Raw genomic sequence first — 144,179 nt, 5'->3', positions numbered from 1 at the left:
GTCTGTATGTTCAAAATCTGATGTTAAAGATCCAACAGTGATTTGTGATAAGACACGTGGTTTGAGGTATGTATTTACCTAAAACTCAAATCAAAGAATCCTGTCTTCTCAGGTATCCCAGTCCCGGTAGTCTACTTTGTTGACTACACCTCTCACAGCATCTTCCTGGAGGAGATTTTGGCTTCGGTCACCCTGCGAGACCACATCATGTTGATGCAGCAGTCGCACGCTGATCCAGTGGAGCACTTGGAGCCACTGGCGCCCCGGGTCGGCCGGATTCTGGCCCAAATGCACGACGAGGACGTCATCCATGGAGACCTCACCACCTCCAACATACTGCTGAGGAGCGGCGGCGCAGGGGACCAAGAGACGGATCTGGTGCTCATAGATTTTGGCCTGAGCTACATCTCAGCCCTGCCCGAGGACAAAGGGGTCGACCTCTACGTGCTGGAGAAGGCCTTTCTGAGTACCCACCCCAACACCGAGGCCCTGTTCGAGAAGCTGCTGAAGAGCTACACAGCCGCCTCCAAAAAGTCATCAGCTGTCATCAAAAAGCTAGACGAGGTGCGATTACGTGGGCGGAAGCGATCCATGGTGGGCTGAGATCCTCGACTTGCAGGCAAACCCCTAAATTGATCACTGTTGAGAGCAAAATGCTTATTTTCTGTTTTTCCGTTAATAAAAATAAAATATTTTATTTATTATTGTTGTTGTGTTGTATGTACGTGTGTGTATATTTGTTATTAATTTATGTCGGACAACATTTAAAGGGGCATTTCAATGGCTGTCAGTGTCTAAAAAAAATAATAAAATGGCGGGAATTGAGATTGGTGAGACCGTGGTTCAGAGTCAAAGACTTTGGACCCATCGGGAACCTGTGCAGAAGCAGAAATGAGTATTGGCTGCTGTTCAAGGTGTAAAGTGGCTCAGGCAGCACTTTTATGACCTCTTGTGAAACTTCTAAAATGCCACAAGACTGTCCAAACGGTTGCTTCAAAATGGATTTCAACATGCGCTGATCCACACACATCACATTCCAATGGCGCCCAGGAGAAAGATCAAAATAATGATGGAATTTGTGGTTATTTTTCTGCACTGTAGAGGTAAGAGGACTGCTCCATTCGTTTTTTTGGTGTGTGGCACAGTTTACGGTGTAGATCAAAGGGCAACACTGTCCGTCTGTTGTACAGGAGTATCTGTTGTCAGAAAAGAAAGCAGGCAATTTTTGTTATGTTCTAGCGATGCTGAGCTCTAGTTTCCCGCAAACTAGAGTTTCTCTTGTTCTCTGACGTTCTCTGCCTGCCCTATATTCTCTCTGTTTGAACCGCATCCCCCTTAGGTCCCCTGGCTGAGACCACACGAAAAATCAGGGCTTTCACCGGCACAAACGTCACTCTAAGCTGCTTGTTTGATAAATCATCTGGATGGGTGCAGCGTGACGCTTTGACTGTGGAGTGGAATGTGGTTGATAAGCGCTCGGACAGGCGCATCGTTTACACGTTTGAAGACGGACATGGACGTCCGAACAGAAATGGGGCTTTGGTGGATGAGACGGAGCTCCTGCAAAGCGATGCGTCTCTATGGCTGCCCGACGTGAAGGTGGAAGATGAAGGGGTCTACTCCTGCCGAGTCATAACGCCTGTCGTCTACACTGAAAGCACTTCCCTAGAGGTGTTGGGTACGTTTTTATGGGTTTTGTGCTCGGCGCAGTGTGCCCGGGAGAAGCTACAGCATGTTTACACTTCTCGTGGTTTCTCGCAGCTCGACCCTCAGTGTCGCTCCCAGAAAAGGCAACAGTGGTGGAGGGGGAGGAGAGGACCTTGCAATGTGACATCACAGGGTTCTACCCCGAGAAGTTGGACATCACCTGGCAGATCCAAAGCGGTTCCCAGTCCGCACCGGCCGTCGCCACCCACCTCTTGCGTGTCTGCACCGAAATGGCCGTTCTCAACGCAAACGGCACCTACAGCCTTCGCAGCGGCATCACGGTGCCTTCTTCAGCCGTGAAGGGCGACGAACTCAAAGTCATCTGCCAGATCAGCCATCCAGCATATAATGGACTTCACAGCAGGACTGCAACACTGAGGATTCTAGGTGGGATTCCATCCATGTTTTGTATACAGTTGATTGCGTGTGTCATTATGTTATCTTTTAAGATGTATACCTTGTCTCATCCCTGTAGCTCCAAAGGAACCAGTTTACCACCCAGCCACAATGATGGGGGTTACCAGTTTCATTAGTTTGCTGTCGGTCTTCTTTGGCATAGGTGCCATATTGTTCATTTATAGGCACTTCCACAGAGGTACTTTCGTCAACCAAATTTAAATATTTCTTTTTAACAATGATATGCCTATAGAGTTGTTGCACTGCTTGCCTTTGTCTTTAGCTCTTGCATAATGTGCGTTTCGCTCTGCCCTCAACAGTGCCACCAAGTGTCTCCGACATCAGCAAGCCCAGCATCATATACGCCAGCGTGCCAGCAGAGCTGAAGTGCACCATCAGACAAATTAGACGGCGCCACCTCAAAGTAAAGTGGCACAGGATTAGTCAGTCGGTCGGCCAGGACTCTACCCCAGTCTCGAATGGCAAACGGTCGGAAGCGTACGCCCTGTTGGCCTCCGAGGATTTGAGCGAGCAGGCCGACGTCCAGTCAGAGGGTAGTTGCCACGTGTCCATCCTGACCGTCTGCCTGACACTCAGTGAGGACCCTGCGATGTACCAGTGTGTGGTGCTGCACAGGGGCAAGAAGATCACTCGAGAGACTGTTGTTAGTGTCACAGGTGAGTTATTGAGAAAGTAGCGTCCAACATTCTACCAAGAATAAAAAAAACATTGGCTTAGATAGATAGATAGACAATGTATTCATCCCCGGAGGGAAATTGCATCAGAAATTGCAGCAGCTTACATAAAGTTGGGCAATAATAAAGAAAGAGGCAAAAAGCAATAGAATAAAAAGAAAACAAAGAAAATGGCAGTAAACTGTATAAGTTTACCAGAGGATGGAAACGTGAAAATATGTAGTTAAAACTAAACCAAAGACAACAAACAATTGAACGCAAACCAAAATTTTAAACAGTAAACAAAAAAAAAAAATGGCAATGTTCAGTAAACCTCGAAGACACAAAAAATGCCAAAGTACAGTAAACCTCAAAAATTAACAATAACAAATGAAAAAAAAAAAAAAATCTATAAAAATAAACCTTACAAATAAGCAGTGAACATGGCTTAACCACCCATACACACACACACCCCTCTCCAGTGCAGCCGTCGTTCCTGTGGATCTCCAGCATCCCGCAGATCCCCAAGGTGGAGAGGCTGCTGGTGCTCTGCTGCCGCATAGAGAACTTCTACCCGGGGGACCTTCGCCTGGAATGGTACCGGGACGACGGCGAGCCGGTGCACACCGTCACCACCTACGGCCCGTTCGCGGACCTTGAGCGCCTCTATAGCGTGTGGAGCAAAATCCAGCTGCTCATGGCCCAGGAGGACGAGAAGGCGGAGTACACATGCCGCGTGTACCACTGCAGCTTCCCCCCGCCAGGGTACAGAGACACCCGATACCACATCAACACTCGAGGTAGGTGTGATATGGCGGGTGACACACAACATCAATTGTTAACCCTGATCTAACCATGAAATAAAGGCTTTATTCACAATCGTTCTTCTTTTTCTTTCGGCTGGTCCCGTTAGGGGATGCTTTATTCACTATAAAGATTGGAAATTAACTCTTGTGTTGCAAGATCAAAATTGCAAGGCTGCGCTAATTCATTCAAATCCAGCCACAATAGAAGTTTTGTCAAAAACAAGCTCATGTTTTCCATTTACGTTTTAGGAGGCCATAATAAGAAGCACCTGTACTTCAAGATTCAAGAGATTTATTCGTCACATACATATACATACATAAATGCAGTGAAATGTAATGCAACGCACCCGGTGATTACGCAGAATATGTTCGAGACTGAACACAATAGCTACCTAAAAATGTATACTTGACTAACTATCTGATTCCTAAAACGCAATGCAGTAAGTAAGTCGAATAATATAGGATAAAATAAGAACTCAAACGTAATGCAGAGTGGGGCTACAAAATAGAAATAAAGGTAATAGACTTGTATATGGAATAGACTTATGAATATGGGACAGGCTATTATGTATATATAAAGTGAGGTAGTGTGTGTGGAGATATACAGTACAGTATACAACAGTACGACACAGCAATACAGTAACACCGAACAGAACAGCAATACAGCACAGTATGCAGTTACCCAGAACAGTGATACAGTATGCAGTACAATATGCTACATACAGTACAGTAAGGTAGTGGAGCCTATGTGTGTGTCTCAGTGAGGGCCCCTGGTGAGTTCAGCGTTGACAGTTCTTATGGCTTGCGGGAAGAAACTCCGTCTCAGTCTCTCTGTTCTCGCTGTGTGACTGTGGAGGCACTTGCCTGACTGCAGCAGCTGGAACAGTCCGTTGTTGGGGTGATGAGGATCCTTCCTGATCCTATGGGCCCTGCTACTACACCTCCTGGTGTATAAGTCCTGCAGGGAGGGGAGGGTAGTTCCAGTGTAGTTCAGCTGAACCCACCACCCTCTGCAGGGCCCGCCTGTCCTGAGCAGTACAGTTCCTAAACCAGGCAGTGATGTTGCCTTTCAGGATTCTCTCTACTGCTCCAGAGTAGAAGGACTTGAGGATCCTCACCAAGACCCTGAATTTCTTCAGCTGCCTGAGGTGGTAAAGGCGCTGCCTCGCCTCTCTCGCCAGAGTGTTTGTTGTAAAGTCCATGTTAAATCCTCTGTGATGTGGACTTCCAGGTACTTGAAGCTGCTCACCCTGTCGACAGAAGTCTCATTTATCACCAACGGTGTGTGCGTCCTCGGTTGTAATCCTCGCCTAAAGTCCACAATCAGCTCCTTAGTTTTGCTGACGTTCAGGTGGAGGCTATTGTCCTGGCATCAGAGTGACAGGTCCGTCACCGTGACGGACCTGTAGGCCTTCTCATCGCCGTCGGTGATCAGATCCATCACAACGGTGTCGTCAGCAAACTTGATAATGGTGTTGGAGCTGGACCTGGCCACACAGTCATGTGTGTACAGGGAGTACAGTAGGGGGCTGAGGACGCAGCCCTGGGGGGATCCTGTGTTCAGGGTGAGGGAGCTGGACACGTGCCTCCCCACCCTAACCACCTGGGGCCGGGCTGAGAGGAAGTCCAGGATTCAGGCACACAGCGGAGTATTCAGTCCGAGCTCCTTCAGCTTGATGGCCAGTCTGGTGGGGACTATGGTATTGAAAGCTGAACTGTAATCGATGAACAGCAATCTCACAGAGGCCCCCTTCCGACCATCCAGGTGGGTGAGCATGGTGTGTAGCACCTGGGAAACCGCGTCATCTGTGGATCTGTTCTGCTGGTACGTGAACTGCAGCGGGTCCAAGGTGCGGGGGAGGGAGGCGCAGATATAATCCTTAATGAAAAAAAAAAAAAAAATCAGCCTCTTGAAACACTTCATGACCACCGAGGTGAGGACCACCGGACGGTAGTCATTCAGACAGGCAGGAGAGGTGATCGACGGTGGACCTCTTGAAGCAGGACGGGACCACTGATTCAGCCAGGGAGATTTTGAATATTGTAGTGAGCACCGGGGCTAGCTGGTTAGCACAGGTCTTCAGTACTCGACCAGACATGCCATCTGGGCCCACAGCTTTCCTGGTGTTCACCCGCATCAGAGCCCTCCTGACGTCATGCTCGGACACTGAGAGTGCGCGCTCATCCCTAGAGGTGTAACTCCAATTAGCTGGCGAGCTAGCAGTGTTGTTGCCACTGACTCAAACTCAACTGTTGTTGACTCAAACTGTACATAAAAGGAGTTCAGTTCGTTGGCTAGGGAGGCGTCCACACTCTTGGCTGGGGAGGGGCTGCTCTTATAGTTCATTATAGTCCACAGTCCCTGCCACAAGCGTCTGGTGTCCCGTTGCTCCATCTGTAGCTCCACAGTCTCTCTGTACATCCGCTTGGTGTCCTTCACCGCCCTCTGCAGATTGTACGACGCCGCTTTGTAATTGTCCATATTTCCGGATGACGTTTTGAGTGATTCACAGGATAGTGGTGTGCAATGGGATTATTTCATTGAAGTGTGCTGTGGCAGAAAAAAAGGTTGAGAAAGCAGGGGTCCAGAGTTTCTTTATGTGTGTTCACACATTTTATTGTATTTTACTGTTTAGATTGATTCTCTCTGGTGATACCGATAAGGGGAAGTTATAATTTCATCCAGAAAATGTGGTAGAGCGTTTCAAGGAGAGCGGAGTACATGCCGAAATGGGTAATGTTTGATGTCAGGGAACCGTCCTTTTCCCATTTAAGGGCTGCCATGACTCTGGTGACCTGTTATGCATTCATATCTGCAATGACATGCCCTGCACGTGTTGTTTTTCTGAAACAGGAACCCCCCCAGACCTTACGTTCATCAAGTGTGAACCCGCATCCCTGGTACTGGGCGAAGAGTGCACGCTCAACATCTGCATCAAAGACTTCTGTCCTGAAGACATCACGGTCACATGGTTTCGGGACGGGGAGCGGGTGCTCTCGGGCATCTTTAACACCCCTCCAAGCCTCAACGTCGAAGGCCTGTACTCCATGTGGAGCTTTCTAAAGCTGACCCCCACCGAGGAGGACGGGGGCTCCGAGTTCAGGTGTCAGGTGGTCCATGGCGCTCAGGCAGAGCCCGAGCGGAGGGTGTTCACACTGCCACATTTAGAGACGGACGGACAGCCTCGCGACTGACCAGGCACAGGTCACAGCATGGTATAAAGCGGATGGTAGATGCTAACAGCAGTTCAGCAGCACTGACTTAGCACATAGTTGGTGTTCTTTGAGACATCCATTATATCAGGGTTCACTTTAAATAGCAGTAAGGTTATGCAAACAAATGATGCATGGCTTGCGGAGCTAGTTCTGTCAGACAACTTGACGGCACCACATGCTCCCACGCCCTTAATGGCTGGCTGATTTCAGCAGCTCTGCTCTTCTATTCAATGGCTGGATCCTCATCATTGCTATATTTCTGGCTCACTAAGTATGTCTATATTTGCTGTACACCTCGCAGAGTGATGAGCAGTGGAGCCCAGACGCAAAACTCAAAGTGCGGTATAATAAATACAGATAAGCTTTAAAGTAAATGTCAGAGTTGACTCATTTTTTCTACTTTACAGTTATTGTGTTGCGAGAGAAAAATGCATACGATCAACTATTTGATTGAGGCCAATAGCCTCTTCCTGTAGGGGGGGGGGGGTTAAAACATTGCCCCTGTGTTTCCAGGAGTCCCCCCAGAGTTTATGTAAAGAGAACTGTTCTCTCTTTACAATGTCAATTCTAACATTGAAGAACCAGGTCACATTTCGTCCTGTTTACCTTGTATGGAGATGAACAATAACCCCAGGGGAGCCTGGAGGTGCATTGAAAGGGATTGTAATCTGCGTCTGCCAGCAAAAGTTTGCAAGTACCTGTGAATTCACTGTTTGAGGGTAACACCCACTGAGACAAGTCTTGTAGGCACAGTCTTGTAAATGACTTCTGACCAAGGCCACACCCTCTGTTTTTGTATAAAGCCCTCTTCATCAGAAATAGCAACAGACTGGTAAGAACACTGCTTTGGAGCAGTCCTGAATCTCTTTCTTTATTCTGCAGAATAAACATCTTTAATATTCTTAGTTTTTGTTTTCTTGTAGCGGGCAGATCAACTTCACCGATTAATGCAGAAGAATTTCTTCCACAGTGTGTAGTCAATCAATGAAACACCACAAATTATCAAGTATGTTATGAAACAAAGTAAGAAACGTTATAAGTGACGCAACAATTTAAAAAGAATTATGAAATGAAATTATATCAAACAAAAAATACAGAATTATTGTCAAGCTTCATCTTTATTCTTCCAAACCGGCCTTTAACAGTTATGGATGATGAGAAACAACACAACCATCTTTAACAAATACATTCTACAGCAATAAACAAACCACATAGCAAGTAAATGTACATGACAAGAAGGCATTTGGTCCACGTCGTTTCACCACGGTCCAGTTAGGAACATCTATACAGTATATAAAAGATGTTTAAATGTTCAGATAAAATTGGCATGTTACAAGTAATTTTTACGAATGTACTTTAATTCGGAATGCATAGAAACTTTCACACTAACTCACTTTCGCACTATTTGGAGTGCTGTATAATAGTGTCTGGAAAATCGATACCTCATCTCACATTGAAATAAATATTTTTTGGTACAGTGCATTTTTTGAATGACTAGTCAGTCTGATTCTTAGGTCTTTACATTTTTATTTGATGTAGACTTTAAAAATATGATCACATATGGCAGGGACACAATATGAAATACATTGAGGACAAAGCTAACAGCAAATGCTTGGCAGAGACTTGAGTTGAATCGCTGAAAGAATTGCTTTCTTGGGGTATCATGATGGCTCAGCCAGATAAGCGCACATACCAGATAGGCAAAATACGTGCAGCAAATCCAGGCTGTCATTTGCTGTCTCTCCCTCTCTACCCCTCACTTAATTGTCTCTCTCTACAAAAAAAAAAAAAAAGTGCTGTTAACGCAGAGGTCTTATATTTGCCTAAAATATAAGACATTTTCATATATATATATAAAAACTGATCAGCCACAACATTAAAACCACCTGCCTAATATTGTGCAGGTCCCCCTCTTGCTACCAAAACCGCTCGGACCCGGCACGACCTCTGAAGGTGTCCGTGTGGTATCTGGCACCAAGACGTTAGCAGCAGATCCTTTAAGTCCTGTAAATTGTGAGGTGGGGCCCCATGGATCGGGGTTGTTGTTCCAGCACATCCCACAGATGTTCGATCAGATTGAGATCTGGATAATTTGGAGGCCAAGTCAACACTTTGAACGCTGTCAGGTCCCCCAAACCATTCCTGAATAATTTGTGTACTGTGGCAGAGTGCGTTATCCTGCTGAAAGAGGCCACTGCCATCAGGGTATACTGTTACCATGAAGGGGTGTACTTGGTCTGCAACAATGTTTAGGTAGGTTGCATGTGTCAAAGTAACACCCACAGCTTTCTTTTTCCCCATAGTGCATCCTGGCGCCATCTCTTCCCCAGGTATATTACATACACACACTCGGCCATCCACATGATGTAGAAGAAAATGATGATTGTGATTTGTCATTCATCAGACCAGGCCATCTTCTTCGATTGCTCCATGGTCCAATTCTGATGCTCAAGTGCCCATTGTAGGCGGTGGACAGGGGTCACCGGGCCACTCTGACTGATTTGCAGCCACGCAGCCCCATATGCAAGCTGCTATGCACTGTGTGTTCTGTCAGCTTTCTATCATAGCAGCATTAACTTTTTCAGCAATTTATACTACAGTAGCTTTTCTGTGCGATCGGACCAGACGAGCTAGTTTTCGCTCCCCACGCGCACACCCACGCGCACACCCACGCGCACACCCATCACCGTGTCGCCGGTTCACTGGTTGTCCTTCCTTGGACCACTTTTGGTGGGTACCAACCACTACCTACCAGGAAAGGCCTGTTGTTTTGGAGATGCTCTGACCCAGTCGTCTAGCCATCACAATTTGGCCCTTGTCAAAGTGGCTCAGATCCTTACGCTTGTCCATTTTTACTGCTTCCAACACATCAACTTCGCACTTCACTTCACATCAACAAGAACTGACTGTTCACTTGCTGCCTAATATATACCACCCCTTGACAGATGCCATCGGAACCAGATGATAAATGTTATTCACTTCACCTGTCAGTGGTTTTAATGCTGTGGCTAATCAGTGTACACATACGCACGTGCGCGTGCACGTGCACGCATGCATGCATGCACGCACGCACGCACGCACGCACGCACGCACACACACACACACACACGGGGCAATGATGGGCGATGAAAGTGAATTGTATTAACTACTGTAAGATGTATAAAAACAAACTGTGAGCTGTGAGAGTTTCTCTTTTGTACTTCTTAATATACCCTCATACTCCCCCCCTGCAAGAAGGTGAGATTATGTTACATACAAATACAAAATGGACGCGGCGATGGAATCTTTCAGACATTTTTTTTAAGCAGTTGCTACTTTCAATGGCGTGCCTGACTTCAGCATATATATTACTTTCTTACTTACATATAATACTTTCTACTGCCTATCCAGTGTTCCAACATTTAGAATCCAAGATTTAAACTTCAAAAACAAAGAGCAGGAAAACAACGATGTATTTCTCTGACTACGATCTCCATGAGGACAGTAAAAAAATTGGCATTTTGGTCATGAATTTGGTTTCAAAAAACTGATTGCTAGGTTACTCACGGTGCTAGAGAGTTGGTGAACCCTTTCAAACTTTTTGGAATTTCTGTATAATTGGACTGAAATGTGCTTCCTAATAACAGTCCCGAAAAGAGACCAAGAGAAGCCAATTAAACAAAGAACACAAAAACATACTCTTCCATTAATTTATTCGAGCCAAATGATCAAACATCAGACTAAGACATTTGATGTTGGATCATTATTGCTCAATGAATAAATGGAAAAAGTAAAATGTTTTTTCTATATTTAGGACAAATTTATGCAGAAATGCAGACAATTCTGGGGGTTCTACTGACTTTTCAGCACCCACCGGAGCTCAGTGCTCAGTGAAAGTCACGGTTGGTGAGGATCATGGGGGCCACCAGGGTCCAGACGTAGAGGACCAGACACACCCAGCTGGAAGTGATCTTCACCCACACGGCGGGCCACTTGCTGTACTCTGCATCAGGGCTGAAAGGACCAGAAATAAGACAAGATTACATTTTTTTTTGTATTATGACATTTTTAACAATTCATCTTGGATTACTTAGAAGTATTCAAGTGCATACTACGATAAAATGTTGAGAATAGACATTAGACTGCATGGATTACATTATTCAGTCAGTTTTGGGAAAACAAGCACTATTCTAGGGATTTCTTTGAAATAAGTAACTTTTTACAGTGGACAGCAGATACAGTATATGATGTCCACGTTGTAATTTCCTGTTGGCAGGAAGCGAGAACTGACCTGTACCAGTTGGTGAGGGTCATCATGATGTAGAGGGAGGCCAGGAACAGCATGAAGTGGAAGAAGGAGTAGCTGTACTGGACCATGTCCTGCTCGTTGTCCTCCACCCGTCTGGGCCCGCTCTCGTCCCCGGACAGGTCTGGCGAGCTGCAGCTGCTCTCGGCCAAGATGGCAGAGTCCTTGGAGGCCATGGTCAGCTTGTTCACCTGACTGGTGTTGGACGAACGAATGCTGCAGAGGGGAAAAGAGTAGGCAACGCTGCTTCATATTGAGTCCGTCGCGTTATCAAAGGCCATTACAACAACATGCCCATTGAGTTTAGAGCAAAGCATTCTACCGCTTCCTGTTGCTCCTCCTCCGTCTTCTACCATAACGTGCTTTTCAAATAAAATGCGATCAACAGTGAGTTCCTGGGACAATCTTAGCTTTAGTCAAAATGATTTAGAAAGTAGACATTTAAACAAAACTACCTCCACATGTGTGAGCCCCCTATTAAGTGTAGGGGGCTCACACATGTGGGGAACAAACAATCTCCCAGTTCCTTTGCTTTGCCCAGTATTTCAAATGCTATATAATGCTAGGGCCACCCCGAGCAATTCTTTCCATTATTGAGCAATTTTTCCCAACAGCACTCCCCACTGCAATATATTGATTCCACAGTCGCCGCCATACGTTTTGGACAAATAGTTGATGATTTGTTAAACCGTTAAACCGGTATGTAGCATCGAGTGATGTATGGTTATCCAAGTGTGAAATAAAACCATTTCTCCACCCTCGTTCTGCAAGTCCATTGAGTGAGTCAGGCGGCTAAATAGAAAATCCCCACCTGAAAACTTTCCCTTGTTGATGCGAGTAGGTAGCGAGGTGTTGCTGAGAATCTGCTTTATTTATCCCTGGTTGCCAATGCATGGCGTGTAAGCCTACTTCACACCTAATCCGTAGCCACACCCGACAGTCAGATCCCCTATTCCTTGTGACCGTCGCAAAATACAGGTACTCCGCACTTATCGACCAAGTTCTGTTTCTTGGACCAGGTTGTTAAACAAATTGGTTGATAAGCGAGGACCCGTGTTACAGACCGACAGACTGCGGGAACGAGACTGAGACTGCAGCAGATGATGAGATGAGATGTATACAGTGTATATAGTATATATAGTGTACACAGTGTTTATAGTATATACAGTATAGTATATATAGTGTGTATATAGTGTATAAAGGGTGATGCACAATGAGATGCTTGATGCTGAGATGCCGCGCACGCAGCGTGCACACCACAGTATTATACGCAGCGTACAATACAGACTGGTCGTAAGTCCGAACGGTCGTTAAACAGGTAGGTTGTTAAGTGAGGACTACCTGTATATACGTATGGAAAAATTGGAGCGTTTTTTTTTCTCCTGTACAAAAGTGAGTAGTTTGCTAAACTGAACATTTACCATTTTCCATAAATGAGTTTAAAACTCCCTTTATATAGTGTCTGCAAATTGCATTAGCCATTCAGTGGGACCGAGTCTCCTACCTGGAGTATAGAATGCATAGGACAAAGATGGCCAGTCCCACGATGCTCTGGGCGTCCCACCACTGCAGATAAGGCAATGTCAGGACAGGCTCCTCGGTGCCGAGAATCACCACAACTGTCTGGTTCTCCATCTCCAGGGGGGCCAGTGTGGGGGCGGCGATTTGCTGGAAGATGCTCAGCAGACTGGGGTTACACATACGATCTGTGGAGGATTGATGTAATGCCGCCAACCCCCAAAATCATGGGAATGGGGCAAAAGAAGATAAATGCCATTAGTCTACAGCTTGATTTTATGAAGACTTTGCATTGCACTGGAGAATGGGCTGTGGAAGAGATTATCAACTGACTGACTGGGGAAAAAGTAGTACATGACCTATTTGCGCTTCAAGGAATTAGTGACAATTGGAAATGGAGAGGATTGATTTGAGAGGGGGAAAAACATCAGGAGTCACACGGGATTGACGCATGAAAGTTGCCTCAACAATTTGTACAATTCTTTGGGAAACTCTGCGTAACGTTTTTTTGTTGCTTAACATTTACTTTTCTCAAGATTAAAATTTCAGATGAAATTGTGAGCAAGGACTACTTCAGGATACGGATTCTGTTCTTTTTAAGCTTGTGACATTGTGAGTGTTTAAATTCTGCTACAGCAAAGAGTGACTCTTTTTCTTATGCGGGAAAAAAAGCAACTTTTCTCACCGGGTTCGTTGGTCATGGCAGACCATGTCAGATACATGGTGTACAGCGTGATGATGGAGGACTGTAGGAGACCCGATCTTGGCTGAGATTCCTGGAAACAAATTTGGTTATGAATTTTTAAAAAACAAAAAGTGTAATAAATACTTATTAAATACTGAACACATTTGGGCAGAGTTCTAAGTCAGTCTTCACAGCTCAATGCTTCACTATAACCTTTACTATTCAACTTTTTTTACACAAGCTTGAAAACATTTGGCCAGACAGCTTATTTTTCTTCTCCATTTAAATGTTTTAAAAAGCAAGGTGGTCTGTGCTTTACCTGAACTTTGGGCAGAACGGAGACTAACGACGCTCCACAGCAGAATAACATGTTGAAGCTGATGAAGAACTTGTTGATGGTGCAGCCCTCTGGCTTGGTGTAGAAGACGTAGAACAGCACAACGGACACAAACGTCATCATGTAGTTCAAGACTGTCACAGCTAGCAAAGCTGAAAGGAAAAGGAGGGAAGGAACCATCAACATTTATCGTATCAAACACAACTCCAACGACACGCTGTACCCCCTCTAGTGGCAGAAGGGGGTACAGCAGGGTGACGACTTTAAGGAGACTTATTATGCTCCTTTTTGCACATAGGTCTGTTAATATAGGTCTCTGAGGTCCACAAAACATGTTTTTGAAGTTGTTTGTTTTTGCTGGAAATACCACTCAGATTATGCATTCTAGCTATTCCAACATAACTATAAACAGGTACTCCTCGCTTAACGACCGAGTTCCGTTCCTAGGACCAGGTCGAATTGGTCGATAAGCGAGGACCCGTGTTATTTCACGGTAAGAGGTCGTGGCCATTGAGAACGCTAGTGTAGTGAACACTGACAGACTGCGAGAACAAGACTGAGACTGAGAGCTGTGATGCGCGATGAAATGCTTGACGCTGAAACGTACAATACAAACTGGTCGGAGAGCTGAAGAGCAGAAGTCTGAATGGTTGTTAAACAGGTAGGTCGTTAAGTGAGGAGTACCTACACTACCTTATTCCGAAACGGGCTGTTTTTTGTGGGAGTTGCCACCCTCCCGAGGCCCAAATTCTGTGAGCCAATGGGGTTTAGGCATGGCTTCCGCGTTTTGTTGTTTTACTCCGTAACGTTCACTGATTTCACCTTCAGTCCACCAAAATCTGTTTCTAAACAAATTTGAGGTGAGAAATAAGCAATCCAGTTGCTGAATCTTCACTCATATGAGATCTACAAGGCCTCATTTAAAAGTTTGTTTTTACTTTGGTTGCCGTGTTCCAAGCTTTAGGGACACACGGATGCCGCATCAGGACTCTCGGACGCATTTCTATTTTTATTTCATGTAAACGTCGAAAAAATAAAATAGAAACTAAATGAATACATCAATAACACACTATTTTTATTCGTTTTGTTTGGAGAAACGCACAGCGAGTCTCCTGCTGCAGCCTGCCGTCTATGTACCGCAAACGTATATATACTGTATATATATTTTTTTTTAAACAAACACACAGCAGAATACTCTGTGTTGTATGCCAAGCATGCTGACAGCACAGGTTAAAATAAATAAATAAATAAAATATTTTGTTGAGTTACCCAGATTGGCGGCAGTTCTAATTCTACTGACGCTACTGATGTGACCGTAGGGGTTGGCTGCAAATGTGAACGGCTCATTTCAGGACATCTCAGCTCACAAAAAACTGACTGGGTTGTCTTATTTCACAGTTTATGTGTCTTATTAAGCCCACCAGAAAACCCTACGTGCACAAGCACTGACAAAATTTAGCTTAGCATAATAGGTCCCCTTTAAATGGAGGGGACCAACACTGGTATGAAAATGGCCCCTTATCAAAGACTGACCTGCGTACCAGCCCCTTGCGTTTCCCGTCTCCATTTTATCCACCCAGGATTCATTCCAAGAGTGGGCAAAGTCCACCAGCAGCACCAGCTGGATTAGGATGAAGAAAAACGCTCCGCAGATGCCCACTATGAACCACGCTGGAAGAAAAGTTAAATTCAAATGCAACACATCCCATTGTTTTTTCAAACAACTATGAATTATCTCTGACTTAACTCTGTGGACTCAAGGAAGCCTAAAGCTTGAAGCTTAAAAAGACATTTCTTACTTTGAGTAAAAGGCCCCTCAGGAATGTAAAAGGCACCGACTGTAATTGCCACTATGGCAGCAATCTTGAAAAACCAGAACCTGGTAAAAAAATAAAAATACAATTGAATAAGGAAAGCCAATGGTAGATGTCACAAATACACAAGACATGAATACATGTACATGAATTCTACGTGATAACAAAATGTGTGGTTTTATACTCTTCTTATTCCAAAACGCAATTTTGTATGAATTACACAAACTGATGTTCAGCCCATGTTTTCTTTCTGGAAAAACTGTGACAATCGTTTGAAGGGGGGACATTTTGATGTAGAAGACACTAGTGTGTAACTAGTTAAGTCAATGCTTTATGCGTGCTGAAAGAATTTGTAATACTTTCGCAATAATGCAAAAAGTAAATCAGTAATAAGTCCTTCTAATAAGTCCTGTGACTGCACTGCTTCATGCGGTCGAATCACACTATCGGAGGTGGAGACAATGCTTCTCTTTCATCGTTCTACTTTGAGAGGCTTGGAAGGTTTTGACTCTTTTAACAACCTGGCCTCTTGGAAATTGCCAAAGTGGCCGAAAGCGATCGTTCCCCGTTCTCCCCGCTCCTGACAAGACCGTTCCATTTATGATCCGCTTACCCATTGTGGATGGCGGCACGGGGGTCTCTACTGCTCTTCACATTAACGGTGGCCACGGCGAACGCCAGAAAGAACATGCTCATCCCGAAGCACACCCGGTAGACGGCCTTGTAGCCCACAAACATTTCACACTTGACCTTGGCCTGTAAGCCCGGAATGGAAGAGCCGGCTCCATCCTCGCACAGTCCTGGGATCTATGGAAGGTCATAGATACAGAAAATGACCACAAACGCAAACACCCCTGGTTTCTGTTCCATTAGTTCCACTGTACACAAATATCGAAGGAAAACAGTTACGTTATTTTTTCCCCGGAAACAATTACAATGTTTTACTTCACTACCGGTCTAAAAGTCTTGGGGGGAAAAAAAAAACGTAACTAAGCCTATGTCAAGCCAACAACCGCTTCCTGTTGAAAATGAGATTGGCAGTCCGTCGTTTCAGGAGGAGGCAACAGGAGGCAACTTGAACCTACCCTACGTCAATTGTGTACGTGGCGTTAGGTTCGGCGTGTTATGTTCCTGATGTGAAAACCTTGCAAACGAAGCGAGAGGTCTGATTGTTAGGTTTGATACATAATTATGGTGCATGAAGAAAAACTACCAGTACAACCACGGCAACGCAGCAAACCGCAAGTTGAAACAGCTATGGCGTTGATCTTCATTGTTCTTTACTTTGCTGCGATTGTGGTGTTTGGATTATTATCGGAAAATTTAAAAAAAGGGCTTGGAGTCCTTGACAATTCTTACGTAGCTGAGGTTTGACCAATCGACAAACTTTGCCCCAATGGTTCCCGTTCCCCTCGAAAAGTAGTACCACCATGCGGCAAATTTTTTAGTACTGAAATTGTTCCTGCGATTCACGTTACACCTCCTAAAGCTCGCAAGCGCCCCCACAAGCTACAACTCCTCTATGCTGTCCACCAGTCTCGTCAATTCAAACCCGTTTGACTCTCGAAAATCCTGTACCCTCTTGAGCTGCTCGTTCACTCCCGGCGACAGCATGATGCAGGCGACGATGGTCCCGAGCAACAGGATGGAGGCGTAGATGATTCGGGTCACGGTGGAGTTCCGGCTGTTGGGGCAGCATCTGCACACCAGGCAGGTGGCGCTGCTGCAAAGGCAAGGCAACTGTGGGACACAGAACCAGCCGGTTGTAAAACAGAGCAGGAGGGGGCATCACAGCTGACATGAATATGTCAACTCCATCGAATTTGATATTTCTTGTTCACTGTAAAAATCTGAATTGGCTAAGACATTTAAATTTACATATATGAGCAATTTGTTGTGGTGAGGATTTGTGCCTAGCTGTACATACACTGTACATACATACATTTAAAAAAAAAAGTCTGAAACGGTCTGAAAAACAAAAAAGGTCAAATAGCTTAAAATAAAGAACAGAAATAGCCATATACATATACAGAATAGACAAAGTTTGATTCTATATACAGGACAAACTATAGGTATAGCTACAGTATATAAGGTATACATTACTATGTAATTGCTAAATGATTACAACATGTCTACAATATGATCACATGCAAAACAAATGGTTAAATACTAAAATCTACCAAAAACGTATAAACATTATAGGCAGGAGTAATGTAAGTGATTTAATTTTCTGAAATTGATGTAGGGTTTCACAAACTTCATTTCAGGGCTTTGCTGGATACAAAAACATAAAAACGGAAAAATGAATTACACATCTTGTCAACTCCTGTGAGAAGCTACTGGTCCATTGGAGAGAGATGGGCGCACAAGTACATGACACCCATCCTATATTAAAAAAAAAGTGTATTGTATATTGTTATTATATTTTCATACTGCTCAATATGTGAGAACAGGTAACATATGTAATATGTGGCTGGAGAAGAGATATAAAGTTAAAAAATGCAGGGTTTTAAGAAACATAGATATTCAACCTACAAACCTCTCCCTCTAGTACTCTTTTTGAGAAATGAAACCTCCATGAAAATGAAACCATTGCGAAGTAGAATTTTTGTGCAAAGCCCTTCTCAACCTATCTCTGCTATATGGAAGCCCATTTCAAAATCTAGAAAACCAAAAAATAAATAAAAATCCCCACGAGTATCTCAGAATTACGACTGACTAAGTCAAAATGATGACATAGTTAAGTTATAATAATTTTAACAAACCAAAATGTTGACTTACCAAGTCAAAGTTATAAAATACTTAAATAAGCAAGTCATAATTATGAGATACTGTCTGTCTGTCACATATAAAATTGATCTATCTATAAAAAAATGTAAAAAAACATTTAAAAAAACTAGGCTACAAGCAGAGTGCTGCCATTAGGAGCTGGTCATTCAATTAATTGGGACAATGGATCACATTGAACACTATTTCAAATGTGGCTTGACAAAAAATGCAATTCTTAGCTAACTTTCTGAATCGCAAGTAAGTTAGTTAAAAATGTTGACTTAGTATCTCATAATTATGACTTAGGCATATAATTTTGACTTTGTAAGTCATAATTATGAGATAACAAGTCAAACATTTGACATAGTATCTCATAATTATGACTTATTTATCTCATAATTTTGACTTAGTAAGTCAAGATTTTGTCGAGTATCTCATAATGATGACTTAGGTATCTATTTTGACTTAATAAGTCAAAGTATTGACCTTAATAATTCATAATTATGAGATACTAAGTCAAAATCAAATTTTCTAGATTTTTGTTTTGTCCCTGGCGGGAAATGGGCTTCCATACTGCTGGGCTTGCATAAGAGAGGAAATCTCCCATGGAGCTGGATTTAGGAACTGAAGTTGTTTTATGCTGTGGGAGAAAATGTTTATGTGCCACAAGAGGTCACCGGGTGAGGTTGATACAGAAATAATTGTTTTGCAATATCAAAATTGCAAAGGCTATAACAACTCATAGATTCCAACCAGGAATACCAGCTCTGTATTCATCAAAACAAAAAACAAAATGTCACAACTCTCCAACTCCTTGGGTCACATCGTGGTTTGAATTCCAACACAAATAGGAATGAAAGGTTTGTATTGAACCACAAAGGAGTGATCATGCGTGGCTTTAGGCTGTTCCAATGCAGTCCACAAGCAGCGAGTGTAATGTTAAGAGTAGACGACTGTAAACAAGTTACGGCCACTTCTCAGTGAAGCTTGGGCTGGGCCCTCGGTTGACGCCTGGGGCCAACTGGGACAAGATGGCTGGTAGTTTTGTGAGCGACCAATGTCCAATCCCACATGTCACTGGGGTTATTTGAGGTGTGGTTTTCACTGGAAAAACATTTTATATATTTCACTGTTTATTTCATTAGTTATTGTATATGACCAAATTCTTCTGGTTTATTTATTTTTTGGTCTCTTTGATTTTTATTATTTAATTTTTGTTTTTCTGTTATTTCTTCAGGTTATATTTTATTGTTTCTAATTTGGTTAAGTGTAAATTATCATATTTCATTGTGTTCAGTAAACTGTTTATTGCCATTTTATTTTCTTTATTTTTATTCCATTACTTTATTATTATTATTGGTGTTCTTTTGTGTAAGATGTTGCTGACACTATCCACAATACTAATAATTGTTTCTTAATGTTTTTGAGAACACAAGAAATATTTGATTTCTTGTGTAAAAATATCTTATGAAAGCATCCCCAAAATATTATTTTATTTATCTTTTATTTTACTTATTTTAATTATCTTTTATTTTGGCAGTGACTTTCCTGCTGGTAATGGTCAGGATGTCAGAAAAGCTACCAATAACTAGAACACGATATTAAAAGATGTTCTTATTTTTTTTTTTTATTCTCACTTGTATATAAAACGATATAAACGTGATTAAGTTGTATTTCCTAAGAAAAGGGCGATTCATTAACATGGAAATAATCGCTTTTAACAAATTAATTTCGACTCTCTCATTTTATTCCACTATAATGGTGGCATTATTCAAACTTGTAAATAAGACGTGTCTTGAAATTGCACAAGAACAGCTCATTGGCATCGAAGACTGGAACATAAAAGAAATCGACTTGACAGTTAATTTTCCCCAACCCATCTTTTGATTGATGGCGTTAGTTCACATTATATAAAAAAACGAATAAAATTACACACTTATCTGACAAGTTATAGCTGTCGACTTAGTTCTAGACTTGGAGATAAAGGCCTATATATTGTTTTGTAGCGCGTTCATACACGTGAAGTTGGAACAAGTTATTCTAGGGGGTGTTTGTCAGTTTATGTCTAAGAATGCCTATGGTTTTGGTCTTATATCAAGGCAAAAAATCAGTTAATCCAGTGAATGGCGTGTAAGCAGATCTGTTTTCGGCATCATGACGCTTCGCGGTAAATAAGTCAAAATGGCGAAATCGAGCTTTTTGGAGTCAACGTTTGTTTGTCATCTATAACAACAAACAGCGTAGTTCGATATTTTGCAATCAGTGAGCAGTGAGCAAGACAAGCAAACCCAACAGAACAATCGGATGCTGCAACAACAAACACAATCCGTAACAATAACCGCAATTAACCGACTTGTATTCCCTGCCTCTAAATCCACCATGTTTATTTTGAAGAGTGACGGAGACGCGGCGACCTGTCACTGTGATTGTTCTGCGACATCCTCCGGCGTTACAATCCGATGAGATGGAAATGGATGAAAATATCTTAGAATAAAAAAAATAATAATACACACACTCGTATTGATTTAAATAGCAGCTCACCCAACTCGCCAGAGAAAAGACTCCCAATACAGCTCCCATGACTGAAGTTTCGGCACCGGATCGCACTTTAATCTCATAAATCTGTGTTCTACCCGGAGCTACCGCCGCTCGCTTTGCCCTGTGGGCTGGACAACAACCCGATACTGTGAGTAAAATTGATGTTTTTGCGATCGCTATCAAACGCCAAACCAACTAGTGGGACTGATCGCTGTTTATTCGCCGCTGACTGTACATTATCTCCGGAACTCCTCGCCTTGGGTCATGAGTACCGTGACAGCGAGGTGACGTCATTACGTGGCGATCGCCGTACGCGTACGCGTGCCCGTTCGCGACATGAACGCTCGGAACTCGGAAAACGGTGACGAAAATTCCGACGGAAGTAAAAATTTAAATAAAGTCCAAATAATAAATATACAAACAATTGAACCAACCAACAAACAAACAAACAAACAAATAAGTAAACGTAGGTCAAAATCGAAGTTAGACGGGGTATCAATCGAAAACCCATGTTGCTGTGACGTCATCGTGTCTCGCAAAAAACTGATCGTTTGCCAAAAAGGGATTTTCCGTCCGCGGGAGCGCGCGCAGCCTGTTCAGGCTCTTCATGACTGTTTAAGGTGTTAACGGTCATAAAGAGTCAACACACATAACTTTATGTCTGTGGGGATAGCAAAGGTATGTGTCTTTGTGAAACTTGAACATTTCTCGTAACAGAATATTCACAATTGTGGCCAAGGAAGTGTTTTAGCCTTTATATATGTCATATAACATTTACGTGATTATAGGCAAAACTATAGTATTGTTTCCGATGTTTATGTGTGTGTGTCTAATATCCTTGTTAAGGCCTATATTTGGAAACTAGACTATAATTAACATTATTTCTGGATAGGCTTGATATAAAATAAAGACATTTTTTTGCAATTATCCTTATGCATTATTTTACCTGCTCTGTCCCAAAGATTATAACCAATTCAGTCCTTTTAACCTGTTGAAATAACTTTAAAGGGCCAATACAACCCATCAAATGCAGTTTTCCACTTTCCAAAAGCTGATTGCAGAATCTACCTTGTAACTGAAATGTAAATTAATAATTTCATAATCATCATAATGATAATAATAACTATAAGAAGGAGAAGAATAGCAGCTTTATTTATGTAGCAACTTCAAAAACACACTTTACAAAGTGCTTTGACACATGAAATAAAAGCAGAGTGTTCATGTGAACATTAATAAACAGGAATTAAATTAATCCATTGTAAAAGCCGATAAAGAGGCAATAAAAATAAATAAATAGATTCAATATGATAATAAGTATAAATAAAACTGAATATATATATATATATTTTAAATAAGTATGTTAAAAAATAAAATAGATAAAGAAAGGGGGTTCCAAAGTTGAGGGGCCCTGACACAAAAGGCACGGTCACTTTTAATTCTAAGTCTAGACTTTGGAACAGCCAAAAGGGCTCCTCCGCCTGAGGAAGCCTCATATGGGGTCAACATATCTGTTATGTAGCTTGGAGTCCGACCCAGATGTGTTTTAAAAGTGATCAGTAAAATCTTTTAATCGATTCTGACCCGGACAGGGAGCCAATGGAGGGAAGCCAGGATTGGGGTTATGTGATGTCGTCTTCTGGAACCGGAAAGAAGCCTAGCTGCTGCACTCTGAAAGAGTGACTTTTGGTTGATGAAAGGAGGGAGTTACAGTAGTCTAATCGTGAGAAAATTAGGGCGTGGATTACTTTTTCCAGGTTGCTGTGTGATAGTATTGGTTTGATTTTTAAAGCAGCAGGACCAAACTATTTTTAATTTGTTGTTAGAAGTTTAGGTCAGAGTCAAATAGTACTCCCAAATTTCTGGCAACAGACTTCACATTTTCCGACAGAGTGCCAAGGCCACTTGCAATTTGACTGGTAGAATTTGGGGGAGTGAACAATATGATTTCTGATTTGAATTACTGAGCTGAAGAAAATTCTGTGACATCCAACAGATGATATCAGTGAGACAATCTACAACAGCAGTGAGGCTGTTTGGATCACTAGGTCTCGGAGGAAGGTATATATGTGTGTCGTCTGCGTAGCAATGATAACAGACATTGTGTTTTTGGATAATTTGGCCAAGAGGCAGCACATCGATTGAAAATAAAATTGGACCTAAAATAGAAACTTGTGGTACACCACAGGTAATGTGAGCTGTAGAGACCGTGAAGGTTCTTTCTAAAAGGTAGGAATAAAATCAGCCAAATGCAGTGTCCTCGATGCCAACCCAGGTGTTAAGACAGTCAATTAAAATGGCGTGATCTACGGTGTCAAGGCTGCATTTAGTAGATCTAAAATAATTAAGATTGCACTTTCCGCCCTGTCAGCTGCTTAAAGGATATCATTGGTTACTTTGAGGAGGGCAGTTTCTGTACTATGTAAAGCTCTAAAACCAAAGTGGAATTTCTCAAAGATGTTATTATGACACATAAATGCCAAAAGCTAGGTGTTTTTAACACCTCTGTGTTAAAATCTGGATAAAGGCAGTTAAAGGCGAAGCAGCAGCATTGAAAAGCTTAGAAAACTTGCTCCCTTGACAGAGTTAAAAACACGGTGGCGGACAGCAAACCACCTAAAATCAGAATGTTGTCATATTTTGACATAAAATGAGATAACAGCTAAGTAAATTCTTGGTTCAACGCATTATTTGGTGTAGGCGGTTTGTAAATTATCAAAATTATCACCGGATCATTAGAATTTAACATAAAACCAAGATGTTCAAAGGATGTAAAACTACTATATGAAATGGCAGTTCTTTTAAAATCTTTTCTTAAGATAACAGCAACCAACCCCCCGACGCCTGAGAGCTTGGGTTGGTGGAGAAATGTAAAATCAACAACAAAGGTTGTTGAGGCACTCAAATTATATTATTTTGATTAGCCTTAATGGGCCGTGATAATGAGCGTGCTACCATAGGTCTATGATAGGAAATGATGGTGGTTGTAGTGGAAGCCATACCAGTCCCGTTTAGGAGAGCCGAGTGGGATGCAAGAGTAGGAGATGGAGGAGTTGACTGTATAGTGAATGTTGTGTGGGACTCACTGACCGTCAAGTAGTGAATGCATTGCAGGAGAGCAGTGTGAGTCCAATGTTTATGGAAAGTAAACGGATCCTTCATGGTTTGGATAGAGGCAATCGTCCTTAAAAGGTTCCAGTCTATTGTAGAAGGTGGTGAAGTTGTCCACGATGGGAATGCCTCTGTTGCAGCAGTAGCCCTTCAGCCAGATGTGCAGCTGCTGCAATCAGCTAAACTTTTCGGCAATCGCCGAAATGGGGGGAGGGTAGTGGGCCTGACACAATGCACTGTTTGTTCATATTTAAAACACTGTTTATGAGCCAGATAAAATCTTCTTTCAGTTTTCCTGAATGCTGAATGGGCCGTTGGTGCCCACATGCACCACAACAGCAGAGACAGACGGGTGATGGTTAAGCAGCTGTGGGATGGTGATGTTAATGTCCCTGACCCATGCACCTGGGTGGCAGGAGGTGCGGCATCTGTTTATCTGGACATGACGGACTATGGGTGACCCAACGACCAGCGCGGTGGGACAGCCAGCAAGACTGTCTTCTGCCGCTGCCTCGGAGGATGTCCCAGGGTGGGCACCAACAGAGAAGCGAGGCAGAGGTCCCACATGGTGGGATAAAGGATGGCAGTGGAAGAGGCGAGGGTGCCTCCCTTGGCGATGGAGGGAACGCTGGATAGACCGCCCAGGCATGGAACCAGAGGTGGAGGAGGCTGGCGGCGGTGGAGATGAGGCTGGCGGCGATGGAGAGTGCCCTCGACACCACGGTAAACTGTGATCCCACCCCTCCCCAAATGGGAGAACTCCTGCATATCCCTGACATTGACTGTGGGCTTCAAGGCTTGAAATCTCTTCTCCAGCTTGAGAGTCTACAGCATAGAGCAGCGCAAGCAGCGCCTGCATCACTGGCCACGGCTTGCCGTCAGGGTCCAGTGCTTTGGGGTGGAGCAGGTCCGGAACTTTGGCCATGGCTCCTCTATCACAGCCTGTGGGGCATCAGATGGACTCGACTCACCCACAGTGAGAATGGATCCGGGCCAAGGGAGAGTTGTGTCAAAGTCCAGTCTGATCACAGCTGAGGACATGGAGCACGCAATGCGCCTAGCCTGAGCACTGGTGATGGAGGTCAGATGCATAAACAGTTCATCCTCCTTCTTCACATCCTCACGCAGGCTGTGGATGTCTTTAAAGACCGACTTCTCTCGGGTTGTCAGTCTGTTGACGATGCGCAAACAGTTCACCTCACAGTCTAAGGAAGTAGGCATCGACACCGGCATAGTCAGCAATGTGCTAAGCTACAGGCTAACTAGCGCTGGCCGAGCGCTAGCCAAACCAAAGTCCACGTTCCAAAATCTCAAAAACAGTTCAGGCGAGGTTCAAAACCAGGATATCACAGTGCGAACAGTCCAAAATCCGTAATCTAAGATCAGGTAAAGTAATCAGGTGTGTTGGGAAGCTATTTGGCAAAGATAATGACTTGGTTTCATTCATGAGAGTTATATTTGAAGGATTATAGCTAATCCAGTGCTTTTTACCCGTTGGAATACCTTTAAAGGGCCAATACAACCCATAAAGTGCAGTTTTCCATGTACCAAAAAGTGGTCATATCTCCTACCTTGTCTCTGGAAGTGTAGGGCCTGGTGAACCCAAATGCAGGACACAACAAGGTCTTAGTAGGTGCAAGGTTTAATGTTGAACGGGCAAAGGATCAGGGTCCAGGGACAGACTGGGAATCAGGGTCCAGGAACAGGCAGGGAATCAGGATCAGGAATCAGGATCAGGGAACAGGCAGGGAATCAGGATCCTCGGTGGGCCTCGGTGGGGGAGGCTGACGGCTTGGGAACCGAAACTGGCGGAGCCTCAGCAGGATCTGCCAACGGCTCAGGAATGTGCTGGGCCTGGGCAGGGGAGGCTGACTGCTTGGGAACCAAACCTGGCAGAGCCTCAGCAGGATCATGTTTGGTCAGATCGTTCTGTTGCGGATATGGTCTGGTGAATCCAAATGCAGGACACAAGAGGGTCTTAGGAGTAGGTGCAAGGTTTAATGTTGAACAGGCAAAGGATCAGAGTCCAGGGACAGACAGGGAGTCAGGGTCCAGGATCAGGCAGGGAATCAGGATCCAGAAACAGGCAGGGAATCAGGATCAGGAAACAGGTAGGGAACAGGCTGGGATCAGGATCCAGGAACAGGCAGGGAATCAGGATCAGGAAGCAAGTAGGGAACAGGCTGGGAATCAGGATCAGGGAACAGAGATTGTTTTTCCATTGTTAAGTGTCCTTGAGTTCCTAAAAGGCGCTATATAAATACCAGTTATTATTATTATTATTATTATTATTATTATTATTATTATTAATAATAATAACAGTGAACAGGGAACAGGGAACAGGGAACAGGCAGGGAATCAGGGTCCAGGAACAGGACCGAGAATTCAATAGCCACAGAAACACAAAAAGGAAGTTTCCCACCTGCCAAAAAATGATTACAGCTCCTACCTTGTAACTGAAAGGTAAATTATCCCTCAAAAAGACTTGAGGGTTATATTTTTTTTAGCCCACCCAGCCCACCCAGACCTTACTTTAAAATAATGTTTCCACTTGCCAAAACGTGATTGCAGTCCCAACTTTGTGACTGAAAGGTTGTTTATGCCTTAAAAAAAACTTGATCTAAATGTTAAAGACAAGGACCTTGTTAATGAATATTTTAGGCCATCAAACCAACTTCCTCATACCCATAAAGATAATAACACTTTATGGACTACCCAGAGGAGGATGTGGTGGATAGCCCAGAGGATATGGTCGTAGTGGATGGCCAAGAGGAGGAGGTTGTGGGTGGCCCCGGGTAGGATGTAGTGGATGGCCCAGAGGTGGACATGCAACCATTACTATTACTATTGTATAACTATTTCACCATAATTTTGTGTTTTCCTCTTTTGTCTAATTCAGATTGGCTCTGACATTTGCCCATGGCTGTACCACAGGAGCTGTGCCAAGAGGCACCGCACAAGCAGAAAGAAAAAGATTATTTGCAAAGCATCGCAGTGAAATCTCTACCACCCTACCACTACTGTGTAAATGTAGATACACTGGTATGTTGTGTATAGTTGTATATAGTTTTTATCATTGTGTTTTTCTAACTCTGTGTTTATTAAAATATCTTATGTTGCACTTCTGAAAAATACGTCTGTAGGATACGTGACGCAAGACATTAATACTCCTGAATATGTACCTTTTGGGAGATATACTGTGCATATGGCCACTGAAACAAGGTAGAGGACACATAAAGTGTTATTATCTTTATGGTTATGAGGTAAGTTAGTTGGTTTGATGGCTTACAATATTAATTAACAAGGTCAAATTTAGATTGTTATTTTGAGACATAATTCACCTTTCAGTGACAAGGTAGATGCTGCAATCACTTTTTGGCAAGTGGAAAACTGCATTTTCTGGGTTGTATTGGCCCTTTAAAGTTATTTCAACAGGTTAAAAGGACTGAATTGGTTCTAATCTTTGACACAGAGCAGGTAAAATAATGCAGAGGCATAAGGATAATTGCGAAATAAATAATGTCTTTATTTTATATCTAATCCATCCGTAAATCATGTTAATTATAGTGTAGTTTCCAAATATGGCCTTAACAAGGATATTAGACATACCAAACACATATAAACATAGGAAACAATACTATAGTTTGGCCTATAATCACGTAAATGTTATATGACATATGAAGGCAAACACTTCCTTGGCCACAAGTGTGATTATTCTGTTACAAGAGATGTTAAAGTTTCACAAAGACACATACCTTTGCTATCCCCACAGACATAAAGTAATGTGTATTGGCACTTTATGACTGTTTGATCCAGATAAAAGCAGCTGTAGACAGATATAAACTGAGCGATACAGTTTAAACAGAAATCACTTTTTGGCACGACGCCTGTCAAACCCGGACCCAAGCTCTCTGCCCCAAAGTCCCGACTTGATATTCCGACTTAAATAACAGTTCCTTTGCGGCCATTTCAGTCGGAGGCCGGATTTTCCAAGTCCGACATCAGTGGAATGCAGCATAAGGAAAACTATAGATTTTTTTTAAATATATTATAAATCTATTTTTGAAAGAAAGAAAAAAAAGCCTTTGAAGATGAATGCATTGCTTTCCTTTACTGTATTTGCCTGTTGATTCTCACGTATTTACTTTTTACCTTGCATTTATTTATTTTTACATTTTATTTATCTGGGGTGTAATCAAATTACTATTGACATGCTCTGTGTAGTATCTTGGTATTTTGCAGTCAGGTAACAGAGACCAACTCCTGGTTTGTTCACCTTTTATTAACAGTCTTCAGCAACATGCGAAGCGGCCATAACGTGCCATCAGTGAGACGTCACAGAGAGGGCAAAGGGGCATTGACTTAACATAGTTCCTCTACTGGCGAAGTCATATAACTGCACTCTATCACATCCCTCCCTTCTTAGCTCTTGCTTTTCTGTCCTTTGGTTAACCAACAAAAATAATAATACACCACAGCATTTTCTTTCCCGTCTAGCCAGTAACATATAAACTTATATATATATTTTAGCTTGCTGTACCCTGCTTCCTTTATATAACTTTATGTAACCATCACAATGTCAGAACACATTTTATTTCTTCCGAACACTTTATCTACTTTTCTTTCTTTTTATTTATTTATTCAAACACTCATCTCCCCCTTAAGGAGACTAGGGAACATTCTTGCCCCTAAAGGCATCCACTTTATGTGGAGTAGTCTTTCAAATGGTTTGGAGGACGTTTGTCCCTCCTTGATCTGCTCAACCCGTCGGCTGATGTACCTCCTGGTGCAGTATCCTCCTGGGTCACCACCGGCACAGCACTGTCCTCTCTTCGGTGAGAACTTGCGCCCTCCAGCGCTCAAGCAGCTGGTGGACTGGGTGCTGTTATGTCGTCCTCTGTAGTACTGGACACTGGTGTAGGAAGCTCCCCTTCCTGCCTGCTGAACAGCTGATCGACATGTCGCCTGACCACTTTAACATCCCCCAGAAACACAGTATAGGAAACTGGTCCTGTTTACTCCTGCACTCGTCCAGATATCCATTTAGGTCCATATCCAAAGTTCTTTGTGTAGACAGAGTCACCTTCCTCAAAGTTGCAATGTTTGGCATGCCTGTCATGGTAGTTTTTCTGACTTGTTTTTTTTTGACTCGACTTTTTGTTTTAAATCTGGGTGCATCAAGTCAACTGTACACCTCAGCTTCCTTCCCGTCATCATCTCAGCTGGTGACAATCCAGTAGTCGACTGTGGAATGATGCGATAGCTAAACAAAGCCCTATCCACCATTGTCTCTATTATCCCAGCTGTGCTCTTCTTCATCAGCTCCTTGAATGTTTGCACCGCCCTCTCTGCTAGACCATAAGATGAGGGGTGGTATGGTGCTGATGTGACATGTGTGATTCCGTTCCTGGACATAAACTCTTTCATGTGTTCGCTGACAAAACACTGAGCATTGTCTGACACGATCAATTCTGGAATGCCATGTGTGCTGAAACTGTTCCTCAAACAATTTACAGTCACTGCAGAGGTGGATGAAGTCACTGGATAAACATCCAACCACTTGGAATGTGCATCCACAATTAGAACATTCTACCCATGAAGGGACCTGCATAGTCTATGTGGAGTCTTCTCCAGGGCTTTTCAGGCCACTCCCATAGATGTAGTGGTGCACTCGAAGGTGCTTTCCTATGTTCTTGACATGTAGCGCATGATTTTACTTAAGTCTCTATATCAGCATCCATGTGAGGCCACCACATGTAACTTCTTGCCAAACCCTTCATATGGCTCATTCCTGGGTGTGACTGGTGTAATTCTTCCAGCATATGAGCTCATCCTCTTTCTGGTATGACTACCCACAACACACAGCCATCTTGTACACTGAACTCACATTGTCTCTGCCGATAAGGATTAAAGTCAGTGTCATGGTAATCTGGCCAACCTCTCAGGATATACTCTCGTACCCTGGAGAGTATTGGATCTGTTGTTCTCCATTGTCGTAGGTTGGTTGATGTCATGGGCGGACTATGGTCCTGATCCATCATCAGCATTTGCTCCTCTGGTACTGACATAGGACACTCCGGTAGTGGGAGGCGGCTAAGAGCATCTACGTTGCCATTGTCTGTACCTGCTCTGTAAGCAATGCTGTACTCTTACGCTCTCAACAGCACAGCCCATCTCATGATTCTCTGTGACGCCATCTGTGGTACCGCTTTCATTTCGTGAAGTAGACTTATCAAAGGCTTGTGATCAGTGCAACATCACAAACTTTCTCCCATAAAGATACTTATGGAAGCGCTTTACACCAAAGACAATGGCTAGACCCTCTTTATCTAACTGGGAATAGTTCTTTTCTGCAGCGTTGAGCGTTCTTTACATAAACCCGATGGGTTTCTCCTCTCCATCTGGCATGCGGCGTGCTAAGACAGCTCCAACTCCATACGGTGAAGCATCGCACGCCAGTATTAATTCTTTGTTTTCATCATAGTGAACTAACACACTGCTTGACTGTAACAACTCCTTGGACTTAGCGAAAGCTTTCTCCTGCTCTGGCCCCCAAGTCAATGGCTCCTCTTTTCTCAAAAGTTTGTGTAGCGGTGCCAGGAAGGTCGATAGGTTTGGAAGGAACTTGTTGTAGAAGTTTAACAGTCCCAAGTAAGCTTTAAGCTCAGTCACTGATGTAGGTGCTGGCGCTTCCTGCACTGCTTTCACCTTTGCTAGCACTGTATGAAGTCCCTTGGCGTCCACTCGATGTCCTAGAAATGTCACTTCCTTCTCCATGAATTTGCATTTGTTTCATTTTAGGCGCAAGCCTGCATCTTCTAGTTGCTGAAACACTAAATCTAGTGTGTGGATGTGGTCCTCATCATCCTTTCCTGTCAGAAGTATATCATCACATCACTGTGACACAGCCACATTCTTTAGTCCCTGTAGCACACCCTCCATTGTGCGCTGGAAAATAGCTGGACTAGAGCTCACCCCGGTAACCTTGTGTATGTGAATAGCCCCTTGTGTGTATTCACTGTTGTGTATTTTCTAGCTTCCTCCTCAAGCACAATTTGTTGATATGCATGACTCATATCGAGCTTACTGTACTTCTCTCCCCCATCTAAGGATGCAATCAGGTCCTCCATTCTTGGAATGGGGTATTGTTCTAATGGAGACACTTTGTTTACTGTGAGCTTATAGTCTCCACAGATTCTCACTTCATCATCTGGTTTTAAGACGGGCACGATGGGTGCCGCCCACTCTGAGAATTTCACTGGCTCTATGATTTTTGTTTTCTCAAGCCTCTCCAGTTCATGTTCCGCTTTTTTTTTTATCGCAAAAGGTACTGATCTTGGCTTATAAAAGCATGGGGTGGCGTCCCGAGCCACATGTACTTTAGCAGTGAAGCTTCCCTAACTCATCTTTGAACACTGTTTCATGCCTTCAGAGCACTTCCTGTGCAGTAGCCTCACTATCCTGTGTACATCTTGCCAGTCTATGGGTATTTTTAGAGCTTTTATCCAACTCCGCCCTCACTAGACTCGGTCCCGAGCCTTTGACTACAACTACTGGTAACATCTTGGAACTGCCTTTGTACTCTACTGTTAGTTTTGATGCTCCACGTACTTTTACCCTGTGACTACCCTGTGATGTCCTCAGGTTTATCTTACACTTCTGTAGTCTAGGCTTCCTCCATAAGTTGTGGAATGTTGCCTCTGCCATTATGGTCACTCCGCAACCCATGTCTACCTCATAGGTTACTCCTGTGCCATTTACACTTAGTTCTATCTTGATGTGCTCTTCTTTGGGAATGACTATCTCTTCCTGCATGTTATACATAGTTATTTTTGTACTCTTTATGCTGTAGATAGTCAAAACCTCATCACTGCTACTGTCCCCTCCATCTTCTTGCATGAAATTTACTTTCTTATCCTGCTTTTCACTCCCCCCTTTCAGCTTTTTATCGCCTTTCCTCTTCCCTCTATCAACAGGTTTTGACCTGCAGGCTCTCTTAATGTGCCCCACCTTCCCACAGTTATGACACTTTTTACCCGCAAACCTGCATTCATTGGCCATGTGGCTTATTCCCCCACACCTGTAGCATTTCCCACGTCCAACCTGCTCTTTTGTGTACGTATCGGACACTTTGCATATGGTACCTGTCACTCCCCATTTAGCATTGTCTCTCGTACTGTTCAAATCTTTAATGTCCTTCTTCGCGGCTGCGTATGCCTCAGTGCAGTCTCAAACGATAAGCCGTCCTCCGACAGCAGCCGCGCTGTATGCGGTCATCGTTTATTCCACAGACTAATCTGTCCCGCAACATCACCGTCAGGGTGTCTCCAAAGTTGCAGTCCTGTGCGAGCCTCCTTAGCTCCGCCCGTACTCTATTACACTCTCGCCGGAGTTCCTGCTCCTGGTAATAAACTTCCACTGCTGCACTATCTCACTAGGCTTAGGGTTGAAATGGTTCTTTAACAACCTCAGCAGTTCCTAGAACGACTTGTCTCCCGGTCGCTGCGGACTCAGCAGATTCCTCATCAACGTGTACGTCTGCACGCCCACACAGCTCAGCAGCACGGCTCTTCTCTCTGCATCGTCGATTCCGTTCGCCACGAAGAAATGATGCAGGATCTCGCAGTACTCTTTCCAGCTCTGTGACTTGTTGTCAAAAGGTGCCACCGACCCCACTGTAGCAGCCATGTCTTTGTCTTTTTCTTTGTCTTTGTCTTTACTCCGTGATAAATGGAGTGCCCAGCTTCTTCATGCTTGTAGTAGCATGCCAATATCCCGTTACAGCGATAGCTTTAGCTTTAGCTTAGCTAGCCACACTTCACTCTGTACAAAACTTTCTGCTCAAACTCACGCCACTGTCTGCCGAACATTCTTCCGGTTTATCCTCGTCGCCATATGTAGTATCTTGGTATTTTGCAGTCAGGTAACAGAGACCAACTCCTGGTTTGTTCACCTTTTATTAACAGTCTTCAGCAACATGTGAAGCGGCCATAACGTGCAAGGCGGCCTATCAGTGAGACATCACAAAGAGGGCAAAGGGGCATTGACTTAACATAGTCCCTCTACTGGCAAAGTCATATAACTGCACTCTATCACACTGGTTATCACAATCCTATGCTTATTATTTTCCGTTCTGCTGACATTGTTTGTTACTGTTTTTTTGAAACGATCTGTTACGTACTTTGAAGAATATTTTAAAGCTTCAACATATTATATTATATTAAGTTATATTATGTTGTATTATTTTATGCTATGTTATGTTACGTTACATAACGGCAATAATACAATATTTAATTGTATTACATTACATAATATAATATAATATAATATAATATAATATAATATAATATAATATAATATTATACTATTTTATACTATATTATATTATATTATATTATATTATATTATATTATGTTTACGCGATCGCTGTTCAGATTGACACTACGGCATTAGGGGCCGGAATGTGTGGGTCTGCCATGATGATCTATTATTGAAACAATGGCGGAGGTAGCGGCGTCGTAATTATACAATTGGCCACTGTACGGGCTCTTCCATAGACATGTATAGGTGTTCACATGATGATTTAAATATATATTTAATACAACACAGACAATTAATTCTCCTATATAATTATAGAACCCAGAATCGCGATTGTGGCGCCGCCCCTTGCGGCCGCCTGCGAGAGCACTTCGTGTCGATTACGCACATTTTAGTATTTTTAGTACTATTACTAAATAGAGCTTATAGAGCTTATTCTGCGTAATCACCGGGTGTCATGACATTTCACTGCATTATATGTATGACCATATGTAGATGTATGTGACAAATAATCTGTTGAACTTGAACTTGAACTTGAACTTATTGTAACAGCAGAAGCTTAGGTTTGTGTTTTAGCAGAATGTGTCATTTACATTCCATTCTTGTTGTATCATTCACAGAAGAAAAAAACCCAAAATATAACAAAAACCCAAAGCTATTTTCAGAGACCGTTGGACGGATCCGTGGTATGTCTTTGTTGGACAGATGTGCAGAAAGGTCTGACTGGAACCCCACCAAAGCACAGATACCCACCGAGAATCAACCTTTTTTTTCCCGAAAGCCTATAACTTTCTTCCTGTCACTAAGAGCGCAGGGGTGTAGCACACAGCTGGTGCAGGGTTGTGGAATCTTTTCAATGTGTTTTAACTGTTTACATCGCGGTCCACCGTCTGTGACAGACAACAGAACCAGACTTTTGTATAAAAGGAAGGCGTTGCAAGGAACAAGCTACCAATGTCCAGCGGAGGAGAGCGGGGAAGAGTACAAAGAACACCGAGGATGGAGAGGCTGCTGGCTCCCTTGCTGCTCTGCATTATCACGCAGGTGAGACTGGTGTGACTTCTCCTTGTTTCAGCTTCAGTCTTGTCTGATTTCGACCGGTTTCCAAGCTTATATTCAAGGCCTTTCGGTGCACAAGAGTATAGTGTGTTTTATTATCCATAAATGTGGTTATTAATGCTCATTTTGTATCAAAAGCAGGACAGCGTGTTTTTTTGTAGTCGCTGTAGTTTTCTGCCGCCAGGACTGTTTTTCCAAAACGTGCTTTTTGCGTTTCCATCAGGGTGTCTGTGGGGGTCGAACTGTTCCTCAGAGCTTCCATAACAAGAAAAGGCGCTGACAAACATGTAGATATACACGTGAGAAAGCCTCAAGTCTCAAAGTATCAAATATTAATTCAGTTGGGTCGTCTTACACGGTGATTCTGAACCTCTTTCACGAGGACCTTTGTCTCTGGGACCCCAATCTGATAAAAAATATTTTTATTGTTATATATGATTTAGTCCCAAACTGCATACTTTTGTAGTTTGGAAGATAACAGTGAAACTACAGTATCAAAGCAGCCATTATTCTACATTCTCTAATTGGAATAATAGTGAAGAATGAACCACTCGTCTAACACACGCAAAAGAAATATAGATGAGTTGATAAATGCCAGGTTGTGGTAAATGGCAATCTGGGGTTGAAGGTCATTTACACAGGTGTTTCCAAAAACACCACCGCCTGGAAATTCCAAACTATTCTACAGTAATAACGATAATGGAAATGTGTCAACACTAATAAAGGCAATTGATATCAGATTTTTTTTATTTTATTTGCGCAGTGTTATCGCATTCCTTCCCATATGACATTTATACGTACGCGTGTCACTTTGGGTGTGTAGTATTCCCAGTAAGTATTTTGTGAACGTAAAACAATTGTCAGAGTCCGAATCCGAATCGTAACGAGTTTATTCCACCAAGTAGACTTCCATTTAAGGGATTTGTCGTGGGGAGGATTGGTGCGTTTTTTATTCTATAAAATACAACAAAACAAAACGATAATGAATTAAGTAAATGAATAAAATAAAAATAGCCAAATAGCCATTCAGAATGTAAAAAAGAAATGGGTATCTTATGTGTCAGGTGTCGGGTCACCCGTGCGACGCGCCGTGCCAGTGCGCGGAGGCCGTGGCGCGCTGCCCCGCCGGGGTGCCCCTGGTGCTGGACGGCTGCCGCTGCTGCTGGGTGTGCGCCGGGCGAGAGGGCGAGGCCTGCACCGAGAGGCTGCCGTGCGACAGGCGGAGCGGGCTGCAATGTGACTACAGTGCCAGCTACCCGGGTGGACCCGGGGAGTGTGTAGGTGGGCAAATGATAGGGATAGAGATTGTATCTGTGTGTGTGTGTGTGTGTGTGTGTGTGTGTGTGTGTGTGTGTGTGTGTGTGTGTGTGTGTGTGTGTGTGTGTGTGTGTGTGTGTGTTGGTGTGTGTTTGGTGTGTGTGTGTATCTGTGTTGCTGTACCCATTGTTGTATTTCTCAGGAACTTCTAGGACTCAGTCCAAAGAGAAATGTTCAGGCACAGAGCCGTCGTTCCTCTTGAGCTCAGAATGGTTTTAGTGCCAGATTATTTTTGGAAGGAAGGAATTATGTATCACAATTGACAGATATACTGTATATACAGTGTGTATGTACAGTATATATGATAAAATCCACAAATCTGTATTTTGATTTTTAAATGCAAAAACCCTCGTAAATATCCCTCTCCATCCACAATGTATTAAAATATCTTACTTGCATTGTGTTTTACAAATACATGTAGCATAATTAATATGTGATTAAATATATTTGAATGTTTTTTTTCACTTACAAAGTGCACTCATAAGCACTGAAACAACCGCAACCATTTGAATAATGGTTGAGCTTTGATTTTTATCTGTGATATATGACACACTTATAAGGGGAGGGGGCTTGGGGTTCGGGTTGGAGAGGATACACAGACTGGATCCTTGAATGGATCCACTCCGTTATATTTGTGAAATCATGATACAGAATTCCTTACATAATTGTGCTTTCTCATTGTGAATACCCCCCCACCACCACTGTACATCCCTTTTACTGAGGTCAGGTCAGAATGAACTGGGTTGTGAGCTCGGTGGTGTGAGGCTCGAGGAGGGCCAGACGTTCAAGCCTTCCTGTGACCGGCTCTGCCGCTGCCTGGGCGGGGGAGTCACCTGCGTGCCCCTGTGCACCGATGACCTCCGATCGCCCGCCTCCGCTGCCAGCTGCCGCGGCGCTCGGCTGGTGCGCCTGGCCGGGCGCTGCTGTAAGGAGTGGGTTTGTGATGACCCAGACAACAGCATCTACCCAGAGCCTGCAACAGGTAACTGGGTGCAGGGCATTAAAGATGAGCTTACAGGTTCCGCAACATAAAATGTAATCAACAGTTTCAGCTAGGGATGCATGGTTAGTATTACACATATGCTGAGTAAAAAACTTCATGTATTTGTAAAAGCTAGAATTGACAGCAGCCTGACATGTTTGTCTCACATTGTTGCTACTCAAAGTGAGGTCATGCTCTATCTTTCAAAACGTAGTCACTCTCGGTTTCATATATCATCTGATTCTGTTCAAACAAATCAGTGAATAAATCAGCGAATGGAAATAATACACACACAGGGTCTTCACTTTCAGTTCTTGTTTGAACAAGTACTGAGTACCCAGTATAGTTGTTATTGTGCTTAAAATCGAAAACAGTTTCTGTATAGACAAAGGGCATCTGCTAATTTGTCATGTATCCTCAATTTGAGAATCAAGGAGCGATGTACTTCGCAGATGCCAGGAGAAACCATGATCTCATGAACTCATGATCACAACATTAAAGAATTTCGGAGGATATAGCCGTTTCCATTTAGAGCATTAAACGATGGCTGCTAATTAAATTAGAACCAGCGCGGTGGTGTTTTGTCAACCAGGGACACCACGGTCAGATTTGTGAATGAACTGGGGCATCGCAAGGGTAAGACACACACAATACCAGACTTCTGAACACCCCCCTCCCCAACACACACACACAAGTAGAGTAAAACAAACACACACGCACACATACACACACACACACACACAACCTAGGTGACATGGTGAAAGCACATAGTAGGAAGCATATAGTTCCAGAGTTTCTCCTTAAATGTAATCTTGGACTAAAGTCTTCCCATTCTGACACACTCCTCTTTCAACTCAATGTGCATAGGGCATACCTTTCACCCCGGTCATCTGTGTGTCTTTCCAGTGGAAAAAACAGCAGAGAGAGCGCTGGGGGATGAAAGGCACTTTGGGGGTGGGCCACCTGGCCACGCTCTGGGCCTCATCTCCAACTGCGCTGAGCGGGACACGGACTGGAGCCCCTGTTCCCGCAGCTGCGGCCCAGGTGTATCCAAACGCACCTCAAGCAGTGACCGGGCTTGCCGCCTGCAGACCCAGACTAGGCTGTGCCAAGTCAGACCGTGCCAGACCCCACTGCCCCATGGACTGCAGACGGTCAGTGGAAGTGGAAGTGGAATGTTTTTTCCTTGTTTCTCAGAGTTCTGTTGATCAGTGAAATATTGAAGTTTGAATACGAATGTTAGCCTGTCCTCAGAATTGGTATTATTTGACTGTCTTTGACGTATTGGAACTGTTGCTTCATCAGTAAAAAAAAAAAAAAAAAAAAAATATATATATATATATATATATATATATATATATATATATACGATATACTGTATATATATATATATATATATATATATATATATATATATATATATATATATACGATATACTGTATATATATATATATATATATATATATATATATACGATATACGATATACTGTATATATAAAGATAAGGCCTTCATCATTATGATGAGTGATCTAGACACTTTATTCTGTGTTGCAGCAGGGAGCAGGGCTGTGTGAGAGCAGCTATATATCTCCGGTATCCGTCTGGGTAGAGCACCAGGGCTGCTGGAGCACAAGGGCCTTCCGCCCCAGGTTCTGCAAGACGGTCTGTCCCGAGGGCCACTGCTGTGGGCCCCAGCGCACCAGAACAGTGCCCATGGCTTTCCGCTGCCCGCAAGGCATTCTCACCCAGCAGCGGGTCATGATGATAGAATCTTGCTCCTGCGGCAACCGCAACTGCCCCCGGCCACAGGCTCCAAAGTTCCCATGGAGAGCTCTGACCTGATTGTAAGATGACGGACGAATGCAGATGGGCAGGTCCTGTCAGTGAGAGGAATATATTCAATGGTGAGCAGTTATGTAGGAATAAGACCTGCGTTTCAAAATAGTGTCATGCCTGTTTAGCCAAGGAAATATGCTCATATTATTTTCATTTAATCATTTGTCATTCATGTTTTTCCCTGTGGGCCACTTAAAAATGTTTGACAAGGAGGTGTGTGTGTATTTGGAGTTCTTAAACCACATTCGTATGTTCTTAAACCACAACCCAGCCAAGAAAGTTACCCGTGTTTTCACTGGCATGTTATATTTGACAGAAGTTGAAGTCTAACTTGAATTTTGTAATTAGAAATCATGAACAGCATCTACTCCTTAAAAAAAAAAAAATGAACATCACACGTGATCAGGTGATTTTGTATACTCTCATGTCTGAAATGCCTATAAATGATCTCACTTGTAAATGTGTTTAACTCTTTCTCATCAAAACTGGTGGGAACGGCTGCTTTCAGTTATTGCGCATCAGGAAAGGCAGACCCTGCCACCCACAATGGAAACATCATACAGTATGTTTCCATTGTGGAACATACCCCTCCAAAATCAAATATGAGACTTTTTGACAAAATAATCGGACATTTAAATTAGTCTATTTGAAGGAACTGGGCGGATTGGTTTCACTTTCGGTGGCACGTCTGCAGGTCTGCAGAAGCGTGCATGCAGAGCTTGCTGGAGCAGGAGGAGGAGGAGGAGAAGCAGCAGAAGAAGACGTTTGACAAAGTCCGGAACGTGATCTAACGAGATCTTTTCGTGGGATAAAGTTTCACCCCGTAACATGCCCGAGAACGTGGGGGACGCGCGCCTCAACGTCTCCGTATGTGAACAGATAAACCTGCCTTTTACGCACACCTTCCTGCCCGCGGTGTTCGTGGTCGTGTTCCTTTTCGGCACCTTCTTCAACCTGTGGGGTCTGCGGGAAGTGTGCACGGGCTGGAAGAAGATGGGCAACATAAACGTGTTCGTGCTCAACCTGTGCATCGCCGACTTGCTCTACCTGTCCACGCTGCCCTTTCTGGTCGCCTATTACGCGCGGAACAGCAAGTGGGAATTCGGCCGCACCTTCTGCAAGGTCACCCGCTTCGGCTTCAACCTCAACCTGTACGGCAGCATCGGCTTCCTCACCTGCATCAGCGTCTACCGCTACCTGGGCATCGTCCACCCGATGCGGGTGATGGGGAGGATCCGCGGGCGCCACTCCCTGGCGATCAGCGCCCTGGTGTGGATCCTGGTGCTCGTCCAGATCACGCCCGACATGTTCTACGACAAGACCCCACTGAACTCGTCGCACGCGTGCTTCGACACCACCGGGGACCACCTGGTGGAAAAGTACGTCCGGTACAGCCTCTGCTGGACCGCCACGGGGTTCGGCGTGCCGCTACTCGTCATCCTGGCTTGCTACGGCCACACCATCGCCGTCCTGGCCACCAACCACAACGTCAACATCTTGCTGAAGCAGCGCTGTTTGAAGCTGCTCGTCATCCTAATCGTGCTGTTCTCCGTCTGCTTCGTCCCCTACCACGTGTTTCGGAACCTCAACCTGCGGACCAGGATTTGGAAGCTGCGCGGGGTCTGCCAAGCAAGCTTCGACGACATCTACGTGGCGCACCAGGTGAGCCGCGGCCTGGCGTGTCTTAACAGCGCCATCAACCCGCTGATCTACCTGGTGGGGAACGACGACTTCCTGATGCGCTGGCAGGCCTTCGGCCGGCGGACCAGGTTGTCCCTGACCGGTTGGACGGGCGCCCGCGTCTACCGCGAGCCACTGGAGGCACACATTCGAGAGACGAATTTTAACGGGGACCAGTGACTGCGCTGCCGCCCGTGCCCGCGATCAGCCGTGGCAATGGTATCTCACTTTCGTGTCGATATTGTGCCAAAGATCTGTATTTCCCTTAGTGTCAGTGTGTCGTTTACTGCTTAATAGGGGTCGCGTGAGGAAAAGTGAATTCAGAGAAGAAGAACACACACACACACACACACACACACACACACACACACACACGCACGCACACACACACACACACACACACACACACACACACACACAGACACACACACACACACACACGCACACACACACACACACACACACACACACACGCACGCACACACACACACACACACACACACACACACACACAGACACACACACGCACACACACACACACACACACACACACACACACACACACACACACACACACACAGACACACACACACACACACACGCACACACACACACACACACACACACACACGCACACACACACACACACACACACACACACACACACACACACACACACACACACACATACATCTGGTAATGAATTCGCTGAGATGAATCTCGGAACTTTTTTGCTCTTGCATGGCCATCCTTATCTTCCTTATACCTTATGGATATATTGCATGTAAATATATGTTTGCAGGGACAGATATTGTTTTTATGAATGTTAATAAACGTTGCACTTACCCGTACATTATAGTTGCCCTAACCCTCTTCATTAATTATATCAGATATATAAGATACAACTGTATACACCCTCTGGGTGGAAATTCAGGTGCAAAGAAACAAACCAGTGCAACTCAAGACAGAGATAAAAATAAAAATAAAATTAAACACATATGTGTTTAATTTTATATTCTACTTATATTTTAATATTTCATTTTATTTAACATTTAATATTCTATACTCATATTATGCACATCTATAAACAGAACACAACAGAGCAGGGAGTAGCACTTACTAGTGGGCCCAATATGAGCAGGTGGCAGTTACCCTAAAGTACTGGTAATAAGCTAGTGTAGTAAATATGTGCTAAGCCATATTGCACAAGTTTATCTATCTTAATAATCTCACTAGTCTGGTGAGGTAGTAATACAATTTAAAGATGGATAGATAAATAGATAAGATACTTTATTGCAATTATTGCAATGTCCCAGCAGCTCACATAAAAACAATGGCAGTAATAGCCAATAAATAACCTATAAATAATAAAGGAATAATAAAGAAAACAAGAGAATAAAAAACAAGTGTCTAGTGTATGTGGGAAAAGTGAAATATACAATAAACTTCACAGTTAAATCTAATATGGCAGGATAATGGAAAATAAACCTGAAACCTGAACCTCCCTGACTGTATGTCTCCTCGGTGACCTCTCCTCAGTTGACCCACCGCTTAAACACCACCAACCCATTTTGATTGCCTTAACAATTGCCAAGAAAATAATATTACTTAATTGGAAATACAGAGATAAACTCACCACATCCCAATGGTTACATTTATTAATGTAATACATCTCAATGGAAAAACTCTGGGGTTTTTCGGGGTGGCGGGTTGCTGGTGGTTTGGTGTGGGGGCGTGGTTGGGTTCCAGGCTCCGGCTTCTCTGGGTGCTCGGAGCTTTCCTGCAGCGGTTGGGTGTCTATGCAGCTGCAGAGCTCGGGGTTGGGGCTTCGGGACCCATTCTGCTGCTTGGAGGCGCCACAACATAATACCAACCTTATACTGTACACCAGAACCAATTGGGATAAGTCCTGTACACTCACCGGTGGACACTTCACACACACACACACACACACACACACACACACACACACACACACACACACACACACACACACACACACACACACACACACACACACACACACACACACCACCAACACCTGCTTTGAATGCACCCCAGCACCCTCCTGGTTGCATTCCTCTCCTTTTCCTCCCTCATTTACTGCCATAACTATGACAGGAAGATGCCACATTGCTGTTCCAGTTTTCCTGGACCTGATTAACTCTGTTTTTCAATACATGTTGTCGTCCAATGTTTATGTTTTCTGTTTACATGTTGTTTGGTTCTCTGTTTATTTGTCTCACCCATGGTGAATCTCCCTCTCTTGGAGTAGGGATTACTTGTTTAAAGACCCAAACATGGTAAAATAGTTCTTCAAAGAAGGGGGTTGGTGGCGGCTCTGTATAACAAAAACCTGTGCTCTTGTCATCCTACAGGTCGTCCACAGGACAGAGTTGTTGCAGCAGTTCTTGATGATATAAGAATTAATAAAGAGTTGCATTGCAGGTTGAGAACTTGAACACCACTTGCAGACTAACTGTGTCCTAGATGCAATAGCATACAAATACTCTGTGTTGTATGCCCAGCATGCTGACAACACAGGTAAAAAAAGAAAAAAAAGAAAAAAAAACCCTGAAATGTATAAAATTAACCGTTACACAACCAAATGTATAATATGGAAGGATAATGGATTTTAAACCTGAAAATATTAAAGGTCACGCAATGAAGAATAAAATAGTACAGCAGTACAGTATTACAGAAAATGGGGCGTTACAGTACAGTGACAGTAATAGGAGCAGACTTTATACCTGTAATAATAAAAATAATAGTACTCATGTTAAGGTAGTAGTAGTGGTAATAAGGGTATCCACTGATAATATTTTATCACCACTGTTCTGGATTCAAGATTCAAGATTCAAGATTTTTATTTGTCACATACATATAAGATGTAGAGTATCTGAAGCTCGTGCCAGTTTCTCTAGCCTGCGGTTACATTTTAAGAAAAGAGGAAGGGGTGTGATGCTGTGCACAACGGAAGCACACTTATTGAGAGCACGGCAAATAAATCACAAATTAGCAGTCAACAGTCAGCTGGGGAACAGTCACTGTTGGAGGGGGGGAACCATTTAAAAAGAAAGGTCTCTCTCTCTCTCTCTCGTCATTTCTGTATTAGCTTTATACTCTGCGAGTGTCAGGATTCAAATAGAATTTTTTCCAGAAATGACTCAATCGACCAAGGCTGTGTTAATTCTATTGAAATCACAATCAGTTGCAAATATGCAAACAAATGGAGAAGAGTGTCGGACGAATGCAGTGAGTTGCACATGTTTTCCATTTAATTTAGAGGAAATTTGTTTTTGTACATTGAGAATATGCCCGTGAGGCGTGGCCCCTGCTGGAACGTGCGACGGCTATGTGCCTGAACATTTCTCTTTGGACTGAGTGCTGGAAGTTCCTGAGAAATACAACAATGGCTACAGCAACACAGATACACACACAGACACACACACACCAAACAAACACCAAACACACACACACACACACACACACACACACACACACACACAGTAAGGCAACATATAGGATGCAAGCCAGTAAAATCTGAATTCTATATCATCAGAACTCGCTTAACTTCATATATAACCAAGAAAGTAACTCACAAATAAAAAGTCCAAAAGTCCATAATAATAAAGGTTTCAAAAGTCCCACTTTTATGTGTGGTCCTCGATCCTATTTGCATCCTGAAGCCAGATTCGCATTGAATGCGTAATTGCATCCGACAGGCGGCTCTGCCTCACCCCCCACACCTAGTGGCCGTCGATTAAAATAACATGTCAATAAAAAAGACTTGACTGACATTGCTTCGGGTGGTACTGTTGGGCATGGGTCAAACAATTTGAACGCATGACTATCGAAAAGCACGCAGAATTTCCTTACCGCAGTGCGTCACAGCTTTTGGCGTGCGGAATCAGACTCTCCATAGTTTGTCGTGTTCAGTGTGAAGCAGGGTTTATCCGCAGCAATGCAACCTCAGTCAGGTCAGGTCACTGATCTGACTTTTACGTCACTTCCTGCTGACCTCAACCACCTGTGTCTTGGCACCACAGCCTTATGGACATGTGCTGAAAAATGTTTTCTAATTCAAGATTCAAGATGTTTATTTGTCACATACATATATATACAAGCATACATATATGCAGTGAAATGTCATTGCAACACACCTGGAGATTATGCACAATAAGTACACACAATAGCCAACTAATTACTTACTAACTAAACTAACTGAACTAACTGATTCTGAGGAATAGACTATTATGTTTAAACAGATATGTGCAGTAAATTGGCATGTGAATAAAGTGAAATATACAATAGTTATACAACAGTGTGGCACAGCAGTACAGTAACACCGAACAGCACAGTATGCTATAACCCAGTACAGTGATACAGAATGCAGTACAGGATGCAACCTACGGTACAGCAAAGCAGTGGGGCCCATGTGTGTCTCAGTGAGGGCCCCTGGTGAGTTCAGCGTTGACAGTCCTTATGGCTTGCGGGAAGAAACTCCGTCTCAGTCTCTCTGTTCTCGGTGTATGACTGCAGAGCTTGCCTGACCACAGCAGCTGGAACAGTCCGTTGTTGGGGTGATGAGGATCCTTCATGATCCTGCAGGCTCTGCTACTACACCTCCTGGTGTATAAGTCCTGCAGGGAGGGGAGTGTAGTTCCAGTGGTACGTTCAGCTGAACACACCACCCTCTGCAGGGCCCGCCTGTCCTGAGCAGTACAGTTCCTAAACCAGGCAGTGATGTTGCCTGTCAGGATGCTCTCCACTGCTCCAGAGTAGAAGGACTTGAGGATCCTCACCGAGACCCGGAATTTCCTCAGCTGCCTGAGATGGTAAAGATGCTGCTTCACCTTTCTCACCAGAGTGTCTGTGTGTATAGTCCATGTTAAGTCCTCCATGATGTGGAATGATGTCCTTGACATCTAGAAATTTTTGGATGAGCCACATTTCTACTGGTCATTGTTTATTTTTCCCCTTGGCCTGACTCCATCCCTTTCTCAGAGGAAAAGAAATAGTCATAGATGGTCATTGCTAGATTTATTTAATCAGTAAATGTTATTTTTTTTGGGCCTTCATTTCTTTGGTCATATTGGGGGGGGGTATATTTATTGTTTATCATTATGTTTATTGAATGTTTCTATATTCATAGAAATTATTATCTATTATTGTTAACTGTCAATGTTAGGTTTTTGTGTATTTTCACATTTTTCCATACTTATCTTTGAGGTTTACTGTATACATTTACATACTGTAGACATTTAATTTTTTTAAATTATATTCTATTGCTTTATTTTTATTGCCATTGTGTTGATGTGACACTACAATTTTCCTCCAGGGACAAATAATCTCTATATATATTTATATATATATATATATATATATCCATTTATCTCACGTTCACACAGGAACCGCACCCTGTTTTGTATATTGTCCCCCTATAAATATTAGTGTTACACATATCTCTAACTCAAGTTCTGATTCCGTAAACATGATTCACTAAGTAAAACAGAGAGCTGGATGGATGATCCTAAGCACTTAGGCATGCATTGCAGATTGTTGTTTTTTTTTTGTTGTTTTTTTAGCCTTTACAAGCCCTCAGCTCCTCTGCTGTTGGTCTGTTGGATGGGGGCATGGTTTCCCCTCAAATATACTACATTTTGGAATACACTGTCTAAAGATTAGAGAGATTAGAGGTAAAACATGTACACTGTCCTAAAGGGGGCTGTATGAATAAAATATTATTATGGCCCAGGACAACCACTGGACCTACAGACAAGGTTGAGGTCTCCTTAGAACCAAGACGGCTCAGACATCTTGTGGTTCCAAGTTTGATCCATATCGATCTACACTTAGAGCAGGAATTTGTGAAAATCAATGACATTTTACCGGAAGTAGAAGAACATTCGTGCATCACCGATACGCCAAGGTTCTAAACCTTTTGGTCGGGTGTGAAGCAAGATGAGTTTGTTCATCATCCAATTCATTATATAGGTGTACCCAATCGCATTGTGCGAGGTGCGTAGTGTAGACTCTGTTACCGCTACAACACTCCGTAACTACTACAGACTCGCTCTGTAGTGGTTACAAACTGTGCGTGTTTATGTGTGTGTGTGTGTGAGTGTATCGTCTTACCTGCTTGACGTCGGCAGGGCTTTTCGTTTGATATTTTATCTCTTTTGCCCTTTTTGTGAATAAATGTATTCTGTTCGCATCTAACCCAGTGCCATGTCCCTCCTTATTTGGCAGCATTGGAGCCAGTCGTAATATACAAACTGTAGGAGTCGAAAACTGTCAAAAACATTCCGTGTTTGTGTCCTCACACATGGAGTTCGCTTGCAGCTCCAGAGCAACGGGTCCGAATAGTGTCTGTTTTATTTTAGTCCTAAAAGTTTAAAAAGTTCATGAAATGTCAGGGGGAAATTCAGTGTTTAATCCGTTTGAATGGAAGCGAGTTGGGGACTTCCACACGGAGTGATTTCCTTACACAGAGACAGCCTGAGGCAGGACTCTGTGGACTACAGGTAGGACACAGCCACCTTCTAACTTTTAGGATAAACTAATAAAACACAAGTGTATCGGCTTGTATTAGTAATTTTGTGTGTCACCAGGACTCGCGTCACAGCGTCATTAGGTTAGCTGATGCTGCGTTCAATGGAAACTCTGAAAATTGTAACTCGTTTTAGTAGTAATGCTGATGTAAAGACGAGCAACAGCACAAACTGATGCTATGTTCCTATGGGAACTCGAAAATTTGCAATTGCTGTCGATACTGGACCCCATGTATTACTGCCGGCAGCTATATTTATTATTGAAACAGATCCATGACAGATGTCTTGATGTATTTGTGTTCAGAGAAAACAATGGCCATAGACCCAGGACTAGCTCAACAATTTCAGCTGCTACATTTTCAGCTGCTACGCAAAAGAGCCAGAAACTTCTCCCATGTTTAAATGAATCGGATCTGTTGTTGCAGCGCTAATGGACACTAAAGCGCCATTTCAGTGTTCCGTGGGAAACTTCTGGAATAGCCTCCTCTGTTGGCTCATTTTAAGGAATGAGCCAAAATCGCAGTATCATGCCCACATAGTAAATCTTTGCCATGCAAGAGTTCCCGAAAGCTCCTTTATTTGTAATTAAAAGAAGGTAAGGTATGTCATCTTTGTGACGATAGGCTCTGCATTCTGTTCACTCGTGCATTCTACCGTGGGGAATATCCTCTCCTCAGCCCGTGGGAGCTGCTTTGGTCTGCAGGATCATGAGCTCGCTCCACGAGGCGTACACCAGGTTGCAGGCCTCGTCTCTCTTCACTGAGAACTGGTAGGACCTCTCCGGCATCAGGTTGTTGACCTGCAGGCTGTAGTCACCGCAGGTGAACGTGAACATCTGAACCTCGTCGGCGGGGATTGGTTGCAGCATCCTGCAGTGGACCTCAAACTGCTGATCGCCCTCCGGCTGCTCCTGGTCAATAACTTCCCAGTGTAGCATGGCGGCGTTCCACGTCGTGTAGGACCTGTCTCTGTTGAACATCACGGGCATCTTGATGAGCAGGGATGTGCTGAGCCGTGGCAGGCCCGTGGCGATGTGGATCTCGTGCGGGATGAGTCGGTGTTTGAGGTACACCTGTCTGGCCGTCAGGGTGCCGTCAAAGTCGCTCAGCGTCTGGATGATGTAGAGGATCTTCTTCTGAAGCTCCTGCTGGTCGCGGTAGTCCACCAGATCGGGGTCACACTGGTTGACCACAGCCATCAGCTCGTCCCGGCCCTTAACGATCTGCGCATAGTACTCCTCCAGCAGGGCAAGGCGGACTTTGACCAGGTCGGTGGTTAGTACTTTCATGCGCTGCATGCCGGAGGGGTCAATGAGGGCCAACAAGTTGCTGTTCGACATGTAGACCTGCTGGTCCTTGGGATCGGGTGGGGGATCGTGGCGGTAGATTTCCAAATAGTAGGAACTCTTCTGCATGATCTCCAGCCGGCACTGCAGGGACTTAAAAAAAAATAGCAGCAACATGGGAAGAATGTGGTTAGGTCCAGTGTGGGTTCTGCTACCCTCTCAGCTCCTCAAGAGCTCTCTCACGAGGACCATGTGTTTCACACAATCTCGCCTACAGCATGACGGTACATTGCTCTGCATTTTGGTGTGCCTACCTTAATGGAGGAGCAGTTAAGATCGGTGTTGAGCAGCTGCAGGATCTGGGCACGTAGATCAAGAGAAGGGCCACAGGTCATGTTGGCCTCTTGGCTGTTGTCCCCTGTCTGCCCACAGCCTTCTGAGCTTTGGGAGAGCGGCATTCTTCTTTCCATGGCCTCTGCAACGTACTCACCTAGCTATTACCACTAAAACTGTTAGGGTCTGAAATGAACACCCACCAAGTGTGTAATGCAGGAGAAAATTTGCTTCTACTGTGAAGAATGGGTGCCACCTTCGTACCGTCATAATAGGTTTTACGACATTGTACTTAATTTCTGCAAAGATAAACCATAACTAGGCCTTCAAATGACAGGACTGTATTATACATGAATTCCTAATGAGCACATATTGAGAGATTTTTAATCTCCAAACTGTGTGTTCTTTATTGTTACCTCCTCTTGGACACTTGACTTGGACTACAAGTCAAGTTGTTACATTACATTACATTTCGTCATTTAGCAGACGCTTTTATCCAAAGCGACTTACAATTATTCAAACACTGACGGACGCAGTCGAAGAAAAGCACTTGGAGGAACTACACCAGAGGAAGAGATGGAAGATATGAAGAAAGTTAAAAGAGTTGTAAGTAGCTCACGGGAAGGAGAGAGTATAAGAGAAGCATTCTAGGAGAAATCAAGTTTAAGAGATGGCGTCCCGCTCACTGGCCGTGCAGTATTGGCCTTTGAGATGTTGTAATTGTCACTGTTGTGGGCATTTTGAAAGGTTTTTAAAGTACAAAGGCGATGTGAAGGTGGTTGTCACGAGTCTGGGAAATGTTAGGGTGCATATATTCAATTCAATAACATTGGTTATTGTGGTACTCCTAAGCTGAGGAGACAGAGGTTCGCAGCACTTGAGTTCCCATGTGCAGAAGCAGTGGGAGCAGTCACACAGCAGGGGGGAGAACGACAAGTAATGCAAGAGATGTTCAACACGATGGAAACACGGTCAGGACGGACACGGAAAAGCTAGTCACTTTTAGTGCGGGAGTGATAAATGCGGAAGCTGAGGTGAAATGCGAAAAATGAAAGAATACAATTGGTGATTGACAGCAGCACGTCATCGGGATATGGAGGGGGTGAAAGAGATATAATCTAGACATTTACTCTTGAAAAATCAAAACGTTAATATTAAAAACATGGGGGAGGCTCTTTAAATACATGCGCGTTAAATCCTCACTCATTTGATAACTCTGTACTGAGCGCAGCAGTCATGGCGAGGGAGCGTCGCAAAATTACCGGTAGTTTCCGGTTAACTATAGCGTGGCACAATTAGCTACACCCTCCCTAAGAAGGAGTTGATTTTCAACAACCGTCGCGCATACTGCGTACATACACGGAGAGTCACAGTTTTTCTACCTGTTTTCCAAGGTACTTTTCCAAGTAGTTTTCCGAGTCGTGCCAGAATATTTTTGAGAAGTTGTTTACGGTTGCCATGGTTAAACACCCACTGGCCGAGTCCTGTGACGTCATTCCCTGGTTCGGCGCTAAGGCCGCGTTCCGTCTTCCATTGGCGTCGGAACTCGGGGAACTTCCGACGCCCTACGGTAGAACGGTGGGAAGAACGGCCATTTAAACGTCGAAATTCCACGTCCGGATGTCGGGGCGGATTGCTCGGGCTATTTTGCTGTGACGTCAGTTCTGTCCCAGGTTACCGAGACCTGACGTCACAACAACATGGCGTCACAAGCAAGTTCCCTTTTTTCCGAGATTCATTGGAACGCAGCATTAGTGCGTCTTCATTGTATCTTATGTTTTTTTTTTCTCCCCTCATTCACAGTGTGTTACTTCTGGAATAGCCACAATACTTTTAAGGAATGAGCCAATACTGTTATTGGTAATATTGTAAGAACGTGTGGTTTATATATATAATATCCATAACGATGAATATACTGTTATGGTCAAAATGATTATATAATTATTTATGCAACAGAACAACATTATGGATTTTGTTTCCCCCCCAGTTTTCTTCGTTTAAAATGTATATCTCTATTTATCCATTCTAAATTGAGAATTGTTTTGGTTTACACTCATATATACCTCATATATAACTCATATATATAAGTTTTAATGTATACATAGTGCTTCGTTATTTTCTGTATATATATATATATATATATATATATATATATATATATATATATATATATATATATGTGTGTGTGTGTATTCTCTCTATATGTATATATATGTGTGTGTGTGTGTGTGTGTATTCTCTCTATATGTACATATACATTAGCTTACATTGCAAACAATTAATGTACTGTATGTGTATTTGTCCTTCATGTGTCGCTGAATAGGAAATGTCGGGGTTTTTTTAGAAAGGAAGAAAAAAAAGAACCCTGTAATTCAAGCAAAATCGTCTGCCAATGGGGTGAAATACAAGATCATTGTCTAATAATCTTACAAAAAATAAAACAATCAATGGAAGATTGTTCATGACTTTATTGTTTTCAGGGTTCTCTACAGTTTGCCTACACAGCAAACCGATTCATGAAATTCAGGATGATGATGATGATGATGATAATGATGATGATGATGATGATGATGATGATAATGATAATGATAATGATGATGATGATGCACCAGATATCCACCTTAATGAAGGGACAAAAGTCATTTAACAAGCTCCTCTGTGAACAAAGTGATCAGTGTTTTCCGGGACATTCCCTGGAGATCGCAAGAGTTCCATGTAAATGATCATTAAATGAACAATTAAATTAAACCCTGGGAGGGAGGGATGGAGAGGTGGATGGATAGATAAAAGATAGATTTGCCTCGAACCGCACATGAGTCCCAATGACGAGATGACCAGGCCAGAAAGGGTTTCAAACTTGATTCGAGACAAAAGATTTCCCATCATAACAGCGCTGTCATCGCCATTCCACGGGAGGACGCTCGTGTGATATATACAGTACAGTCCACGTGGTCTACGTTTACGAGTCAATCCACTCTATTCTGCATTAGAGAGAGAGACAGAGAGACAGAGAGACAGAGAGAGAGCGAGAGACAGAGAGACAGAGAGAGACAGAGAGACACTAAAACGATGTCCACACGAGCGAGATGCATCCTGCGTCACCAGCCGAAACCAGGACAACATTTAGCGGCTTAGGCGGGGTTATATCTGGATGGACCATTACATAAGCTCCCTTACGTAACACCATTATAATCAGTCCACGGGGCACCGCGGCTCATTTTATTTACCCGATAACCCCCTTTCAAAACAACAACATGTGGATTACGATATTACATTTTGTCCTGACCCTTGTCAAGGGTTTGAACTCGTGCGCGCCCCGGAAATGTCGCGCATCGATGCGGCAGTGCAGCACGCCGCCGCCAGGGGGCGCGGCGGAGCCTGTTTTGGCTTGATTTGATTTGACCTTTGTTGTGTTCGGGCCCTTTGTTTCCAGGGGGAGCGCAGCTGACATAAAGCTGTGCGGAGACAATCTATTATCGCTCTAAAACTTTCATAGATCAATAAGCAAATGGAAAGTTTCTGCCTGAAATCCAAAAGTCCACCACCCTATCTTTCACAGAGTTAAAGTGGTAATCCATGAGATTATTTTTCTGAAAGAAAATCGCATATTTGATATTCATTCCTTATTTATTAAGTCGTCTCTTCATAAAAAACAGCAGTTCAATGTATTTGCGTTATGCATGTGCCCCTCTAGCATATCGATATGCCGTTTTCATTGCCGTACAATGCACCGGCGCAAAAAGTGAATGGCAGACGAAGGTGAACTTGATAAAGCAGGGTAGCCAGCTGTGCTCGGTTAAACTGCTGATACGGACGAACATTCACAAAAAAAACAAAAAAAACTGCACCTTGAGTGGTTGTAAAGCCAATTGGGCACATCATTGGAAAAATTCATTTATAGGGATGGTTTAAAGAAGGAGGATATGCTCCTCCTTCTCAGGGGCTTTAACACCAATGTACTCTAAACCAATATATGAAATATCTGACAGACGGCTTGGGATTCAATCTCCAGCTGAGTGGGGTCACTGCACCACGTCGCCTATCAATGACTCAGTGAACTGACAGATTAAGAGTTGTGGGGTCGATTTGACGTACTCCTGTTAAAATCCAATTTTAACCACAGTGTTCTCCACATTTGATTAGCGCCCGCCTCTATCTCCACACACGAGTTATTGACTTCTGACTTGAGTGGATTTCACCTGGTTTTACAACGCGCATGCGCTGAAGACCATGGCTGGCATCGGCATTGCCGTTCCGTGTGAATTTAAGGGTTATGTAACCATTATCCCCAGGGCGACACGTCAGACCTGCTTGTCATCCATTTTCTCGGAAAATGAAACCTGCCGGTGCACATCAAGTCACATTCCAACTCGTGCACACATCCCAGACACTTTAAACGAGGCAGGCGTGTCGTGTGGTGCAACCGTGCGGACGGAAGGTTAACCCATCTTTCCACCTTTCTCAGCTCTTGTCAAAAGGACAAACTTTCAAAGCGTCCCCAAGATGGCGGAGCAGCCGGTTTGAGCGCTTTGTCATTGGTCCGATGTTCAAAAGAGTTTGTTTTCTCTGTTTTGGATGCCGAATGTTATCTTTCTCCCCAACGTGACGGATACTGTAGCCGCCACGCGGTTTCAAGGGGGATAATTACAGCGCAGCTCCCGTCGTTTGGTACAAGGACAACATGCATTATTGAAGAACCCCGCATCGCGGGGTAGTCGGTAGCACATCTGACCGCCCGGCTCGCCAGTCATTAGAACATTTGATCGCTCATTCGTGAAGTCAACACGCCCCCTTATGACAGTCAGAAAGAAAGCGCTGTCCCATATGGCCACGGTGTGTCAATTCATGCGTGCTCTTGGGCCCGACAAGAGGACGTGAGCATCTTTTGTTTCTGCAAAAGGCTGCTGTTGCCCATTATGCTTCTTTGCGTGTGAGACACAATTATTGGAAGTCTATGCGCCCTGGTCTTTCTTCACAAAAACAATAACTGAAGAGAAGGAAAAATAATAATAAAATAAGGAAAGGAAAAAAAACCCCAAAAAAAACACTTTTGGCTGCCACTCTTGCTTGCGTTGTTTACCACAGAGCACCTCAAAGAAACGCTGGAATCTTGACATTTAAGATCTAACCACTTGATGAACCGGTCGAGTGTGGTGGTGGTGTGGTGTAATATATCGGTTCGCAATCTGAGATCCGGGGAGAAATTGACAGGGGTTTGCATTTCTTTTTGCATGATATATCTTGCTCGATCTATCCATCTATGTCTAAAAATAATCACAAACCTAACTTGTAACATTGTATTTCAGCACAAAGATCACTTCCTAAAAGTACATTTAATGTACTTTTATGTTTACTTAAATGTTTAATAACACGTCAGAACTTGAAACCAGTAAATATTTATGCTTTGTGCTTCTTTATACCTTATGTGTGGGTGGGGTAGTTCAGTCATGATGTGACACTGTACCTTCTCAACTCTCAACTGGTGGCTCACAAACTGCAGCTGCCAATACCCTCCAAGCAAAAAACGGGCACAGCCGTGGAGGCACACCCAGCTGCCAAGTGGAATAAAAAACAAATGCTGCTCAATCCTGCGAAACAATGCCACAGGTATCATGCAAAGAAAATACAAAGCACCTGCATGGAAACACCACACTTAGCACCTATTTCATTTGTTCTTTATTGGAACTTAAAATTGAGATGTACAAAGTCGACTCAGTTTAAATACAAAGGTTTGTTGTTGTTTTGTTTTACAGGCGATGCAGACAGCTCTCTAGCGTCTAAGACGAGGGAGTGAATTTTGTGGAAAAAGAAGACAAAGTTGTGACACATGACAACAGTGGAGAAGGCTAGTTTTCTACCGCAATCTTTCTGGGGAAGAGAAGCTGGGAAGAAAACGCACGCACAAAATAAATAAATAGAACCGAAACCAAATTGTTGCACAGTGGTGAAAAAGTTGCATAGAAGAGGGGTGTGTGTGTGTGAATGAAGTGGGATAGCAATACATATAACATCTTTCTACTCACTCCCACCCAAAAGATGCATATGACCTAATGGCACAGAAGCCCCCTCCCCAGAAGTGCTCTGACTATTAAACCAAATGATGACTAAATGGAGGCAATTACATGAGATTAACCGAAATACACTGTTTTCCTCTAGAACTTAGGATGAAAAAGAGACACTATTTTGCATCTCACAGGGATGTGGCGACATAAAAAAAAAAAAAAATGTATATATAATTTATTAAGCGGGTAGAATTTTGGAGAAACCCACAATTGATTACCCCCACCCCCCCAAAAAAGAAAAAACAACACATCACACCTAGCTATGATGGTGTTTTGACGCCCCTGTCATGGAGAATAAACAAACAAAAACAAAATGAAACCGTTAAAACAAAAAACTGTTTCAGATGTTTGTCGTTCCATCAGTAGCTTAGGGAACCAATCATTGTGAAACTTATGTAACATAGAAAAAAAATAAAGCAATGCAAACAATTCAGACTTGGAAAAGCCTCAATTCAGAATGAATCAATGCAAATACTTCTGAATAGTTTTCGTTTTTCTGACCGAGGAATGCCAGCAAACGATCGCTCTGGTGACAAAAAACCCCAAACTAGGAAACAATGATTCAGCAAAGGGGGGGGGGGGGGGCGCACATTTTGCAGAAGACATGAGGTAGTAGAATAGTAATAAGAAAAAAAAACAAACAAGAAAAAAAACAAAAACAAGGAGGAACATCCAATTACCAAAAGGCCCTATTTCTGGAAACTACAGGACAGAAAGAACATTTGAGCAGATATTATGCCGGTAGTACAAACTTTGGTTGAAGGGCAAAACATTCATACAATTATTTGAGGAAAATAGTATGGTAGTCAGCTGTTGATCCCCTCAAATTTTTTTTTAAAGAAAATATATATTTTTTAAAAGTTTTACTTTTGACTGTTAAACAAATCCAAGATACCGTTCATTTTCAGTTTCAGTCATAGTTCATTTCATTTTGTAGTGTCGTTGTGTAACCGGGACCCCCAACCCCAACCCAATGAAGTCGAAGCCAACAAATAAAATTGGCACTTGGTGGCAAAAAATAGAAGAAACTGGTTTAAAAACAAATACGCGATAATCCCATCATACTTCTGATATCAGTCCACAATTGATCATCAAACGCACACGAGAAGAATCAATCTCAACATGACCCAAATAAATACACACACACACACACACACACACACACACACACACACACACACACACACACACACACACACACACACACACACACACACACACACACACACACACACACACACACACACACACACACACACACACACACACGGCTCAATCGATTTTGCTAAATCTACATAATCATATTCACAGTGCCAAAAAGAAAAAAAAAAATCAAACCTTGCCAAGAAACCAAAACTGCAAATTTAAACCCCATTTTCGACCGATTTCCACAAAAAAAAAAACAAATAAAAAAAACAAAAAAAAAACAAGGCACAGCCGGCATGAGGAGCTTGATCATGGTGACGGTTGAAAGAGTATCTGTGATGACTTTTTCAATTTTCAAAAACATCTCAACTTTGGGGAACCTGGCTTGAATTCACAAGGCGGGAATCCGAAATCAGCTCCCCGCTCCAAAAGAAAGGGTGGGACGGGGCGAGATGGCCTCCGGGGAATCAGGGTAAAACGTGCACGTACTAAATAATGCAGAGGAGAGGTGGAATTGCGGAAAAAAGCATCTGTAAAAAGCTCTCTTTATAGGGCTGTGTTTTGGATACGATAAATTGTGTGTACATACTCAAGACGCTCGTTCTAAGCATATGCATAGACCAATTAAGCCGTACGCCATGTTGAATAGTAATATAATAATACACATCTTTCCGAACCTACTAATTTCTGTTACTGGACCCTGAAAATACTTACATTTTTTTCTTCTTTTACTTAAAGTGCAGAACCACAGCTTGTATCTTGATCTGGGTTATAGGGGCTTTTCACCCAATATAAGTCCAAAATAACATTCCCATTGAAAAGTTGGTAGAAGACCACCCTGTAAACGTGACCAAAGAAAAGTCTCTAAATTAAATTTTTTTTTTTTTTTTTTTTTTTTTTTTAATCCTAACTCGAGTACTCGCTTTCCCTTGAATGTGTTGATAGAAGTTTCACAGTCTTGAGATTTCGAACAGGAAGTCCACCACTGGTTTAGCAGCTCCAACAAGTAACGCCTATCTGCAGGAGACAAAACACAAAAAGAAACAAAACCAAAAGGCTGGTCAGTGGCAGCACCAGTCAACAGTCCTGCAGTTGGTTATAGGCACAAGGTTTGTTTTGGGCCGACAGTGAAACCTTGGTCAAGCAAAGCGAGTACTTTCGTTTTCCCCTCCTGTTACATAATCATTATCAGTAGCTTACAAGCCTGCGCAGAACTCCAAATAGGAGCTGGCTCTTAATGACAGAGGTGATTGTGTACGTTTGCGTAAACAGAGCCATGTCCCGGTTGCTCTGCCGCCTCTACAGTGGGCCCACTGTCTACTGACCTACACTAACCAACAGGAATGGGGGACGCTTCGCTTTGTGGTTAGCCCACTATAGTAAATAAAGAGGCAAAGCCGTGGATAACTACGGAGTGGTGTGGATTACAGCATCTGTCTTGCTGCCACAGATGTGTCTCGACATTTTGTCACAGATAATGTATTTTAGGGGGCAAAAAATAAAAAAATAAGTAAAAATAAAAATAAAAATTAGATAATTATTATCTGCCTATATTTGCTTATATGAACTTTTTTTTGGCAGAAAATAAGTGGTCTTAGGAAAACATTGCTTTATTGAACAAAATTATGTGTATGAATAAAATTGAATGGATGATAACAAAAAAGATATTTTCAATAATATTTTTTTGAACAAGATAATTATCATACACAACACTGGAACTGTGTCCAGTGTCCTTTATGGCATAGTATGCACACATTTATTTAACAAATGTGAAATTAATATAGTATTTAAAGCAACATTCTGTAACTTTTTTTTAACTTAAAATAAGAGCCTTTAAAATAATTTTGATGCTGCTTTCATTCCCACCCAGAACGCCTGTTCTTGCATTATGTAACTTCTGTGTTAGAATTTGAAACCGTGGGACAAGTGTGTTAAGCTTTACGGCACTTGCTTGATGTTTGGCTCAGGGTTTCTGTTCGCCAGCAATTGTTTTTAACCTGGTAAAATGTATAAATAAAAATAACAATAAATTACAAACATGCCGGTTAAAATGTCCGGGAATAATGCCAAAACAAAATGTAGCCGGGTCCTTTCATTGCGCCACTGGGTGTGTTTCACGATCTGCTAGGCTGAGCATATCTGCTACCTACACGAGTAGCAGTGAGCCCCGTCTCTCACCATGCCCTCTCTCCCCCGGAGCACTGGGGAGCAGCGAGGTCTGCGCAAGGGACACTGTAACCTAGGTGTATATTATATTTGTATTCGTAACATGGATTGTTATTCAAACGTGACTGATGCGGTTTGGTAAAATAGGACCAGAATCCAGGACAGATCCGGTAGTGACGGGGCCTGTTGCTCTAAGCAAGTGAAACCCTTCAGGCATTTCATCAAGTGTATAAACTTTTGGGACTAAAATAACACCGACATGATTCAGACCCGTTAATCTGAAGCTGCAAGCAAGGTCCATGTGTGAAGACACAAACACAATAACGCTTTATCGCAATAAGATTCTGTGATACATTGCAAGGCAATTCATCTATAATACATCATGATATCTGTGTAATTGAAGAAGAAAAAATACCTCTATAAAAAGGAAAAAGCATGAATAAGGTATTTATTCACTGCATTGTGGTGTCAGTTTCAGAGAAGAAAAAAAGGTGTGCAATGATAAAATGATATCTTAAAATATAAAGAATATTCAATAAATACTCAATGCAATATGAGGCACACATGATACCTTCCTTTAAAGTTGACCTATTATTCTCCTTTTGACACAAGTTAATATAAGTCTCTGAGGTCCCCAAAACATGTATTTGAAGTTTGTTGCTGAAAATACCACTTGGATTATGCCATTCTAACATACCCTAAATCAAGGGTGTCCAAACCTTTTCGACTAAGGGCCACGTTCAGAAAAATATGCCAAGGGCTGGGCCACTCACTAGAGGTGAGGTATATCGCCTCACCTCTAGTGTATTAAAGTTATCGAAATCATCAAATGTAGGTTAATTATGCTTGATAATTGAATATGCTTAAAGAAAAAAAAACAGCCTACATCACAGCTTTCCATTAATGAGTTTATTTATTTTGTAACAAAAATGGTTGGGAGCACATCCTCAAAACAGCAGCCTCAGATTGCTTCTTAGTCAGGATGGTGATCCCCCTTCACAGCCCTATATAAAGGGGAAAAAATAAGGGGAAAAGGGGATGAGTATATTTCAAGCTTATTATGGAAATAAGTTATTGGGCTTGTTAACACATAAACTGAAGTTTGTTAGAAAATGTTATCACCTTTAATTGACTGAATTTATTAAGTGATTGGGCTTATTAACACATGAATACTGTGTAAAATATTTTTAGCTCACCTATAATGGGAACAGCGTAGCACTGTGGGAGCAGTGATGCTGCGCTTTGGACTGAAGGATGGCTGGCAGGTCAGGAGTAAGTTTGATGGTTGAGATGTGAAGGACATCACAGAGATAGCGTTCGGTCATTTTGTCTCAGAGGAAACTTGGCCTTTTCCAAGCTCCGGTAGAAGTCGGGTAGGGAGAGAAGCTGAGGTTGATTCTTCAGAGAATTATCACACTGCATTTCGATAAGTTCTAATTGCAGACTCTCTTCCACTTCTTCTGCATCCGTCAGGAAGAGAGTAGAGAACAGCTTGATTTCTTTCTCAATTATAGAAAAATCTTTGAAGCGCTGACTGAATTCTGTCATGAGAGATCGCTGCAGCATGGAGCCACGACTTAGCCAGCACACATCAGATAGAGTAGGTCCCCGTATTCAGCATCGACATCAGATTGGAAAGCTTGAAATTCTATGTGGTAGTGCCCTCGTGCTCGAATTATGTTGACAGTTTTCACGACTGTGTTCATCTAATCGCCAAGCTGGGCTATCTTGGCACAGAGGGCTTCTTGGTGGATGATACAGCACATTTCAACAGCCTCACCTCCACTCTCTTGCATCTTGGCGCCCACAATAGAGGCCATTCCTTTGCACTCCCCTGTCATTGCTGGAGCCTCATCCGTTGTAACTCTACACAGCTTGTCCCATTTAAGTCCCATCTTGTCAAGTGCTGACACAGCTTCAAAAATGACCTTACCCGTTGTTGTGCCCTTTAGACTCCTAAGATCAAGCAGCTCCTCCGTAATGCAAAAAGTTGTCAACTCCCCACAAAAAAAAATCAACAGCTGTGCGGTGTCTGTGGCATCTGTGCTCTCATCACATGCAATCGAGTAAAAAAGCACAAGCTTTATCTGACACTTAATGTTTTAAGTCTGCTGACAAGTCTTCGATTCACCGCACAACTGTGTTTCTGGACATGCTAACGTTGTTGAATTCTTGTTCTTTGCTCTTGTTTTGTGGAGAAGCTGCCTTGTTCAAGACAGTAGCTACACCTACTGTTAAAACGAATAAGTACAATACAGTCAAGCGCACGTTTAATGTGTAGGCCATATTCCATTATATTTTTTGAATTTGCTGTGGGCCAATCAAAAATGGACCACGGGTCGCAGTTGGCCCGCGAGACATAGTTTGGACACCCCTGCCCTAAATTCATTGTGTTCCTGCCGCTCTGTTTCGGTGGGTGGAGGCCACAAGTGATGTGTGCTAATGGGGTTTGAGCACAAGTTCCGGGTTCTGTGAGCCAATGGTGTTTGAGCTTGGGTTTCATTCTATTTACTCTTGTGGGGGACACGGACACCACAATGCACCGGGACTTTATGACATGGGGATATTTTGTTTCATGTAAACATCGGAAAATAAAAACATAAATATTAGTTATGTTTAGAGAAACGCACAGCAGATCAGATGAAGCAGATGACCATATAAAGAAATCTGTGGCGAGCTGACGTCAACTCACGCAGAGTAGAAAAAAAACCCATTGCAAAACGAGCATTCAAAGAGGTCGGAAGCCTGAGCGTTTTGCTCACAGCGATTATTTTGTCATTAGTTTACCTGATTATTTGACACTTTTGGCCACGTATGAAAATCCAAGATTGTAATATTATATTTATGACAAAAAATAAGGAAAAGCATAATAAACATGGCAGTGAATGGAAAAATATGATTGGACTCGCTCCCAGTAACTGAATTTAATTCCAATAAGTAACCAATGTCACGTTCGATTTCTCACGTCTCAAAACCAAATTTCATGAAAATTGGTTTAGAAATAAGCGAGCTAAAGTCAATTTTGTAGAGAAGTCTGCATCCCTCAATTCACATTGTATTTGTTTGCTAGTGGATATTGACCGGGCCGATATGGCGGACGCGCGAACAGATAGCAGCGAAATTGGCTGTATCCACAGCTCATTCACGACATGTCGTAAAGTAGCAGCAACATAGCGCAACGTACCATGAACCAATCATTGCGCTTCAGAGTAAAACACAGCATGAATCTGTCTTGTCTATGTTCTTTTCAGTGCAACTCCGCATTGAGATTTAGGGAATTACTTTAAAATTAATAGCAGCAGTAAAACTGTATTGCACTCTGATGGTTACATTTTACAATTAAACTGCGGTTCACATGCGTGCCGAACTGTTGGGGGCAATCTGTATGGATCACGGGTCGTCCACGTTCCATTACACCACTAATTTGGACCAGCATGTTTTAATAAATAGATATTTGGTGCCAGTGTTTCGCTAACATATTGCAAGGCGAAGCATCACAATATACTGTATTTTGCCCCACCCTCGATACACACTGCTGCCTGCGACAGATAAAGCCTTCTAGATATTTTCCGATTTTCCCACAAGCCTGTTGCATGAATGGTTTAGAGCGGGTGGCAGGAGCAGGGCTTTGGGGCTTATCTTGCCATGCACAGAAGCAACACGTTGTGCTAGCCATCGCTGACTCTGCAGTTTTTGTTTTTTTTGCAGATTTGAAAATAACAGTACCAGCTTTACCTTTTGTCACATAGGCCACTGATTAAACACCATGGGCCTTGTGATCTGACATGGGTCTTTATAACCATGTCAGACCACAAGGGAGAGGCGTGGTCCACCAAACCAGGGGGAAAATCTGGGCTTAAGTGGATAGGTGTGAAGATAGAGACAAAGCCTTATTGGTAATTTAGTTTTCTTGTCAGTCTCCAGACTTTTAGAGTGTTCTGTAGAATAAAGTTGCCCTTTACATTGAGATGAACCCATTTCTTAGAAGCATATAGAATGTTATGGAGAAGAATAGGGGCCACTGGGGCAGCCTCCATGACAAGCCAGGCAGATTTAGAATCATCTCCAAACCTATGGCGCAGATAACTACAAAGGTAGCCGCCAGACCTCCCTCCTCAAGAGGGCGTTGCAACGTAGTAAGTTTAAACCTGGCCTGTTTATTTCGCCAGAGGAAGAATGACAAAGATCTGTTTATGACCGAGAGATATTTCCTTGTCAAAAGAGCCGGGATCATTTGAAAGGGTACAACAACCGTGAAAGTATACTCATTTGAAAGGTCCGCTCTTCCTAGGAGAGACAGTGGCAAGGCTGTCCAGTGGGCCAGGTCTTCTCTTATCCTGCGAATTAGGGGAGCTAAATTTGCTTTGTACGGGCCAGAGGAAGGGGGTAATGTGTATGCCCAGGCAGACAAAACCTGATGGGGACCAACAAAATGGGGCAGAGCAAGTAGGGGACCAGGATACACTAGGGGTCAGGGGCATTGCCTCAGACTTTGAGTAGTTCATCTTGTAACCTGAAAATTGGCCAAAGGATCTAATTATCTCAACCATTCTTGCAATATATAGCCTCGGGGTTGCTTATATAAAGCAGGACGTCGTCCCTTATAGGGAGATTATGGCGCATGGGACCCACTTCTATGCCAGACACAAACAGATCACTCCTTATAGCTTCTGCCAAGTGCTCCATAGCACGAGCGAACAGGAGGCTGGACAACCCTGTCTGGAGCCATGCCCCACGCAGAAGGCCTGAGAATTAAGACCATTAGCGATAAGTGAGGCATGCAGGGGCAGCATATAGAAAGGATGTCCATTTAATAAAGTTGTCCCCTAGGTCTAATTTTTAAAGGACACACAGTTAAGGCCACTCGATCCTGTCAAAGGCCTTCTCCACATCAAGGGAAATTACTAAAGATTTGGCCTTCAACTCTGTGCCCAGTACAAAACCAGTTTGATCCACTGAAGTGATATCAGGGAGGACACCTTCTAGCCTTTTGGCCAGAATTTTAGCATTTAGTTTTCGGTCTACGTCCAGCAGAGCAATCGGCCTGTGGGAGGCACAGTCATCTGCAGGCTTACCCCCCTTTTTTTTAATTAATGACATGTTTATGTCGATGGAGTGGGAGAGTCCCAGATTCAAGGGAGTGCGGCAACATATTGAGCAGAGGGCCGATCAGCTGGCCCCGGAAAGCTTTGTAACATTCAGGGGTCAGACCAACAGGGCTCGGGGCCTTGTTATTTTCTAGATCATTGATAGCCTCTATGACCCCTCACGGGTGACCGGCCTGTTCAGCAGCTCTTTCTGCGTATCTGAGGCTTGAGGAAGATTAATAGAGGAGAAGAATTTACGCATCAAAGCCTCAGAATGATGGTCTGAATCAGAATTTTACAAGTGGCCATAGAATTTAAGAAATAAGTTGTTAACATCCTTGCTGTGAGAAACTCTTTTACCATACAATTGTCTTTTGTAATTGGGATAGCCTGGGTGCCAGCCTGTACCTTAACTAAATTTTCCAAATATTTAATTGCCTTGTTCCCGAAATCATACATCCTATGCTTAGCAGGCCGAATGGCTTTCTGGGCCTCTTTAGACAGGAAAGTGTCTAGAGCTGCTGTAGTGGCATTATAGTGGTTTTATGCCTCAGGTCCTCTGAGGGATGAGGTTAAACTCCCTGAAGCTTGCTTGGTTGTTGTTCAAGAATGTGATGTTCAGCCCTCTGCTTTGTCTTTAGGTTTTCTGAAAATTATATAGTAAAGCCACAGATAACAGCCCCCGCTGTCTAGAAGAAGAATCTTTAATTGTCACACAGCACACCACTACAACACATGCACGCACACACACATGCACATGATACCAGAGTAAACTAGGAGACATACCTGGAGTGTCACTCTCAGTGATGAAATGATTAGACTGCTCTTTAAGATACAGTCCAAAATGAGGATAAGGATAGGCCTATCGTGCAGGAAAGCACCCTCTTGAAGGTGTATTTAATGAAGGAATAACCGATTCTCAAGGATGAATTATGAACCGTTGAATAAAATGTATACTGCCATGGAGGGAAGTTTTCCATGTGTCAAATAAATGGATATCACTACAGCAGGCAAGTAGAGACCAACCATGCCCCACAATAGACTGCGCTGTTTTACTTGATCTATCCAGATGTGGATTTAGGCAACAATTGAAGTCACCAGCTACTACAGGACTCAACAATCAACCCTGAGAACAGGTAAAACACTTAGGTGTAAAAATCAGAGGAGCGAATAGGGAGGGGCCTAAACATTTCAATAGGAGACAATATCCCCATAAAGTGTCCCTTTAAGCACAACATACCTACCTGATATGTCCGCCTTAACTTCCACCTTTGTCAGTGGTAAGGACTTGGTGTATGCAACAAATCTGTCTGATTCCCCAAGCGTTAAATCAATATTCTGTGTAGAAAACCCCCTGACAAAGACAAAAATAAGACAGGCAACAGTGTTAAGGGTAAGCTCATTGAGGTGATGATGCAATGCAGCATGATGCACTGCGTCATTGTTGAAGAGAGAAGTTTTAATCTGGCGCTAGGCCATTGGAGGTAAGTGGGGCACAGGCATTTTATTAGACGTGCAGGACGCAGTGCGGGGAATGGAGACAAGGATGAACGGAGACCGAGTGGGGGAAGGAATGCAGCAGACAGGCATTTATCAGAGAGACAGAGGGTGGGTCACAAGGGGGTGGTTTACAACCAATGGTTGCCTTGCAACCACACACACACACACACACACACACACACACACACACACACACACACACACACACACACACACACACACACACACACACACACACACACACACACACACACACACACACACACACACACACACACACTCCTACCTCCCTCCCATGAGACGTGATGTAAGAGAATGACATCGATATGACGTCATGCAACACAACTTTCTTTTTGAAATATGATTGGGAAACATGTTTGCTGTCCATGAGTTGCATGGAAATCAAACATTGTCACAAACAGCCTAACAAACACCATGTAACCATCCACTCCACTTCCACAAAGAGACGTTTGGGATGGCCTTTTCTGCCCTTCCCCCACCACCAGCCCAGGGGCGGGGTTGGCTTGAGGGGTTTGGTTACATAAAAGGTGTCCAAACAAGAACCAAGACAGCACTCACAAACCAGCTGAAGAAGCAAGACAACGGAAGACTGTGAGAAAAACTACAGCTGGAAACAACCCCACCCACACTAAAAAGAGGTCAATATATGTCCACATACAGGGATAAACGTGTGGTGTGGATAACAGACCTCTCACTCTGTCTGTTGCCCCCCCCCCCCATTTGTCAATTGTGGGTACATTTCTTTCATCTCAAATACATTTACATTTATGGAATTTGTTCAACACGAGTATATATAAAAAAAGGGAGTACCTGTACAATATAGTCTGCGGGGTGTGGAAACGTCACGCAGCACACATGACCTGGTCCATTCTGGCCTGCAGCTCAAAGGCGTCAGGCCGGTCCTGAGGGTTGACCGCCAGCATGTCCAACAGGAGCTTCTTCACGCCGTCCGACATGGACGACCTGCGCTTCTGTGGGATGTGCAATACCATCTTTGGGTTTTCTAAGAGCGCCTCTCCAACGGGCACAATGTCCTCTCCCTGCCTGACGTACGTGCCAAGCAACTCGCGTTTGGATTCTGCGTCTATGAACGTGATCCTCTCCACCATGGCCCAGATAATGATGCCAAGGGCAAAGATGTCCGCCTTGGCCGTGTAGTGGCCCTCCCACACCTCAGGTGCCATGTAGAAGTCCGACCCGCACGCCGAGGACAGCCAGAACTTGTTGACGTTGACATTTCGGTTCCGGTCATCCTCGCCCTCTTTGCCCTTGAAGGTGGTTCCCAGGCCGGCACAGACTTTGCTGAGGCCAAAGTCCGCCACCTTCAGCACTGGTGTGCCGGACTTCTCAGAGATGAGGATGTTGTCTGGTTTCAGATCGCGGTGGACTATGTTGTTCTCATGCAGGAACGCTACTGCGCTGGTGAGCTGGAGCATGAAGCTGTTGTTGGTGTGGGGGTCGGGCCGTCGTGACAGGATGAAGTGGTTGAGGTCACCGCCCTCGCAGAACTCCATGACGAACCATAGGTAGCAGGGCTCCTCTGGGTGACTCAGGACTCTCTCACCTGTAAGGGGTTCCACACCAGTTGTCAGAGCAGCGACGTAAAGATAGAAAAAGAGAACATATGTTTTTCTAAAAGACAAAAAACACATTTGATTTCATGAAATATTGTAAGTAACACAAAATTGTAAGATCCCTAAAAGGAACATGAATCTATACAATCTATTAATATATAATAAAACCTTGAATACCACTGATGTCTATTTAAAATCTTAGCAATATCTTCAATACAATGCATTTGTTACATTTTGGAAGAAAAGCTAACATTCACATTGCAGTTGAAATAGCCAAATTGGTCATTTTATCATACATTTGAAAGAACCTGACCTTACTATGTGCTAATTATTGTGATAAAAATGGTTCTTATACTAGACTAACGATGTTACATAGCTTGTTGTCGGTTTTAGCATGCTGATCTGCCAGGTGAAACTAGATCCCACAGCCTTTTACCAGGTAGACCAGGCATACAGTATGAACCTAGCAGGGCATGACACTGACAGTGAATGTGGATCAACATGCTGGAACTGTTAACAAGGAACTCAACTTCTCTCTCTAGTCTATACATAGAAACTGTAGTATTTTAGCTGGATCAGCCTGTTTAATATTTGTGATACTAAAACAGGGTACACACGACAAAATAATAAAGCTGATTTTGGGCCAGATTCCACCCTTCAGACAATTGTGAGCGAAGTCCTGATTTATGATGGTTCTAAATAATGGTGTAATGGATCGTAGTTAATCTGTACGGATCGCCCCCAATGGGTTGGCATGCATGTGAACCATGATTAATTGCAAAATGTAACTATCATAATGGAATACAGTTTAACTACCGCTGTTTAAATGTTAAGTAATAATTCCATTAATCTCAATGCAGAGTTGCAGTGAAAAGAAGAGACAAGACAGATGCGTGCTGCGTTTTACTCTGAAGCGCAATGATTGGTTCATGGTACGTTGCACTGGGTTGCTGCTACTGAATCCGCTGTGAATACAGGCAATGTTGCCACTACGCGTCTGCACGTCCGCCATATTGGAGCGGTCAAAATCTGCTAGTAAATAAATACAATTGTTATTGAGAGATACAGAATTCTCTATACAAAATTGGCTGTATCTCACCTAATTCTGAACAAGGTTTCATGAAATTTGGCTTGTGATAAAATGTGAGAAATTTAACATGACATACGGGCTACTTATTGGAATTAAATTCAGTTACTGGGGTTAAATCATATCTTTTCATTCTATACCATGTTTAAAGGAAGAAGGTATCACGCGTGCCTCATATCGCAGTTTAATTTAACAATTGAGTATAGAATATTTTACATATTTTAAGATTTTATTTGAACATTGGACATCTTGAATGTTGTTTCCATTTAAGACCATGGGAAAAGGTTCCTTGCCTTAAACAGAATGAATGGAAAGCAAAGATATATTTGTCTCCTTTTTTTGTGGCTGATCCGAAAAATTATACACTCCCCTACTCAAAACCACGATCCAATCCAAACCGTGATTTTTGTGATCAGTTGCCCGTCCAGTTCTAAAAAAAATCCTGCCAGATTATCCTGTGGTGTGAGGTATGTTAGTAGTGTTTTTCACTTCCCCGATCTGCCTGGAAGTCTGTCCTGGTGGCACCGATCGCAAATCTTAAGTACATCTTCAAAATTTACAATCAGATATCCTGTAGTGCAGGAAAAAACGCTGAGGATGCAGGCTGTGGGTTGTCACGTGGGAAACAGACCGACACCCAATTGGGAGGCGAGCTGACTGAAACAGAATACTGCTCCTAGATACGTCAGATACTAGGATGGGTAAATGCAGAGAAATTGCAAATTTCCCCGTTGTGGGACTGATAAGGGTTTATAAATAAATAAATAAAATTAAATGTATAAGTCAAACACAACAGCAGCCATGGGGGCAAATGTGAATGCTGCAAAGCATAAAGTTTGCGCTGACTTCATCCATTGTTTTTCCCTTTTGGATTCTATATAAAAAGAAATTCTAGCCCGTCACTCCCTAGACTTGTTTACACTAAAGCCATGTTTGATCACATAAGATTTGCGGTTCTGAGAGTCGGGACTCTGGTAATCTCGCATAGCAACACCACCGTGTCAAATCTCTTGTGGCTTGCGAGATTAGGACTATTGTTGTTGGTGAATGGAATCTGTTATGCCGGGAGACTACACAATACTTTTGTCTTTCACGATGGTCCCCATGTCAGATTAGATGACGGTAATGCCAGAATTTTTTGCCGTGTCTTGGTCGGGACACTGGCAACACTACAAGTGTGACCCTGATGATTACCGTCGCGCAAGTTCATAGGTCATCTGGTGGGAGGGTCAAGAAACTGTCAACAAACATGGCTAGAGAAACTATGTGTGCTTGTCCTTGTGTTTCCCGAAAAGAAGGCTTCAACCTTCACGTCTCGCGGACAGACTTGGTTCCCTCCAAAGGAGCCAGGACAGAGCCCCAGGAAGCGCCTGGAGCACATGGCTAATTATTATGCAGAATGACATCATCGGACCTTCCCAGGTGCAATGGGACATTTTCAAACTGTTGGGGTTTCCTAATAATGGAGCGTCGGAACAATCAGCAGTCCCCGCAGCATCCCTCTTTCTCCTCAACATATTTACAATTTATTTAGGTATGCGCTCTGCCTTGTATGACTAGGAAGGGAAATGCGAAGAATTTGAACATGCACAATTTTTTGTTCAGATAACTGTTCGTTGATAATAATCACACACACGGGGTAAAGATACCCGTTCGCCGTTCATATTCGGGCCTGACCCTGGAAATTGTGTAGCCTGTTCCCAGCATTGGTGTGTTGTGTGTTACTGTTTGGGCAAAACATTGCTTTCCACGCACCCTATAGGAACGTAAATGTATCACGACATGTCGCTACGTGGGCGGTCTCCCACACATTCAATATTTATTACGATTTGGAAAAAAATCTTGTAGTGTGGGCCAGGCTTAAGATGCCCGGCTGTGAATTTGTTGCAAAAGCCTGAACAGGTCGTTTTTATTTTAAAGAAAAGTTTGGTGGAGATCGAAGTGTTCACAATAACTACATGTCATTCTACGTGACAATACACAAGTCATCTTTTCCTCACTATTTATTTGATATGAAGGCGGGGTGTTGAATTAAAATAAAAAGCCATCGGCTGTTTGCCATGCAACTGGGGTTGGTTGACCTGACTGAACCCGAGCCTGAAAAGGCTGAGTCAGGTTATCGCTGATCGGGATTACCGCAGGGCGAGCCTTTCAAGAACCAGTTCAAACTGGCTTGCGTGTGCATTGGGAATAGCCAATCACAATGAGAAGTTGTCACTATTTCCGGGGGGGGGGGGGGCAAAAAAAGTAGCTCAGTTAAAAGTCAACAAAATCTGCATTTGCTTCTGTTTTTTTTTTTTTTTTTGAAAGATGGTCATACTTTTAATACCATTGCACATTTAAACCTAACGATTAAAAAGGTCAATAATACCACTGACGGCGGTTTGCGATCGGGCGACACTGCAGAACAAACAGCACTCACAACACCTCTTGGGGAAGACTCCATTTTGGTGAGACTCGGGACGACCCGAACGTTCTACAAACCCCCACCCCCGGTGATATCAGTGTCACGGCGACGGAAAAGCAATTCCCTACTGGACACTCATATTTTGAATAAATCAGAACAAAATAAATAAAATAAATGTATTTCGGGCTACGAAACCATCAGCCCTTCGTAAAAAAAAAAAAAAAACAACGTCGCCATTTTTTTGTAAGTACAGGTTGAAATCAAAACTACATCCGGGGAAGGGGGGTTGTAGTTTATTTTTAAACTGCAAAAAAAGTGAGACTACATCGCCTGAACCATTTCCATCTTACTTGCTTTTATAATTTCTTTTTTTATTATTCGATTTAGGAGGCCCACGACCCGCCTCTGAAAGCAGGATGTTGAACTCTGCGACCCAACTTTTTTCTTTTCGGAAAGTGTGTGTGTGTTTCGGCACGACGCCAGTGTGTTGTCGTGATTATAGGTTATTGTTACAGTGATATAGTATGATAATAAAATATGCACATGTTAGCAAACGCCGACCTATATGGGCAAAGCTGGATCCAAATAACGCAACGCCGACGTCAGCCCTGGGGGGGAAGCAAGCATGTTTACCATGCACAGCGTCGGCCCAAGCGGGCCAGGCCGTTTGGGAATTTAAAACCCCACCTTTCAGCGAGGTCTCCACCAGACGCAGGTACTGCTTGGACCGCTTGTTTCCGTGACTCATCTTCTGGGCCATCCCGTTCCTCTGCAGCACGCACTCCTCCAGCTGTACCACGTTCTGGTGGCGGCTCTCCAGGCTGGCCAAGGCCCAGAACTCCTGTAAGGCCAGCTCCACGTTCTCCGGCGCGTCGCAGCGGAGCTTCTTCACCGCCACCCTGGCGCCGGACCGGCGGGCCACCGCCTCGTACACCACGCCGTAGCTGCCCCTCCCCACCTCCCGCAGCAGGTTGTACCGCGGAGACATGGCCCGCTGCTCCAAGCTCCCACTTTTCGCGAACGCCGCGGCGTCGCCCTCCGCGTTGCCCATGCTCAGCGACCTCAGCACGCCGGAGAACTCCCGTTTCGCGGACTCATCCCTCCCGCGGACTCGCACGCCCCTGGTGCGCATCCGCCCGTTGTCGCCCGCGATATCCATAGGTCCTCTCCCTTCACGTTTCCAATAAAGTCGCCACACACTTCCACATGCTGTCATCGAAAGCGGAGATCCCAATGCAGCCGCCGCCTCCTTCTCCTCCTCCCCCCCTGAATCGATTCTCGACTATATGCGAGTTACGATGTCACCAACACCAGGCAAGAGGTGTTGGGCGCTTCGGCTCGGGTCGTTTGTCGCCCTCACGGCTGAACCGCAGCGACGAGCTCAAGCGAGGGAGCGCCGGAGCGCCTCGTCCCGGGCGATTCCATTCCAAAAAGAACACGGGGTACCGATGTGGAGTTGACACGGTTTGAAAAACGCCGACCGCGATTATAGAGGAGAATTCCGTGGCGCGACGCCGCGACAAACGCACACAACTCTTGATCGGCGACTATTTGACAGCGTTGACGAATCGTTACGCCCGGAAAACGTTCTTGTTTTCTCGAGTACAATGAAAGCATCTGAACGCATTTCAGATTGGGTTTGTTTTTTTTCACCCTGCGCCGAAAATCCCTCGGTAAACATCTCACAGTTAGTTTTACACGCCGTTCTCGGGACGTTATTCGGGAATCGCGGCGACGAAATCAAACTACGGCCTGTAAACTTAAAGGTTTGTGATGACCGTTGAACGCCCCTCGGGTTTGCCGTGAATGGTTTCTCCCGTACAGCGTGGTAGTTCACGTGCTCGCAGCGGAGCCCGGAACAGGAAAAAAAAAAAAAACCTGGAGCGGCGGGGTCACGTGTTGGAGCACGCGCACGCACTCGCGTACTACTGCCCCCTGCTGGAGGGGGGGGGGCGTCAGGGAGCGCTACTTTATTTACTTCTCGATTTGGGTTTTATCCTCGAATTTCGACCCTTTCTTCAAAACAACATGGAAACGGGGGGGGGTCACGTCATGTGATGTGCTTGTTACGTCACAAACCTCTGCGTCCGGAAGAGCTGCCCCATACGTACACACACTTTTACAATGTCACCAGGAGTGGTCTCGTTAACTATTAACGTCACCCTTTCTGACAAAAAGTGGAAAAAAAAAACACGCAACAGAAAAAAAAGTTTAAAAATAAATAAATAAATACAATAAAATATAGTTATCGTCATAATTTATTAAGAATCATCATGCTTTAACTATTATTATTACTATTATCATTATTACTATTAGTAACTATTGTGCATAATCTCCGGGTGCGTTGCAAAGACATGTCACTGCATATATGTATGAATGTATGTATATGTATGTGACAAATAAACCCCTTGAATCTTGATTAATGCACTTAACAAACACGTAGGGAGTGGCGATGACCCAAACACACACACACACACACACACGGAGGTAATGGTGACTGGATAATTTTGTCCGCTGCATTAGTCCCAGCATAGCTGTCCCTCCTCCAGGGGCGGCCAGCAGCCCTCACTTAGTCGGCACCTGGGGACCAATTCCAGGTGTGGCTCTATTTCGCGGTCAAGGACAGGAAAATGTTTTTTATTGGGGTGCTTTTTATGTTGGAGGAGACCCATGTGAGCGGAGGTTTAATGCAAACTCCGCACAGAAAGGCCCCTAATTGGGAGATAACCTACCTGCGCACAGTGCCAGCAGCACCCCAGACAGGAATTGAACCCAGGATGTTCCAGCTATGAGGCTGCAGTGCAATACACGTGCCACCGTGCCGCAAAAAATGGTAACCCTATCCTATTCAAGCAAGGGGGGTTCCTCAAGATTCAAATAGTTTCTTGAATCTTGAATCGAGGGGGCCTTTGCACTGGAAAACAGATTTAATGTGTGTGTTTGGATTGGTTACATAAATCTAACGTGATACTTTTAAATGTGTGTAAAAAATACATTTTCCCCTGGAGCCTAACACTACACTCAAACAGCCATTTGCTCAATCATTATAATACTCCTGAAGAGTCTTACTGTATGTACAGTTTATCTCTTTGTGTCTGACTGGTTTGCTGCGGCCATTCACCAGAGAACAGCCTGTTCTTTATTTTGCAATGACATCACCCCATATAAAATAAATACTGTCCGTGATGACTTCAGCTGTCTCGCATGATGCCCGTCTGTGGTTAGGGAATGTCTGCTGGCCCGTTTCCTGGTGCGCTCATTCACCTTCCCCGTACACACAAGACTCCTTGAGTAACTTGGGTCCCTCTACATTTTTAGGTGCTTTTACATGTTGCTCTTCCTCAAGTCCACTGCTTTGAGCGTCTTTTGGCTCTGGGGCCTTGCGGTTGCACTACAGGACCAGTAGCTCCACTTACTGTCTGTGTGCAGGTTCGTCACCGCTTCAAGTGAGGTTGGTGGTGACCGTTCCTCAGGAGTAATTCTGGAGTAGTCGACCCACCACTGGTGGCCTTGGGATATCTTCCAGTGTATGTATCCCTGGAAGCGTTGGATCCTAAAAAGCCTGTTTGCTGCGGTGCTCCTTTTAGTCCAGGGTTAGGTATGGATTGGTGTTTGGGTTAGGGTTAACAGAACACACCAACACGCCAAACACACACTCTTCAACAACATTATTTCGATCCCAGGCTGTTTTTTTTCTTGTTTTAAGATTCATTACATTTTCTGACCTTATCTATCTATCTATCTATCTATCTATCTATCTATCTATCTATCTATCTGTCTGTCTGTCTGTCTGTCTGTCTGTCTGTCTGTCTGTCTGTCTGTCTGTCTGTCTGTCTGTCTGTCTGTCTGTCTGTCTGTCTGTCTGTCTATCTATCTATCTATCTATCTATCTATCTATCTATCTATCTTGACTTTTGTTTCTCCTCTTTTTCGACATTGTTTTTTTGGGCCGTGAATCCACTGCCTTGTTTGCACATTCTTCTTGTGTTTGTGTGGGTTTCCTCTGGGTGCTCTTGGTTCCTGCCACACCTAAACGCTTTCTTTTTTTTTTTTTTTATATAAGAAGTACCACACAGTGGGCAACATTTTGGTTTCTTGCAAAGTTTGCAAATACTGTAGTTTGAGTTAAATTTGTGGGCCTCAATTTTGGCATTTGACACGGTTTAAATATTAGAGGTGGAGATGATGTTCAAACTCGGGTTGAACTTCATTTTAGAATTTTAAGGATGTAAAAGCTTGCTTGTTTTTATTCTTTTGTATAAACATTATTATATTATATTATATTATATTATATTATATTATATTATATTATAAACTATATTAATGATTATTAATTTTTAGAAAAATAATTTGATAGGAAAACAACCTTTTCCCTTGTGGCCCAAATTAATGCCTTTTTTAACTGAAATAAAAATTGTACTTGAGAAAAATACACCCTCAAATACTGGTAGTAACTACCAGGTAAAAAATATTGCTGATTTATAAACTTGGTTAAAAAAAAAGGGGGGAATTTTCCAGTTAAAAAAAACAAAAACGAATTGAAAATCCTTGTGTTCCTGATTATAGCAGATATTCATAACATTTGTAATGTGTAAACCTCACACATGCATACATACATCTCACACACTGCATACTGTATGGCTGGCTGTCATTCAGAATTCTTTGATTGCTTTTGTAACACTAGGATTTTCAATCTCAAGGTGCAATAATGAGTTGACATGCGTTTTAAAAACCAAATACTTTCTGCAACTAATACATGAAATCACACCTACTTCTGCTACCCTGACACAAGATAACAGGATGAACTTGAACTTGGAGAGCTCTATGTCATAGGGCTTCCTCTAGTGGCCAAAAATCATACTGTAACAGAAAAAAAATCACAATTAGATTAGATTAGATTCACAATGTAGTATTTTTAACTTTTCACCAGTAAACTAAACACAATTGTGTTGAGGATTGGATTGCACCGACAGGAACACCAGGATCAATTCAGAATTTTAATTTCAAGAAATTCTCCGATCTGTCCACAGAGCATTAACTGGCGGCAACAGATGCCTGGAATGTGCAAATTTTGTTTTTGTTGTTTGTTACACATTTTCGTGTTTACGTCCATTAAGTGCAAAAAATGGCTTCACAAAATAACTCATCTTAACCCCCCCACTGTCAAATGACATGAGCTTCTTAAGTAAAGGTTTGAACTTAATTATCTTACATATAGTAATACATACTCTTTCCATTTGTAAACCTCCTAGAATAATACAAACACAATGGAAATTATTGCTTAGGAATATAAATCACACTTTAGCACATATGCTATACAGTATGTGCTCGCGGCGAGGCTGATGTGAAGGCTAGTTAACAGCCCACTCGCAAGTTAAAAAAAAAATAATAATAACTCTCACAATCCAAAAACATTTCAAAAGCGTAAAACAATGCAATAATATCTAAGTTTACAGTATATATTAAAAATCACATGATCGATTATTGCTTCAACAACCTTAGGCTTCAAGATAAAAAAAACAAAAAATGCTCAGAATTGATATTGGTACATGTAGAAAAATAGAAATCCTCCTGGTTAAAAGTTAAATCTTAAACGTTTAAAATGTGTAAAGTTGCCTGGAGAAATCATCTTTGTTGTCTCCCAAAGGTGCAGGAAAGCAGCTATCTCTGCACCTGACGAACAGAGATATCTTCTGCTGTTGTGACTGACCCAGTTGCCATATAGTGGGCAAGGAGTTTTTTCCATGCCCAACTGCTGGACAGCAGCTTTTGGTTTCCTTTGAGGAAAGATGAAGGGAAACAAATATTCAAAGTTGGAATTGTGAATAAAAAAGGCAGTGAAATGAAACTGAAATGGACTGGAGTTGGCATTCGAGTCCTCTATGTCCTTAATAAAAGACAATCAAATATGTAAATAAAGTCAACACTGATAAACATCAAATCCTTTTTTTTCTTCCATTATAGAATCAGGCTGAGAAATAACACATTCCTCTTAACAGACTTATTACACAAGCCTACCGATGATGCACAACCCCTCCTTGGCCCTGGAGATGCCCACGTTTATCTGGTTTGCATCGCCTACAAAGCCAATGTTCTTGGAGAGCCAAGCTCTGTCTGGTTCTTTCTCAATCTCCTTACTGGGCAGAGAGCGCACGGTGGATATGAGGACGTAACGCCATTCACTTCCTGGAAGGGTACATGTAGTTGGTTACACAGTTGTTATGGCCAGCAAGTCGTTGATATTTCTTAGGTTACTGTCCATAGATATAGAGTATATATACAACGATCAGCCACAGCATTAAAACAACTGACAGTTGAAGTGAATAACATTGCTCATATCGTTCCAGTGGCATCTGTCAAGGGGTGGTATACATAAGGCAGCAAGTGAACAGTGAGTTCTTGAAGTTGATGCGTTGGAAGCAGGAAAAATAGGCAACGTAAGGATCTGAGCGACTTTGACAAGGGCCAAATTGTGATGGCTACACTACTGGGTCAGAGCATCTCCAAAACGACAGGTCTTGTGGGGTGTTCCTGGTATGCAGTGGTTAGTACCCACCAAAAGTGGTCCAAGGAAGGACAACCAGTGAACCGGTGACAGGGTCATGGACACCCAAGGCTCTTTGATGCATGTGGGGAGCGAACTCTAGCTCATCTGGTCCGATCGCACAGAAGAGCTACTGTAGCACAAATTGCTGAAAAAGTTAATGCTGCTATGATAGAAAGGTGTCAGAACACACAGTGCATCACAGCTTGCTGTGTTTGGTGCTGCGTAGCCACAGACCGGTCAGAGCGCCTATGCTGACCCCTGTGCACTGCCGCCTACAATGCACAAGTGCGCTTCAGAACTGGACTATGGAGCAATGGAAGAAGGTGGCCTGGTCTGATGAATCACATTTTCTTCTACCTCATGTGGATGGCCGGGGTTAGGGTCCAATCCGATCGAGCATCTGTGGGATGTGCTGGAACAGCAAGTTCGATCCAAGGGGGCCCCACCTCACAACTTAGAGGACTTAAAGGATCTGCTGCTTACGTCTTGGTGCCAGATACCACAGGACACCTTCAGAGGTCTTGTGGAGTCCATGCCCCGACAGGTTAGAGCTGTTTTGGCAGCATGGGGGGGCTACACAATATTAGTGGTTATTAGTGGTCATTTTGATGTTATAGCTGATTGTTGTATATTTTGATGTATAGTTCTTTATATTTCTCTCTATATATATATATTTTTTTTTTTACAATTTTGTAGGCTAGAAAAACCAATAAGCCAGTGAGCCACAATTAAATAATTGTTGATCAACTTTTGATTGAGTTAAAGACACTGCAGTACAAGCATATGTGTGCACGATCAAAGAATGGAAGCATCTACAGTATTTTGACTGCTGGGCAGTGTGAGGTACTGTAGGTCGTCGGTAGGAGAACATAGTATAATCCAGAGGTATTTTGTCAGGCCCCCATTTGGTCAATCCATTGTTTCTATCGTTGCCGTTAATAACAGTGAAACAATTGACAAAGCAAGTCATAGTGAACTTCATAAAAAAAACCCAATATCATCACGATAACATTAACATTAAATTCATTGAAAAATGACAATACAGGATTTATTCAGTCATCAATTTTAGTTCCAATCTACATAATTTACCCTCACTCGTGTGCCTCTCATGCAATACCTCTGTGTCCCCTATAGGGGGCGGCCCCAACATCTTGGGAACCACTGGTATACTCTCACCTTGACTTCGAGTGATGGTGGTAACTGTGATATCACGCATTTTGAGTCTCCGCAGTTGAGCTTTTATATTTGACACTTGGGCATTGTATGGAGAGAGGATCACAATGTCTTGCTGCGCCACCTTGGCTTTTTTCACAAGGTTTTCGGCAATCTTGACCTGCATAGGAACACAACCAAATATCATATATACTCATGACTCATAACAAATCACGATGCAAGCACGAATTTTGTGTGTGTGTGTGTGTGTGTGTGTGTGTGTGTGTGTGTGTGTGTGTGTGTGTGTGTGTGTGTGTGTGTGTGTGTGTGTGTGTGTGTGTGTGTGTGTGTGTGTGTGTGTGTGCGTGCGTGGGTGCGTGCGTGTGTGTGTGTGTGCAGGGGTAAACTTCTCTCAGTAAGTGTCCTTGGCAATGGAGAAGTGCAGTTCTAGATGTGCAGGAGTTATTGCAAGAATTACCACAGAAGTTTAGGTGAGGTGTTGGCAGGAGGAGATTCTGGGTTGACATAAGGTGTGTGGAGGGAATGTGTGATGTTCTGCTCATGTGCCCTGCACATCTAGAACCACACTACCACACAGCTATTGTTCTGTGGTCATACGTATCTCAAAGTTGTAATTGCATTTGATTGCTCTAGTAACAGCTATTGGAAAATGAGGTACACACAGGTGAAAATATAGAAAGAAAGAAAATACTGTACCACTATATCCTTCTCTGCAGCGTTTGCTTTGGAGTTCTCGTTGCCCTTTTCTGTGCTCACAACCAAACTGATTTCCTGTCCTTCGATGTGGCCGAAAACGATATGCTTTGCTTTCTTGCTGACAAGTAGGACACTGTTGGGGCACTCCACTCTGGTTTTGAGACTGCCCTCATAGTATTCATCAGATGGGAATTTGCATATATCTTCATGCTATGAAGATGAATTATTGACAATTGTTGAATAAAAGCCATTTAGTGAAATGTACATGCTAATTGTAATTACAACTAATATACACCACTCACCATTCTATATTGAATATCCAGCCTAACTGCCCGGGCCTTGTTCCTATTAAAATAGCGTTCGAACAGCGACAATGACATTCCCAATTTCCTAACATGATAGTTATTAACAATTGGACGTAGTTGTTTATGGTCGCCAAGCAAGACAATCTGGGGATGGGAAAGAAGGGAAGAGTGAGATGGGGGGCAAGATGAGCAAAATCAAAAGTTTAGGTGACTGAAAAACTGCTCTCTTCATGCAGTGGTACAGTAGAATGATAAATACACAGGGTAAGGACAAAAAGAAAAAGCACACGTAGCTCACACTGTAGCTGACGACGTGTACCAATCACAACTCTTCCACTCCACAAGACTGAAAAGACTAAATCTGCTAAATCTTCCGACCTCCACCCCAGCCTCCACTTAACTGATGACACAATCATTTTTTTGGCAGTACTCCCTGCGCAGTACGGGCAGGCTTGCCCTATGCTGCTTTACGCCAAATGTAGCTGTATGCATATCGTACTGGTGTATGATTGGGAAATAATAAATCGCTTGAACTTGACAAAGTGTTCTCGACTGAAATGAAAAAGTTTTAACTTTGAAAAAAATCACAATTACAAATGAAGCTTCGATTACCATTTAGCAGCATGTGTCAAGCTTAAAAGAGGTCTAACAACTGAAATTTAGATATGTGCATTTCCAAGGAGCATGAGCCAACTAACAGATCTCCTAAGGGAATAATAGGGGAAATAGTGCGCGGTAGAATTGCATGTGCATCAGTCACAAAAACTGCAGAATTATTTAATGTGCCAAGGGGAATGGTCTTAAAAAAAGATGACAGTATGCCAAACACGAACAAACTGCATTGGCTAGGACTCTTAGTGTCCGCAAGCCAAAGCTCCTGAACATTGATAGACGGACACTTAACAGTAGTGGAGAAATTCCTGAAAAGTACAGCCTAAAAAAATGACCACAGACATCAATCAGCAACTCTGTAAATTAGGTCTCCACAAAAACGTGATGTTGTGAGTTTCAAAAAGCTGTAATTTATAGTATGGCTGCTATTCAGAAACCAATTGTATTCAAGGTTAATACACAAAGGTCTGAACCTTTTCTCTACACCATTGAAGGCCAAGGTGGCGTGACTTCTTATATGTCCATTCGAGGTGTTTCAATTTTTTAACCTATTAGACAATTGACAAAGAAACCACAACAAACCACAAAACACTTTGCGTTTGCAAAGTGTTTTGTGGTTTGTTTGCAGTCTTGGGTGACATTTCCCTCTTACAGAAAATGACATGCTACTTTTGTTGTTTCAATGGCCGTGATGCCATCGGAGTCAGAGCTAGTATGGTAGGCAAGACATGCTTTTATGTTCGTACATTCAACACGGCAAAAATAAATCCACAAACTATAAGATATTATGGAATATTGGTACTGTATGTGCAATATTTCTGTGTCTCAAAGGAACAATCAGTAACACGGGGGCACTAAAGGAAGCCATAGGATCTACAACTACATTGGCAAACATGTCTCCTCCTCTTTGACCCCAAACTGAACCCGGAATTCTCTGCTCTCATCTCTCCCATCCATGTGAACTACGATGTCCTCAAACGGACACAAAGTATTAAATGCAATTCTTTCAGTCATTCAGTCATCAAGTTCAATCCTTTCAAGATGAAATAATATATCCCTCTGCAAGCTCTTTTAAATATGTGGAAAATCAATTTGGTACAGCAAGGAAAGGAAAAGGTTCTGGCGAACTGTATTTTCTATGTAAATTCCAGCTAGCATGTGTTTAAGGCCAACTCTGCATCGCTTTTGAAGTTTATAAAGGTACTAAGCTCCTTCCGCCTTTGAAATGCTGCACCAATGTTCCCCTGAGTTTTGGCAAAGGCTTTGTCATTGGCTTGTTTGCTTGAGAACGGAGCTGATATATTATTATCAATTTAAGCAATGAGCCAATACACTATTACTGATTGCTCCTTTAAATTAGTTTATCATATCTTCAATACCTATGATGACTTGTGTTAGTTCAAGTAATTTTTGGATTTAAAATGTTTGTGTATATAGGACAAAACATGCACACATCTGCATTATTCTTGCAATTTAGAACATTTTAGTCGATAAACAAAATTGTACATATAGTGGAGATCCATGTTGAGAGCAACAGGCGTGGTCATACTCAGCCAGTTGCTGTTGGGAAGAAAAACATCATTCAGTTTGGCAAAAAACTAAAAAAATATTGATTATAGTATTTACCTCAACTGCAGAGGGTACCAAACCTTTATTGGAAGCAGGCTTATATTAGAGGCAGTCTTTTATATCTAATTCGCTCTGTTTAATAAGTATATTTGATCACATTTTAGTATGAATATTAAATCAAACTTTGTCTGGGTGCCGTGCCATGCAAATACATGTATGGTGAAAAAAGAGAGAGCTTGTAGCTACCCTTAAAGTTGCACTTGTGGCGATAGCTGATGGGGGATAACAGTTTTTTGAGTTTGCCTTGAATGCACCACTTCCTGCTTAGAGCCCGGGAGAGTGAGAGCGCTCACAGCAGGGTATTTGCCCCAAGAAGCGATCTGCTACGCAGCAGTACGAAAAGGAGTACATTAAATACAAATCCACCGGTCTGTATTTGAGCCAGGCTATTATTTGTTTGTGTAGACAATGCCCCTGGCATTTATTAGAGGCCTGGTTTTTATTTTACTACCGGTTTTTATTTGAGGAAATTGGGTAATTTAAAACTACAAAATCCCTGAAGGACCAGATGACTTGTTGGAATTTGATGTAATAGGGGGTGTATTCTTTGGATAAACAATTCGCAACTTTCGCAATTGCCGTAAAATGAATTTCTGGCAGTTTCACAAAATCAGTAGCTGTAGCAGTGATCCCTCAGCCAAAAGTACTCTGGGGTAGGCATTCACATGGGAGGCTTAAGGCCAATACATCGAGCAGGATAATCAAGGGCATAGAGGTAGTAGTGCATTCCTGACCTGGTGAACGGAGCGATAACATACATACTGGTACTGTAGCCAATTTGGCGTGCTCAAGTTCAATTCACTCCCTGAAAATAAAAAACACTACTTTCTCCATCATTGTTAAATCAGAGGGGAAAAAAAGTTCACTTGCCCTTAGGACAAAAGCATACAAAATTCTAGGATGCAAAGCCAAATAAAAACTTAAAGGGAACAGCGCTCACCTTTTCTGGGTTGTTGCAGACTAGCGGAATGAGGGCCTGGGGTTCAGTGGCCATGGCACATTCATCGATGAGGATCTGGCGTGCACTGACTGTGCTTGTCAACGTTGGGGAGGAAGACGCTGTGCAGGTGCACAGTACAATGTCATGCCGTTCGAGCTCATACTTCCGAGCTTTTCTGAGAAGCAATTGGTACCTAAAAAAAAAATCAATACACACAGCTATCAAGTGTATCTTGTATATCTTGTGTTAAGCTCTTGAGTAATACAGTTGAGTACTTACTCATCCACCTCTCCATCCGTCAGCTCTTGTTGAGTTTTAATCTTCTGGTCAAACTCCTTTATTGCAGCTGAACTGGGGTTGTGCTTCTCTCGCATGCGGTGATGCAATGTGATGCTCCTGAAACCAAGGGTTTATGTTCACTCAGTGTACATTAAAATATTACAGAATATTATATGGCTGTGAAAGTTGCCACATTATAAACATACATGATTCCTTTCGCAGTGGATTTTTAAAGTACGTAAGTTTAAATGATTGAAAACAACAAAATATGTTGCCATAATTATGACACTGACAATTATAATTACAACACCCTCTGGACCCTCTGGAGTCATGGGCTTCCCCCCCCCCCCCCCCCGTTTTGGCACCAATAAACTCTCTTACCACTAAAACATTAAACCTTTTCTTTAAGCACAAACTCATTTATTTTTGTTAACTGAAGTAAATAATTCAACAAAAGAGTGTGATGGCTAAACTGAAAGATATTTTTTCTTCGGACAACACAAGATTATAGACAAAGCAGGATCAAATAAATGGAATCTCATTTCCTCTTACAGACATAAATGTATTATCATTAAACAAGTTTAGAATCCACACATTTACCAAATTTTATCTACTCTCATAGCACGGTATGTGCTATGTGCTAAGTGTTTTGAATGGAATACCTCAGTTCTTCTTTGGAGCGTTCTTGGCGACGTGAACTGTGAGAAGACTGAAGACTGCCATCAGGGCAGGGGTAGTCCAACATCTCCACTTGTTGGCTGTAAACTCTGAGTGGCTTTAGTGTGTCTCCGAATTTCAACAGGTACTCTATACAGCAACATGATTAGGGAAACCAAAATGAATTAAAGGATAGGTATGCCATTTTCCAAGGCAGACTTTATTAGAATGTTGGTTCTGTAGAATGTTGGATCAACTGTATAGCAGGGCCGACCATAGCCCTAGGTGAGATCTGTAGGGTTTATATTTTTCATTTTTATTTTTTACCTTTTTTAACCTGTGCTGTCAGCTGACTAGGCATACAACAGTGGGTATTTGTATGTCAGAGTTAATCTGCAAGTGGAGTTACAATTCTCAGCCTTCTAATATAATATTAAATACTCATCAAGGACTACTTGCAACAACTCAGTCCTTGTGACTCTCGTGGAAGGGTGCCCCCTAGTGCTGGTCACACCCAGCACTAGGGGGCACCCGACCCGCAGCAACCAGCCACACAACAGGCCCCCGACCAGTCCCCCGCAAAAACGGATGGAAAGCCCAATGTGAAGCTGCAGCAGTGGTTTCTCAAGTTTCTCAATAGTAAAGCGTTATAATAGTGAAGCCTTTAAATATATATATTTTTAATTCTCAATGAAAGTCTACATGCATGCACATGTATGGTACATTTACTGACCAGCAACAACATCAACGGATTTGTTTGAGGGACCACAGTAGAGAATAACTTCCTTCTTGTTCTTGTCCTTTGGGTTGGTGAACATTCTGCTCATCTTGGGGTTCAGCTCGCAGAACCAGAACACAATGTACACTCCCACGACTGTCTTTCCAGTTCCTATGTAAACGGTTAAACATTGTTTTTCATCTGTAATATACAAAGCAATTAGCTGGACTAAAGATGTTGTCGCTTACCAGGTGGTCCTTGTATAACAGTGAAATTGTGCTTGAGAGCTCTCTCCACAGCATCAAATTGAGTCTCATTCAGCGTTGGCAGCCCTTCTGGTGCCTTTTTTTGTATGAGTTTCCAGCGTTGCACCAAGTTTTGCACTACTGCAGGAGACAAAATGAGGCAAACATTAAAAAACATTTCAGATTGCAAGTAGTTTCTTAATGAGCAATGGTTCATCAGGTTACATTTTTTTAATGAATTTACAATATTTGGCTTATGGAGAACATGGTTTGAAAAACATTTTTACAGGCAGCAAGGGCAAAAATAAAGGAAAAATTGTAGGTGTTTTTAAAATGCAGTTTTTTAGGGTAAACATAGTCTCACTGACTACCACAACGCAATAGCAGGGTGGTTGTCAGTCAGTCAGTTTCACAGCTATTTAGCTACAATATAAAATGAAAAACCAAAATAAATAACACAGCTCAGGCCTTGGGCTGGCAGTGCCTGCACAAATACTTGAGAAGCAGAGGGGAGAGGAGGGTATTGATGGCTCTACGAAGTGACAAGGCTCTTCTAAATAAGTCTTTATTGTTAAGAAGAACATTTACATAAAACAAATCAAGTTTTTACAAAATTAAATCCCATAGCCAATGGAGAGCACGGTAAAGTTAAAAAGAATAATGGAGAGACTTGCGTGACTCAGAACAGAGTGCACAGGTTTTGTTTTGTTCAAATACAGTAGGAAACGAAGGAAAACAAATAGAAGAAATTAACAAAAAAAAACCAACGTCGCTCACAACTTAGATGCATGGCTCCCTGCACTGCAGCGTTTTTAAATGAGGTATTATGCATACATTTGGTGCAAAATTCTATGCAAATGAGGCTTGTTGCAAATAGCGTTCAATTCACAAACACCGCGTTAATAGCCACACGCAGTCAGAGTCACGCTTTGTCGTCTGCAGAGACCTGGTGGTAACTGCGCGGACAAGAATAAAGGCAGCGGCGCCGATGCCATGCACAATCAGAGAATATCTATACCTGTCAAGTTAAAATGGAAATGGTCCCCTGTTAATGTACCTATATATGTGTAACATTAACATATATAACATCTATGTTAAATGCCTGTATACCTCTCAACTCCCCCTTATGCGTCTGATTACGTCTGATCGCAAAATGCCTGTTGTGCATTACACGTAACAGGGAGACCGTCTCCAGCGCCCGACCATTTCCATTATGTTCAAATCTCAATGTTGACAGGTATGCTTACTAATCAAGCACTGCTGCCTTTTTAATTTTTGGGGGGAGGGGGCGCTGAACAATTGCCCTTATTAACTTTGCCACATGGATAATTGTGACCAGACGCCTCAAAACAAAGCTAAATTGCACTCAGAAGCAAAACTTTATGGGCGTGTTTGCGCTGGAATATCATTAGCGCAATATCTTTTGTGAATCGGACGCTAAGCCAGTGCAGATCACAGGCGCAAATTGATGTGCAATTCATGGTGCTATTAGCAGCTGCAATTCATTCTTTGTGAATTCACCTCTCTGACTATATTTTGACCTTCCCGTTTTTCAAAAAGGAGATTTAACTTTTGTTTGTGTTATGTGTTTGTGCCATGAACGGTTTGAAATAATGGGAACCAACAATTTATTAAGGCCCAATAAGGCCTGGTTGAAAAATAGTGAATCTATCATTTCAAGTAGTAATCCGTAAGATGATTTGGTTAACAAATCCCATATTTGGTATTTATCCTAAATGTATTTAGCTGGAACTTTTTTTTAAGCCATTCAATATATTTGCATTATGCATATACTCTATGTATCTTTTTTTTTCCTTTCCTAAATTTCCACATTAAAGTTAGTCAGTTATATGTCAAATAACTATGAACTGCTGAAATTATCCAATCGACTGCTGACAAACTCGCCTACCCTCTCTTGGAATGTCCTTCCCAAGTGCCAATCCCTGGACGAGGTTACACGCAGAGGCAATATTGATGACAGCATTTTCTTTACGTCTAAAGAAAAAAGAGGGGGGGGGGTGTTCATTAATAATCTGGATCTATCATACAAAATCAGCTACAGCCCATCAGGGGAACATTTTATAATAGTTATTGTTATTGCTATCATTAAGTACACAATCAGCAAACAATTTAACAGTGGTGTTTTTGTCATCTAATTAAAGCATTAAAATAAAAATGTAATTCATGTTTATACAGCTTTCACAAAGAATACTCAATTTGTTCAAGTTGGTGAAATATACAAGTAATGTCCCTCAGTGAAGAAAAACATTTACTCTTTGTACAGCATGGCTTAATGCCTGGGCCATTGCACTTTCCAATTTACATCAGTAATCTCCCTAATCTTGCACCCAAAATACCCCTTTAATTATTGTAGAAGATACTAAACACACCATCTTACACCAATTTATGGAGCCTGTCTGAAGCAAACAAAGATCCATAAGAATTATGCAGAATGTTCAAAATCATAAAGTGGTCCCCTACCAGTAAAAAAAATAAAAAATAAAAAAATAGAATTGTATGTTATTTAAAGGTGGAAAGTCAATGGTGATGGTGATGCAGGTGAAATTTATGTTTTGAACAGTGCGACCTGATTTCTTGACCAGGCCCCACAATATTTGAATGTACTGTATGTAGATTATTTCAAGTCAGTGTTTATTACCCCTAGCCTCCCAGTGAAAATTAGACCCGAGGAAGCCGTCTTGTTTGACAGTGCTGAGTTTGGGGTCTATTGATCTTATCATAGGGGTTAGCGAATACTTTTTGTGTCTTAAACTTCTCAATGGCCAATATGCATATTGGTTTAAGATTATATTGGTCAAGATATATGATTATGTAACATTGGTAAATGGTTTGTTAACAAACAATAGTTATTATAAGGTGTTAACACATATGGTATTTGATCAACTTTGCTCATATTAAGGTAGCTAACATTTCCTTCTTGAAATATAATTTACTACATTTGTACTCACATGTCTGGGAGAAGCTTTGGAATTATTTCAACTGTGAAAGTTGTGTTTTTTTGAAACACACAGTTTGGACGGGTCTTCATCGGCAAGTGTTTGACATAAAAGTCCACTTTATGAGCTTTACCACTGGGGGTCTTCACTTCCTCTGATTTTACCGTGACACCATGGGCAACCCAGGTAAAAGTGCTTGGATCCACCTCTTTGGAGTACTCTGATTTAGTCAGCTCTAAACCTCTTTTCCGTATGCACAGTAGGCACTTGGCCAGGTTGCATTTAATGGCCCATTCTTTGATGAATGTGAGAGGTAAGTTGAAGCTTCCTTTTAGATAGCTCTTGTCCCTTGCTCCGTGTCGTTGCTCTCCATGGAAGTTCACCAGTAAGTCCTCAATGATGATGCTGTCACTGTCATCCACTGCTGTCGTAGCAGACTCCATGTCACACAAGGGTTTCCATATTTCTACATACTCATCAGTATCCTCATAAACAGCCCTTGTCGGACAGTTTGCAGATTTGGAGAAACAAATAATAGGGCTGTGAGCGTGATCGACACACACCTCAAAGTTTTTGTTGAGGCACACCAACTGAACAGTGGGCATAAGATAACCTCGTTTTATCTCCGATGTCATTTGGACCTGCAGGGTGTCTCCTGGTTTCACTTGCAAATCTAGGTCAATGTAATGTTGTCCTGCCTCCTTTCCATGTTCTCCTGGATTCTTCACATTTTCAAGTTGCTTAGTTCTCGCTCCCATTATAAGAGACTTGAGTTCGGTCCAGTTTTCATCTACAATTGCGTCAACAATGGCTTTCCATGTTGCATGTGGCAACTGAGTGCAGGAGCTGTTGTTTTGTCGCATTTTTACCTGGATTTCTGTGGAACTAATCGAATAGATCCTTCTTCTCCATTTAAGAGTTGCAGAGTTACTTTTTTTGTCATGAACCGGTTGATCCTCCAATTGTAAATCCCTGTACATAATAGGTACGCTGTCTGGAAATGCATCATGGTCAAAGGGAAAAGACACTCTGAAATTGTCTCTATCTGGGTCCACACAAACAATGACTGCTAGCTTAGAAACATTGTGTTTCTTCATGCTCGTGGCAAAGGCTAGTATCTCAGACTTTTGTTCATACTCCTTTGTGGTCCTCATGACCTGTTCAAACTGTTCACACAAAATGTCAATGTCTTTGGCCGAGTACTGCACTGGAGTACCACAAATGACTGTATGCAAAAGCCTCTGTAAGACAACATCCATGTACCGTCGAATTGGAGAGGACGCCTGTGTGTAACACTTCAGCTCCATGGAGTAGTGCCCAATTGTTGCTCTGTCAGAGGAGTTCGAGCGTATGAGGAAAGCTTTACTGAGGCTCTTCTTATACTGAGACAACACCGGCATGAGATGAGGATGAATGTCATCAGCAGCAATGAGGTCAACTATTTTGTCAGTGTCAGTTCCTTCTTTTGCTGCTTCCTGGATGTCCTTCCACACTTTTGATAGAATACAGAAGCATTCGGGGCTCTTGCTATTTGCAGTCTTCTGGTCGTAGTCAACAATGTGTCTCAATTCGAAAGACAGTGGCAAGAGTTCTCCATATTCTTCCTTCAGTTCTTCAACCTTCTTGGGATCTGGCCTGTCCTGACATCGAAGGGGTGTACATTTTTTAGTATCTTGTTCGCCAATCAAAGTCTGAGCTGAAAATTTGTTGAATAACACATTAAGCTCCTCAATCATCAGATGGGCTTTCCTCTTTCCTGGCTCCCGTTGCTTATCAGTTTGACAATAGGCCCAGTTAGTAAGCCTGGCCTTTCTTTGGTCTTTGGCAAAACGATAAGCCACTGCAACAGAGTCTTCTACTGTATTGAACTTGGAGATCTCCTTAATTTTTTGACAGATGATGTCTTCGGCCTGTTTGTAAGACAGCTTTTTATTTGAATTGATCAAAGATAGCTGAAAGTTTGGCTTTCCAACAATGTTGTTTGTTTCCTTTTCGACTGTCATCATTAATGAAACCACCTTGCGATCCAAACCAGGCAGAAGACTCCAATCCTTTGTGCTCAACTTATGAGGAAACATATGAGTGGGTTCTCCTCCTTTGTTGTAATACGTAGCACCATTCTCCTTTGCCATCTCATCTAAACTGTCACCTAATCTCACAAAACTCGCCACATCTGCAATGTGGACTCCCACCTCATATTTGTCCCCGATATCCTTGACACTAATGGCGTCATCCAGATCTTCGGCTGTTTTTGGATCAACAGTGAAAGTGAATATTCCACGAAGGTCCGTTCTCTTAATCTCTTTTTTATTGCTCACCTCTTCATTTATCATCCAATTGGAATTGGTAGCGGTTGGAAGTACATTGAATTCCATTTTCAAAATTCTTAGTCCCTCATCCAAAGAGCTCCCAACTGGAAAAAACCCTACAACCTTTCCCAAGGGAAACGTATAACCTTCTTTCCAGAAAATCACCTTCACCATGAAAACAACATTGTCTGTGGGGTTTTCATTGAGGTTGTAACCTCGCACAATTTTCGAATATCCACCAATCCACTCCCATACTGGAATAACATTTCCACTTTTCCTGGGGACCAATATGCATATTTTTGGGTTATTTTTAGCAATGGGTATCATCAACCATCTTTGAGAATTGTCTTGAGAAGGGTGTCTGGGTTTTGATCTAGAAGGATGCTCCTCAAGTGTACACACAAATACATGTTCCGAGTCTGTTATTTTCACAACCTTGTTCTGTGATATGTTGTCAGAGAAAGATGTTTCTACAAGCACTTCATCTCCATTGAAAGCCTTTCCGAGGCTACTCTTTCCTTTTAGATGTAAACGTTTGGTTGGGTCGTCAAATGGTATGACATATCCTCTGCTAAGTGACTCGATGACCAACTGCCCTCGCTTGTGCGTTACTGGTTCACTGTGTGATAGCTTCTCATCATCATGTGGCCTGAACTCCGGGGTGTCTTCAAGAGAAGTATATTTTGTTTCACACTGGTCATATTCCTCGATCATCTCTTGTAGAATTGTATCTGTGTCGACGAAGCTCTCATTTGGCTGTTCAGGCCTTTGAAACCTTAATATTTCTTTAACTTCTCTTTCCAAGAACACTTTGGTGAGGTGATTTGGTTGAACACTTTCCTTGCTAATGCAGTGGTCTACATAGGCCTTCCAAACTCTTGAGCACTTTCCAAAGTGGCAGAGGGCTGTAGCGTCTCCCACCACGACCACGAGAGACTTAGCTCTGGTAATGGCTGTGTTTAACACACGGGCATCATTAAACAACTCCAGGCCAGGCATGTGAGCTGAATTTAGGCTCTCACGTGTTTGAACAGCTGTTATTATGACAACCCGGAACTCTTTCCCTGTTGATAGACAAAAAGAAAAAAATACTTTGTGTAAACATTCTTTAGATGAAAATAACTAAAGTTATATATACAGGTACTCCTCACTTAACGACCGAGTTCAGTTCCTAGGACCAGGTCGTTGAGTGTATTGGTCGATAAGCGAGGACCCGTGTTATTTCACGGTAAGGGGGCGTGGCCATTGAGAACACTAGTGTAGTGAACACTGACAGACTGCGGGAACGAGACTGAGACTGAGAACAGTGATGATATGAGACGTACACAGTGTATATACTATATATAGTGAATATAGTGTATATAGTATATATAGTGTATAGAGTGTATATAGTATCTAAAGGGTGATGCGAGATGAGATGCGTGACGCGGTTTTCTACGCAGCGTACAATACAGACTGGTAGGAGAGCTGGTCTTAAGTCCAAACAGTCGTTAAACTGGTAGGTCGTTAAGTGAGGAGTACCTGTAATAACTATAGTTAGAAAAATACACTGTAAATTCACTGAGAAATGAGCTCAGCTATGCCATGTTTAAAAATCATGAAAAATACCTTGCACATTTGCGAAATTCTCAACATTGACATTGTCAAGGTGTTTTTTCCAAAGTGCTGTCCTGATTTTACGAACCTAAGAATACATCAAAAAACACAAAAGATCAGTTGGGACCACCCTGACCAACTGCTTCTATTTGATAGTTGTATTGCCTTTATAAACTAATAATCAACTTCTAACTGCTTATTAAATGTATTTGTTAAATGTTGGATAATAACAAGAGGCTTAACAAATAAAGAGCATGCATTTACCTGCCATCCTTCTGATAGAACACAAACAGAGCTTTGGTCCTGTCGCCCCCAGCTGTCTGGCCATTTTTTTAAAATATCTTGTACAACTTCGACCACTTCAGTGACCTCTGCATGATTAAACCATGACATGGAAACTGTGTCCAGCTGGCAATCTCCTCTTACATGATGGAACATTAGGGAGTGGTCATTTGGGCCACTCGGAACCTTTTCGTCGGCCTTTACAATATCGCTTTTGCCAACATAGAAGTGAGTGGATGCAAAATCCACTATTTCTTTGGTTGAGCGGTAGTTTTGATTGAAAATGATTTTACTCTTCTCTGCGGCAAAACTCTTCTGGTTTTGATAGTAGTGGAACATTCTATTTAGAAGCGTGTGATCAGAACGTTGGTGATCCTCCACCGAAAAAAGCTTGGGTCCCATCTGCATGTGATCCCCAGCTAACACAACTCTGGTGTTGGGCCCGGCCAAACCAAGGGGAATCAAGGCTTCACATTCAAGCATCTGGGACGCTTCATCAATAAGAATGTGGGTGAAGTAGCCTTTGGGAAGCTGTAGCTCATGAAAACGTCTTGCCATTGTTGTGGTTGTTATGACTATATTGTGGCCATCCAGCGCAGCCTTTGTGGGTGGTAGGAAATAGTATCCAGTTTTTGAAAGCAGGCAATATTTCAGTGTAATCTCATCTGTGGCCTGTAGAGCTGTCCCATGTTTGTTTGTTTTTATTCTTATTGGCCTGATCCAATGATCTTTCTGGCTGATGAAGGAATGGAAGTGGTCTTTGACATACAAATCTGCAGAACTAAAAGAAAACAGATTACATTTACCTCGGCTGTCACTACATTGTAATTTATAGTTCATTGTGAGGTACAGTAATTCACAAAAAAAGGTAGATCATTTCAAAGGCGTTACATCAAATTTAAATGGACGATTAGTGGCTTCATTTGCAGTCATCGGTGCAAATACAAGGTAAACAATAACTTTGCTAATGTGACTGTGTTTTAGGGTTTAGCATCAAATTTGACAAGACATAATAGTTTCAGGTGAGCCTACCTGTTGGTGTGTGTGCAGATCAACACCTTGTTTTGCCGCTTCTTAGTCAGCTCTCTGGCTGCTGTTGCAAGGGTGAATGTTTTACCAGTACCAAATGGTCCATAAATGAGTAATGGTGCCACATCTTTACTGGAATCAGACTCTCCGGTGATGAAGTCAACTGCTGACTGTTGCTTGTCATTGAGCTTGTGACACTGAGTTCTATTGACAGGAACTTCGCAGTTGTGGAGATCTGGCAACACCCTTTTTGTATCTGGGAGGAGATCTACAGCCTTGTGCATCATGCAGAAGCTCAGACGATCAAGCTGAAATTGCACCTCCATTAGGTGCGTTTCGTTGTTTTTGAGTCCGAGCTCTGAGCAGCATCTTTTGGAGAGTTTCAAATGCATCTTGTTCTTATTAGTGGTTTCCTTGATGATGACGGCTTCATATACCTTAGAGCTCTGATCTCCTGGAGACGATGGTGTAATAAGGCAAGAACGGAGGCTCCGTCTCAGCATAAATCCCTCTGGTGTAATCTCGCAGGGAAACGAGAAGGTGCAGAACAGTTCTCCCTGGTTCATTCGAAGAGTGGTTGATGTTGTAATTTCTGCACAAACGCTGAGTCTAAACGAGGAAATAAGAATGTGGGTAATAGTTTCTTTAGACAAAACGTGCAAAAAACAAAAATGCTGTAAAAGTAAAACCCTGATAATCATATCACCTTGATAAGAGCTTTTCTTCTGCCTGCTCCTCACTGTATAAAAAGCTGTGCATCTTCTCCTTGTAGTTCTCAGGAGTCAGAGAAGTCTGTCTGTCGTAGTCGATGTGTTTGTGTGGGAAACCCGCCGACGGAGGCTTGTATTTATTTAAGAGCTTCTCTTGTTCGTCGTTCCTGTCTGTGCAAGGGACGATAATCCGGTTTCCCCTATGCCAACGCTCGAGACTTTGAAACGAGATGCCACAGTTCTCAGCGGGGTCGTCAACAAAAGCTGGAGACAGCTTCCCTACTCTGACCTTGAGTTTTCGTAGGAGTACCGGTCTCATACCAAAATCCAGCACCAGCCATTGCTCATACAGTCCGGGGATTAGAGATTGAAAAAACACAGTGACGTCATTGCTCTGCTTGGTTTGGTCCTGGAAATCTTCTCCTGGGGAGTAGGCGCAAGACTCCGAAGTGAGTTCATGAAGTGAGAATAAAGCTCCTGGCTCATGCTTCATCAGTGCCACATGCACAAGCTGTCTCTGTGTATACACAAAAAAAACAAACATTCCAAAGTAATTTTTATGGTCACGTGAAAAATGCATTTCTTTTGTCAATCAAGTTGCTTTTATTTTACAATGAATATTGTTTAAGTCTACACCCACACTTACAGCCTACAAGTACTAAAAGATACTATGATATATTATTTCTTTGGTTGAGAACATTTTAACTCAGACAGCAGTGGTTCTTAATAAATATACATCAGTGCTGGTTTGTTGAAGACTGCGATTGTACAATGAATTGTCTTACTTGAAAAGCTGTTGATTATTCCGATAGAACATAGGTTTCCGAACTCATGTACATTTTTTGTCTGCATAAATTTATCTTAGCAGCAAAATAACACTTCTGATGCTCCGATGATGAAGTTCATCATTACAATTCAATGTTATTCTTCATGAATTCCACTATGCAAGCTAGCAACGTAAAAAAAAAAGATTTGTTGATTTGATGAAGAGCTAAAAGAGTAAAAGAGGAGAAGAGTACAATTTTAGAATAATCTAAACTTGGCAATCACTTTGATGCAACCCAATCTTATCTTTCAAGAGAAATTAAAAAGAAACAATCATAAAAATATCTTCTGTATTTCTCTGTTGTCCTGTTAGTCTATGACAGTTTATAACGCCCAAAAATGTTTCTTTGTGGTCTATATTACCAAATGGTCTTCTCATTAATATCACATCAAGGAACGTGTGGCTTAGCTTCTAATAACACATTTATCAAGGAGTGCCAAGTGCCAGTGCCAGAGTTTAAACACACATTCATGACATACAAAAGTTGGCAATCTCAGGGAACACAAGTTATAAATAAATGATTACAGTTTATTTTGTTATCCCATGGCAAAGCTCAGCCTTATCTTTTAATTTATCTTACAAACTCAAGGGTTTGGCTGAAGACTTGCAACATGTAAGAGTTAGTCAATCGTTACCTCTGTGTTCACGTGAAAATTCCACCGCAACCTTGCGTCACTCTTTGCACACTCCACAAAGAGCTCTTCATCACAAGTGACACAAACATCATCCACCTGCTCCGATATCTGTTTAACAAATACAGCAGTTAATGCAGACATAAATATGCAATGACAATAACCTTTTTAACTTACAGCTAAAGATGAGGGGCTAACACTTACAACGTGCGCTTCAATTTTGCTGGTTTTGAATTCCTCCAGAAGCCTTTCAGCATAAGGCATGAGACCTTGGGCATCGACATTAGATCGGATCTCCTTTTCTTCTTGGGCACGCATCTGCCATTCCCTAAGTTCCTCTTTTGAGTGGGCTTTTAGGCAGTTGTCGCCATATTCACAGGTGTCTGGCCTAGGGGGAGAGGTCACAACAACGTTAAATCTTATCTTTGCAGGAGCAACAATATGTCTGTTAAAAAAAGTTAAAGTTTGGCGTGGTGAACCATGTGGTTATTTCACTAACTAATAGCTAGCTAATAACTCAGAGAATGACAACTGGAAGCCAGCCGTACATGCTTTCTGAATATGTCAAATCAAATTAGGTTGTTAAACTTGCTTTTTAATTATTCACTCATATTGTTTAATCATCTTAATTCATATATTAGAGCAATTTAAATCATTGTTGTTTTCAACAATGAAGGGTAATGATTTACTGATTTTAGGTCTATTGATACTGGTCAAAACTTGTGAAAAAAACATTGTGTGTTTTTTGTTTCTTGGGGGAGCAAGCTGTCATTTTAGTAAACAGCATATTTGCCACAGCAATATCTCTCAATTGTGTCCTTTTTGAGGAAATAATATCTGCGGTCACTGTGCATTTTTATTTTGTTGAAACAATGGATTTTTGTTAAGTTGTCGATGTACAATAATGTCCTCATATATTTTATTTGTATTTTGTTTATTTATTAGTTTAGCTGTTAGCTAATCGATTAATTAAAATGAAAGTTTTGACAAATGTGTTCAGGTTATGAGTCAAGATCATATTTTAATACATAGGTAATCTTGTCTTAACTCTAAGTACTAGACATGAGGTCTGTTTTAAATACCTTTACTATGTGAGGAAAAAAAAGCAAACTCCTTTGCCAACCACAGACTATTCCTGCCTTGTTGTTTAGTTCATATCTATGATATGAATTACTCTTTATGTGTATACATTTTTATTATTATTTTTAATCTAAAAGCTTGCTCCAGATATGTTTTTCATGAAAATGTGCTTCCCTACCTCTCACAAAGGCAAAACTCCTCCCTCGAGTTGTGTGGAGGGGGGCGAGCGTCCCACTGGGTGGTGATGTCACCAGAGATCATCTGGGCATGCTCCTGCGAGCTGCAGTGCTGCATGAAGCTCTCCTCGGAGGACAGGGTTAGGAAGCACGCCTTGCAGTAGAAGGCTGCCTCTCTGCAATCGTCCTGTCGCTCCTCGCTCAGCCTCACTAGCTGTGGACGAACGGGCCGCCCGCCGTTCTCCGCCTTCCACACAGCCATCTCCACCTCACTGTGGGCGGAGAGGCACTGTGTGGTCTCGTGCCAGCAGGGCTTTCCTTCGCTCACATGTCTGCAGTACTCAAACTTGCACTGCGCTGGAAGCGGGCGTACTTCGCTGTACACCTCCTTTCCATGACTCTCTGATGCATGATGGACCAAAATGGGGTTCCAGGGGTGCGCCGCACCAGCTGAGCAGCAGTCACCCAGCTTTGTCGCCGTCACCTTCTGTGGACTGCTTAGGAAGCAGTCTTTACACAGCTCAAGGAACTTGCCTGAGAACTCTTTGAATATGTCATCTGCAAATCTTTCTGGCTGCAGTGAATTAGACTCATGGAAAGCTACCTGTTGGAGTAAAGTGTCTCTATCTATATTTTTGTCTTTTGCAAAGTTCCATACAGCGGCTTCTTCCTTGCTTCTTGCAAATGTGCATTTGTCACGGTCTTTTGTACAGCCAGAGCCCTCCTTAAAGAATTTACAAACTTGATAAACGACACCCGAGCCACAATTTCCGATTGAAGGACAGGAAGAGACAGGTCTCCAATGGTTAGAGTCTTTGAATTTGGCTAAAAGCAAATGTTTGCTGCACATGTGGTTGACTCTTTGAATTGAATATGTTATTTCCTGCTCTTCAACAGAGCACCGATGGCATGCAGCTTTCAAGGCTATTGTTTCAAGAAGGTCATCCAGAGATTCAAATTGACCAGGGTGAGCGTCAATCTGTTTAGCCGTAATCCCCTCATCCTGTGCGACCAGCTTACAAAAGCTACTGTGGTCTAACCCCTGGAACTTTTCAAAGGTCCACACAGTGGCTTCTTCTTCACTCCTGGCAAAGGTACATCGGTTCTTGTGTTGGGTACAGCCTTTTCCCTCCACAAAGTGCCAGCATACTTCATATTTAATTGGGGATGGAAATGCGGGCCGTCGTGAAATAGGTCTCCAATAGTGGGTTCCCCTCCCTCTTGCGAAGAGAAGGTTGTGCGCGCACTGATGATCGACCACGTTCAGAGTGTATGTGATTTCATTCGATTGGACAGAGCACGCAGGACATGCAAGTTTGAGATCAAGTGTGGACAAAGGATTATTCATTTTGGGCCCACTTGTCCTTTAGGGGACACTGTCATACCGGCATAATCTTATCCAGTGCAGTAAAAGTGTTGAGGAGGGTCTGACTCGTCTGATGGAAGGAGGGTGAAAGAAAGGTCATTGGGTCACTTTGGAAAGGAAAGTGATTTTCAGAGCCTGGAGAAAAAGTAGCAGAAAAAATATTTTTAGCGTATGAGCAGATAAGCCCCAGTAAATCAAATGTTAATCACAAGGGCACGCTGCCTCTGAATATGTCAGAAAACTTCTGGCCGTAAAACATAAACTAAATAAGATGACATGGTACCCTATTAATCCCCCTGGGGGAAATTTTGGCCGTTGCAGCAGCTCAGTGGGAAGAACAGAGTAAGAGCATATATGCTAATTTCACAAATGTATACATAAAAAAAAGTAAATATAAAAAAATAAAGTTTGAAACAGTTCAACAGAATAAAAAGTAAAATAAGTAATAAAATAATATTATAGAATCAAGAATATACAGTGCAGTTATTTTCAATTAAACGCAAAATAGAATATTATATAAAATACTGTATAAGATAAGCAACGGGCAAAGTAGCATATGGAAATGTATAATAACAATGAGAGAAGCGTGTTTATTAATAATTGTTATTAAAGTGACATTGGTGGAGTAGGTGACAAGGTGTCACCTACTCAACACAAATGTAATGTGTGATATTCAAATGTATGAAATCTATGAAAACATCATTAAAAAATATAAACAATGGTGCCTAAAGTGGATCAAATCACATTTTGTGAATGTTGTTATTACATATTTCAACATGCCACCTTAGAAATTGTCCATCTCATATTTAAATACCATTCTTTTTGCACTTAATTTAAGACACCTTGAGACGTTAATTGTTATTAGTTTATTACTTGTTTTATTTAACTTTTTGGGCTGTTTATTACTTTTATTTTTTTAGTTTTGAATGTCTGTATATTGTGAATTTGGTGTATAGACTGTCACTCTGTACTTCATGTTCCCCACTGAGCTGCAACGCCTGAATTTCCCCTACGGCAGAATCAATAAAACCCTTATCTTTTTTTAACAATTTCTGTTGGGGAAATTACAATTACATGCACATTTAGAATACCACCTTTTCTGCACACTAACATGTATAATAGCATATAAACCTGGATTCAGCTTTCTCTCAACATTATAATACTTGACACTGGATTATTTCTTGCCCATGGACATAAGGCTTCTTGGACTATAACTGGATAATATTATATTATATTGTACTATAGTACATTATACTATATCATCATATGATTGTACTATCTTACTATCTCTCTGGACATTATAATACTCTCTGGGCATTATATACTTGACACTGGGTTTTCTTGCCGATGGACATAAGATTGCTTGGACTATAACTGAACTTATATTTAACTTATATTATATTATATTGTACTATACTACATTATACTATTATTACTATATCATCATATCATTGTACTATCTTATTTCATACTATACTCTACCTTATACTACTATACTATATTATACATTGGTCATTATAATACCACCCTTTATTATAAATCATTACATCAGTATCAATAAATGTGTATATACAGTACACACACACACACACACACACACACACACACACATACATATAAAGTATATATCTCCATATATCTCCATCTTACTTCTTATCCTTTTCTTGACTTGCACTGCTTTTGCTGCTGTGACGCCAGAATTTCCCCACCGGGATGAACAAAGTTTTATCGAATTTTAATGTTATTAGACAATTCTTTATTTTGGCGCCACTGGACGTCGCTGTGACGCTTGTTCCAATTAAGACCTGGAAGCACAACAACAGAACTTCTAGTCCCAAGAATAGAATGGAATTCTATCTCCAAAGTGTAAAAATAATACTTCAGCTTTGAAATTGTATTCTTTCAGTAAAAATATATATATATTTGAAATATGATATGATATATGTAATTATAAATAAAATTGTATATATATACAGTATATACAGTGTGTATATATATACACAGTATATACAGTATATACAGTGTGTGTGTGTGTGTGTATATATATATATATATATATATATATATAGCAGCAGCAGATTAGCACATTATAGTATAGTATTATCTGTATCTTGAAGTGCCGAAATCCCGTGGTTCTGGAATATTTCGTAATATTTGTGAATCTCTGAATATTCCGGAGCTTAAAACAAAAGGACATTAATCTGAATATTCGACTCAAACGACAAAAACACGAAGACTTGGACCTACCGCATGACAGCCGCTGGTGAACTGGCACACTGGGGCGGGCATGCAGCGCTTTTATCCGGAGAGGAGACGCACCCTGTTTCGGATAAGTGCGATAGGTTTCACTTCTGCAATTTTGCGTCAGCCATTTTTACTTTCATTTCAAGTGAACAGAGAGCGAGAGAGAGAGGGAAAGTGTGAGCCACATGTTAATAAAAATAGATAGGTTAGATGGATGGATAGATTGATGGATAGATAGATAGATAAATACACAAATAAAATAGATATACTGTGTTCCCACAATTGAAAATATAGCGTTTAATTTTAGGTTTCACTTGTCAGTTATTGATCCAGGAAGTAGAATGAGTAATGAGATAAACTTTAGGCATTTCTCAATCTGCGTTCTTGTCTGTTCTTGTGTTCCCGTGGACTGTTCCGATTCAAAGTACGCATCAAGCCAAGTCCAGTCCAAATGCCCGGATGTAGACTTTCTCTGCCCATTTTATCGAGGATGCATCGGTGGTGACTTGTGTGGACTTGAGACAGCCAAGTATCCCAGAATGCATTTTGCACCAGGCGGTGGTAATGGTTATGGTCCCCGGGAGTCTGTACTCCCGAGTCGAACTTGCCAAGTTTGAACTACCTAGTTCGCAAGTCCGGAGTTTGCGTACTTGGTATTGAGAAACGACCCTAGTTCTCGACTTACGACTGCATCTTCTTACGACTAATCCAAGATACGAGTAGTGATAGTTGCAAAAATTTGTATCGACTTGCGACCGACTGCTCCAAGATACGACCGTGGAAATTTGCAGTTGGCGCATCGGCAGCCAGTCAGCAGTCAGTCAGCGGGCGACCTACATTGTGTGTTCACGTAGTTCACACGCGGCTTATCGATATTTTTTTCATATTTACTGTGTTTGCGCTGTGTATTTTGTTTATTTTCATCCTTCATGATTTCATCATTTATATGGGAAAAATTGCTTCGACATACGACTGTTTTAACATACGACCGTTCTTACAGAACGAATTACAGTCGTAAGTCGAGGTACCACTGATAATGCTGTACTATTCGACTGATATAAGATAACTAACTGGTGTTCATCCATTTGTAATAGTAATTTGAGTACTTGTGTATTCGTCTTCTTCTTTCGGCTGCTCCGTTAGGGGTCACCACAGCTGATCATCTGCCTCCAATACCTTCTGTTCTGCGCATCTTCCTTCCTTACACCAACCACCTGCATGTCCTCCCTCCCCACATCCATAAACCTTCTCTTTGGTCTTCCTCTTTAACTCTTGCCTGGCAGCTCCATCCTCACGTTCATTCTCCCAATGTAACTCTCATCTCTCCTACACACGTGTCCAAACCATCTCAGTCTGGCCTCTCTCACTTTTCCACCAAACTGTGCAACCTGAGCTGTCCCTCTAATGTACTCATTCTTAATCCTGTTCATCCTTGTCACTCCCAATGAAAATCTCAACATCCTCAACTCTGCCACCTCCAGTTCAGCCACCTGCCTTTTTGTCAGTGCCACCGCCTCTAAACCGTACAATAATAATAATAATAATAATCATAATAATAATAATAATCATAATTGTTATTATTCTTATTACTATTATTGTATATATTGTATGTATATATTATTATTATTATTGTTGTTGTTGTTGTTGTTGTTGTTGTTGTTGTTGTTGTTGTTGTTATTACTATTGTTGTCATTATTATGATGATAATGCTGATTTAGAATGGGTTCAGCATTTGAAGACACATAACAAGCGTCATACCTGAAACCAGCCAGCCATTCAGCCAGCTTTCACCTCGTCGTTATTGATGTGTGCTGATGGTGACACCTACATACACAAATTAAATTCCCTAAAAAACAAAAAATAATCAATGAACCGAGCCTCAAATACCTTTGAATGCATTTACTATACACCAAAATGCCAGGTCAGTCAAGTGAAGACTATTTTTAATTTTTTTTTTCCTCACCTGGGCTTTGACATTATATCACTGACAACCTTTAAAGTAAGTATTCGGACACAGTTAAGGGGTACTAAACATGTTATGCTAACAACTTTCTGTGCTTAAGTAAACAGCTTCAAGCACTGTCACATAAAGTCGAAAGAAACATAGTCTACTGACTTGATCATATAGCCCAGAGTATTGAAGGCCCACTGCAGGCTTTATAATAATAACTTTGTACCAGGGTGACTGCATCCAGAGCACATGATGTTGTCTACAGTCCTCACCAGACAAAGTGCACTGTAATTGTCCATGACAGTTGGGGCATATAAAGTTATTCCTATACTTCTGTCAGAGGAAATAGATAAGTGGGCTGTGTGGCAGATGCTTTTTCTATCCCCATATCCTGTACTATCTCTGTAGGCCTATTCTTAATTTCTTAATTAAAATGACAAATTTCTGTGAAACACTCGTGTATTCTGCTATCATACATAACACACAGCAAGCAGAACATGGACAACAAACGTGTGGCTCAGAATTTGACTTTATTTCAAATACGTGTGTCTCCAATATTAGACTACTGGTTGGTTTCTCCGGATTTTTCAAGTGTCTCTGGATTCTTCAAAATAAATAAATAAATTAACAAATAAAATGGTGAGTAAGAGATGCCATACGGTGATAATAAACTACTTGCTTGTGCGTTAAAATTTGGCCGATGAAGTCGGTGAACAGTAGGGTTAATCTCCAAACCAAACTCGTCTGACAGCAATGACTTTATGTAACACAAAATAAATTTTCCCCTTAACCAGACAGAAGTTCCTTGTTCCTGCGCACTTCGGCGGCGTGGACTTCCTGTGAGAGGACAAATACAACTGTCAGACACGAATGAGCCAAAAGCAAAGTGAGAGACAACAAAACCAAAGGAGAGGGTTTTTAACCATTTGCTTTTTGCATCAACCTTGATATAGACTTCTTGGGGGGGCTTTACCAAAGTAAGAGTTGAGTTCAGTGCTCTTCAAGGCACAGTGGTATTTCGCATAATCATTTAAAGTGGTAATACGTGAGAATATTTTGTTTAAAAAAATCCCATGTTTGCGGAATTTCTGCACCTGATAGAGGCTCCAGGATGCGTTACTTTTTTTTTTTTTTTTATCGAAACTGGGCTTTAAACAAAGTAAATAAGGCATGTTTATAAAATAATGATGTAATTAACATTAACGTTGGATGTCACCATATTCACAATCAATAAATCATTTTTTATATTAATGGATTGTGTTTTTGTTATGCATAAAGGGAGTTTTAAACTCATTCATGGAAAATGGAAAATATCCAGGTGAGCAAACTACACAATTGTTGTACTGGAGAAAGCGAGCACTCCCATATTTTTCTGACATGTTTTGTGACGAGAATCTAAGATCATCCGCCAGCCACTAGGGTGCATGATCTGTATGCCAGATCTCTCTGATTCGGTGTAAAGCCGGCTTTATGTTCTGCGCACAGCTGTTTAAGGAAGTCGCTAAAACCGACGGCGATGACCGCTTGCCTTCTCGCGAAGCCGCTGCTTGAGAGCGTTGAGATGCGCCTCGCGGTTTTCCTTGTTGACCTCCATCTTGTGGTTGAGCTTCTCCTCGGCCTTCCGGCTGAAGTTGTTGTTCTCCTCACGGGCCTTGTGGAGCACTTCACGCTCACGCTCCCGTTTCTCCGCCAGCTGCTTCAGCACCAGCGCCTCTTGGGACTGTGGCACAACATGGGAGATGGATAGACAAAATGGCATAATAGGGTTGAGGAACATTCTTAGGGTTTGAGGCGTTGGCCTGCAGGACTCCAGTTTTTCCAATTCTTCCTATCAATCCAAGTGGATTTGTCAAACTACTATAGCGTTTCAATATACTAACCGTGTATATCCTATATGCAATATACTAACATGCTTATAAAAAGTACTATCTAGTAATTTATACACTATATATCCAGACCAATAATTTATCCTGTGCATAGAATCACACTTTGTGTATTCTATATATTGAGTATACTTTGCATATTCTGTTCTGTATTTTTGGCTATTTCTGTTTATTTTATTTTATTTTTTTATTTTATTTTAATATTTATTTATTTTTATTTTTATTCTGACTGTTAAAGCAGAACTATGTCACTTTTGGTTTCTGAGTGCAATTGCATTTTCACACCACGAAATCCCCGATGGACCAATAGAAATAAGAAGTGAAGCAAACAGGAAGTATCGAGTGCAGAACACACCACGCCCTATGTGAAAGCCCCTTGATTCTGAGTTATAGGCATGGGGATACTGTGTTTATTGCTGTGTAATTAGCATTTCCTTCTTATTATTAATTTCAAAACAGTTTAGACACTTTGACTGACTGCAAGATGGACCAAAATAAATAAATCATTCTTAACTTTTCAGGTCTTCAAACCTTGAGCAATAAGCTCACCGGGTCGGCGTGGTTTCCTCATGTGTGGATCCAACATTTTAGACATAAAGTAAGTTATTTTTTCGTGGCGAAGTGAGAGCACAAAAGGCATGATGAGCAAAGTCATAAGCGATGGTAAATGTTGGTGTTTCAACCTTGGGCCGTTGTATTTGGATTTTCATTTTAAATTTTAGTATCTCATTCATCAACAATGCAGCCCTCCTACGCTTCTGTGGCTTGTTCTCTTTGGACTCAAACGATAGCGCGGCCTTCGCGTTGTCTGCCAAAATGGTTTGATAAGAAAGAACATCTCTACATTCGGTCGCTTGGCTGGTTCTATTGGTTGGTTCTGTAGATAGATACAGTAATTGTTATACCTCAACTAGGCTGTTTGCTCCAAACCACAACAAACTTCATGAAGAAGTGCTGCCGAACATTGTCGCCAGTTCCTCAATAAAAACGTCCATTCACAATGATACAGTTGCATAGAAAAGCTCAAAACTAAGATGTCCAGATCTCCCGAAAAGTCTTAAAAGTGTAGAGTCACTTCCCCCCCACTCAGCATGGAGAGAAGGGCAAATGAAGCAGTTCTGTGGAAAAAATATTCTTATCTCCTACAGTACAGGCAGTTTCAAGGTTGTTTGGCAAGTTTGGTCGGTGGGAAAGTCCTACTGTCAGTATTCTTTCAAGGGCAAGAATAAACTTCTGCCAAGAGACACGGCAATGTGGATCTTTAAAACAATAAATGAGCACCACAACTGGAATTTTAAAAACAGCAAACGATTGCTCGAGGAATAACGAGACATTAAATGATTAGAGCAGAAATATTTTCTTCCACAGATATGATACATTAGAAAGGAAGTTGACTTCACCGTTATGGACGCTTAAGGCTTAATTTTACGAGATTATTTTTCCTGATTTCTATAAGAACTACCAACCGCATCCTTATTTACTGTCTTAGTCATATAACTCATATAATGTTGATCACAACGTCTCATGTTGGTACTTGTTTTTACCTTCCTCCTCTCCTCAGCTGCCTCCAGCCGGTTCTGGAGCTCCTCCAGGGACAGCTCCCTCTTGAGGGGGGAGGTCAGGGGCTTGGGCTGCGGCTTGTCGGGAGACAGGTCGGCGGGGGCCTTTAGGAAAACCTCAAAGGCCTGGCCCGAAGCCCGCTTGTTCAAGCTTTTCACCTCCAGGTCTGCAGGCAAAGTATGAAAACACATACAAAATGAGAGTCTCGCTAAAAATAGTCTCTTGACGTCTTGACATGGTCTTGATGTACAAAAATATTTTTTTTAAATCATTGAGAAATCCTATGCTGGTGTATTGAACTGTCATTGTTTCCAGTTCAGATATGGAGGGGCATGTCCAGTAAAGCATGTAAACGTCCAGGAAAATGCTTTGAGCTAAGGGTATGATGCATCTCATTAATGATGTCCGTATGTATGTATGTATGTTATGTATGTAATGTATGTATGCTATGTATGTAATGTATGTATGTATGTATGTATGTATGTATGTATGTATGTATGTATGTATGTATGTAATGTATGTATGTATGTATGGTATGTATGTACATATGGTATGTATGAACGTATGGTATGTATGTACGTATGGTATGTATGTACATATTGTATGTATGTAATGTATGTATGTATGTATGTATGGTATGTATGTACATATGGTATGTATGAACGTATGGTATGTATGTACGTATGGTATGTATGTACATATTGTATGTATGTACGTATGGTATGTATGTACGTATGGTATGTATGTACGTATTGTATGTATGTACAAATGGTATATACGTGTATGTACACATGGTATGTATGTATATATGGTATGTATGTACATATGGTATGTATGTACGTATGGTATGTATGTATGTACGTATGGTATGTATGTAGGTATGTATGTATGTATGTATGTATGTCTGTTTGTATGTATGTAGGTATGTACGTACAGTATGTATGTATGTCTGTATGGTATGTATGTATGTATGTATGTACCATATGTACTGTATGTACAGTACAGCCCTATGTTGGGGTAAGACAGCTGGTAATACCTGTACTGTATGTACAGTATGTATGCATGTATGTATGTATCTACTGCATGTATTTTTGTATGTATGTGTGCACTGTATGCACTGTATGTATGTATGTATGTATGTACCAGAAAAAATACTGTGTGGACGAGGCCAGAAAGGAAGGCGGACGGACAGATAGATAGACAAACAGACAGACCGAAAGATTTCCATACCCCCAAACTGAATGAGGCTGGTGGGATGCGGCTGTGCATAGAAGCATGAGCAGATCAGCGACAGCACCGACATCTCCTTGATCTTGTCCGCGTAGGCTGTGGACAAAGGCAATGGGATTAAATAAAGTCAAAGTTTTGGTCCTTCGCTGGCTTGATTTAGGGAAAAAATGTTAGCTTTATATACAGTAATGGATCCAAAGCTATTCAATGAATTCATAGTTGAATACATATATTTTTTAAGTAGGGGGTCAAAGGTCGATGGTCACCATTTGCTGCAGATACAGTGAAGTTCGGGTCAACAAATAAGGATTTAGTGCTTTTGCTCTGTGATAAATCAAACCGTTTCACAATTGCTTTGAGGGAACAACAAAAGTATTCACTCAAACATTCCTTGGAGTTATGTGAGCTCTAATAAATTGGGCGAGGCTGGACTCCGAGCTGGGCTGGGCTGGGGGTGCTTTCTGTCTGAGTTCAAAAAAGTATAATAATAACAATTCATCCGCAGCTGCTTTGCTTTGAACTCTGTATATTATTTTCCGTGGGCTGTGGACCTATTCGGTAATTTGAGATTTTTATGCTGGTGAGCAATGCAAAGCAGGCCTTTTGGGTATGAGACGGCAGACTGGTTACTTTACATATTATATGGCCTTTAACATGACCGGTCTTGCGAGCGAGTCCCAAACTCACCCTTCATATGCTCCTGTGGGGTGTGGAGGGGAGGCTTTGAGCAGCCACACCTGATGCTCGTTATCCCAACCAACGCGTGTCGGGTGTGGCTGCTCAAACCCTCCCATCCACACACCACAGCTCCCAATGGCGATTAGATGTATTATAAACAGAGAAATTACCACAACAAAAAAAATTAACCAGGAGCACAGAGTTGTTTTTTTTAAAAACCATCTTCATAGCAGTCCATGGCACGTGATTTGTTTCCACCTGAAATCCAGAAGTGGAACATTTCTCCGAGTGCCAGGGTGATTGTGATTACGGTATATAAGAGAGCAGGCATAGCATAGCAGAGATATTACTCATATTCTTACCATGTGCCAAATCGCACCCTTGACAAACAAGTTATGAGTAAACAAACATTTTTGTACAGTTGTAAGTTTGCCACAACAACCCGACCATGACAACAGGAGGCACCTTGTCAATTATCGGAGGGTAAAAAAGGGTTCCCTGTTTGTTTATCAGCGGGAGTGTCAGCGTAGTGTTTTGTATTCTTCCAGACACATTTCTTTTGGAGCCCATTGAACAGAACTTATTTTGAGGCATTGTTTTCATTCTTGTGTCGTTTCTGAGGTGACAATGAGGCCAGGTGTCTAGGTGCAGCTGCCAAAGGCGGAAGTGCAATCAAAATATGTTGCTCCTCTAAGGGCAAGGATTAAGGGCGGGAGTTTCAGCTGAGTCATGTTGGGGCAAGACAACCGGTAATACCTGATCCCAATTCTTATTAACACTCATTGCACTATGGCAACATAAACAATCGATAAAGACAAAAAATACAGTTTATATCTGTGTGTGCGTGTATTTATCGTGTTTCCAAAGTTTATTTTGTCCGTATGCGCATACTGAACACATGTTAAAGTTGACTAGATCGTCAACTTTTCCACCTTATCTATTTTTTTTCCCCTGTATGGAACAACCCACTTTTCTCGACAGTGATCTGAAATCTAAATCCAATCTATCCAAATTAAACGAAACGGTTCTAAACTAATCTAACTCAACCAAAATTGAACGGCACCAAAATGAATTGAAAACCTTTACTAATAGAGACTACAAACAAATGGAAACAAATAGAATCTAAACTGATCCAATGTCAAATAAACAAAACTACACCAGAACTAATCCCATCTAAACTAAACCAATCTAAATGCATCTCATCTAAAAGAAAAATAAACCAAACCACACCACACTAAACTAAACTAAACTAAACTACAAATCGAATCTCAAACTATTTCAATCCAATCTAATCAACCATTTTCAAAAGTACTCTAATCTAAAGAGATCTACTGTAAAACAATAAATAAATAAAATCTTTCATTGCAATACGCCCCCTGTTGTTAAAAATTGTAAATGCATTTTACTTCCTCCAAACACGGTGTGGTTGAAGAGTCTGCCTCTCTCACAGCAATGTCCTCATGACACATCCATGGCAGTTTGGTTAAAAAAAGAAAGAAAGCAGGACCGGGCGGCGTGAAAATAACAATTTTTTTTGTTTTGCATCATCATGCACCAGCGCTAAGTTTAATGTCCCACATCGCTTCTGCTGAATTCACATGCGGGCATCTGTGCACGCAACCACGCGACTAGATCATCCATTATTTAGGAGGCTCAATCGTGGCTTTGGCTGAAAGCAGACACATTAGTTACGCCCGGCAAACCACGTGTTTCCCTCCTCTCAGCGCGTTCTTCGTTCCGCATATAGTTCTCCAGTTTTCCTCTATCTACGTGCATCTGTGCTACAACTTCATGGATCGAATACTGGGACATTAAACATTAAACGATATGACGCTGGATTGTCTGATGGTGCCAAACGTCGAGCTGGGTGAGGTAGGACGGCCAAGGAGGTTCAAATGACCCTTATCTTTCAATAAGTTGTGTATAGGTCAATAGTTATTGTCTCAACAGCATGGCAATTGATAATTTGCTGCCCCTGCACGAAAACTAATGGACCACCCATTGGCGTAGTGAGTGGGCAACGATTTGAGGGGCATTTAGATGTAGTATCGAGGATGCCGTGGATCTTGTTTCATCAATGTCATTCCAAAAGTAGGGCAAGGTAACGGCTTACAGCCAGCTTTCTCCAACCCAGCCATCCCTGGGCCTCCTCCACTGAGAGACACCATAAAATGGCTGCCCTAATCGTCTTGGTCAGGGAATGTAACTGACCCTAACAAAGACATTTTGACTTTTCTTCTACTAAAGACATTTTGAATGCTTCGCGGAATGCATCAATTATTCATGCACAGGGCGCCAGAGTGAGTGCATGTGAATTTGCTGTTCCTTTCATGGGGGTAAACCAGCCTTCCTGTGTGGTGTTCTGGGGAGGATGGATAGGGCCTAATAATAACATGTGTGTGTCTATCTTAGAGCAATAAGTGTGTGTGTGTGTGGGAGGCGGGGGGTGTCTCACTGTGCCCTAGGCCAGAGGGTTTGTATGCATTATTCACAGGATATAGAATATATCTGTGTCTATACGGAAATGTAATTGTGTTTTTTTTTTTATATCAATTAAAATTTGCATTTGTGTGCATATGTTCAGTTACCAGTCTCAAGCACTTGAATTCATCCTAATCCTAAAAATGCAACAATCAACGACTTTTATTGTGTATCATGTTGGTGCTTTTCAAGCCACCAGCAGTAGATGCATATTTTAAATTGCATTCCAGTGGAATTGAATGGACAGGCCTGTCCAACGCTGGGTGACACACATTAGCTCTCGAATAAAGTTAGAGAAGATAGACTTTTTGAAAGAGCGGTGAACCACACAAGTCGACCCTGGTATTTCCAAACAAACATGCCATCTCACACATATCTCGGAGAATAACAAAGAATACATTCCAAATCGCACCACCCCTTGGTTCAACTCAATGTGAAACACACACGTACTGTGTGTATCCTCGCTATGTACAGTATGTGTTTTTGACATGTATTGAATAAGGGTGGGTGGGGGGGGCGGGGTTTCTGCTACGCAGTGGCAAATAAACTACATAACACGCCGACTGCGATGACGTTGCGCGAAAAGTGATGGACAAAGTGCCTCTGGAACGTTCCCGAAAGTGGCTGCATCAGACGCAGAGGATGCGTTATGATGGCAGTAAATAGAGTTTGCCGCACTGTCCAAGGGCTCTCTGACATTATCCAGGGATGTTATGAATAACTGATGGAAACATCTGACTCTGGTTTTGTTTTTTTTATAATTTTTTAAATTTTTGCTGCCATGTCTTTGAATTCCACACCACATCAGTTCACCATTGTCGCCTCCCGGCGTTCTACATTCCAGCCGGAGAAAGAAAGGAGATGCTTGTTGCCATGGCAATTATTTCTGCGCAATCTGCGTCGAGACTAGCGTCCGTGGATGCTGAATACGTCTCCCGGAACCTTCCCTGCCCTCGTTATAAGGAAAGTATCCACAGCCCCCCTGCCCATGAGGTAACAGGGAGCCATACAAAAGCAGGCATAACGGATAACTGACTGTTCTATTTATTGATCTCTCTTTTTTTATCACAGACGTTAAATAGTCGCATAGTGCGGATATATCTCGACGTCCTACCTGATACTGTGCTGGCCATGGTCATTGAGGGTGGCGGTGGAGGAGGAGGAGGAGAAGAGAGAGAGAGTCCAGGAGGATGTTGCTGGATGGAGGAGAGGAGAGAATATGAGAGTGGAGAAAATGATGAGGAGGAAGCAGAGAGGAGGAGGAGGAGGAGGAGAGGGAGAAGGGGGGGCAGACAGACAGACAGCTGGGCGTGTGTCTGTACCCCTGAGTGGTGCAGTGCACAAGCCTCCCTGTGTGGCTACATGAACAATAGGTAGCTGCTGGGGCTTGGCGTGTGAGTGTGTGTGTGTGTGTGTGTGTGTGTGTGTGTGTGTGTGTGTGTGTGTGTGTGTGTGTGTGTGTGTGTGTGTGTGTGTGTGTATGTGTGTGTGTGTGTGTATGTGGGTGTGTGTGTGTGTGTGTGTGTGTGTGTGTGTGTGTGTGTGTGGTTGGGGCGGAGGTTGTAGCTTGCTTTTGCCATTGGTGACAAAATGGGTGGGCTGAAGGAGTGGGAGCACGCACAGGCCAATTTCCTGTGCAGAACCTAAGCTATTTAGTTTCACATCAATGATAATAAATCATATGATCCTTTAGGATCCTGGTGGGGTCAATTCCCTGTGTTTTTTATTTTTTTTTTACATTTTAGATTTTATTTTAAGATATGAAAATATCATCAATAATTAGAATACAATACTCTCATACAGATCAACGATTGTTGCTTTACAAATTGAATTTAGATTTAAAAAATGTTTTATCAAACCATTATAATCATCTTTTTGCCAAATAAATATATTTTAGTTATAAACTATAGGTGATGTACTGTCATATTTTGCAATATATTCTTGAAGAAAAATAATAAAACATTCGTAAACAAAAATCGTAAACATTTCAATATGTGGAGTACTTGCATATATTAAAATATTTTATTTCAGATATTGTGTTTTTCATTCTATGTTAATATATATGATTGTTGTGTAAGGATTGAGCCTTGGGTAATGGAACGGCAGTCAGACACTAAAAAGGCCTCCTGGGCAGAGAGGCGCAGGGGTCAAAGGTTATTGCGCTCGACAGGAACAGAGCTATGACTCAAGGACAAGCTCACTTCGGGTAAGTGAGTCAGCGCTATAGATCAGGATGACACGGCATGGAGTGGGCTGTAGAGATTGAGGGGCCATTTTTTCTTCCTTTTTAACTGAAATTGTCTGAACCCACTCAAGCCAAGAATTTAAAGGACCGGTCTGCTATTTTTCAACCCAGCCCTTATGTCTTTTCCCATCATTTGTCATACTGTATTTTATGTTCATAACACAACTTTGCTGAATGCTTTGTTTTTGAGAAACTTACCACTCTGCTGCAGCTTCTCACTGTGCTTAAATGCCGTCCAATGGGGCAAACGTTTAAGCCTTAAAAGCCCTTTCGAAAACAGTAAACTCACTTACAGCCTCGTGACCAACTGTTAAAATAGGGCTTTCGTTTTTAAGATACCCACACAGGAGGTGGAAAAGTACACAACAATGTTTTTCCTCATCTCTAAGGTCTCACATATATGAAATGGATTCTTGTATGAAGATATGTTAGTGCAATTTTGTTTTAATTTATTTATATTGTTATACACCCCAAAACTAAATAAATAACCTCCATATAGCCTGGCCGTATGGGAGTAGAGACTTATAAACTGATATAGATAAGATAGATACAAGCTACAAGTAGTCAGAAAGTGGCTTAACCTAATAGAATGAACTCATGAACTCGCTGCCCCCGCTCTCCCCTCCAATTTGTTTTATGATGATGCAAGCACGAGGACGACAACAAATCTGACTTTTCTAAGAAACTGGAGTCTGTTAGTTGAAGAGACACAGCAGCTGCCTAATGTTGCAGAACCATCAACATATCTCATCGATGGCATGGTTCTCCTCTCTCTTCTTCTACAGAGTCTCCATGACTCAGGCTTTCAGACACTTAATGACCTGGCCGAGTGTGTCTGGAAAAAGACCACAACATTAATGGGAAAGGAAGCCATCAAATATGTTGTTATAGTGTGTAGTGACAGATATGCCCATCAACACTCAATCAAAGACCATGAAAGGCAAAGAAGAGGCACCATCCAAACCAGCAGACAACCACATTATTATCACAGGAAAATCAAGTGTTCCAAACTACAAGACAATACCTGAGGATCAGTGGGAACATGGCTGCTCTGCGTAGCTTTGTCTTTGACTACATAACCATTACATAGCCACAGAGAATCTCTTCAGAGAACACAGTCATCTTGACCCATTTTGTCATTGATGATAGTGTGGAGGAGTGACGTTGATGTCTTGCAGTAGTTTGAAATGCTAATGAAAAGTCAACAACAGAGACAACAAAAAACAGATTTTTTGAAGAATTTCCTTTACACACAAAGTGTGCCGGAGCCAGAAGCTAACACTATTACTTTCCATTCTGTAGTAATGATTTGGCCAAAAATAAACTAAAGTGGATGTAAATATTTCAATAAAGGTGTTTGTGGCGGCGCCCCGGCCGTTCCCCTCCGGGGCGCCGGGACGGGCCGGGGGCCCCGGCGAATCCCTTGTGGGTCCTGGGGCTGGATGCGGGTCTGGTTCTCTGGCCGGCTCCTGGTTGGCGGCGGTGGGCCAGCGGTCGGTCAGGCCGTGCTCCCGGGAGCTCATGCTGGCGAGGACGCGCTCCAGTTGGCAGCGGAGGAAGTCCCGCTCCTCTTCCAGGTCGGCGAAGGCACTTCCGCATCCAGCAGATCGTTCTCCGGGGCCCCTTTCACTCGGCGCCCTGCCCCTCCCGAGTCCCTGTTCAGTTGCCACTTGTGGGACTCTCTGCCCACAGGTAGGGGTTTAGGGAGGGAGACAGTCTTTCTGGTGGTGGTTTGCCAACATGGCATGAGTTTTTATTATAACGTTGAACAAAAAGGCTCGCTGGTCACAAGTATTAATAATAAAGAATAATATTTTTGGGTGCAGGAGGAATGGAGTTGAGCTCTGTCTCCTGGTCGGCCGATGAACCCGTGTGCCGATCCCCTCTGCAAGACGAGCGCTGATTCGGCCGACTCGAGGCAGCTTGGAAAGGGAGCCATGCTGCCGTCTTCAGCCACGGCTTGACCACGCCCCTTGGTCGGCCACAGCGTTCTATTTCAATTTCAAAATGATTCATTTCTGTCTTTGTTTCTGTATATGAAATTTATGATAAATATATTAACACTATGGACCGGCACTTTTCCTCAAGTGACTTTTCTTTGCAGTAACATTTGAATATTTCAACATTCTTCTCATCACTGATACTGGTTTTGGACTGGAGACTTCGTAATGTCAATGTTTCATTTTATTTTGTTCAGGACACTTCATACATTTAGTGATGTAACTTAACCCTTGTGCTATTGCAGCACAACCCCACCTTTCCAACAAGCCCTCATCTGTGTTTCTATGACAATCCATGACAAAGTTACTACAAAGTAAATGATTCAGCATAGATATTCATTTTTTACATTTCTGCTTATTTTAGGTATATGTTCATGGGTCTCTATTTCCTACATGCATCATGATAATCATATCCATTTTTCCTGTTAGGTGAAGCAACTCTCTGATTGCTTGCATGTTAAGTTTCAAAGCTCTCCAAGCTTGTATTATTAATTTACATGAGTTTTTATGTCTCAACTCCCATCAGCCAGGCTATATTGAGGTTGTTTTTTGTTTTGGGGTGTACAACAAATTGCACTAAAATATTTTCATACAAGAATCCATTTCATATATGTGAGACCTTTTTTTCTACCTACGGTGTGGGTATCTTAAAAACGAAAGCAGTTAGCAGTTAACAGTTAGTCACTAGGCTGTAAGTGAGTTTACTGTTTTCAAAAGGACTTTTAAGGTTTAAACGTTTGCCCCATTGGACAGCATTTAAGCACAGTGAAAAGCTGCAGCAGAGTGGTAAGTTTCTCAAAAGCAAAACATTCAGCAAAGTTGTGCTATCGACATAAAATACAATATGACAAATGATGGGAACAGAAGTAAGGGTTGGGTTGAAAAATAGCAGACCTGTCCTTTAAAGTCTTGGCTTGAGTGGGTTCAGATAAATTCAATTAAAAAGGAAGAAAAAATGGCCCCTCAATCCCCCCATACCATATAGCAAGGACTGGGCTGTAAGGCTCCATGTCTCAACCCCATACGGCCAGGCTATATTTTGGTTATTTTTTAGTTTTGGGGTATATAACAATATCTATCAATTCAGCTATTTCTGCAGGAAAGTATTTTTATACTAGAATCCATTTCATATACAGGAGACCTTAGAGATAAGGAAAAACATTGATTTACTGTATGTTTTTTTCTACTGCGGGTAGGGGTATGGGGGCATTGTCACTAGCCTATTAATCTTTATGTTTTTGTTTTTTTTGACCGGTTTTGAGTAACAGTGATATCATGTTGTGTTAAGAGCTAACTGCCTGTTGGCTTAAATAAAATAAAATAAATAAATAAATAAATAAATAAATAAAAGTTTATAAATGATGAGAACTCACATTTCAATAAGGCCTGGGTTGAAAAATGGCAAATCTATCGATTAATATCAAGGATTGAAACTGCACAAGAGACCATTTCATAAGTCTCAAATCCCTTTCTACAACAATGCAAAACCAAACATGATGATGAAAAATCTATGGTCATACCTTAACAGACACTACCAATCTACACAGTTTACACTGTCAGCAGCCAGCCAGTTCCTAGGAAGTGGAAATAATGTTGTAAATAACAATAATAATAATAAAAAATAAAAATAATGTTTCTGGGGACACCACTGTGTGCCACGGACCCAGTATTGCTTTAAATCCTCTTTGGAGTGGGACAGGTGCAGCTTACGCATAACAAGGACAGTATTACCATTTCAAATGGCCAGTCTAGTCGCTGCCGGCTGTGATAGCATTGATTAGTTCTTAATAATAATAATTTAAAAAAAAAACAAAAAAACAAGGTGACAAAAACAAATAAACACTTTTGTAATTCAGAACATTATACTAAAGGGTATAAGGAAAATGGATTGAAGGGGATTGATTGTGTATGATTTAGCATAAGGGGAAATCTTAGGGCAAATTACTTCTCTGTAGATCCACGGAATTTTCATTGTCATAAAAAACGACACGTTTGATGTCCATTTCTATGGAAATTTTTCCCCTTCCCCTCGTAAAACAGTCCTATGACCATGGATGTCCAGCTGTATTATTGCACATGCGGCACATTAGCGGTTGGCTTTTGTGGTTTCCTGTCTGTGTGATTCACTAGAAGCGGAGGAAACGCTGAGCCATTAAACATATGTTTTACTGCTAATCACAGAGTCCGAACCTTAATTGTTGCTCTAGCTCATAAACCTGGCATTGGTCACATGGTATGGGCAGTGACAGTATTATTACAGAGGTGACAAAACATTATTCGTTTTTAAATGGAGGAAATCTCCAGGGGTAAAAAAAATGATGAAGAGGTGCCTTGCGCGTCCTAAATGGCCTGCTACATGGTCATACACGTGATTGTCCAGTGTGCTTTTGGTATGTGGGATACTGGTACTTTTCACATAGATTTTGTGTGCATAATGGTTTTGGACATGGTGCAACACTAATTTGCCATACCAAAAAATAAATAAATAAGGAAAATGCTTGTACACCAGTCTGGCTGCAGTAAAACCAGCCAAGGCTTTTCTTGGACCAGTGTCCTTCAGAACTCTTTTTTTCTGGGGACCGCTTCTTCAAAATGGCAACCCATCGCCGCCCAATTAACAATGGACCACATTTATAAACTGTAAGTGGAGAAAATTTGTGCATTTACGAAAACTTCAAAAAAATTTTTTACAGCCATTTCTATGACATTTCACTGCATATATCCATGAACGTATGTATATGTATGTGACAAATAAACCTCTTATACTATTATACGTATTATGCGCTGTATGCTCAAATTGAATTTTATTTTCACCAATATTAACAGCGTGTAGCCTACATTCTCACAATACATTCAGTGCTATGGTAATCACAACACTGAATGTTGAAGACTAAAGAAGAAATTATGCTATATATTCGATTCTTTTGGCGACCCAATTAAAATCTCCTGTGTCCCAGACTTTGGGAAAATGCTGCTTTAGAACAATATTACAATTTTTACACTTGTTTGTCTGCGTCTAAATACGAAAAGCAGATGCGGAAACATAGAATAGAACTTTTGACATGACTTTCCCATTTGGGGATATAGTAAGAAATATAATAATGATATACTGTATATTCTACTTTGAATATCAACTTTCATTTGAAACTTCTACACAGTAGAGACCATTTCCATGTTTGGATTTTACTGAATACCAATACTTGACAGCAAGCGAAATTTCCGCTGCAGATATAAAATAAGAAAGGACTGACAAAGGTGGATTTTTTTTAACTCTGTCATTTATTAGAGTAATATTCTATGTCTGTGAAAGACATCTATGCACACCCACCCCCCCCCAACCCAACCACTTTCTATGTATAAAGTTAAACGGACTGTATAAATTGGTCCACGACAAGTGATTCAGGCTATAAAATGTGTATATTTATGAGTAAAGGAGGGCAGTTCTGTGCTTTCACTGCTCCTCTTCCAGTTCCTCAACCACCTAATCCTTCTCCATGTAATGCAGAGGGGCTTTTAAACCTGACAGAAACACAGCACGGCTCAGATTCTGCTGATGTAAATCTGTACTTGAAGCATAAATATTTCTTTCCAAACAAAAAAGGGGTCGACGCATGAAAAAAAAAATAAAATAAAAATAAAAACAGAACACCAAACCTTTAAGAGAATGATTGAGCGGCATCTCAAAAGTAGAAATATCACCAATAAAGTGGGGAGGGGAACATAATATTGAGGAGAGTGTAGCAACCAATTTCCAAAAACGGGTTCATATAAATACTGTCACAAGCGGTCCATCGAAAACTCCTGAAGTATAGAAACCAGCCATGCGCGGCCATGGCTCTCGGGCTCTCATGTGATGTCCTTCTGTCGTGGCGGGCGGTGGATGTTTCTCACCACGCATTTCACCATCCACTCTATGCCTTCATTGACCCCATCCCTGCAAGAGAAGGACTTGTTACTGTGACAGAAATTATAGGGTCGCTTTAATCTGCAGTTTGTCAGTCGGTGGTTTTAAAGAAAGAGGCAGACAGACGTTGATTTTTACTTGTACAAGGGTCGGATCAGAGATGTGCTAAGGAGCGGCTCTCTGAGACGAACAGATTATTTTGGGAAGTCAGAAACGATATATCAGTTTGGCATCACAGATTCGAACATGTTCAAGATAAGGTCAACTCTGTGATGGGCGAAGGAGTGGAGTGGAGGGGTGTTGTTCCCGCTCTTGCAGCCGCATCGCAGTGAGGCCTAAACACTAGTAGCTTTGTCTGGACCGTTTGTGGGAATTAACACTGTGTGCTGAAAATAAAGATATGTGACTGGGGTTATATGAGGTTGTGTTCCTCATTATGTGTGTGCAAATATGTTAATGGGATTACATAGATTTAGATATATTGTGACACTATATTGTTACATTTAGACCTCTTACTCTGTGTCGTGTCTTAGTAATGACTTATGTGACAAGACAACACGACAGTTTGGAGTTTTTGGGAGGGCCTTACCCTGTCAAGGCAGTGCAGGGCTGCACCAGACAGTCCCGCTTGCCTATCTTTGGTGCACAGTCACTGAAGGCCGTTTTGATGTCGGGCACGGACAAACAGTTCTGGAAAAACAGAAATGACAAAGCATTATGTTCTGGAACTGAAGGATGAACTGAGTACAGTATGTAGAACACTTGTCTACATTTTGGCATACTAACGGCTTGGTTCACACTCACGATAAAATTGCAACTGGGTTCATTCTGGAATTACAAATCAATTCAAAGACTTTCAAGTACTTTTAAGCACATTTTTTTCATTTTGAAAGACTTCACGCAAAAAACAAAAACAATCAATTTCCAATGTGATCTTTATTAATGAAAATATAATATAATCTTACACTTGACACTTATTTGCAGTTGGCGCCGACCGCCGACTGCAAATTTCCACGGTCGTATCTTGGAGCAGTCGGTCGTAAGTCGATACAAATTTTCCCTATCGCTACTCGTATGTTGGAATTGTTGTAAGTAGATGCAGTCGTAAGTCGAGGTACCACTGTATATCTATTATTGTACTGTATATATCCATTGTCAACTACTATTATAAGTGTCTAATTTCTAACCATACTGGATTAAATTTCCCCGGCATAATCTATATCGTTAAAGTGATTCTGGAAAAAGTTTATTACGTTATGATTTGAATAACAAAACTAGGGGGAGGTTTTCAATGATTGTATTCTTTTCAAGGACTTTTCAAGCACTGCAGCACAAAGTGGTTCTGTGGACGGAATTCAAGTACTTGAGGTACCTCAAGCAGCCAGTAAGAACCCTGTTGCAAACTTTCAGCGAATCAGGTTTTGCAGTGTTTTGAGTCAATGCAGTCGAAACGGTCTCCGGTTACGAGCCAATTGCATCCTGCTATAGCAATGGCAGGTCAATAGCATGTCAATAGATTATAGTCATTATAATAATAATAATAATAATAATAATAATAACTTAAATTTGTATAGCGCCTTTCAAAGAACCCAAGGTCGCTTTACAGGAGAGGGGCAATGGGGAGGGGCAATGGGGAGGGGCAGATTAAGGGAGAGAGGAACAAAAACAAAACTAACTAATGGGGAAAGGCCATGGTAAAAAGGTGGGTCTTGAGAGTTGTTTTGAAAGTGTCCAGGGTTGAGGCGTTACGGATTACGGGAGGGAGAGAGTTCCAGAGGGTGGGGGCTGCCACGCTGAAAGCTCTGTCCCCAAAATTTCGTAATCTGGTATGGGGGATGGACAGCAGACCCATGTTTGAGGACCGCAAGTTCTGGGATGGAGTGTGCTGGTGGAGGAGGTCGGACAGGTATTGGGGGGCGAGTGCGTGAAGGGATTTGTATGTGAGGAGGAGGAGTTTGTAGGAGTTGCGGAACTTCACCAGGAGCCAGTGGAGGTGGATGAGGGTGGGAATGATGTGCTGCCAGGGCTTGGTGTGGGTGAGAACCCTGGCAGCTGAGTTCTGCACATACTGGAGCCTGTCCAGGGCTTTGCTGGAAACCCCGGACAGGACTCCGTCACAGTAGTCCAACCAGGAGGTGATGAAAGTGTGGATGAGGTTTTCAGCCACGGAGTCTGAGAGTGAGGGACGGAGACGGGAGATGTTTTTGAGGTGATAGAAGGCGGACTTGGTGATGGATCTGATGTGTGACTGAAAGGAGAGGGTAGAGTCCAAGACTATAGGTATTCCATTATATGGAAGCCACAAGGCACAATTGTGGTCAACATAAATAAATGTACGACTTTATTTTATTTGCCATTGGAAACAGGGCCGCTGAGACACAATGAGCGGATGCATGACGCAGTTGAAGCACAGGAGACCCCTAACACAGGTAAGCAAAGCAAATGTTGTTGATCTATTAGGACAGGAAAAAATATCTCACGTACCGCTACATCCTGCTTATTGGCCAGGACGAGCAGCGGGACACCTTCCAGGACCTCGCTGCTGATCATTTTCTCTGGAACAGACATCAAAACATGGCCGTCACTTAAATATTCATCTAACAGAGAAACACAAACCTCGAAAATAACAAATCTAAAAGGTATTACCCACCGAAGGCCTCCTTTGATTCCGACAGACGCCCTTCGTCAGTTGAATCTATGACGTAGATCACCCCGTGGGACTCTGCGTAATACTACAAGATGTAGAAAAAGAAAAGGCCGTCAAAGACCACCCAATTTTACGACTGTCAGGATTTTACTGTTTCTTGAGCAGAATGTTGTTAACTTGTGGGCGGCAGATGTAAATAATGAAAGTAGCACACCATTCTGTTTCTAATTGGGATAATTAATGCATATCAACTAAATCTTCTTCAACACTAGATAATAGGATGTGAGACAAGTGTTTTGATCTGCAGTTTCCTAAATCTGGAAGCTTTTGTCCCCGCATTTAAAAAGTACTTAGCATAATAATTTGTACTAAATATACTAAAAGTAACTTTTTCAAGAACGGAAACACGAAACAACCTAAACTTACAACGGTAGCTTCTATCCAACTGTAACATCTGCAAGTTCAACTTGAGAATATGATATTGGCTCCTCGTTTACTTACTTTGTCCCACAAAGACTGAAGCTCCTCCTGACCTCCGAGATCCCAGAACATGAGGCGAGCCTTGCCCACGTCAATGGTTCCAACTGTCAAGAGGAGGAGATCAGACATCCACATGAAGCAATTTACTTGGATGTGGGAAAATATGCACACACACTCTATAAGGTGCAGACGAAATAACATTAACCAAACTACTTCAGTAGAAGAATACTATAATGCACAAATGGGTACATTTGTATTTAGCATAACCTTACTATTCAGGCCAACTGTAGTGGTGATCTTTGACAAAGTCATCCCCTTGTAGTTCTTGCTGAACTTTGTTTTGGTCTGCTCCAGAAAGGTCTGTGGAAAGACAATAGATTGGGTTAAAAAAAATTAAAGTGGTTTAAATGGATGTCACTGCTTATGTCAATGACTTTCCCGACGATGACCTGGTAAGTAATTAAAAAGGAGAACACCAAGCAGACAGTTGCTTATGCAGCGTAAAACTGAAACAACAAAATAGATTCTTTTGGATGTTGCCAACGATCCGATCGCTGCCTACCGTTTTCCCCGCATTGTCCAGTCCCAGGATCAAAATGCAGTATTCCTCTTTCTGGAACATGTATTTGTACAACCCAGATAGCAGCGTATACATCTTCAAAGAGATTGTAAACAATGGACTTGCTAACTGTGGCTAACGCTATTCAGCTAGCTTATACGTGAGGCCAAAATGAGCGACAGACATAACCGTAGCATCATGGTGGGTCGAGATGGATTATGGGCTTTATACCTACATGTTAAATAAAATCGGAAACCCCAATAAGCGAACGAATTGAATTACTTCTTGAAGTGTTTTCGTTTAGTGATCTCTAAAGACTGGATGCTAATATTGCTGTTACGTGTAGTCAAACACGGAAGTAGGAGGGGCTACCTATGGACTCGTGCTGCATTCATGGGAATTCCGAATTCGGGAAAACTGGACTTCCTACTTTGAAAAGGTGCAAATAAACAGCCATTAAGTAAGAATCCTAAATCAAAATTTCGGGGGGGCTCATCAGACGTGATGTCTCAGATCTTCAGCACCCACTAGAGCGACTTGCGGCCGAGTGTGACGCGGTGATGACACCGTTTAGTATCTCTAAATCCGAGCCAATGCGGTTCGTGCCCTCTTGGGTGGCGAGAGAGCCGTTGACCCAAGAGCACGAGTTTCGGTATCGCGGGGTCTAGTTCAGGGGTGGGGGTAAGAGGGAGCATGAGCCTGGAAGACGGATGGGCCTGCACTAAAGCAGGCGTGGTACCGGTGTGTGTGAGGCAAAGCTCTCAATTTACCGGTCAATTTTCGTTCACCCATGGCCATAATCTCTGGGTCATGACCGAATGAATAAGTAGGTCCCGGAAACAGGCATTGGAAACGAAGGGTGGCTGGGCCCAGCCTTGGAGGTAAGGTGAGGGGCTCAGCGATTTAGGGACCATGTCGTTAAACCTATTATGGAACTCGCAGCTTTGCTTTGCACCCCTTCGTCATCAAGCATTGCTGCGTGTGGACATTCTGTATAAGTACAATTTCCCCCAACACCAGTTTTCATTACAATTATCAATATACAAAAAACAACAAAAAAAAAAAAACCCACCCAGAATCAGAATCCGCTTTGTTCAGCAAGTACGTTCACATACATACAAGGAATTTGAGACAATGTACAAACATGGATTAGACATACAGCTGAAAAAGACAACGAGCTGAACATAAACATTTAACTACAATATATGGATGTATATAAATGTGTGTGTGTGTGTGTGTGTGTGTGTGTGTGTGTGTGTGTACACAAACAAACACACACACACACACACACACACACACACACACACACACACACACAAACATACACACACACATATACACACAACAGCAATGAAGTTGTAGCAGGACGGCAAAGATGCTGGAATAAATGTTGCCTCACAGCAAGAAGGTCCTGGGTTCGATTCCCGCCTGGGGCGCTGTTGGCACCGTGCTCCGGCGGGTTATCTTCCAAAAAAACAGGAGCCTTTCTGTGTGGAGTTTGCATGTTCTCCCCGTGTTCACATGGGGTTTCCTCCACCTCACGTCAGTAAGGACCCCCACCAAAAACATGCACCCATCATCGTCTGACCAGCGATGGACACTTATCACCTGGTCCCCGGGCGCGTCCACGTATGCTGCCCACTGCTCCTGGCTGTGCCCCCGGAGGAAGGACAAGCCAGGATGGGTCAAAAGCAGAGGAGCCATTCCACCGGCCACCATCAAGCATGTGCATGTGTGTGTGTGTGTGCAAGCATGTGTTGTGGAGTGTCGTGTGACAATTAAAGACTTCTTCTTAAATAAAACCCTGCTATTCTTAGAGGACCGGTACTCTGCAAATATGTTGTTGGGCATCCAGCTGTTGGGTGGTCACATTCCATTTTATAAACATAATGAGTTCACTTTGAAATATAACATCGATGCATTCTCCGAAATATCTAACAGTGTTGTGGGAGGACATCCCAGTTGGAATTAAGAGCAAATTCAGCCTCTACAAATCACATTTCTTTAAACAAAGTGGAAGAAAATATAATATTATTTATGCATAAGTCTTTGTAAAGTTTGTATTCCTGTTCTGATCCCTTAAGAACTTTGTGATATAATGTGTTGCAATACAACGTGTACAACAGTTCTATGACTTCACTTTTAACCCTAGACAAACGATACAGTTTGACCATGAAGCTGCAGTTTGGTTGTCATCCCCGGAGATAACAATATTATCATATCATCAATAGGTGAATAAAAGACCATCCACCTCAATTTCTATCATGATGATGTAATCTAGAATGGTCGAGATCGGTCCCTTTGATGGATAAACAACAACTCAAAAGCACTTCAAATATATAATGTCTTCATTATACAAAAGTTTGCTAGCCCTAAAGTGCAATGTGATTTTCTTTTTCGAGGCTCAAAGGTCTGAGTAATGACTTACTAAGTAACTTAAACACGGCACTTGAATGTTTTCTCGTTTAAGTGCTTTATTAAGTCATTTTGAAAGGATGGTTTCCTCGGTTAAGTGAGTTTTTAATGGGTTACTGAAACTAAGTTGTTTTAAGAGAGAGACTTAGAGGATGGCTGATGGCTGTTTCTTACGGTTCCTTACTTCATTCGCTTTAAGGGATTCTACAGATTTTATGTCTGTCTTACCCAGATTCAGACGACCAGGTCAATTCAGACGACCAGGTCAAATCATTTCCTGTGTGTCTAGTACAGAGACGGCAACGGGCTGCATGCTAGCCTCCAGCATCGGAAAAGCTGAGTCATTCAAGTTATAAATCTTGCATGCAATGAAAAATGAAAACCTCACAACTAGATCTTAATTGTTTTAAATGCAGCAGCATTGTGAACTATTTTTGACGCATCAACAATCTCTGTTTAGGTTACTACAACTGCAAAAATATCAAGCCAGTAGTCCAGCTGTCACTTTAATAACAATATTGAATTAGGGTTACATTATTGCGTGTGATTATTGGATGTGATATATAGAAAAACACAACAACAGTAGCGTAGTAGATAGAGTAAAGGACTACACTTTTACTGCACATATCTATATACAAATAGCCTATCCCATATCCATAACTATCCACTTCTATTTTGTACCCCCACTTTGTATTATCTTTTTGAGTCTTATTTTATTTTCATTTTATTTTATTTATATTATTCTATTCACTAAATGCATTTTGTTTTAGGCATCAGTTAGTTTCAGTTAGTTAGCTAGGAATTAGGTTAGCTATTATGTTCGGTTTTGTAACTATTGTGCATAATCTCCGGGTGCGATGCAATGTATGTGACAAATAAACCTTATGAATCTCCTGAATCTCTACAATACAATACCAATTTGAGCAAAAGGAGCTGCACTCTCACCAGGGATATCGCAAGCCAGCATTCATTTGAACTCAGTTATCTGCTCACACTGAGACCTGGAATTACAATGACATCTGCTGGCACGATTTAAGCCCTGACATACAGAACCCCCTTGGTCATATTTCCTCAAAGAAATACACCCGGTTTCATTGTCAGATGGATTTTTTTCTTTTTAAGTAGATCATCTTAACAACTTAAACCGTTACTTGGCACCTTTGACGCTTTCCCTACTGTGTCACTGCAGTATTTTACCACTGTTAAAACTTGGCATTGTAGTGCAAACCTCTCTTACATCTCTAGTTTTGCAGCCATGAAAAAATCCCTTTCAAGTAATGCTAATGTTTTGAAAGAAAAAAGGTACATTGACAAAAGATGAACGTAACCTATGATGATTTAACTATTCGATATAATGCAGTCTTTTGCAGTCACACTTGCCGAGCTCTGCTGGTTTCCAAAAAGTTCACTGCTGCAGACCACCGCTGAGTTATTTCCTTTTTTTCCCACACATAAACAAATCACCCGTTACTCCACATGCTCAACAAATGCAGTAGTGCGGCTACTGTGATTCTGGCCGAAAGGATTCGCCTCCCCCTGCTGTGCTCCGTCGCAGGAGCTTTGCACTTCGTCACGTACGTTTGGTGCTGTGAACATTTGTAGAATGTCTTTGGGAGGTCTGATCTCCAGTACAGTCCGTCCAGCTTGTGCGCACAGAAGCCGCCACCGGGATACACAACAGTGATGTTCTGGAAGCAGGCGTCGACCGGCTCGCGCGTCGGGTAGAGGGCACCGGGAGGGAGCGAAGGAGCGCTCGAAGGGGTGGGCACAGCCTGGGTTTGCTGTGATGTAGCCAACGGAGTCGAGTCTAAGATAGATGATTTCATTGGGGTAAAATGCATACAGATGCATACAAATTGACTCTTTAAGAGGACTTATAGTAAGACTAATAATGCATTTTGTTAAGATTTACAGGGCGTGACTGTGTTTGGCCTTACTTATATTGAGCTGGCTTCTTAAATGCGACACCAGTGGGTATTTGCCGCTCCCGCAGAACTGACCCGAGACGTCGTCCATGTCCAGTGTCCAGACTGCTGCTCCGCCAAACTGCTTAGTCTTGAGGTAGGCCACCTGTAGGAGCAACGCACAACATAGGGTACAAGCCGGCTCCTCGAACACGAAACTCCCATCCAGAAGGGCAGTAAAAAGTAGGGGTATCTGACTGCAAATGCGTCTTTACTTTGGCGTCATAGCTGTTTGGGTTGTCGAAGCCCACCCACTCATCGCCTTTGACTGCATAGGGGACACTCTGATCTGCAATCCACTTGACTGAAGCCCCTCTGAGGAAGGAGCAAATCTAAAAGGGACACAACAAAATCCATGGTCATCTGTTATTATTATTATTATTATTATTATTATTATTATTATTATTATAATTGTTAGCCATGCTGGCTCGATCCCTATTGTTATTGCTTGCCGTTTTTATTTTATTTTTAAATTTTATTTCAGCTATCACAGTTTTTCGGGCTAGAAAATTATCTGAAGACGAAAACAGCAGTACGGACAGACATGGTTGAGGTCTCGTTAGAGCCGGGACCTTTCAGACGTCTTCTCGTTCCAGTCTGCATTGTGTGCTGCGTACAATACAGCGGGGTGCGCACTGTGTGTGTACGCGTCTCAGCGTCAAGCATCTTATTGCGCATCACCCTTTTTAAACTATATACACTATATATACTATATACACTGTATCTATCTCATCTCGTTCTCTGTCTCAGTCTCGGTCCCGCAGTCTGTCAACTCCACTAGCGTTCGCAATAGCCACGCCCCCTTACTCCGCTTATCGACCAATTCGCTTAACAACCTGGTCCTAGGAACTCAGCCGTTAAGTGAGGAGTACCTATATTATTATTTGTATTATTACTTATAACAGTACTAGTTTTCTATTATTACCTATTACCTCATAGTAAGACCAGAGGCCAATCTGTTGCATGTAGGGCCCGGGCATGGCGGGGCCCCAGACTGGGGCTCCGAGGCCCCTTGCTGCAGTGGACAATGTAAAAGAACGCCCATGGAGGGGGAGGACCAGGAGCAGTTTCTCCGCTGGAGCTCCTCGGTCAAGCCAGTATTGCATTACGTAATCCTGGCAGGGAACAAACAATTATAAATTGTGCTGGGGAAGCCATTTACTGTATGTGCACTCATACTGTCTATGTTTAGTAGTTTCTCTATGTTAACATGGTATTAAAGGGTAGATTCGCTATTTTCAATCCAGGCTTAATGAAAATGTTGGTTCCCATCATTTATAATTGACATAGAGCTTCCTGTTTTTGAAAAAAGGAGATTTAACATGGGGCTTAAACATTTGCCCCATTGGACTGCATTTAAGCACAGTAAGAAGCTGCAGCAGAGCGTTTCATTTCTCAGTAGTAAATCATCCAGCAATGCTGTTGCTATGAACACTTAGAAACAATAGACACCAACAGTTTGTGATAGCTCTAATCAAAACCAACATGGGTTAAAAAATGGCCAACCTATCGTTTAACTGCGTATAGCAAAGCAAACACTAGATCTAAGTTATTGATGTTATTTATTATCCAGGTTTCACCCTCGGATCGACAGTGTTGATGTTAGTGTGTATTTGTGCATTTGTGTATCATGTTGCCTTACTACATTAGTATTGTTTTCAGCTTCCAGCATTCCACGGAATAATGGACTGTGGTGGACTGTCACATTACCTTGGCCACTATGGAGGTCAAAGGTCTTAACACTGATGAAGTCCAGGAACCTGAACACACACAAAAACACACACACAATTGTGATTTGAGTGGCGTGCAAAATACCAACGTACAGGCATACTGTCAAAAACATTGCCAGTAAATCATACGTTACTTTGACATCTCTGCAATTTCATATCCCAAATGGCTGACGTTTGTGTCTGCTATCCCTGCCAGAGCCAGAATCAGCTGAGCCATCCCGCTGCTTTTACTCTCAGCTTCATAGCTTTCAGAAAGCTCCTGGAAGTTCACGGAGAAGGAAAAGAAGAACAAAATTACTCATTCCGACCTCAAATGAAAGGCAACAGCATTATAGTTGTTTTTAGGTTTGGTTTTTTATTAATCTTTTTAAGGCAAATCAGTGTCGAGGCGAACAAAGCTTGAATAGCGAGATAAAACTGGGATAGAAACAGGTTGGGATATTGGAATCATCCATCAATTTTCTCACTATATCTCCAGTTAAGTGACTCAGCCATATCAGGGTGAGCGAAGCAGCTTGAAGCTCTCTTCTCTCCCCTAGAAAATTCTTCAGAAACTCCTCCTACCTGTATTACCCAAGCCGCAACCGGAGAGTTATACTGTATTTTAGGGTGTAGTTGCTTGATTGACAGGTCTCTTATTTGCAATTGGAGCACGTCTTCCTTCCCCTGACTGTCTGGTGGTTTCACTCTCCACCTCCCCTCGGCAAGACTCCGAGCAAGACTACATAACGTGCCAAGATGACACGGGCCGTAAACCCAAACTCAAACCTCAGATACCGATGGGTAACGTCACGGACCATCTGTCACAACTGTATATGTTTTTCTACAGCCCATGCTATTCCCCCATACTCATTTAGTAATTCATTCATTTAGTGATTTATGTTCAAATCACCTTTAATGTTCAGAACACCAGCTCTGGCCCACACACTCCCACTTAAAGAGGAAGCTCACTTTGAAATTGTCAGTCAACCCTTCTGGCTACTGTTATCGTCAATGGGAGGGTGAGCTGAATGAAAGGAAGCATGTAAGTGCTGAGCATCATGTTTCACCATGAATGACATCTGGAATGAAAAACGTCTGGTGTTGCTCTCTTGGCAAATAGAATCACGAGATTCCCATTCAAAATGCTTGAACACACTGACAGGTTACAGTGCTTGAGTGTACAAAGTCTGAAAAAAAAAGGTGAATGAAATGAACACACTTGTCGTTGTACCTTGCAGAGCAAAGTGAACCTCTCCTTAACTTCTGGGGGACTTTCCCCTAATCCCAGGTACTCCCAGTCCAGTTCCAAGCCGTCGAAGCCGTGAGTCCTCAGGAACTTTATTGTAGACTGGATGAATTTCTGACGGTTGGCTGCCTTGGACATCATGGTGGAAAACCTAGCGTTACGTAGACGGCACAATGTTTGAAGTGAGAAAGAAAGGAGTTGACTAGATTCTGTATATCAAACTGAAAATATACCAGGCTGTTTCACTGCTATACAAGTTAAAAGTTATGTACTCTTTACTTAAATATTTTTATTTGAGTAAAGAGTACATAACTTTTAACAGCATATACAGCCATTCTCCCTTGGTTTTACCAGATGAAGGGGATGTAGTAGGATATACTGCACTGTAGCTTATCAGAACCTCACTTATCCAAAGTTACCAACCAAACCAATTTAATTGCCTTTCCAAGTGAGCTACTTCGGTCAAGGTACAGTTACAGATGTACAGTATGTGTTATCTTACGTTCATATGTTTGTCTCTGGCAGAGTTTTAAATTGTAATCCGTAAGATTATTTGTTTAAAAATATGATTAAGCGGCAGAGCTAGTGGTCAGTAAACTGTCGATATGGAAAAAGAAAAAAGAACAGTGCCCCCAGATTAATACAAATCCCCACCTCCTCAAGAAAACAAATCAACCGATCAAAAGATGGCATACTTTTGAGAAAATAATTTGATGGTTTTAGAGGGGAGACAAGGGTAAATGTTTTGAATAGAATTCTGGGACTTGCAGTGTAATCCACCCATACAGACTTTCATGTTTTTATTATTATTTTTTTTTAATGGATTACCCATAGGCAAAGTTTGCGGAGTGGCAGGGGCTGCATTGCCCCCTCTAGCTGCTGACATAAGTCACTACATTTAGTCTAAAGTCCTGTCAATAATAATATTTATTGTAAATATAAATATGTAAGAAAACAAATCTGAATTCTAATATGTTTGGTTCTGTAATTAATTCATTCTTGAGCAGTCATTTGACGTTAGATGCGAGTTTTGAGTTTTGGGAGGGATGCAAGAAAAGGCGTTTACTTCTACACTTAGTAAGGACACTGGTTATTTAATATATTTTTTGTTGCTGAGCATTTTCTAATTGTGTGCATGTAAGCGCGCTATAAGTTGAATATGAGTGAGTATGCATATTTCATAGTTTTCAATTTAACATGGAGTTAGGGTGAGAGACAATTTTCGCCCGATAACTCCCTCTCTGCGCCACCCTCTGGATGGCGCACTAGACGGCCGCCTATGTCACCTTTAGGAAGGGCCGGCCCTGAAGTGTACACTAATTGTTTAAAAAGGGTACGCGGAAAATTCAAGCCTAACAGTATAATATAAACAAATTGATATTTCACTTTTTACAGACTTTAACTTTACGGTTGCGCTTCAGTTGTGTGCGGTCATGTGTGAAAGACAAATATTCCATGTAAGGCATTGTGCGATCTAGTACAAAGTGGTCCGAAACTGATGTTATGTACTGTATTGTTTGGCATTATGGCAAGCTTGGCACTATTGCCAAGCAGAGCAGAGATCGTGGGCGCAAATTGCTCCTGGATTGCATATTGTGCCCCTATCGCTGCCTCTCCATGCATAATTTGCAATGGGTGCTTGTGCCCGGACGCACCCACGGGATCGGCGCCAAGACTTGGCATGAGTTCATGGTCTCCCTGAAGACGCCTTTTACGCCATGTGTTTATTCTCAAAACAACCTTTTATTATATAGTGTTAGGTTAGGGGCCATTCCAACTACGACTGCTCCATGTCATCGAGTCATGATTAAGGCCCACACAAAAACTCCGGACCATAAAAATGGTGGGGAACAGTTTAACGGTCTAATTCCAGGATTCATTACTACATCGTTCACAGTCGTTTCACATGCTTTCAGCATTTACTTTCCAACATGTTTAATGTGTTTTGAAAACAAACTACTTAATTCACTTTACAGGGAAAACAATTTTGTAGCAAATGTCACACTCCGCCTATGGGATTACCACTTGTAAATGTACCACTCTGGATTGAATTATGTACAGATTTCATGAATATTCATACATGTTTCAGGAAACCAAACCTTTTCATCTCTGGAACGACCGTCATTTCTGTGGGTTCAGATAAATGAGGCGCATTTGCAAGTGATCGGAAGAAATGCATGAAGTTCCCATTTTGAGCAGGACTCACTGATATCCAACATCTCTGTCTTCTCTGACTGACATGAGAGTCTTCAGGCTTGGGTTTCTGCTCATACAATATGCACATAAGACACAGTAAAAAATAAAAGTTAGAAATGGTTATTTTCCAACTGAGCTGTTAATGGTCCATGATGCTAGACAGACAGACAGACTGGATTGATTGATTGATTGATTGATTGGTTGATTGATTTTCAATATCTTCATAGAGCACATGACATTTTGAGAAATCCTGGAACAATACCTCTTCTTCAGCTCATTAAATGATTTGTAGAGCGTTTCTTCATTCCACTCATATTCCACGATCTTGTTGTCGTAATTGACGAGAGCGAAGGCGTAAATAAGATGAGTGCACAGGTGAGGATCCACATTCTCTGCTGAGAATTTACCAACACTTGTCCTGTACTTGGACCAGCTGGTGAAATAGCACACCAGCTTGGTCGCCCATGCTGGTTTCATAATAAAAATAAATAAATTAATTAATAAAAATTAGTTCAGAGTATTTTAGTTGCTCTAAATGCAACCTCCTCTCATTCTCTTACAATATGAGAAAAAAAACAATTATATATATTTATTTTAAAATATCTTTCACTCACCAATTGGAATGAATAGATGCAGCCCCACTGTAGAAGTCACAATTCAGATATAAACACAGCAGTCCAATTATAATCTAAATGACTACATTTAAATATACACCAGAATTAGGGTGTTCCAAAATTTAAAAATGATTTAGAACACATTAGAATGCTCACCAATTGTATATCCTATTCCCGGATTCATCATCGTAGCCCGGTCTTATTCCTCAATCTGAACGCCTGAAATATAGAAGTTCCTGTTACCTGACATGTCACGAATGAGAGCGGGAGACAGAAAGCGAGTAAAAGTTACAATGTTAGGTGTAATGTCAGCTCTCAGGTTACCACCGGTCACATGGTATGGCAAAAGGGTGTTGACAACATTTGCACAACATACCCTAAAATAGAAAAAAATAGTCTTCTTTTACTGAGGTAACAGAGGTGACGGAAAAAGTCTCCCTGTTTCGCTCAGGGCTCTTTGTGTTTCATTCAATTTGGAAACAGAGTTAAATTAATACATCTGCAGTAAAAACACAATGTTTCTATTTGCTTTGTTTGGAGATTGGACCGCTCAGATCGCACAGCGGAGAAGATGAGTGGGCTAAGGAGTTTCCCCCATGAGGAGATTGCGTTGCCTGTTCACGGCCCATTCGCAAATGCCCCCCTTGGCCCGGTGGTTGGGAACCTCTGCTCTAGCCTCAGCCTGACACAGAATGCACGGGGCTTTAGCAGAGCAGATATGGCTCGCTCTCCATTAGGCGTATACGCCACGGCTCTACAATAAGTTTAAAACTTTAAATAATTGTTGGACAGTAGCCTAGTTATTTTTATTTAAAGTGTTTAGTGAAATTGTTAAATTGTAAGGAAATCCTTGGAGGGGCAAAAACCTGACGGGGCTATAGCACCGGCAAGGTCCCCTGCAAAACTTATTTTATAGCAGTTACAGTATACTGCAAAACAACATTGCAAAACAAAATCACTGAAATGAAAGTTCCGTAACAAAACTATATTGTTACCTATCTTTGCACATTTTTAAGTTGGTATACGGAAATCCTGGAGCTTTCTTAGTGGGTATACGGTGTATACTTGTGTATCACATAGACTAGGTGATTAGACTACCACTGCTGGCCACTCTAAACACGGCCTCGAGATTGTTCGTTTACACTTAACTTGCTGCAAGATATGACCCTTGATTCGCCTTGATTCTTGTCCTCGTTACACATGGTGCTTTTTTTGTTTTGTTTTGTTCAACAAGGAAATGTAGTAAAATAAAATACATCTAAAATAAAAGCACAATGTTTTTATTTGCTTTATTTAGAGAAAGGGTTGCCTCTCCAATGTCTCCATTACGCATGGACAGGGAGCGATCCGGCGCAATTGCGTCTTTGATCAGTGATATCCTATTATTGTCGAGGGCTTTAATGCATGATCAGAATGACAAATGAATGGATCCGGGGCTGTTTTTTTATTATTCTTATTTTTGTAAAAAAATAAAATAAAAAAATTGATCTGGGCTATTTCAGATCCGGGGCTATTCATAAAACAAGATCATGTTTCGATTCAGAGTGTGCGCTGAGACGCGGGGCTATTCAGACGGGTCAGTTGTCAATGTGTTTGTGTGAGAGAGAGGGAGCGAGAAAGAGAGAGAAAGAAAGAGAGAGAGAGAAAGAAAGACAGAGCGAGGGAGACCAGGAAGCAGTCCGACGAGGGGGGGGCTGAGCGAATCAATGCGCTGCAGGCGGCTCTACAATGAAATAAGCAGGCTGCCTCAAATAAATCAATGTTTGGGAAACACTGGAATTGGTATGCCCGTAAAATCTGTACTTTATTGTAAAGGACAGAAAATACATTGGAAAAAGAAAAGCTCCATCAGACAGGCAGTAGCTCAGGAGGTAGGTTGTGGGTTGAGGTGGGTGAGGTAGGTTGTCTAGTAATCAAAAGATTGACATATAGATCCCCAGCTCCTCCTGGTACCATGCTGAAGTGTCCTTGGACACTTAATACCCAATAATCCAGATGGCTGTGTCCATCGGTGTAGGAATAATTTTAAGTAGCTTTGGACAAAATTGTCTGCTCAGTGATGACATAAAATATAAAAAAGTTGTAATCACAATCACTTCTATATAATACATATCTAACCACCATGTGGAGAAATCACTTCATGTCAATGCTGCCAATGTGTTTTGACACAGACAAGTGTGAATTGCAAATACAGGATGATACATTTATTTGGCCCACAGACATTAGACAGACCCATTTTACCATTTCACACGCAGTGCTTGTGACACCTGAGCCCGAACCCAACCCTGCATGAGATTCAATACTTTTGCCAGCACCTGCATCTCACTGCGTAAGGGCAATATGATGTTTGGTGTAATGGCGCTTGACGCACCTAGACAGGTGGAACAAAGAAGATGTCACGCTACACTCTCTGGCTTTTACCTTAAGGTTAGAATTGCAATGCAGACAGCAAAAACAGGAAGATGGGTAAATAGGGAACTAATCATGAGCTAGGTGTCCTGATCCATGCAGACAAAGCTTTACAATGAGGCAGCCTTGGGGGCAATGATTGAGACCTGAGTATCAGCCAGACTAAATGCTTCTGGACACTGCTTTCAGTTCAAGGTTCACATGAAGGAGCTACACCTCTGCTGATATATGTGAGACATTTCTTTCTCTATTTTTTGGGGTAAAAGCTTAAATGGAAGCAGACCAAAGATTTGGTCCCAATTAGTCCCAAACTCTCATCAAGGTATTTTTGAAATTGTAAAACATATACTACAACTTTCCTCCAGCCCTTTTATCTATGGACCCCACCAAATTCTCCAAGGTGCGTACATTTCCACATTAGACATTAGCAACACTGCAACAACATGCAGTGAGACCATCTCAAGAATTCCCAAGAGAAGCCCAATAGCCAGTGGAGATCGAAAGCAAACCTACCCCTGACCCCTCAGGCAAAAGGTGAGGTGGAGAATTTAACTAGAGAACACCGACTTGCTAAAAATACTCTAATCAATCAACAGCAAATGTGACAAGTAGTATGTGGCAGACGAGAACAATCCATTTTTATTCAAAAGTATTACATTTGCGAATTTCATTACTGTATTATTATGGTATTCTGTTTTCAGCACGTCATTTAATTTTTGGTTTCAGATGTTTATTATTACTGGTCACTGTTAAGACTGCAGCAAGTGGGATACATAAAGAGGAATGCAGATCAATGATGCATATCCTTGTCTGTCAAAGCTGCAATGATTAGTCGATTAATCGATTAATATTAGTTGCCAGTTATTCAATTAATTGCCAACTATTTTGATTAATTGGTCAATTGTTTTGCATCATTTTTTAAGAAGAATATTTTCAAATTCTCTGATTCCAGCTGCTTAAATGTGAATATTTTCTGGTTTCTTTAGTTCTGTATGACAATGAACTTAATATATTTGGGTTATGGACAAAACAAGACATTTGAGGATGTTGCCTTGGGATTTGGGAAACAGTGATCGCCATTTTTCAGCATTTTTTGGGCCAAACAACTAATCGATTCATCGAGAAAATAATCAACAGATTATTCGATAATGAAAATAATCTCTAGTTGCACCTCCATTGTCTGTTAAGGGTTAATTGTTCGTGGCTCTGTTGGTAATGCCTCAGGGCTCCAGTAGGGGGATGGCGCTTCTCTCCCTCACTCAATCCAGACGAGTGAAGGCGAGAGCTGCCTGTTGTCTCTTCATCCTTCCCCCGTTACTATTCCCCTGTTTAAAGTAATTCCACAAAGCACTATAAATTTATGAGCATGTGTTGGTTGTAATTTCTCTCATGTTGCCGTTGCTTTGTGTGAAAGTAAGATATGTTTTTTGTTGGTATATTGTTTAAAGATTAGGGCTAACTCGGTCAGCTTTCTGCCGGAGACCTTGTCCTCGTTACCATCTAAAAAGGACCTATTACGCTTCTTTTTTATACAAGTTAATATATGTATCTGAGGTCCGTAAAACCTGTTTTTGACATTTTTTGCTGACAATACCACTCAGATTTTGCATTCTAGCCATTCTAACATGCCTATAAATCTATTGTGTTCCTAAGGCTCTGTTTAAGTGAGAGGAGCCACCCTCCTGAGGCCCCGTGTTCTGTGAGCCAATGGGGTTTGAGCACGAAGTTCCGGTTTCTGTGAGCCAGTGGGGTTTGAGCTTTACTCCGGGTTCTGTTGTATTTAGTCTGTCAACTTTCACTCATCAGTCCACCACAATCTGTTTTCTGAACAAATTTGAGTCAAGAAATAAGCGATCCAGTTGCTTTACTCATTAGATCTACAAGTCCTAACTCAAAAGTATGTTCAGAATTTCGCAGCGTGGAGCTTGTTGGAAGATAAAATCAAATTTATAAATTTGATACATCTACGGTTTTGTTTGGAAAAACGCGGCCTGGATCGTGCGCTGCAGCCTACAGTTCAGTCAACCTCACGTGGACACACAACACACACAGACACACACACACACGCACGCACATGCACGCACGCACGCACGCACGCACGCACGCACACACGCACACACACACACACACACACACACACACAGAAAGAAACATACAGAGAAAGTAACACACAAAAAATACTTACATCTCAGCTAACACACAAGACCCAAATGTATGTGCACAAGCACTGAAAAGGTGAGTTTTGCATAATAGGTCCCCTTTCAGCTAGTCACTGTTACATTCATATATTTGTGCTGGTGAGCTGGTAGAGCGTTATTAGCAAAGGTAAAGGTATTACCTCTGTAAGAGCCTAGTTCACGTGGCAGCGAAAATTGATACATTTAAAACTTAAAAGAATATCATATATCATGTGATAATTTCATTAAAAAGAAAATGAAAATACTTTTGATAAAGTTAAAGTGATACACTAGTGATGGTAACTGTGCTCCTGAGACTGTTCATGTTTGAAAAATGTATGAAAAAATGTTTGTTCGTATTGTTTAAAATTTAATTCAGTACAGATGAGCGCTGGCTGTTGTTTGTTCATCCTTCTCCTCTTACTAGGGTTTTAACATCTAAGACCGAAAAAAATTGTCTTCAAATCATGTCTCAAAAATTCCTATGCCTATGGAGGGGACCATTAAAGACAGCTACTACCAAACCTCTCCTGAAGGTTGACCCTCAAAACTGTCCCTCATTCATCGCTTCCAAAAACTAGGCGTAGATCAGAGTGGTACAAAGGAAGGGGTCCATGTCTTGGGGCAGGTACTTCTCCTCGTTTCGCCTTGATGGGATAAATGTGGGAAAGACATTTCACGGCCTCCGTTTGCGTGTGTGTCGGCCTTTGCTGCATGTAATTCATGTGTTGTGGTCTGTTTTATGACAATAAAGCTACGCTTATCCTGTTTAATTAATCTTCATCTCAAGGCTCACAATTTTCCTAAGTTACTGCAAGATAAAAAGTTGCACATTAGAAGATCTTCACACAGCATCATTTGTCTGAACAGCAGAACACCGTAATATTTGGAAGCACAGATAGAAAATTAAATATGCAGCGCCCTGCCTCTCTTCCAGCCTTACCTCTGGCTCTTCTGCAAATGCCAGACCCACAGGAGAGAATGGATGAACACCTTATAAGGAGGCAATTTTGCACCTCTTGGTCGTGCAGGGGGTGTTGGAATAAAAATGATTAGAACACTATTAGACACGATACAAAAAGTATCTGGTCAGCCGATAAAGTATAGTCCTCTGAACCCACCACACACCCACCACACATCCGAGTGGCTGATCATTTATCAATATCATATCATAATGATAATCATCTCGTGCTTGCGTGCATGCGTGGTGTGTGTGTGTGTGTGTGTGAGTGATCTTGTCATTGGCAAAGAATACTTACCGGCTCATAATAAAATCATAATGGCACATTTTAACAAGAAATGGCACCATTTACAGGGGATTTGTGATGTTTGGGCTTCAGTACAAACTCGTTGCACGTTCAGCTTTGTCCAAGATTGACAGTTCGACATCGGATTACTTTATCTTTCTCCTTTGTACCACACTAGCCATGAGCCAAATTATTATACAGCCCTTGCTTATCTGGTGTAACATAGTAATAACCCTCAATGGCACCAATCAACTGAAGTCATAGTACAGTTCAGCTCAAAGCGGGCCTCGATACTTTGCACTTGACAAAACAAAGACTCTGGTTATTAATATGACAGTTGATTTTATTGCAACAAGCTCCTTTGGTAACTAGGGTCAGCACTCGTACTCTTTGTTTACATACATTTTTCAAAAATTCCCTAATGTGCATTTTAATCCTGTTTTCATGTGATCATTTTCTCTTTTTCTGTTCATCAATCATAGCAGCATTATTTTGCATTGCATCTCTTCCTTGCGTTTTTTCCCCCATGTGAAGTTATATCATAAAGTTATACTTGTGACATTTTCAGAAGGCTTTTTGGACAAGCGTGACATCAACATCATAATGTCATTCACTAAACCTCACCTCCGGGTTGTGAAATTTTCCTAGTGGGTTTTACAGCTTCTATGGTTGTTTACATTCAGATTTCATGCCTTTCAACACATGAAAGCAACTAAGGTGCATTACAGTTGCAGTATGTATGACAAGATAAAAGACAATGATGTTATAAAACCGGAAATAATATTGAATAACAAGTTTAATCATGACAATATATACAACCAATATTTAGTGCTATACGTATATGTATGACTTCATAAAAACTTTTGTCACTTTGTTATTTTCACTGAGGAATTATTATTTTTGTCCTGGTTTGTTGGTTTAGAACATAGATTTTGATGTTTATTTTTACATTTTCAGGCTTTACTTGTTATGTGTTTAACAATTGTCGAAGAAAATTTGATGCGTGGTCGGTGAGATAAATCTTTTTATTTTGCAAAATAGGAGAGAAAAAACAATACAGTATACACTTAAAAGCAGCATAGCCTTCTCTATCAGTGTTGCCATGAATTGAATAAAGTACAATTATACAACAGAGAGATCCTGATAATTCCATATCGTTGACATTAGCTGGGAAACACACATCTAATAAAAACTCGTTACCAAAAATAAAAAATAAAAAAAATAAAAAACATAGACAAAATCCCAGGGCATCAACACCTCAAGTTGGCCAGCTCTCTTCCCACATTTTACCACAGAAGAGTAAAAGACCATTAAGGGTTTATCTACACTATACTATGACAACACACTGGAAAAAACCCAAGTCGCACTGAGGGAACAATCCAGTGTGAATCTATTCTACAATTTCTCTAGAAATCAAAAGATCATGAATTAGATTATGGAATAAATGAACATGGAGAGATTCCATGAATACACAATTCTATGCAGATTAAGCAATGGTTATCACTTAGTAATGACAACAACAAAATTCATTGTGTGAACATAATGACTAACACATCCTATAAGTAAGGATAAACATAATTAGACAAACATCTTCACATCTCAACATCTCAATGTCTCAACATCTCCATCATCATCAAAAGGTGGTTTCCAATCATCTAGTGGAGTCAACATTTAACCATTGGTGGATTACGTTAGTGACAGAACATTCATTTCTCACTTGGGGATCTTCTTCTTCTGGTGTAAGTGAGAGTGGGTTGGGGGAGTGGCTGTTTTTTAAGTCCCGCTGTGGAACTGTGTTCCAGTGTTGGGTGATCAACAGGACGATGGCGATGGTAATGAGGAAGATGATCACACAGACGTGACCAATCTTTTCCTCCGTGAGGATCGTGATCTCAGTACATGTCCATTCTGTGTCGTTGTCATTTTTCCAGTCCTCTGGAAGGTTGGGGACTTTCTTGCGAAGAGATGCATGTACCCAGGTTAGTTGTTCTGCCACCCTAACTGCAGCTGTGGTGGTAAGGAGGGTCTGGAATGGTCCCAGGAATCTGGCAGAGGTCCAGCTTTTCCTCTGGAAGTCGCGAATCACCACCCAGTCACCTGGTCATGTAGTGGTTCTTCAAGTGGGATGGGTAGGGATGCTTTGACTTGGGCACATAGACTTAAAGACTTGGGCGAGAGACACACAGTATGATAAATTTGTTTGGGTTAGGTCCACGATTGTAAAAATTGAGTATGTGGAATAATTCTGTGATTCCCAAACAGTTATCTTGAATAGCCGACTACAGGCGCAGTACCAAAATAAATGCATGGACCCTAGTGTTACAGCAGAATAATATTATCACAATGTCTAATATGAAGGAGATAATGTCCATAGAGTATCGGTTAGGCTACAAAATAACCGACGGTGTGTAAATCATCAAATTTTCCGTGAATGCAATTCTTGAATGTTGCCTAAACATAATCTCGTCTACACAATCCATTAATTAAGTAAAATCTAAAAGTGATAAATACTAATTGGTCACTACTGGTTTACGCAATGTAATTCATGTGTGGCTTTTGTCAACAGAAGACAGACCTAACCGCATTAATCTCCCGGTCAGAACTTCATGCGGGGATAGTCCGCTCACACCATGTGATGGTCCTTACATTCCCATCATTACTAATGGCAGGAATGAAACTCATTCGAGCTTAGCTTCACTGGGATTCCATGAATAAAAACATGTCAATTATCACCAAACAATATTTTAACTATGACAAGGCATTAGTTTGATAAGTCCATCATGAGATGTTGAGGAGCATTTGGCATAGAATGCAAAAAAATGGGTGTAGAAACCCCTTATCCTGCATTTTTCTAACCACATTATGTTTACATAATTCTCTAACTATCCCTCCTTTTTGACAAATGGTACTTACCATATGTCAAACAAGCAAAACAATGAAAACCTAATGGGGGATAATACATTACCAAGTGGCTCTGCCACTACAAACATTGGCTTGCCACAACAATAGTTCAGTGCAGGATGCCAGTGAGTAGAGGAAAAAACAAGGTTTGTGAGGAATCCTGTGTCCTCATCTGTGGAGGAGACAACCCTTAATAGACTAGAGCAATATCAGGTACGGTGGCTTTGTTGGCTGCATTGGCTCTAGCATTTCCTATGGAGATGAGGTCAAGTACATTAATGAAAACAACTGTAGTTTCTTGATGAATGTGATGTGTTGATGAAGAAGGAGTGACCGCTGATGCTGACTTGAGTAAAATAATAGGTTTATTACAAAAGAACAGCATCAGACCAGACTTGCCTAGGACGTCCAGGAGAGAACCGAGCCGGATGGATTCTCTGCCGAATGAAACTTGGGCGAGTCTTTTATGCTTGCCCAAAGACAACAATGACCCTTTGGTTCCCCTACATACTTCACAGGTCACATTTCACCTCCCTTATCACCGGGACCACTGGTGATGTGCTCTCTCTCTCGGGACCCCTGGCACCGTCCCTTAGTAATTATCTTATACAATGGGGCTGCCACATTCCAAGACACCTCATATTTCCCCCCTTCGTGACTACACAAAGTCTCAACAGAGATAAGAGTCATTGAACTTACGACGTTAATTGGCTTTATAGAAATCATATACCTACTCACAAACAGACTGATTATAATATACCCTTCTGAACATGCTTTGTTGTAGCAATACAGGAAATACAGGAAGATTCTCTAACGGTCCCTCTGCCCCAGGCAACCACCTATTGCACTCCAAATCAATTAACCGCAAAAGGGTTTAGAAAAAGGGTTTAGAAAACTGTACAGGATGTTACATATACTGTAAATGCATACATTCAGAACCTCAGAAATATATCAAAGATTTTGTCCAAAGTCAGGCTCGTCGACCCACCGGACCTTTCAGTGAACCTTTCCCTGCCTATCATCAATGTCCATTTAAACCCAACAAAAGAAGACAACACCTGAGGTCACAATATATTCATTTCACCCTGTTACAGAAACCTTCAAAGAAAACAATACTAAATCAAAGGAATATGTCTTAAAAAAAAAAAAAAATCTACTGTAGAGTACAGACTTTTCATCCATTATACCGGTTACATTGTAATAAACAAACTCCAATATTATAAAAACCTGCATAACACCATCAACTTTTAATGATATTTCACTCGACACCTCTGATCATGATGTCCTCATTCAGGGTCCGCCGTCCATTTTCATCCTCAATTCTTGAATGTCCATGTTTGAGTGTTCAAGTCCATTAGGCTGTTAGGATCTGTGGACACAGCCACCCTCAGACTGGTCCTGAAAGAAAAATTCACCAGCCAGCATCTTGCACACTCATCAAATACAGTATAATAATTTCACTTTTGCATTATACTTTAACATTATTCCAATATATGATTAACATTTTCCTTTTCCCCCCTTTGTCCATGCATTTTCTCAGTTAAAAAAAGTATTGAGTCTATGACGGAATCAGATATTTAGAATGGATATTTCTCTACTAGTGCTCCTCACTACACACCATTCATTTTTTTTCACAAACACCTTGGCTTTGCGGATGATAAACAGCTCCTAGACATTATTTAATTCCCAATTTTTGCAGAATTAATGTTACTGTTTTATCCACAAACTCTTTCCCATTATCTGAAGATATACGATCTGGAATTCCCCACCTGTTTATGAACTCACGACACAAGAACTTGGCTTGGCAACTGACTGAGCATCTTTACACTTGGTGAGGCATGCCTCAGTCCCCCGTGAAAATCTATCCACGATGACTAACATGTATCTTTTACATCCTACTGGTCTTATCATGTCAACAAAATCCACAACTAACTCACGCATGGGACCTGTCGGAGTGGGAATGTGACCGGGTGGACTCTTCACACCCCTCCGAACATTGTTTTTAAGACCGATTGTACATCTGCCTATGACATAATCAATTTGCTCAAGCAAATATGGTGCCCAAAAACTATATTCGTTTGTGATTTTTCTCCTTTTCTCCCCCCTTGCTGAATCATCAGACCTAATAGGTTGGTGGGTGCTACTATCAGTCCTTCATGATTTCTCCACAGACCAGTAGAATCTTGTATGGCCCCTCAGTCCAACCATAATTGTTTATCTATGGCTTACACCGCTTCTTGCATCGAGATCACATCTCTGAGCGTGATTTTATATTCCAAGTCCACTTCAGGGGTGACAAGAAGAACTTTGCCTGCTTTGTTTGCTCCTGTAACTGCTTTTGCAGCCTCATCAGCCGCTTTGTTACCTTGAGTTACCCTTGACATGTCAATTTTGTGTGCTGCACACTTAGCTACAGCTATTTCCTTTGGCTTCATCATTGCATGCAACAATTTCCTGATCTGAGCATGATGCTTCTGTGTCCATGGGTTCTTGTTTGACCCATATAAACTACTTTTTCTTGACAATACTGTAGCTTCTTCCATCCTTTGTCCTATATGCTTCTGCTCAAATCCTTCAGCCACCATTAAAGTCATATGTGGCACACTTTTCTCAATGTCACGCTCTTTATCAAAATAATCGTTAGTGTTTATCTTCATAGCTGCTCCTTTACTTCCTCATTCCACCACCAAGAATCCTCTTCTTTCGGCTGCTCCCGTTAGGGGGCGCCGCAGTGCATTATCTACCTACAATACCTTCTGTTCTGCGCATCTATAAACCTTCTCTTTGGCCTTCTTCTCCTCATTCTTCCTATCCACCAACTGTATTTGGTTGAGTTTTCTGAGAGTCTTCTGGTCCTGTTCCTTCCCTTGGTACTGTCGGAGCTCCGATACATATTTATGGTTGTTGTAGCTTTGCCAATCTCTATTATTTGCTCATCCTCATCTTTAAAGAGATAGTTGCCCTTCTTTATCATCACTGGGAGCTGGCGATAAACATCAGTGAACTTCACCTCCTTCTCATAAGGCGGGGGCTTCTTTACAGATGCTGTATGTGAGAAGGGTGCGGTAATCTTCTCAATCAATTTTCTGCTTCCTTTTCATTTTTCTTTATTTCTTGTCTACTTTGTTCTCTTTTTTCTTTTGCAGCTTTGAACTAAGTCTCTCCCTCCTTTTTGAACAGCTGTAGAATGCCAAGTTCTGTTTGTCTTTTCTCTGTGCATCTCTTTCCTCTTTTTCCTTTCTTTTGATTTACTTTATATATGGACACAAGCACCTGCATTGTTTGAATCACATCCGGGTTAAGAGTTCCTTCAACTGGCCATGGTTGTTCAATGTCAGGCCACCGCTTGCTCCATTTTCCTGATATTTTTGCAATATCTTTAATTAGGGGATTATTCTTTCGCACTACATCAATAGGAATGATTAGTTTCGTAATTTTTGTATCCATTTCTTTTACTGTAAATCAAATTGATTTATTTAAAAATTATTTATAAAGCACCGTGTAATCACACTCAACCAAAAACAACTGAATTTACCAACCCCAAAGGAGACCAATAGCTTCCCACTTATGAAAGCAACTTCACCTGTTCATTATCTGATACATCTGATCATACTCATTTATCTTAAATTATCAAAATGTCCATCAAAGTTCACTCTCAAAACAGCCTCAATCAAGGTAAACCAAACTCAGATAATGAAACCAATATTCAAAGCACTCAACTGTATTTAAATCAAATCAGTTTTTCCGCATGTGATCAATTAAATCAATAATACTCCATAATTTAGGCGAATGCCTTGATTAGTCAGTCTGTTGTCAAGTCTCTTACTAACTAATTGCAACCGCAATATGAGAAAAATAACTACTGTAAGCCTATATGTGAAAACAAGCAATCATGTTGGTTATACCTAAATGTACACACATATAGGTAAATGCAGGTGTCTATTGAAAAGAGTTTGTGGATAAACTGCACTGGCCTGATTCACAGGATTCAGAATTTCTTATGTGCTGTCATCCGCAAGCTCCCGGTGTCTGTGAAGAACTGCCAGATGTCTTGTCATCTGCTCCTTGGATGATCCAATTCAGACACATTCAATCTTCTCTGTCTTTCCCCCAGATTTCACTCAGCAAAGTAAAAGAGAGGAAGAAAGAAAAAACAAAGAACAACACAAGAGTTCAGTGTCTTAAGACCACTCTAAATTCTTATACATACTATAATACAATTCAATGAGACATACATTATCAGCTTTTTTATTTCTCGCGCATTTGAAATAAAGCAATGTTTACTTTTATTCATACGACACATTTAAATCTAAATGGTACATTTGTCAATCTAATATCAGCTCGTAATTAATTATTTTTATTCTATTTTCCTATTTAATTAATTTTATTTTTATTTATTTTATTTTATTTTATTTTAATATTAATTAATTAATTTATTTTCTTCTATCATACTTAGAAAGGAGAGAGAGAGAAGGGGGCTTCTTCTAGGCCCCTCTTGTCAGGGGGAGTCGACTAAGTTCCACTCTGTATGAAGCACCACCCCTTGCTCCACCTCTTAAATTTAGACACAACTTCCAGTTTGCTCTGGTCATCAGTGAGCTAACGTCCTGTTTTAGCTCCCCGTTGGAACAGCCCAGCCTAATGCAGCCACGCACAGAGTCATAACTCAAAGCTGGTTACTTTCACTCAGCAGCCGAAACACAAAACCTCTTCTCTTGCATCAAAAACCCAGCTTTTCCTTGTATTTCACCAAGACTATCTGCTCCTTTAACCAACAGGACTCACAGCAGGCACTGTCCCACAGACTCCAAGCACAAAGAGAAAAAACTCACACACCAACCAAACAATCCACAAATCCTACCCCTAATTCAGAGTAGGAGATTTTCTTTTCTTTTCTGAATGTGTACATGCATGTGGCGTCACGAACAGGATCTGCTGGGCCTCACCTGCCGATGCTGCCTGCTCCAGCAAATTACCACTCCCAGGGTGAGTGTTACCTCACAAAATTGAGCTGTGTGTGGTTTTTGAAGTGGTAGTATTTTGGGCAGATACACTGCACTGACAAGAGCAAAACTGTGCGGAGATGGAGATGATGTGTTGATGTGTGAAGTGAGTTTCCGTCTAAATTGGGGTTTATTAAGTTGTAAAAGACGTAAATAAGGGGAATAAGAGAATAATAAACAAAGAAAAAGAGAATTAAGTTGAAATAGAGAATAGAGACGAGAGAAATAAAAGATGAAGTTAAAAGTAAAAGATAAAGGCTTAAAAGATGTGGAAAAAGTAGAACTAAAAAGTAATTGTAGAATGGCAGAACTAGTAGCCAAAAGTTATTTAAATAACCATGTAAGATTAAGGGAAACAGGGCCCGTAACTCCTTAAAAAGTAAGACGTGTACATTAAATG

General features: G+C 41.9%; 10 protein-coding genes and 1 gene segment (V, D, J or C); 4 read left to right on the top strand and 7 right to left on the bottom strand.

The window, feature by feature from the left end:
• tp53rk (TP53 regulating kinase) overlaps positions 1-641 on the top strand; it is a 2,874-nt gene extending 2,233 nt beyond the window's left edge. Inside the window, exon 2 of the mRNA XM_080001650.1 lies at positions 113-641. Coding sequence (XP_079857776.1) covers positions 113-603 — 491 coding nt within the window. The 3' untranslated portion in view covers positions 604-641. The remainder of the gene's footprint in view (positions 1-112) is intronic.
• Positions 642-811: 170 nt separating this feature from the next.
• On the top strand, positions 812-6,778 carry LOC307230184 (immunoglobulin heavy constant mu-like). The segment is given in 7 exons: positions 812-830; positions 1,340-1,678; positions 1,762-2,094; positions 2,183-2,266; positions 2,424-2,780; positions 3,260-3,577; positions 6,438-6,778.
• A 1,126-nt stretch (positions 6,779-7,904) lies between these two features.
• On the bottom strand, positions 7,905-20,971 carry serinc3 (serine incorporator 3). Of its 2 annotated transcripts, XR_013844184.1 has the most exons (11): positions 20,749-20,971; positions 17,017-17,178; positions 16,052-16,245; positions 15,424-15,503; positions 15,158-15,295; positions 13,607-13,776; positions 13,288-13,378; positions 12,589-12,790; positions 11,070-11,300; positions 10,346-10,792; positions 7,905-10,026 (listed from the first exon to the last, which is right to left on the bottom strand). XR_013844184.1 is itself a non-coding variant. In XM_080001594.1 (10 exons), the coding sequence occupies exons 1-10, from the start codon at positions 20,785-20,787 to the stop codon at positions 10,666-10,668; spliced, it is 1,434 nt and encodes a 477-aa protein (XP_079857720.1). In that variant the 5' UTR covers positions 20,788-20,971; the 3' UTR covers positions 7,905-10,665. The 2 variants fall into 2 exon arrangements, 1 of the variants encoding a protein (XP_079857720.1); XM_080001594.1 differs by having other exon boundaries at positions 7,905-10,792.
• Positions 20,972-34,170: 13,199 nt separating this feature from the next.
• Positions 34,171-39,158, top strand: LOC307230183 (CCN family member 2-like; the record flags this gene model as incomplete). The annotated part of the gene is made up of 6 exons (XM_080000420.1): positions 34,171-34,215; positions 35,295-35,511; positions 36,275-36,529; positions 37,436-37,683; positions 38,086-38,348; positions 39,062-39,158. 6 exons carry the CDS (start codon positions 34,171-34,173, stop codon positions 39,156-39,158), a joined length of 1,125 nt encoding a protein of 374 aa, XP_079856546.1.
• A 37-nt stretch (positions 39,159-39,195) lies between these two features.
• On the top strand, positions 39,196-40,227 carry LOC307230182 (P2Y purinoceptor 1; the record flags this gene model as incomplete). Its single annotated transcript, XM_080000419.1, has 1 exon — positions 39,196-40,227. One exon carries the CDS (start codon positions 39,196-39,198, stop codon positions 40,225-40,227), a length of 1,032 nt encoding a protein of 343 aa, XP_079856545.1.
• A 7,047-nt stretch (positions 40,228-47,274) lies between these two features.
• LOC307230181 (fibronectin type III domain-containing protein 11-like) lies at positions 47,275-48,344 on the bottom strand (the record flags this gene model as incomplete). The annotated part of the gene is made up of 2 exons (XM_080000418.1): positions 47,275-48,039; positions 48,201-48,344. The coding sequence occupies 2 exons, from the start codon at positions 48,342-48,344 to the stop codon at positions 47,275-47,277; spliced, it is 909 nt and encodes a 302-aa protein (XP_079856544.1).
• Positions 48,345-55,761: 7,417 nt separating this feature from the next.
• LOC307230792 (serine/threonine-protein kinase 35-like) lies at positions 55,762-70,619 on the bottom strand. The gene is made up of 3 exons (XM_080001232.1): positions 69,957-70,619; positions 65,012-65,765; positions 55,762-56,444 (listed from the first exon to the last, which is right to left on the bottom strand). Exons 1-2 carry the CDS (start codon positions 70,483-70,485, stop codon positions 65,044-65,046), a joined length of 1,251 nt encoding a protein of 416 aa, XP_079857358.1. The 5' UTR covers positions 70,486-70,619; the 3' UTR covers positions 55,762-56,444; positions 65,012-65,043.
• A 3,636-nt stretch (positions 70,620-74,255) lies between these two features.
• On the bottom strand, positions 74,256-96,050 carry LOC307230180 (3'-5' exoribonuclease HELZ2-like; the record flags this gene model as incomplete). The annotated part of the gene is made up of 21 exons (XM_080000417.1): positions 74,256-75,046; positions 75,288-75,455; positions 76,993-77,149; positions 77,686-77,895; positions 77,988-78,134; positions 81,172-81,364; positions 81,451-81,567; positions 82,113-82,257; positions 82,841-82,996; positions 83,074-83,211; positions 84,980-85,065; positions 86,040-88,347; positions 88,957-89,400; positions 89,945-90,020; positions 90,197-90,995; positions 91,247-91,852; positions 91,950-92,470; positions 93,415-93,522; positions 93,616-93,799; positions 94,670-95,241; positions 96,027-96,050. The coding sequence occupies 21 exons, from the start codon at positions 96,048-96,050 to the stop codon at positions 74,931-74,933; spliced, it is 7,275 nt and encodes a 2,424-aa protein (XP_079856543.1). The 3' UTR covers positions 74,256-74,930.
• A 4,964-nt stretch (positions 96,051-101,014) lies between these two features.
• On the bottom strand, positions 101,015-109,193 carry stmn3 (stathmin-like 3; the record flags this gene model as incomplete). Its single annotated transcript, XM_080000821.1, has 5 exons — positions 101,015-101,065; positions 101,757-101,948; positions 103,656-103,837; positions 104,902-104,997; positions 109,175-109,193. 5 exons carry the CDS (start codon positions 109,191-109,193, stop codon positions 101,015-101,017), a joined length of 540 nt encoding a protein of 179 aa, XP_079856947.1.
• Positions 109,194-115,554: 6,361 nt separating this feature from the next.
• On the bottom strand, positions 115,555-120,251 carry arfrp1 (ADP-ribosylation factor related protein 1). Its single transcript, XM_080000713.1, has 7 exons — positions 119,899-120,251; positions 119,609-119,696; positions 119,358-119,440; positions 118,860-118,941; positions 118,694-118,764; positions 116,799-116,899; positions 115,555-116,239 (listed from the first exon to the last, which is right to left on the bottom strand). The coding sequence occupies exons 1-7, from the start codon at positions 119,989-119,991 to the stop codon at positions 116,152-116,154; spliced, it is 606 nt and encodes a 201-aa protein (XP_079856839.1). The 5' UTR covers positions 119,992-120,251; the 3' UTR covers positions 115,555-116,151.
• Positions 120,252-124,218: 3,967 nt separating this feature from the next.
• LOC307230179 (acidic mammalian chitinase-like) lies at positions 124,219-130,292 on the bottom strand (the record flags this gene model as incomplete). The annotated part of the gene is made up of 9 exons (XM_080000416.1): positions 124,219-124,380; positions 124,490-124,606; positions 125,207-125,289; positions 125,985-126,034; positions 126,139-126,263; positions 127,218-127,383; positions 129,439-129,495; positions 129,691-129,895; positions 130,286-130,292. The coding sequence occupies 9 exons, from the start codon at positions 130,290-130,292 to the stop codon at positions 124,219-124,221; spliced, it is 972 nt and encodes a 323-aa protein (XP_079856542.1).
• Between the last annotated feature and the right edge of the window lie 13,887 nt (positions 130,293-144,179).

This window comes from Zeus faber, assembly GCF_960531495.2.
Source record: "Zeus faber genome assembly, chromosome: 5".
Taxonomy (NCBI): domain Eukaryota; kingdom Metazoa; phylum Chordata; class Actinopteri; order Zeiformes; family Zeidae; genus Zeus; species Zeus faber.
The sequence above is the reverse complement of the archived record's forward strand: the minus strand, read 5'-3'. Positions and strand labels throughout refer to the sequence as shown.

Bases quoted from the DNA above. Each gene is read 5' to 3' on its own strand.
- serinc3 (XM_080001594.1), bottom strand. From the start codon at position 20,787: ATGGGAGCTGTATTGGGAGTCTTTTCTCTGGCGAGTTGG. The intron at 15,504-16,051 runs GTAAGCGGATCA...TTTTTTTACCAG, and splicing joins CGTGCCGCCATCCACAATGG to GTTCTGGTTTTTCAAGATTG. The intron at 11,301-12,588 runs GTAGGAGACTCG...TCCCCTCTGCAG, and splicing joins CTATGCATTCTATACTCCAG to CATTCGTTCGTCCAACACCA.
- LOC307230792 (XM_080001232.1), bottom strand. From the start codon at position 70,485: ATGACAGCATGTGGAAGTGTGTGGCGACTTTATTGGAAACGTGAAGGG. The intron at 65,766-69,956 runs GTGGGGTTTTAA...AACCCCTTACAG, and splicing joins GGTGGAGACCTCGCTGAAAG to GTGAGAGAGTCCTGAGTCAC.
- arfrp1 (XM_080000713.1), bottom strand. From the start codon at position 119,991: ATGTATACGCTGCTATCTGGGTTGTACAAATACATGTTCCAGAAAGAG. The intron at 119,697-119,898 runs GTAGGCAGCGAT...GTCTTTCCACAG, and splicing joins TGGACAATGCGGGGAAAACG to ACCTTTCTGGAGCAGACCAA. The intron at 118,765-118,859 runs GTGGGTAATACC...TGTCTGTTCCAG, and splicing joins GGAATCAAAGGAGGCCTTCG to AGAAAATGATCAGCAGCGAG.